We start from the raw sequence: 141,003 nt of genomic DNA on the forward strand, positions 1-141,003 counted from the left end.
TAATTAGTGAACACAATGCTAGGTATAAAATAATTACTTGCAACTAAACAAAAATTTATATACTTCATCGCCAAAAAAAATTAAAATTTATTTTGCAACAAACAAAATTTCATTCAACAAAATTTCATCAAATTGTCATATATTCTAATAAAAGTGAATATCCAAAAACATTATATCAATCATATAGTTGGATAATCGATGAACAAACTTAGTACATACAAATACATTGTTATCAATGTTATTTTATTATTTCAACTTCCACTCATTGTTCAATGATGGGGTACGGACTAAACAAGCCCAACAGCACCAACGGCCCATCAGCCCAAAGCCCAAGAAGAGTATGAGTTCGGCATAACCAAAGAGTTCGGCCTCAGCCTACAGCTCGGTAAAAGCCAACCAATCAAGCTCTGCTCTCAAGTCGGCATCAAGCTCCCAGATCGGCAACCAAAGCAGTTCGGTCTCAGTAAGAGTTCGGCCTCAGCCTACAGCTCGGCAAAAGCCAACTAATCAAGCTTTGCTCTCAGGTCGGCATCAAGCTCTACTCTCAGATCGGCAACCAAAGCAGTTCGGTCTCAGTATTCGACCGAACAAGGAGTTAGTGGACCCATGCAGGATTTCCACAACTTCCAACACACCCACTACCACGTGGTGTCAACTCAGGCCACGATCGTAGGCCGTCACCTACGCTACATCCACGATCTTAGGCCACGATCTCCACGACATCCACTACCTAATAAATGGTGCTGCATGCCACGATCTTGGTCCTATATATAAATAGAACTTAGATCTGGTAGAAAAAGGTTAAGCTCTCTAGAGATAAAACACCATATAGCAAGTTTGTATTTGTAAGCTGTAGAAAACAGACCAAGCAATACAACTCTGCCCTCTTTTCTTCCCGTGGACGTAGATTTACTTCAGTAAATCGAACCACGTAAATTCTTTGTGTCGTGATCTGTATTTTCCTGCATTCTTCAACATCAGAGATTCGCGGACTCATCACTGGCGCCGTCTGTGGGAAACGAACAGAGAACCAAATTTGTGATAAAGCGAGTTTTTTGATCCTCTTCTACCAAAAAAATGCATACCAGATCACATAACACCCGTGCCTCCGTCCGTGATAACCATGAGGAAACTAATCCAGCAGCCCATAGGCCTGGAAAGCAGCCTCGTAAAAAATCTACCCCCGGTTCTCACGAAGAAGGAACAAGTCACTCCAGGAGTCATCGCACCGAGTCTTCCCAGCAGCCCAATTTAAATGAAGCTGTCAAGCTGTTCTTGGCCGAGAAGCAGGAGGAGTTCTTAACCTTCCTGCAGAAGAGCCAACAACCGGAGAAGACAACGGCGGATTCTCCCTCCTCATCCAGACATGAAAGTCACTACCGCAGTAGTGACGTGTCTTCCAAGAGAAAGAATCCTCAACCCCGACGTGTTCCTGTTCCTCCTCGGTACCGGAATCACAGGAGAACTCCATCTCCTCCATACCGAAGAGGTGTCGGGTTCGCCACGTACGGAGCATTGAAGACTCCGTTCTCGGACGATATCACCCGAACTTCCTTGCCACAGAACTACCGAACTCCGTCAATGACTTATGACGGGTTGGTGGATCCTCATGACTTCCTGGGACGCTATCAGTATAATATGGCGAACCAGGGTCTCAATGAGGTCCATATGTGCAAACTGTTCCCCGAGCTGCTCACCGGGAACGCCAGAAGGTGGTTCGACAGCCTTCCTCAAGGCAGCATTAGATCCTACCGAGATCTAATGGATGCTTTCCACAGGAGGTTCTTTCAGAAAGCGGAAGCCCGGATTACTTCGGCTCAGCTGCTTTCTATACGTCAAGGTCGCGACGAAAAGATCAGCGACTTCCTGACGAGATTCCATAAGGAATGCCTACAAGTAGATAATCTCAATGATCTACTTGTCATTTCGGCATTCCAAAATGGAATCCTGCCCGGAGCTCTCTACAGAAAGCTCGTGGAATGCAGTCCGCAAACAGCTCAAGAGATGTGGGACATTGCGGACCAGTTCTCCCGAGCCGATGAGGCAGACCGTCGAAAACGGTCTTTAGACAGCTCATCTAGAGGAGACGAAAAGAAGCCCGATCATAGCGATCAGAGGCTTCCTCGCCGAACACCTTCCCCCCTAAAGGAGGGATAGCGGTCATCCGAGGTGATCAAAAAAGAGCAAGAGTTTGCAGGTTGCGCTTAAAAGTGCCGAGCAATCAGCTCGGCACCATCAAGCATAGCAATCACAGCAGCCGGAGTCAGAGGCAGGCGAAATGACCGAAGTCACACCGGAGCCGAACTCGATGGTGTACGGCACTGAAGCCGTGATTCCGGTTTAGATCGGCATACCCAGTCCCCGAACTCAATTTCTCCTCAGAAATGAATGGTGACGGACTGAGAGCCGAACTAGATCTTGCCGAAGAAAGAAGAGAATTGGCCTGCATAAAAGCAGCCAAGTACAAGGAGCAAGTAGCCCGGTATTATAACCAAAGGGTGAAAAAGCTGCAATTTCAAGTGGGAGATCTCGTCTTGAGAAACAACGAAGTAAGCCGAGCAGAAAAGCTGGGCGAACTCGAACCCACATGGGAAGGTCCATATCGGGTGTCAGAAGTCCTCGGCAAAGGGTCTTACAAATTGACTAACGTGTCAGGAGCACAAGTACCCCGAACATGGTACGTTTCCAACCTCAAAAAGTTTCATTTGTAAGAGACAGTCCGGTCAGTCAGTCTTGAGTTCTGTTCGGTCAATGTGTTTTCTTTGGTTTGCTTGGTCTTTGTTTGTCTCTGTGCGTTTTATCTGTGCGTTTTGTCTGTCTATGTGCGTGTCGTCTCTTACAAATGTTACTGAGGTATCTTGTTCTTCGAAGGCTGATCCCCTTCTTAGAACATATATAAGCCCACGATTGTGAGTCAAAGCTTCTAAAGAGGATACAAGACCACAATTCAGCTTAAACAAGCAGTTCGTCTAAAACGAGCTGCAATAAGCCCACGATTGCGAGTCAAAGCTTCCAAGGAGGATACAAGACCACAATTCAGCTTAACAAGCAGTCCGTCTGAAACGGACTGCAACAAGCCAACGACTGTGGGTCCAAGCTTCCAAGGAGGATACAAGACCACAATTCAGCTTAATAAGCACTTCGTCTGAAACGAACTGCAATAAGGGAAAGTCCGATCCACGCGATAAACCTCGCCGAATTAGGACGACCAAGTTCGGTCAAAGAAGTTTACCTCATAAGACCGAGGACGACCATGTCTAGTCAAAGAGGCTTACTGCATAAGACCACTTCGGTTAACTGGGAAAGTCCGATCCATGCGATAAAACTCGCCGAATTAGGACAAGGGAAAGTTCGATCCCGGCGACAAAAATCGCCAAATTAGAACACAAAGACGAGTCCGGTCAAAGATATTTATTTCATCAGACCAAAGACGAGTCCGGTCAAAGATGTTTATTTCATCAGACCAAAGACGAGTCCGGTCAAAGATGTTTATTTCATCAGACCAAAGACGAGTCCGGTCAAAGATGTTTATTTCATCAGACCAAAGACGAGTCCGGTCAAAGATGTTTATTTCATCAGACCAAAGACGAGTCCGGTCAAAGATATTTATTTCATCAGACCAAAGACGAGTCCGGTCAAAGATGTTTATTTCATCAGACCAAAGACGAGTCCGGTCAAAGATATTTATTTCATCAGACCAAAGACGAGTCCGGTCAAAGATGTTTATTTCATCAGACCAAAGACGAGTCCGGTCAAAGATGTTTATTTCATCAGACCAAAGACAAGTCCGGTCAAAGAAGTTTACTTCATAAGACCGAGGACAAGTACGATGAAATTTTTTCGCTAAGCTGTAAATACACAGTGTCAGAAGCGAAAGCAAAATTTCATTTTCAAATCTTGTTCAGCACACAACTCCGCTACCCTACAAGATGGCGTTACGCTATTACAAAGGACTATTCTACTGTCCAGGGTTGCTAAAGTTGAGCCATCTATTCACAAAATCCTCGTGAAGCTGAGTTCGGGCGTTCCAGGCAGCTGCAGAATAAGCAGGTCGACGAGATGCTCTAATCGACCTGCCACCTCTTCTCTGAACCCGGGAAGCCCTAGCACCTCGGCGGCGAAGAGTCTCTTCACGAAGCATTTGTTGATCTTGCTCACTCATAATCACAGCTCCTCTACGAACTTCAGCCTGTTCTCGTCGTGACGTTTCCGGCTGTTCCAGAGTTCGTTGCTGACTTGGAGTACGGTTTTGAGCAAGAGAATCAAGGGTTTGAGCTGGAGTATGAACATCTGTTGGCGGGAAATGCCTAAGGAATCTCTCGATTGGAGGACGCCGGGAAAGAACGATGTCGTACCGAGAAGCCCAGCGCCGTAATGATTTCACAACTTGTTGGCAAGCCGAGCTCTCCAGCGCATTGTTCCTCCGGAGTACATGATATTCCTCCCACAGTTCGTCAACTCGTTCCTGAACTTCTGAGATGGTCATTCCTCCACGCCTGCTGATGAAATCCTCATACGCAGTCCTCTCAGCCACGGCGGTATTCAGCTCGGCCTCCAGATCCTTCTTTTCGGACTCTAAGTCCCTATTATCGGCCTCCAGCTTCATTGAACGAGCCAAGAGTTCGTCATTCTTCATCTGGTCAGCTATAGCTCTTTTCTCAGCTTCGTCTAAAGCCGAAGAGTACAGCCGCTTCCAGTGAAGTACCTCCAGCTCCTTGAGAGTTAAGAATACAAAGCAGCTATGTCAGTTCGGCATTTCAGCTTACCGAGCAGGTAGTAAACCACAACAGGAGTAAGAGAGTACGAAAGGCTATACGAAGACACAAGAGCAGAAAGAAGAATTTTTTTTCATTCATAAGAAAAAATTCTTTCTATACAAGGAGGGCTTCAAGGCCATTTTACATAAAGGAAGAAACTAAACTAAGAGAAGGGGGGCGAAATCATACTTCGCTAGCTTCGTCTCCGCCTTCTCGGTGAGGTTCAGCTTCCTTCTCCTTATCTGCTTCAGCTTCAGCCTCTGCCTCCTTGCTCTCCCCAGCCTGCTCGGCGCCACCGTAGCCGATCTGCTGCGCCTCCTGCTCGGCCTGCTCATCGCCGGTCTGCCGCTCCTGCTGCTCGGCCTCACCCTCTCCATGGAAAATTGGAGCGGGTGAAACGGGTCCCACGGAGGCAAAGATAGCCTCCAGGTTCTCGTCCCGATCAGCTCGACAACTCCGGACTCGGTCTGCAGAAAGCAGGACCGAGGATGAAGCGAGCTCCTCAAGGAGCGGCAGATTCTGAAGCCGAGCTGCTATCTCTCGGCTGTACAGAGGCAGCACGACGTCGGCCCCCTGCTCGCCCTTATCGGCAATTAGCCTTACCAGGCTACCGACAAAGGCCGAGAATTGGTGGCTCAGAAAGAGTTTCTCCACGAAAGCACGGAGACCCTCTCCTTGGGCAACCACGGCGGCAGCATCACTCCGTTTCGTCTGCTCTCGCTGGATGACGAGCTGGTTTTTGGCAAACTGAGCTTCATCCTGGGCCGAAATCCTAGCAGCTCTGGCTTTCTCAAAGTTTGCCTCAGCCTGCTCGGCCCGGTGACAAGCAGCCGCCAATTTCCTCTGCATCTCAGCATAGTCGTTGGACGCTTTGGAGAGCTCGACGGCGACGAGCTTGGAGAGCATATCGTTCCTCTGAAAATGGATAAGGAAAAAAGTCAACAGAGGGCACCAAAAATACAGGACAGAAGCCAAGCCAAAGAATCAAGAAGACTATTCACCTCGGCAAAGTCCGTGGGCCATAAAAATGGCTCACAGATATGCTCCGAAGGAGGCGCCAAGACCACGTCTTTCTCTGGCGCTCTCGGGGGCTTCTGGGTCTTCCCCTTCCTACTTGCCGAAGTCGACTCCGGCTTCTTTGGACCCGAAGAGGTCTTTTGCCTCTTCGGATTCTTCTCGGCATCAGGCGCCGAGCTGGTAGCCTTCTCTTTCTCCGGCTCCTTAAGCTCGGAGGATTTGCGGCTAACCTTATTCAGCATGAACACTGCCAAAAAGCAAGAAAGCAAAGTCAGTTTTCTTCGTTAAAGCAGTAGAGCATAAAGATAAAAAGAAATCCTCACCCTCGGCCTCCTCGTCCGAAGACGAGATGTTGAACACGACGTCGCCCGTGACGAGCTCAGACTCCGTGTATTGTTTCCTAACTATGGGAATCTTGTTGAGCTCGCCATCGAGCTCGTCCAACGGTTCAGGCCGAGGATGACGGATAACGGACTTCGGCCCTCTCCAGGGAAAACTAGGAGCCGCGGTCCTATTATAAAAAAAGAAGCGATTTTGCCATTTCGGCCATTTGGTTTTACAAAAGGCCCTAAAAGGCTGTAAAGGGACCAAGTAAAACCAAGATCCCTTCCTCTTAAACTGGAAAAAATTAAGGATTGCCCGCAGAGACAGATCCTTATCTAGCCTACGGAGTTCGGCAGCAAAAGCCGACAAGTGCCTCCAAGAATTCGGAGTCACCTGACCTAAAGGGAGTTGAAAAAAATCAAGAAGCTCTACAAAAGGTGGGGGAAGAGGGAAACGAAGCCCGCATTCTAAGCAGGCTTCGTAAACGGTGGCATAACCCTCCGGCGGGTCGTTAGCCCTATGATCATCGTCGGGAACCACCGCCTTCCCCCCGGGAAGAAGATATTTTTCGTGTAGAGATACCACGGTGTCCTTACTCAAGACGCTGTGAAAGTATTCTACAGTCTTCTCTCCGGACTCTTTCCGGCTAAAAGACCCCTTGCCTCCTTTCCTACCGCTACCTAACTCGGAAGAAGAAGAAGAAGACATGGTTCTTACTCTTTGCAAAATCTGAAGAAATTCTGAAGATATTCTTGAAAGCGGAAGGAAATTTTTACGCAAAGGAGATAGAGTGCAGAAGAAGCAGTCGCAAAAGTGCTTCAATGATGAAGAAGGGAGGTATTTATCAGATTCGGCGAAGATTTCAAAATCGTCGCACCGTTTCGAATCCCACCTTTTCGGGATTCAACGGCCGGATTTTACTGTCGCATTTAATGCAGTCACGTGCAAGGCACGTCCCCTGACGACAGCCTCCCCCGTACCTTTATCCAGAATGCCGAAGTGACTCGCTTCACCGAAGTGATTCACTTCGTCTTTCGGGGGGGGGTAGTGATGGGGTACGGACTAAACAAGCCCAACAGCACCAACGGCCCATCAGCCCAAAGCCCAAGAAGAGTATGAGTTCGGCATTACCAAAGAGTTCGGCCTCAGCCTACAGCTCGGTAAAAGCCAACCAATCAAGCTCTGCTCTCAAGTCGGCATCAAGCTCCCAGATCGGCAACCAAAGCAGTTCGGTCTCAGTAAGAGTTCGGCCTCAGCCTACAGCTCGGCAAAAGCCAACTAATCAAGCTTTGCTCTCAGGTCGGCATCAAGCTCTACTCTCAGATCGGCAACCAAAGCAGTTCGGTCTCAGTATTCGACCGAACAAGGAGTTAGTGGACCCATGCAGGATTTCCACAACTTCCAACACACCCACTACCACGTGGTGTCAACTCAGGCCACGATCGTAGGCCGTGACCTACGCTACATCCACGATCTTAGGCCACGATCTCCACGACATCCACTACCTAATAAATGGTGCTGCATGCCACGATCTTGGTCCTATACATAAATAGAACTTAGATCTGGTAGAAAAAAGGTTAAGCTCTCTAGAGATAAAACACCATATAGCAAGTTTGTATTTGTAAGCTGTAGAAAACAGACCAAGCAATACAACTCTGCCCTCTTTTCTTCCCGTGGACGTAGATTTACTTCAGTAAATCGAACCACGTAAATTCTTTGTGTCGTGATCTGTATTTTCCTGCATTCTTCAACATCAGAGATTCGCGGACTCATCATTCAACATTCCACAAATTATACAACTGTTACACATAAAAGAAGAATAAAAAAGGTCGATATTCTCTATTCAATACTAAAACCATATAGTATAAAATTAGGGTTTGTATCTATTTGTCCTATATATACAGGGTAACAACTTTACACAACTTTTCAATTGTCTCCACCGTCTTCCAAATCAAACTACGTTTTCGCCTATTCAGACCTCTCTCCACCTTCCATATTTAAATTGAAACTGCGTTAGCTCATTCTAAGCTCTTCCTGCAAAAAATAGAATTCTGTGTAATTTATTCTTTGGTAATTTACATTTTTTGCTTTCCTTTTAGATCCAGATCTATAAGGTAAAATCATTTAATATCGATGAATTTCCTCAGTTCTGTTGGTTTTCCTTGTGCAGTACTTGCAGTGAACAATGGCGAACATCTGCGTAAAAGTTGAAGACGATTTCTTCAAAAGGATTGAAGATATTGTTAAAATAATAAATGAGTTTTTATTTTTTTATTGTTATTACCTTGCACCTTTGTAATAGATAGGCAAATAAAATAAAATGAGTACACAAACAAATGATTAAATAAATAAAATATAAAAAAAAAGCGAAAAGGAAACAATACTAAAACCCAAAGAATTAAACAACAAAGATTTTACCTTTATAATCTGCAAAATAAGAAATCATTAGCGTTTAATGAATTAATGAATAAATTTAAAAAAAAACATTAAACAAAACAATACTAAAACACAAAGAATAAATTACATAGATTTTACCTTTATTATATGTAAAATAAGAAATGGTTAACCAACAGTGATTAATTCGAAATAAAAGAAAATAAGAAGATGAAGAGAGATATAAAAGTAACAGTAATACTAAAACACAAAGAATAAATTACACAGATTTTACCTTTATTATCTGCAAAATAAGAAATGATTAATAAGTAGTGATTTATTCGAAATAAAAGAAAATAAGAAGATGAAGAGAGATATAAAAGTAACAGTAAGAGTGTAGAGAGAGAAATAAGAACCTGGAATTTATAATTGAGTGCAATTGCAACTGATATTTATAGAGAAATTTCTGAGTATTTCAAATTCAAAATTTGTTTCCCTCCTATTTTTTGACTCTAAGAAACGATTCATGTAGAAGAGGGAAAACCCCCTTTTTTTGGGGAAAAAACTCTCTTTTTTTAGGGGGCAAACCCTCATTATGCAATTGTTTGAATTGTATATACATATAGATGATGTGTATATATATAAATGGTGTGATGTAATCAGCTTTACAACTAATTAAAAGGCTTTTAACCACTGGATTTAATGCATAAAGTGTGTACTCTCATTTAAACTATTGGTTAATACATTTGAATTGGTGAATGGCATTACAGCATCTCCAATGGCGGACGTCCGGTCGGACATCCACTACGGGCGACCGGGACGTCCTCCATTGTAACGAAGCAACTCAGATACGGATGTCCCGTAACGACGTCGGATGTCCTCGGACGTCCGGGCGACGGGCGGGCGGACGTCCGCCATTGTGGCGTAGGTCGGACGTCCGGTATTTTTTTTTTAAACTCTATATATATGGCTCGTTGAACTTCATTTCATTCGCACCACTTGTGTTAACAAGTTTCTCGCACCACTTGACGTTGATGTGATTAAATTTTTTTGTTTTATTACTATGTTATTTTTTTTTCGAATCATGTATGTTTTTTTTAATGAAGTTGTTAATTTTTCCCGTTCGTATTCGTGTTGAAATTTTATTTCCGTAAACGTAAATTGTTTTATTTGTGAATTTGTGATTTTTTTATTGCGGGAAGTCCTAGTGGGAAGGGCGGATTGTGCAGGGGAAGTCCTAGTGACATGACAGTGGGATGAGAAGTCCTAGTGACGTGACAAGAGGTGTTTTTGGGAAGTCCTAGTGGATATCCGAGTGGGACATCCGTGCATTGGAGATGCTCTTAGCAAAATTCCCTCCATAACGAAATTTGAAAACACGGGGAATCCCCTTAAAATTCCCCTAAAAAACCATGCTTTTGATGATAGTATAGATTATGGAGTTGTGAGAGATCTGATTTCAGGAGCTGAGTTGATTGACAGCCTGACACTTGACAGCAATCTAAACTATTTCATGGCTGGATTAACAGCGATAGATCCGATTTCAATCGATTGAGAACCTAGAAAAGGATCCGAAAACCCGAAAGCAAAAAAACGGACCAATGAGAGCGCAGAAAGAGATCGTATCCCGACCCGCCTTCTCATCCACTAGTTCTGATACGAACCCGTTACTCTGCCGCCTCCGTAATGATCCACTCGCCACGTGGCGGCCCCTCCACGATTCCCACTTTTTCCATTTCTTTTTATTTAATAAAAAAAATTCTCAACAAACATTTTCTCTCCCCTTCCAACTTTCATTCGCCCCTTTTCATTCTCTCTCTGAAACTTCCCCAGATTTGCGACTCTGACTTCTCGTTGCTAGGGTTTGTGACTGGACTCAGCGGTGTTCCAGTGAGTTTTATGTGGAGCTCCGGTCAGAAGAGATCAGCTATATATTATTGTTGAATAGAACGTTTTAGTTCGATTATGCAATTCGTTTTGGTCTTTCTGTGAAATTGTAATCTGGTGGAGTGAAGACTAGAAAGTGAGTGATCAACTTTGTTCTTACTGATGTATATTGGTATTAACCTTTGAATTGCAGGAGAATAAAAATTGTAGTTAATTAGCTACTTCATTCATACCGTTTTAAAAAAATATGCTGAGTAGTAAAATTCACTTATTATGCCTTTTTGAGAGGGTTGAGATTCGTTTTTCCCGGTTTTTGCGGCGTTCTGTGTTCTTATCTGATTATTATCTCATTTGCAACTGCAAGTACACATTGAATTGGTGTTAGCGGGATGGCTTGTTTCTGTGGTTTTGAAGATTGCGATTTATTTACTTTTGGCTTCTAATATTTTTCCGGTTGCTTGTTTCTTGGGGGATATTTCAACGCGGAGGTGAAAGAAGATTCGTATATAAACATGAAGAAAATTTCCTACAGCTTCAGTGCTGGTTAAAATAATTTTAAGGAATGACAGATTCGCGCATGTATGAGGTGAGTTCACCATTTCTGGTTGTTATATGATTAAATAGCACATTAGTATTTTATTAAAGAGAAATGGGGGAACACTTAATAAAACATCTTCTCCTTCTCCTTTGTTTTGTGTGGAGCTTTCGGCAAAATATTCTAACCAGACTATAGAAATAGAACCATATCTGTTCGTTGAAGAAATTGTACTTGAAATCATTTTCATCTGATTGTAAAGTATGAGAGAGATAGAGATAAAAAAATTTCTTGTAAGCTTATTAGTTAAGAATGGGCCCCCCCCATTAGAGAGAAACTTACCATTAACAGAAAGTAGCCTAATTTTTGTTATGGATTGTGATGGCTAAACCATATATTGGTTTATCTACTTACTGTTCAAAGTCTGTTAGGTGATAAATACCTACTAACAGAACACGTAGCAATTGTTAACACTGATATGGGAGACAAGCTGGGTTGTTAGTGAACAAACTTTATAGTTAAAATTCAAAAAATAGGTATAGTTCTTCTGTTCACATTATCGGGTTGGGAAGCATATACTTCTATGATATCACTTCAATGTCTAGATGAGTGATGTTAATATGTCTAGGTTCGACTCTAGATTCCAGACAAAATTGATAAGGTGAACAAAAAGTTCCATTAGTGTTTCATTTTAATACATTCTGTCATGTATGTTTGGACGTCATTAACTTTTGGCCTACGTGATGTACAAAACATGAACCAATGATGAAACATTTTGTACCAACATGAAATAATAATGAAACTTTTTTGTATCAATATGAAACAATGTTAAAACATTTTGTACCACATGTAGGCAAAAAGTTGACTTTGTCTAAAAACAATTGACGGAATGTATTAAAATGAAATGCGAATGAAGATTTTTGAATGGAAACTTCAAACTTTTTGTACTAACATGAAACGCTGATGAAACATTTTGTATGAATAGGGTAATTACCCCTGAAAATTCTGCATGAAGTGATATTCATCAAGTGTTGTTGCATTCATTTCCACTTTTAATTTGTAGTGAACCAGTTTAGTAGCCCCAGTTGCCTCTTTTTAAAGGAGTATTGAAAAAAATGAGTCAAATACATGCTTTGAGTTTGTTTATGATTCATGCTGAGCTGGAAAGCTAATTTATGTTGTTTGATCTTTTGCATTACTCTCCTAACCTGGAAATTTAACAATTACAATACGAGATTATACTATCCAGCTGCTTTAACGAGGGCCACAGACTTCTTCCTTGTGATTTTAGAACCCATTACTGGAACTATTGGCTTGTCACTGCATGACTCATTTGTGATTTGGTACAGTTTATGCATTTATGCAAGTATCATATGAAGTTATTTCAGCTGAAACTCTGTAATGGCTGTCACAGTTTGAAGACATAGGTTGGGATGATCTTTGTCAGAGTGATGACCATATAGTGCCTCGTCCTTTGGAAGATAATTCTCTCTTGCGTGATAGCTCCAAGAAACCTCACTTTGAAGAAATAAATATTGCATTTAACACCGAGGACAGACAATATGCTGGACATGTTGATCAAGGAAGTGAAGAAGGAAAGTTTTCATTATTGAGTAAAAGGAAGTACAGAATGTCGGAAAGAGATTCTACACCGGGTGCACCAGGTGGTGTATTTTCTTCCTCAACAGATCCTGAATCGACCAAAGAAGCATCTAGTTTAGGTTCTGAGAAAGCCACTTCCTCAACTAATGTTCATGAAAGTAGTAATACGGATACCCATGGTAATCAGTTTTGTGTTGCTGGTACCACTGGCTTTAAGACCAACTCCTCCACTGATGCTCTTGGTGACATAACTCATGCTGGAAACAATCTCAATTTCTTTGAAAATGATGAAGTCAAAGATTCAAGTGATTTCTTTAATTTTGGTTGGCCTGAAATAGAGAACTTTGAAGACGTTGACAGGATATTTAGGTAACCCTGAACTCTTTCACCATGAGGTTTTCGAGTTATGTTTTATTTTTGTTCATAATGGCCTACTGCATTTCAGGAGTTGTGACTCAACATTTGGACTTGGAGCCAGTAGAGAGGATGAGTTCCGCTGGTTTTCAGCACCAGATAACATCGGAAGCACTGGAGAACTTGTCAATTCAGACTTCAAATTCACATCACCTGAGTCGAATTCTGCCGAAAATCTCTCATCAAACCATACCTTCTTGAAGGGCCATTCTTCAAATGATGGTGCCATGGTGGGTGCACCTATCAGGCTCAGAGATGGTTCTTGGATCTCAGAGAACCCTGAATCTCACGTGTCCTTTGTGTATGGACCTGCTATTGCGAATGGCGAGCAAGGATGTAACCCTAAAGCACATGTAAGTACACATCACAATATTTTGAAGCCTGTATCGGCCCTATTGGGTTTAATTTTTCATAATAGTGATGTGGAACCACTTCGTAATAGTTGTGGACTTTTGCCACCCTGAACTGATCATATTGGGGTTGGCAGGGTGTGGGTGTGGGTGTGAGTAATAGTGCAGAATATATTACTTCTGTATGGTAAATGTACTTTGTTTATGAATGTCAAATGCTAATCCATCTCTAGATGATTTTTCATGATAGTGATATGAAACCACTTCTTTCCATGTTCTGGGGCGATAGACTGATAGTTAAGACCATTTTTGCATATTACTAAAAAAACAAGTGTGTTCTATCCTTATAATTGTGGACTTCTTGCCACCCTGAACCAATCATCTTGGGGGTGGCAGGGTGTGAGTTTGAGTTTTATGAATTTCAAATACTAATCCATCTCTAGATGTTGGGTGTTTTAAAACTGTACCACAGTTTCTAAAATTGTACTTCACTTTACAGCTGAACAGGCACCAAAGTCAGGTGAAGCTGCAGAACCAGTTCAAGGGAAAAATAAAAGAGCATGATTTTGGAAATGGTGCAAGTAAGCTTCCGGATGACGCAGTGCACCCCCCTTCTAGGGCCAAGTGTTATCAAGATTTCTCATTCCAGCAACAACCAATGCATGTTTTGGTGCCAGATCCCTGTAATTATTTACAAAATCACCTCCCGTATGTGCATCCAGATAACAGTCCTTCGTCTGATCTGACATCAGTAAATCCAACATCTTCTGCTATCAAAACTGAGACAAATGAGTTGACATCTCCACCAACCAGAGATTCCTCCCATACACCCAATCTGTTTCAATCTATAAATGGCTCTCATGACCTTCCTCTTCCTGAAACAGTTCCAACAGGAACTGGAAAAGGAGGAGTAAAGCTAAATCGTCGCCATGGTAGTCAATCTCAAGTCAAGAGCAATATAAAACCTGCAAACATAGTGGTGCAAGCCACCTCAAGCAATCCTGGTTCTATGACCGAAGAAGCGCATTATACCCAAGATAAGTCAGAGAATCATAGTGAGTTGGCAGAAGTACGCCACTTCATTCCAGCAGAATTAGGATCCTCAAATGTTCAAGAAAGCTCAACAAGTTCTGGAAAGGATGATGCTTCTCTTGGAGCAGCTAGTTTTCGCCAGCTTAAGCTGGTTATGGAGCAGGTATCATCTGGTCCTAAGATTATGAATACTAACTTCACAGTCAATCACAAAAAGGGCACTGTATCATTCTTCTGGAATAAAGGACAAAAACTAGTTACCAGTATTGTGGCACACAGATAGAGTATGTGAAGTTCGATACTCCTTTTTGCTGATACTAACTTAATTCAAAGTCTGCTAGTCTATTTTATGTAGCTTTCCAGTCTTTGTGAAACTATTTTGCTGAAGTCTGTCCACTTTGAAATTGCTGCATGCATGCTAACTTGATATAAGTAGTGCAGTACATCATACATTCTGAAATTCTACATGACATACATTTTGACATTTTACATGATATACATTCTGAAAATCGGATTATGTCCCGAATTCATTTTATTTTTTGTATTTTAACTAGGGTTCTGTCTCATCTTACCAACAATTTGTCGTTGAAGTTTATTACTTTCCATTATTAGGCCCTGTAGATTGAAATAGCCCTGTCATTGAGATTTGCCTGGGAAAGGATTTGCCACAATCACATGCTCATGAGGCCTAATTCAAAATTGTAGTTCTGTGCACATCAATGACTGCCTTTCATGCTGATGAAATAGTTTGAGCAGTACCCTTAGATATTTATTTGAAGGGCAAATTGCCAAAATAGTTTGGTTTTTCCCGTGAACTTTAAATGTTGCATGAAAAGTCATGAACTTTATCAGATTGCGTAAATTTCCCATCCGATCCGACCCGATAGATTTCCGACACAAATTTATCCTACGTGGCGCGCCGGATGCGTGACTTGGCAAATGACAAGTTTATGGTTCAATTTGAATTGTGGAATTAATGCTACTTTTATGCTGAATTCGATTTGAATGCTTATGTCGATTTGTATGTTGAATTCGATTTGTATGTTTTCATTTGTGCTACTTGTATGTTTGTGATAAGTCCGGGGTCAAAGGTTCTAAAGATAGAAGAGAAACAATCAGAATTAGTTGAGTTGCCAAGTCACGCCTCCGGCGCGCCACGTAGGATAAGTTTGTGTAGGAAATCTATTCGGTCGGGTCGGATGAGAAATTTACACAGTTTGTTAAAGTTCATGACTTTTCATGCAGCATTTAAAGTTCACGGGAAAATCCAAACTATTTTGAAAGTTCATGACTTTATAGGCAATTTGCCCTTATTTGAATGAAATGTCGAATGACTGTCTGAAGTGGACGAGGAGTAAATAGTTTCGGAGTACATATAGTGATATTAAAGAATTTATATAACTGCCTAAAAGCATGGAAGAAACCAGATGCAGCAAATTAATAGTATAACAGATGCTTATACATTAAATTTATTAGGTTAAGGAAAGACTGTCTGTTTGGTCCATGTTATTTTGTGACCAAGAACACTGTGTCAACTGTGGTGTCCATTCTATCATGATCACCACATTCTTCATTGAGTATAAAACATCTTACCTTGTTACACATTCTGGTTTGTTGAATTATCTGTGTCCATTGTTGGATTAGTTGGATCTAAGAACGAAGATATGCATAAGAGACAGTTTGTACCGTCTTGCACGGAGTGCTGCAAAAAGGCATAACCATGCAAACTCAAACAGCAGCTTTGATGTTGTAAGAGATGCCAGTGGAACATTAGTAGCTGAAGGAACAAAAAGGTATGAGAACTCTTCCCTGCATTATTGTATGTTAATCTACCTTTATAAAAGCATGAATGTTCCTTATAGTGCACTAAGCTGAAGATTACTCCCTTGCCTCCAGGCCACTTAAACTTAAGTTACATGCTAACTCTCTTTTGTCCGTCCCGGGCACAACAGCTTCGTGGATTTTGAAACGGATACAAATCCTATAGACCGCTCGGTAGCACACTTGCTGTTTCACAGACCTTCTGAGTCATCCCCTGCATCTGCCCAAGATTCACTGCCATTCAAGTTGCCAAGCATGGTAAGCTTTTCAATTAATGTCTGTCTATCACCAAGTACACGTGTAACTAACGAGATAGTCTTGTGCGCTGGTAGGTACGGGGTTCTGACACAAGTACACCTGTAATGAAGAACTTGATAGACAGTGAAGAGGCAGGTGACTGCAAACAATTGCTCTTAAAGAGTTAAGATGATCTTGGTGGCCATATGAAGTTCTTGTATAAAGAATTTTGTGTGCTTATAGTAGAGCTCAACTTTCTTTGATCCTGATAGAACTTCCATGGTCTAACCCTGCCATAACTGTGATTATAGTGAGTTGAAGAAAAATACACTTAGCAGTTCAGTTACTAGGTTTCTTGTATAAATGTCAATATGGTGTCTAGCTTTAGGCTCCAGCTATCAACTATACTATTAGAATTTCATTTTATGCATTTAATGTGCAAATATAAATAATAGTAGTATCTCTAGTTAAGTTGGACCAACGTCATATTCTTGTCATTAATTGTTTTTGTGCTATCAATGTTGTCTAATATGACTACAATATGATGTAATCCAATGCTATAAAATAACGAATTGTCTGAAAATTCAATCCAAAGTCTTATCTAAAAAAATCTAATCCGAACTATAAAAATTCTAAAATTAAATAATATTATAATCAAGAGGAGAGTGATCAATTGCTAATTACAACTAATTTAAGAGCATAAGATTTTAGAAATCTTGTGGTCTACAATTTGTCATGTGTAATTTCGTTTTTTTTTTATTTTTTAATATTAAAAAGATAATAGAAATCATTAAATTTAGGGTTTAGAGCATCTCCAATGGCGGACGTCCGGTCGAACATCCGCGACGGGCGACAGGGACGTCCGCCATTGTAACGAAGCAACTCGGATACGGACGTACCGTAAGGACGTCGGATGTCCTCGGACGTCCGGGCGACGGGCGGGCGGACGTCCGCCATTGTGGCGTGGGTCGGACGTCCGGTATTAATTTTTTTTAAACTCTATATATACGGCTCGTTTTTTTGTTTTATTACTATGTAATTTTTTTTCGAATCATGTATGTTTTTTTAATGAAGTTGTTAATTTTTCCCGTTCGTATTCGTGTTGAAATTTTATTTCCGTAAACGTAAATTGCTTTATTTGTGAATTTGTGATTTTTTTATTGCGGGAAGTCCTAGTGGGAAGGGCGATGGGAAGGGCGGATTGTGCAGGGGAAATCCTAGTGACGTGGCAGTGGGATGGGAAGTCCTAGTGACGTGGCAAGAGGTGTTTTGGGAAGTCCTAGTGGATGTCCGAGTGGGACATCCGTGCATTGGAGATGCTCTTAGAAACACAATGTCAATACAAGGTATGAAATACATCAACACAAAGGCATGACAATATCAATACAATTTCATATTGACATTGTACAAGCATTGTATTAACATATTATATGCCATATAAAACTATTAACAAAATTTATGAAAATTTTCAAAAAAAATTCAAATTTTGACATCGGAACATATGCAAGTGAGATCTTGTTAGAATCCTTATGAAATTATTTTTAATTTGATATATGTTATGCATAAAAAATAATTTAAATCGAGAAAATTATATGCGTTTTAATGTTATGAGATATTTTTCAAAAGTTAGTTCAATGTTGTCAAAGCAGTATAGCGGTTCATGGCGGTTCGCCCGAAAAATGACACAGGGATATAGCGTATCGGTATGGCGGGATATAGCGGTCATTAATTAAATATATAAAATAATATTTATATATTCATATATAATTCAAAAAATTAGAAAATAATAAAAATATAACATAAAAAACTCTAAAAACATGTAATAAAGCATAAAATAGAAAACAATTATATAAAAGTCTAGCAATTAAAGTCTTTAGTTCAAGTGTTCAACAAAACATAAAACCATGATAAGCTCAATAGACATCAATCATCAAGCTCAACATAGTCTTCTAGCTCATCATCATCACTATCATCGTCATCCATTTCATCTTCATCTTCCATTGCTTCATCCTCTTGATCTCCACTTACACTATCCTCAAATTCTTCCTCTTCCGATCCGTCATCTACAAGCGCAAGCCTTTTCCTTTTCCCTTTCCCTTTTCTAGGTATGATAGGTTCTTTTTTCTTAGAAACTCTAAGACAACTTGAACTAGATGTAGAAGATTCTTTCCTCTTCTTTGACCTAATATATGTCCTAGGCTCTCCAACACCCGAAGCCTTATACACCATGTTCCAATCAAGTGTATCATCGTCATCATGAACCAAATGATTACCACCATCAATATCATCATCATCATCATCATCATCATCCAACTCCCCAACTAGCCACTCATTGCACTCATCAATATCATCGAGAATAATAGGATCAAATTCATCGGTTGCACTAAGCTTGTTCCTATCATGCAATTTTTGGTTATATTTCACATAAACCAAATCTTACATCCTCTTATGCTCGAGCCTATTTCTCTTTTTTGTATGAATCTACAAAATAAATATAATTAATCACATAATTGTTATTTATAAATATTATTAGAAACTAAATCACTATAAGTACAGTAAGTAATCTTTAAAAAAAAGTACATTAAGTAGTAAAGTACTAACCTGCTCAAAGACACTCCAATTGCGCTCACAACCGGAAGCGCTACATGTCAAACTTAAGATTTTGATTGCAAACTTTTGCAAAAGCCTAGTGTCTTTCCCAAACATAGACCACCAAGTAGCTACACAATCATATATGTTTCCAAATTAGAAAATAGAATTCAAAATTTTTTTTTGGATTGGAAGTGATCCCAAAGCTCATCTCGCACCTGTTTCGGACAACTAGGACATAGGGCAACCTTTCCTTTCTTGCCCATCAGATGCTCTTTTGCTCTTGTGATGCCCCCGTTCATCTCTTTGTTGCAAAAGTTGCATTTGACTTTACTAGTGGGGATGATTGTGAATAGGAGGGGCTGTAGGGTGCAGATTGTGAATAGGAAGGGCTGTATGGCTGGGCGGAGGCTGAGTCACTGAGTGGGGCTGGAGGGTGCTGGCGGGTGCTGGCTAGGCTGCAACAGGTGGCGGCGCGACGGTGGGTGGCAGATTGTGGAAGGACTGAAGGAGTAGAGATGAAAAACGGCAGATTGGGTTTTTTTTTTTTTTGGTAAACGGCAGATTGGGGTTGTGGACTTAGGGTTTAGAATTATTGGGGTTAGAATTATTGGGGTGGGCTGATTGGGCCTATACAAAATTAAATTAAAAAATAAAAAGCCCAATAAAAGTCAAAATTAGCACCAAAAAGTCAAAATTGGGCTAAAATACCGCTATTGGGGGATATGGTAGCGCTATGGCGCCACGACCGCCACGGGTATGGCGGCCGCCACAGAAAAATGCTACGTATCGGTGTGGCGATAGCGTTTTCATTAAAAACTGATATGCTATAGCGCAATATCCCCGCTATAGCCGCTATTTGACAACATTGAGTTAGTTACAACTAATTTTGTTGTAAATTGACCTTAATACCCTTATTGACGTTTTTTTGTTGATGATATTGACATTCCGAGGCTGATGATCTAGGCCCTTGATTTGAATATCTAATGGCTATTATTTACTGTAATTAACAATTAAGTATGAAGTTAGCAATATAACACTCCCCATAACTAAGAAGTATAAAAATCTAAAGAAAAATTGATAGAATATATTCACATTCATTTTGGGACTGTTCATAAAAATTAGTCTTATTTGTATTATAAACTTTTTCATCACTTTTTCTTCTCTGATAATAATACTTTACAATCGAGTCGAGTTGATCTACTTGACAACTCTAGCTACGAATTACAATACTTTTATGTCTAATGCATCTGCCAAAAATTATACTCGTTCCGTCTCATAGAAATAGACTAGTTGGAGATACGAATTTTAATACATAATTAGTAAAGTAAGGGATAATGTAAAAAAAAAGTTGAAATAATGTAGCGGGTGGTGAGACCTATAAATGATAAAGTAAAAAAGGAGAAAATGTTTCTATAAATAGATATAAACTATTTATAAGAGATGGACAACAAAGGAAATTCGGCATATATTTACGGGACAAAGGGAGTATTTTGGATTTGCACCTATAAATGACAAACATTTAATATTACTCCCTTCGTCCATCATTACCGGTCACTAGTTTCCTTTTCGGTCTGTCTGTCAATACTTGTCACACTTACTTTTTATTCTATCTGTTCCATAGTAGTGAAGTCATTTCTTTTTTAGTAAAAGTCAACATATTTTTTTCACTTACTTTACTTTTTCTTAGTATACTTTGTTCTCTCTTCTTCTCTCTACCTTTTTCATTTCCTACTTTATTTTCTTCCTTTATTTAACTCACATAACATAATCTTTCTTAAATCGTGTGCAGAAAAGAAACGCATCCACTATTATGGAACGGAGGAACTACTACTTTTGTTCATGAACTTCACATTTTATTAATTTTTAACTCATCTGTATTTTATTATAAAACTAATATATTAAAGGGAGGACAAATATTACATTAAAGAGTAATGGCCAAAATTGGTCCTGAACATATGGTCATTTTACGTTTTTGGTCATAAACATTATCTTTTGGATTTTTTGGTCCTGAACATATGAAAATTTGATCATTTTGGTCCTGGACTAACTGTTCCGTTAAAAACTAACGGTCAACGTAAAATGATCATATGTTCAAGACCAATTTTGGCTTTTACTCTTAAATCCTAACTGATTAGTTGAAGTAATGTATGTATTTTGGCATGAATGTGGAGTGGAATCATGATGTAAAAGCTTTATTTGACATCAATAGATTTAGTAATGTTTGAATTTCTTGGTAGTAAGGTATGTATTTTGAATGTGGAGTAAAGTAATGTATGGATTTTTTTAACGTAATAGTTAGTCCAGGACCAAAATGATCAAATTTTCATATGTTCAGGACAAAAAAATCCAAAAGATAATGTTTAGGACCAAAAACATAAAATGACCATATGTGCAGGACTAATTTTGGCCTTTACTCTACGTTAAATTTTCAATCCATTTTCTTTTTCTATTATATTTATGGACTCAAAGTGTGATAATTAATGGTGGGTTGAGGGAGCAAATAGTTATAAATTATTTTTACTAATTAATGGAGTAGTAAAAGATAAAATAAAAAGACAAAATCCTATGACGAGGCGTAGACATTTGACGAACGTAGGGATTGAAACAGTACAAATAATCAAAACCCCCTCAATTGTTAATCATACATTCCCGCAAAATAATCGCAGAGCGTTAAATCCCAATAGGTGAAGAAAATCTGAAGAAAAATTGACCCAAATTTCAAACTTGTATAAATAGATAGCAGCAGGATCACACGCAATTCGAATCCTTGCTGAGATCTTCTTTTTTATGTGAGAAAAAAGGAAGGGTTGATTAATCTCCTTAGTCAAACCCTCCTTTTTTTTTCTCCGTTGCCGGCCGCCGATCAATCTCTCCCTCGTTCGGCTCCGGCACCACAAATCAAGAACTAGAAAAAGAATAGATCTTTTGGTCTGTCGAATATATCGTTGATTTATTACAGAAATTCCTGCTTCCTTTGTAATTTTACCATGGATAAAATGTTCAATAAGTTGAGGAATTTGGATGCATACCCCAAGGTCAATGAGGATTTCTACAGCCGTTCGCTATCTGGAGGTGTTATCACCCTCGTCTCCTCTTTCTTCATTGGTTTGCTCGTCATCTCGGAATTCAGTATGTATTCTTCAACTTCACTGATTGTTTAATATGAAGCCTATGTTTTGATCTGGGCAGGGTTATATAAATTGTGTAAGAGAGAACTATGCTGTTAGTACTTGAACAGATATTAGTAGAGGAGGATTGTGTGGCTTGATCTAGTTAACTTATGTTTGGTTTCCCTTTTGTCGTCTTTCTTCTCTTTGGAAATTGTAGCTTATCAGATTGCTATGTTTTACTTTCTGTATATGAAGATGGTAAACTTTCTGAGGTTAGGTTCTTACTTTGATAGAATTTTGATGACTGATCTGTCATGTCAAGGAGGTGCTTTGTTGTGCATTTGAAGTTTTTCTAGTTGACCTGCTAGTAAGCTGTCGGCTGACGTAGAAAAATCTGAATTGGAACCAAGTTTGGCTTGATTAGTAGGATGAGAAACGTACTAAATAGCGCTAGTATCATGGTAACTGTTAAGAAGGAGAAAGAAGGTATATGCGGATGGAATTTCTCTGGGCTTTTCACATCAAGTTTGTGCAAAATCTAAATCTGGGATAGGAAATCTTAAATTTTTGGTGAAGCAATAACCTAATGTGGACTGTTCTAAGTTGTTATTTTATTTTTTTCTAGTGGATTAATATCAGTGATCCACTAAAACTTGGTATTGCATCAATTCTGATCATTAAAATGATGAAGATGTTCTATGAAAATGCCATACATATGTGATCAAGAAAACATAGCATATTTTCATTGATTACAGTAGACCTATGAAAAAGCACCTCTGTGTGCATTTGTGTTCTTTTTGAATTTACATGTTTCTTTCTACCTAAATAGGATATCATATTAATTGCCTTTTAACTGGCAGGTTTATACCTCCACACAGTTACAGGTACACAGCTTGTGGTGGACACAACTAGGGGAGGAAAATTGCGCATCAATGTAAGATGATTGTCTTCTTTCAAGTATCTATGGAGATTGCATTTTCCATGGCATATTGATACTCAATATCTCATATTAGGTTCAAAATCTTTTCGCGTAATCTTCAGCAATGAATCTTATCAAACTTGATAGACTGCTGATTTCCTAATTTACCTAATTGATAAGCCTTAAACGATGCTCATGATGATTTGTGTTCTTTTACTGTACTGAGGGGAAGCTTGAATACCTGCTAGGAAGACTTTTTAAGGCTTTCATCTGTCTTAATGAGTCGTGAGACTTACTATCCTCACATCTTAAATTGTTAATCTGATTGCAGTTTGATGTAACATTTCCAAACGTTCCATGCACGTTGCTGAGTCTTGATGCCATGGATATCAGCGGGGAGCAACATCTAGACATTGTATGTGATACCTTTGGTCCATCTGTCTTCAATTTTTTAAAAAGCCTCACTTTCGAGCTTGTAGAATAGGCTATTATTAGCCTTTTTATCCTCTATATGTTCAGATTATTTATGTAGCGTGTTGCAATAAATTTGCAGAGACATGACATTATGAAGAAGAGAATTGATTCCCATGGAAATGTGATAGAAGTGAGGAAAGATGGAATTGGTGCACCCAAGGTACATGATTTTTTTTCATGCCCTTATGAGTTATCGTGGCATTAACTTGTCTTTTGGATTGTCATTGATTGTCCTCTGCCATGTGTTAGTCAGGACCTGCATTGCAGATTTAATTCTGTTTATGTATGGTATGGGTTATGAATTATGATATTAGTAATTGAGTGCCAGCATGGAGTTGAATAAATTTGCTGAGCTTCTTCGTCTTAAATGAAAATTGTTAAGCTTAATTTCTTCTTTCTTTCTGAAAGACTGTCTTGCTGGATAGATTGACTGTAGAAAATTATTAGTAGCATCAAATTGCATTTGGCAAATAAGATCATATTATAAAAAGAGAAAGAAAAACACCAGAGAACCTTAGAGTACAAAAGCTGGACCCTTGAGGCTGAGCCTCATTAAAACCCTCCTGACGAAAACCCAGAGGAAAATGCACCTGGTTGGCAAAAAGATCACCTGTCTAATGGGATTTGGAATTTGCTTTTTTTGGTGTTAGTTGATATGATACTAACTTATGAGCTTAGTTATTTTCCATTTGCTTTAATGCAAACTTGATGCGTACTCTGTTAACATACTTAAGGAATCTTTCTAGCGGCTAAAAAATTGTACTGAGGTTGAAGATAAATATATATACCATGCAGTGTGGTAACCAATTTCGGGCTGGTTTTATTTTTATCTTGCAAAATTAGTATTCTCAAGGCTGTCTTTATCCCCCACTCTCTCTCTCTCTCTCTCTCTCTCACACACACACATGTTCTTTTCATACTCTAATCCCTTGTTGTGTATTGGTCAATTCAGATTGAGAAGCCTTTGCAGAAAGATGGTAGCAGACTTGAGCACAACGAGGCATACTGTGGTTCATGTTTTGGTGCAGAAACGGTATTTCTATCTTTCATGTGTCGTTTTCCATTGTTTAAGTCTCTTTTTATCTCAGATAGAGGCAGTTAATTGGATATCTGTATGTTGTTTAAAAATTTGACCTGCTGTAGCTAAGATAATGCACCGCCACCACTGCTTGAGCATAGATTATCCATGTATGGTTGGATTATTATCCTTCTTATCAACACTTATTGTTAACTTTAACTGATAAATAGCATGACTATAAGAGAGAGAGTTTGGAAAAAAATTCACACTGAGGAAATTTTAAATAATTTCTCTTCTCTTGGACAAATGACCAGCATAGTTTCACTTTTGGTTTCTTATAACGTAATTTCCAATAATTTTATCTGCGGATCTCATTTAAGTTGGGCCAGCCTCTTTTTGGGATTCCATACCTTGGGACTTTATGTTCATAATGATGTCATGCTTGCTTTTGGTACTCCGGAAAAGTAAATTTTGATCGAACCCATATTTGCTCAATGGATACAATCGGCTCTTCCTTGATCTTGATAGTATCTATGGGCACTTTTTCCGAAATTAGAACCATCCTTTGCAAAGAATTCGGTTCTAAGCCAAAATAAATACTACTGGCAAATGGCAATGTTATGGTGCATATAGACTGTGGAGATGGAAACTAATCTGTACATGAAAACTTTGGCTATGAACTTACATAGTATGATAGCAGCTCTTTTATCGTAGGTATATGTATCTTAATCTTAGGTTGATTCGTTTCTTCATAAATCAGAGTCTTTTGGAATTCGTTTCTGTGAAATATAATGCTGTGTGATCCCTATCTTCGCATGCTGATCCAATCACATCATACTTCTGCACATGGATTTATGGTTGGTTGCTGTTTGTAATTCTCTTGCAGTCTGATGATCACTGCTGCAATTCCTGTGAAGAGGTTCGTGAAGCATATCGTAAGAAAGGCTGGGGAATGACAGATCCTGATTTGATTGATCAGGTTTGATTGATTCATGATCTCACTTATGGAGTTCTCTGTAAATTTGTATAATGTTGTGCAGTGGCTGGCCCCAATTTTGTTTTCTGATAAAATGTGAAACCTGCTGCCGTCACAATAGTGTCTTGTTTTGCAAATGAAACCGTTAATTTCCTTATTTGTGATCAACTGTAGATTACAGGTGCTACATTCTAAACTTACTGGTAGATCTGTATGACCAGATAATCTGGGGATGTACTCATGGGAATTTACAATAATTATGCCTAAAATCTCAAGTCTGAAAATTACTTTTCTGCATTTTTGGCATGTCCTTTTGCAATCAGAGCTAGTAGCAATTTACTTGAGTTGATTCTGACAATAAAAAGTGCTATTTTTGTTATACTTACATACGGTCCATACTATTCAAGAATCTTTTGGTTTTTAAAAAGATATTGCGATCCAGACAAATAGACAATACAGCCGACAGAATTTGTTATTGTCTCAGTTTCTCAAAGCAAACACATTTCATGTTCACAGTAGTTAAGAGAAGCTGTTTTGCACCTTTGTACAACCCTGATTAAGTTTTGTATTTGCATTCCATGTCATACGTAATTTAAGTGCTTTAAAATCAAAAGAGTATAAACCTAGTCCTATTATGAGTAGTAGGAGTAGGTTTGATAACATTAACTGTTGCGTAACAAGCATTATGTTAAAATTATTCACTGAGTTTATTAAAAGTTAGTTGATCAAAATGGCTGGAAATCATGGTTGTGTGGAAATGTTGATGTTAATATCTGAAAATTGTCTGACCATCTTGAAAACTAAAAGCATAGATGTTTAATGTGACCTCCTACTAGTTACACTTTCCGTCGAATAATTGTCTTTTCTGATATGGTCTATGGTTTATAGTGCAAACGAGAAGGTTTTGTTCAGAAAGTGAAAGATGAAGAGGGTGAGGGATGTAATATACATGGATCTCTGGAGGTTAACAAAGTAGCTGGGAATTTTCATTTTGCTACCGGGAAAAGCTTTCATCATTCAAGTATGAATCTGCTCGATTTGATAGCTTTACAGACAGAGAGTTATAATGTAAGAATTTGTTGTATTTCTAGTATCTTTCTGAATCTGAATTGTTAACACTGGTTACTCTAATGCTTTTTTGACATGTGATGCAGATAAGCCACAAAATTAACAAGTTAGCTTTTGGGGATGCTATTCCTAAGATTGTAAACCCACTTGATGAGTATGCTCTTCAAACTTTGATCGACATGCTCAAACTATCACAGATATAGTAAGCAGTTGAAGGATGGGTTCATGAGGGATGATTCTATAACATTGAGGCTGAAAGTTTCATTCAAAAATGATCCTGACTTTTCAACTTAACCTGTTATAGTGCCTCATCATTTTATTGGTGTTTGTCATTGTGCTTCCTAGTTCCTACTCATTCGGGTCTCACTCCTGTCAAATTTCTTTAAGTGCTCATAGAAGAACTACACCCTCCGTCCCAACTAAGTTGAGACATTTCTTTTGGGCACGGAGATTATATGTTAAATGAGTTGAATGAAGATAAAATAAAATAGGAGGAAGAAAAAAGTAGAAGAGTGAATAAAGTAAAATTGATTAGATGTTTTGTTTTTTGTCAAAAAAAGAAATGACTTAACTTAGCTGGTACTTCCCAAAAAGGAATACTGGACGGATGGAGTACTTTGTCTACATCCCTAACTGAATACAATAATCTAACAAAGAGAAACAGGAGAAGCTTGTGATCGAGGCGTTCTTTCTTTTTTATAATCTTGTGTAATTAACAAACATTTCTATTGATACGCAGGGTGCAATGGGAGCAAACATCATCAAATGGTGTGTATCAGTATTTTATTAAGGTCAGTGTTCTCAAGCTAATGTTTCATCCCCCTTGATATTCCCTTTCTAATTCATAAGCTCCTGAATATTTGACTATTTCTTGCATTTTTATGTACAAGTATACATATAACTTCAATGATGATTTAACAATTCTGAGTAGCTTCTATTCTTCCTAGATATCTTTGTACTGAATCCCTTGAACAAACTATCCCATACCATTGACGATATGCTGGTTTTGTTTTAATCATTACATTTGGTAGTATTTAATTTAACTAAGTTGACAGAAGTATTTGGATACTGCCTAAGGAAATTGGTTCATTTCAGAACTCTTCTTAAAGTTAGAGCACAGAGCAATATCAATTCACGCCAATACATTAATATCGGTCGGCAGCGCAAAACATATCAGTTCCTCACTCAATATTAGTTTGTTGATCCATGAATTTTAGTTCCTGACTATCATCATGTTTTGTGATGCCAGCCGATATTCCTGTATCAGCAAACTGATATAGTTCTGCCTTGCAGTGTTGTGTTCATCAGAACATCCTGTTGTATTCCCTTTGTCTTTCTCGTCCCCCCTCCTCCCACTGGGTGATCTGTGATTCATTTTCCTTAAGATTCTCAATTCACTTTTGCAGGTGGTTCCGACCATATACACTGACATTAGAGGGCACACAATCCAGTCAAATCAGGTACTTAAAAGTCATTCAATACAGATAATCTCATTTAATCGTTGTTCTGACTTTTGCCGTATTATGACATAATACCACGATATATACAGTTCTCAGTTACCGAACACTTCAAGAATTCCGATATGGACCACTACAGATCTCCCCCCGGAGTTTTCTTCTTTTACGACCTGTCTCCTATCAAGGTCGGTTTAGAATTCAAATAGATAGACATCCAAGCTAAAACTTATGTACAAACAATTGAATGTGTTTGTGATTTACAGGTTACTTATACTGAGAAGCATACGGCCTTCCTCCACTTCTTGACACATATCTGTGCCATAATAGGAGGTAACTTGCCTCTTTCCATCAGTGTCCTTTCATCTAAATAAACCACATCCTCATCTTTGCTTAAACTCCCTCCTTATCTTTCAGGTGTATTCACAGTAGCCGGGATAGTCGATTCGTTTGTTTATCATGGGAAGAAGGCACTAAAGAAGAAAGTCGGACTAGGGAAACTCAGATGATGTCTTGTGGTTTATCATGAAATGAAGAAAGGGCAGCGAAGTGCTTGACATGACTACTCTTGTTTCACTCATAACCATCAAAATGTGTTGATCAATTCCGTCTTCGAATTTGTGCTCATTTCTCGACAGTTTTGCCTTGTTTTTGTAGTAATTGATTTTGTATACTTTGTTCATTTTCAGAATATAGAGAGCTCAGCTTTTTTTCACTTGCAAATTCTGGGTTTTGAGTTTCTGGGATTGAACTGGCAACAAATTAAAAAATAATGAGAAACTCTATAAATTTTGAAGCATTCTAATACAGAATACTTGCAACAGAAACTTGACATGAAATTATGAATACAACATAAAGAAAGTAAGCCTATTTTCTGGAAATTCTCCTCAAACTATACGGATTAGGCTCTTGTATGTGAGGAAACAAAACTGAAGAAAAATGCAGTTCAACATCTACCTGTTTCAGCATGGGCTTCCAACTCTAACTTGATGGCCTCAAACTCAGAATTCTCTCGTTCTTCTTGGGATTAGCCATGACACCAAGCACTGGTTAATCAAGTCGCCCGCACTGCCCAAACTCAAACTTGTCTTGGACGTTGCCATTCTTCCGAATTTGACGATACCTTGCAAATTTGAGTCAGAAGGATCTTTTATGTAGTTCTCAAGTATTTCTTGAATGGCGTTACACCAGATTGGTCTAGCGACCTTAAGGAATTCTTGTACAACCAACATAGGAACACTAGTACTTCCCACATCTGACTCCTGATAGCCCCCCCTCCCATGATAATCGGATCCTCCGAGCTTCAACAAATCGTGTGTATCTGCTAGATCACTATATTCTGCATACAACCAAACCAAAATTATGTACTGGAAAGTACGTACAATTTGCGTGTCTAGTACAATAGAAACAATATGACGGCCTTAATTTTTCTCAATTTCATATTAGACAAAAGTCCAAAATTAATTTTCTACATTTGCCCTAAAAAACTTTTTAGTCCTATTCATTAAACTTTTCTACTGAGGCCTATTTTCACAACTTCTACAACCTCCCCACTTTCTTTCATTCCATAGATTGGGATAAGTAGCAATATATAGACTAATTAACATCTTTAAGTCTCAACTTCAATCATTTACTTGGTGTGACATCAGGCGTCATCTAAAACAGTTTCAGTCAGAATTAGCTGAAGAAAAGAAATTTATCTACCTGACAGCTTTCCATCGCTTCTATAAACCTCTATGTCGTGTAAGCCAGCATCCTTAAGTCTCCTGACTATAGCAGAAGGGTTTTTCAGAGCCCATGGGTGTGCCAATACTGCAACACCCCCGGTTTCACATATAAAACGCACTGCATCCTCTGCAATGGGCTCACTTCCGCTGAGACATACATACAATACCAAGACAATTAGTAATTAAAATTGTTGATGAAACATCGGTTACCATTCTAAAGCATAAATGACAATACAAAAAAAATATTACGTTGAGTAAGCAGGTCCGTCATCATGAAGATAACTGGCAAATGCCTGCTTCAGATTTTCTATGTGTCCCGCTTCAAGCATAGCACGGGCAATATGAAGCCTTCCGGGTGCAATGCCTTTTCCTGCTATATTTGTCACGGTTTCCCACCTAATTGGCAGCTTGAGTTTGTTCAGCTTTGAAATAATGTTCTTTGCACGGAGGAATCGGCCATCCCGAATATCCCCTAAAAACTTCTCCAGTGTTGCAGAATTTGTAGGACCACAGTTACTGTAATAAGCAAGGATGTGAACCGATTCCTGCACTCCTGAATCCCCTCTGTGAGCAATTCCACACACATCAATAAGATAGTCATGGATAAAGCAAGTAGCAATAAAACACTGTAAACTTACTTTTATTTTTTTGAGATGCAAAACTTATTTAAATGTCCATAATATGCAATGATAAATGATCGCAAGTGCACAAGAAAAACATAAAGCAGAAGCAAAGGGACAAGTAAACTAAATAAAGTACAAGATGATGATAAGTGTGAGAATTAGAATCACTTTTGTTTTGTCGAGCAGAGCACAGAACCCAAATTAAGAATAAACAACCTTGACTAGAAAATTGTACTGATTTCAACACCAGGAATAATTTTGATGCCAAGTCTGTGAGCTGCTTCCATGGCTTCGGGGATGCCAGACATTGTGTCATGATCTGTCAAAGCCAACACTTTCACCTGTTCCACGCCTTTAAACATTCAGTCACTTTCAACTTTATTCCAAATGAATTATTCATAAGAAATGCATTGAAGTAGTAACATTGTTATGATCCTATTGTAAGACTCAAAAGGAAGAGGCCAATACATACATAACATTCTAAGTCACTACAGAATAAAACAAGAGTAACATGTGAGAAGAAAATTATATTTTTAACCCACAACATCAAACCAGTGTGAAACTTACCGGCTTTCTGGATGCATAGTACACACCACACACAACTAACAAGAGATTTCATAAACCATTTGGTGAAAACACACATCAGGCTACACCAATCAGTCAAAATGATAAATATCATTCTGTATCCACAAAAACGTGAAAGCAAGTCTTTCCATATTCTCCTTCATATTTCAGTCACTGCTTTATAAAAGGTGTGGGATGATAAAAAAACAAGCTCAAAATAAGACAAACCAGATGAATTTCAGTCCTTGGAATTTCGGTGTTGTGACTCTCTTTTAAGCACAAAAGCTAGCACATAGAGGCATCAATTCCAAATTAGCCAACTAATAACTGTAGTTACTGTACACATCAGTGTTATTAGATGGAACATAAAGCTCCAAGGGCATGGATTTAGTACGGAAAAAAGCTTCTTCAAGAAACTTAGGCACCAGGTAATACTATGTGGCAAGTAAGTGTGTACATTTTCAAGGTCAGTTTGCATCTCCACCTAAATCCTACTCCATATCCTAAATCCTAACTTGGAGCAGTTAATGATCTAAAAGTGGTAATCTAAAGCAGACAAATTCCTTTTCTAGTTCTAAAAATTCAACCCCGTACATCCACACTGTTCCTCCACTTAAAACCATTTTCTGCAAACATTGAAAATGCTTCCTGATTTTGTTCTTCTCATGTTGACAGTTTATGATATCATGTGCTTGTTCTTATCATGTTGACACTTTATGAAATCATGTGCTACACATGCTGAAAACTAAACACTTCAACAGAGCTTGAAGAAGGTCATTGCTCCTTTCTCTGCAACACCATCCTTGAAGATTCAACTACAGTTTTACTCAAAGGGGTAAGAATTTCAATACCTATCTCAGATACTAGTTATCCTATACAAATTCACTAACACAATTCATTTCACTGAAAACTCAAATCCAAAAAGGTAACATGTCAACAAATCTTCAGCCTCTCATTTAAAAAAAGCAACAACAGAGAGATATAGAGAGATGAGCCCACCCCTCTGTGATGAGCTCTCTCGACAAGCTTTGTAGGGGACAAGAATCCATCGCTGCATGTTGTAAGGCAGTGAAATTCAAAGACAAGCTTCTCCTTGGGCTGGTAGCATTGCACTCCAAAATCATCATCAACAACACAAGTATCCAATGAATTTCCACAACTATTCGACTGCTCCAAGAAAACCCATTCCCTAACAGCTTTGTATGCCACCCTCTGCTCAACTTCCATGTTCCTCTTCGCCCCGCCTCTCTTCTTTTTCTTCTTCTCTTTATCGCCCATCACTTCCCACAAAAAAAAGAGAGGGAAAATTGGGTATTTTCTTTTGCTTCTGCTTTACTCACAGACCAATATTCTTCCCTGGTTTCTTAAATTTATTTTAGTTAAAAAATATACTCCATACTAATTCGAGTGATTGAATTGAGTTGAGCGGCCATTCATCATCACCGCGAAGAAACCTTTGACCATTTCTCTCGGAGACGATTTGCAGAGATCTTCTGTAAACTGCACACACGCCCTATAAATTGCTAGACTTCAATTGCAACTCATAGGGAAGGTAATTTATACCAATTAATCTTTCCATTAAAATTTACTTTTAATGCCCTTAAATGTGTTAAATACTATATGCTGACAATTTTTGTCACGTCACAATATCTCGACACAAATTCGCATGAAATTAATGGGATTGGGTAAAAGCTTATTAAGTTCGTGTACTTATCGGATCGACCCATTAAGGACATGAAAATTTGGTGTCGTGTTCGTGTCGGGTTCGTGTTACCCGTTACGAAATACTCCCTCCGTCCTATTCAAGATGACCACCTTTCCTTTTTTGTTTATCCCAATCAAGATGACCACTTTCCAATTTTGGAAATAACCTCTTCTCTCATCATTCAAATATTCAACTATCTTTTTCTTCTCTACTTTATTTCACCTAACAACACTTCCTAAAATCACATGTCACTCAAGAATGTGGCCATCTTGAGCGGGACGGAGGGAGTTATAATACTCACTCCGTCTCACAAGAATATGCACTTTATAATTTTGGAAACTCTTTTATCTCTAATGAGGTGAGACTCATTCTCCACTAACAATACTTTAATTACCTTTTCTCTCTACTTCTCTCTTACTTTATCAATTTCGCATTAAAACTCGTGCCGAACCCAAAATGCTTATTCTTTGAGGACAGATGGAGTATACTATTATTATTTTTTTAGTATTTTAAAATTGTACTTTTTTTGTTGGATTTTGTTGCTATGAATCTATTGATATTACTGTTAATCAGATTTTAGGTTTTTAATTAGACTCTTAGTGATCAGATTTAAGGCTTTGCAACTTTTATTAATAAAGAGCAGTTGTTACCAGGTTTTAACCGTGTTATCAGGTCGTGTTGTTATCGTGTCGTGTTGTTATCGTGTCGTGTTGACCCAAGGTGGTTCGTGTTGTTAATGGGTTCGTGTCGGGTTTGGGTTTGAGGGTAGCAGACCGAGTTCGTGTTCGGGTTTGGGGTTTTCTTAACAGATCGTGTTCGTATTTGTCCTTATTGGGTCGTGTCGTTAACAGGTTGACCCGATAATGATCCAACATGCACGATTTGCCACCCCTAGTTAAATGTGAACACAGATAGTTCGCATAATCTATTGAAAAAATCTTTGCTCTCTCCGTCGGCCATTATGAGTTCCAGTTTTTGTCCATAATTAAAATTCCGGTTCATTCAATCTATCACTATAAATAATAAAAATGTGTCACATTTCATTAATTCATTCTACTTACATCTTAGTACTATAAAATATACTCCCTCCGTCCCTGAAATTTTATCACATTTTTCTCTTTCCGTCCGTCCCACAAAATTTATCACATTTCACCTTTTACTATTTTTGGTAATGGACCCCACATTCCATTAACTTATTCTCACTCACATTTTATTATAAAACTATTAGTACTTTAAAAGTAGGACCCATATCCTACCATTTTTTTCAACTCACTCTCCATTACATTTCTTTAAAACTCGTGCCCTCGGTCAAACTGTGACAAAATTTAGGGGACAGAGGGAGTAAAAAAATACTTATACTCCATTTCATGTCTTTTTCAGTATTGAGGTATTACATATTTGTTGATCACAACATCATTTACTTAATAGTCAATGTGAAATTTTATTTAAATTTTTAATTTAATAAACAAAAAAATGTTGAATATGAACACAATTTTTTATTTTTATTAAACACATAATTTAAATTAGTGGAATTGGAAAGTTTGCCGACTTAGAACTTGCAACCACTTAAAAATAATTTTAACTAATCGAAAATAGACGAGTATCAAGTTCAAAATCTATATGACAGTGTTGCTTTGCCATCGAACTTAGATACATATATAATCTATTTTCGATGCCATAATGTCAATTTTAATTTGGTTGGTAGGAAATTTCAAATTACACTAATTTACATAGTTCCACAATCGATTAACGTTGATAACGTAATTATTTGAAAATAACTAAAACACAAAATGATTACAAAAGATGGACTAAAATGTCTTAACCGAGTAGGAAGAATCATCGGTGAGAGAGGAAGAATCATCGGTGAGAGAGGAAGAATCCACGGCGGCGCTCACCTTCTCTACTTCTTCCACCACCTCCTCCATCTCCGGCCTCTTCTCCGGCAGCTTCTCACAACACTTCATGCCGAGCTGCAGCAGCCTCAGCATCAACTGGTTGGCGCCCCTATTCACCACGATCTCCGGGTCGAATATCTCCGCCGTCCACTCCTCCCTCACCGCCCTATTCACCCACCCGCACAGCTCCACGCCGTTTGTCCCGGGCGGCGCCGAGTGCGCCGGTATCCGCCTCGTCAGGAGCTCGAACACGAGGCAGCCGTAGCTCCAGACGTCGGATTTCTTGGAGATGCGCTTGTGGAGCTGGTACTCGGGGGTTTTGAAGCAGACCATGCGATCGGCGCCGTGACTAGGGACGTCAGCCAGTAGTCGCACACCAGCGCCTCCTCCTTCTAGTTCAGAAGCACGTTCGAGGATTTCAGGTTACCGTGCGGCGCTGTGGTGTCGCTAGGCCCGCTGTGGCGGTGGAGTTTCTCCAGCGCCCTCGCGACGCCACGCGCGCGGCGGCGAGACGGGAGCTCCACCGGAAGGGGACCCGCTCCCTCGTGCCCCGCCCTCCTGCTCCACCATTAATTTTGTTACTCCATTTTATACCAAGATTGATTATACTAATGCATACTAAATAAAGTAATAACTTAATTATTAATTAGAAAATTGCAAAATATATATTAAAATTAATTAGAAATTCTGATTGAATTCGTGATCGTAATAATCTTAAAACTATGGTAATACACATTAAATTAAATTGTATAAAACTTATTAAGAATTGAAAAAATTACTAAAGACGATTGAACAAATTAAAATTTACAGTAAGATTTAATTTTATTTTTAATATTATAAAACTGACCAAAACTTCGAACAAATTTCGTGATTTGAATAGGTATATTTCTAATATAAAAATAAAACTCTAAGGCCAAGACTGATATGGATATATAATGGACAAAGCCTAATAAGAAAAGAGTGAACTGCATAAAATAACCCTGACCTTTTCAAAAGTTTCACTCCAGACCTCTGACTAAAAAAAATATCGCCACATGCCTCTGACCTAAACCATCATCACAAATGAGGTTTTTCGGACCAAAATGCCCTTCAGCCCTAAAAGGGCTTTTTTGTCATATCACCATGGGTCTGCATTGGCGGCCCTGTATCCCACCTGCCACACTGCCTGATTTGACGGGCCGCACGTCAGATGTGTCTCAGTAATGATGGTGCTACAGTGGCAGTTCAAACGACCATTCCACACGATGGCGGCCACGTATTCAGGACACCCTGTGTGAATTATGAAATAAGTTTCAAAAATTTCACATACCATTTTTTCGGCCTTCCATCGTCTACCCGCCTAAAAGTCTAACAAAATTATAACCATTGTGAAACCCAACAATTCTCAACATTGTTTTCATCTTCATTGTATCTGCACTCTCCCCGCTGTGAAAACTATCTTGCATGAATGGCGCCTAAACGGAAGCGCGGTGAATCGTCGTCACGCCGTCGAAGCAAACCCACACCCCCGCCATCGCCACCATACCGCCGACCACCACCAGTGGTCATAGATGTGGAAGAAGAAACCTGGGATATCCGAGATCCTGACCTGGAGTTTTTCGTCCCAGAGGATGAATACAGTAAGTGAACTTTTAATCCTCTGGTTGTGATTTACTCTTACAAAATTGATTTTGTGTGAATATATTTTTGATCATCCGGATACTGATTTTGTTATTCAGGCTCCACAAATGTATTTTCGTTGTGTATTTATTTTTGAGTGATTTGTTCTGTGCGCTTATTGTCCGCCTTAATAGGGGATGCACCTGGAAGGTTTTCAATTGCTTTCCATCATGGAGGTTCATTCTTCAGTATGAATGATGCGAAAAAGTATGTTGGTGGGCATTTGACGTACTTCGATCTCTGTAACATAGAAAAATTCCAGCTTATAGACCTCTCGAGCATGGTACTAAAGCTGAAGTATGATAGGAAGATTATATGTGAGTTCTATTACTGTGATCTGAAGTACAGTCATGAGTGCACAGGGGTTTTAATCGGAGGCCCGTTGTTGCCCATTGTCGAGGAAACACATCTGCAGGATTTCCTCAAAGTGGCGTCTACAACGACAAAGTTAGTTCACATCTACGTTGTGGAGATAACCCGGGCTCAAGCCATACTGAAAAAAATGAAGGATGAGGCGCAAGAGCTTCTTAATTTAAGGGCTTGTAAACCCCCCGGAGTCATCATTGAAGAGATTGAGGAAGCCACACCGAATGTGCAAAGGCAAAAGCCTAGACCGAAGAGGAGGCAACGGTCTCAGTTTCAAGGGCAACGGCATGAGCCTTTAATGATTTGCTGGTATTCTAGGGATGTTGTGATATAATCCTGAACAATATATGTGAAACCTTTAATTCGAAGATAGCAATTGCTCGGGAGTTGGCCATTGTCACCATGCTGGAGGAGATCCGGACAAGTCAGATGGAGAGGATACAGATTAAAGGCCAATGGATCAACACATACGATCACCCATTGCCGCCCGTTATCAAAGAGATAGTGGATAAGTATTTGACGAGGGCTTCTTCTTAGAGATCAACTTGGAACGGAGAGGCTTCGTACCAAGTGTCGGGACCGTCAGACCAGTATGTAGTGAACATGCGTGACTTTACTTGCTCTTGCAGATTATGGCAGCTGACTGGGATCCCATGCACTCACGCCATCGCAACAATCAACAAGAATGGGAAGGATGTAGCAGACTATATATCCCGCTACTATTTACGGTCCACTATGACGCTTCTGTACGAGAATGTCCTCTACCCAATCAATGGGATGGGTAATTGGCCGAAGTCTTCAGATGTTGGATTTGAACTGGCACCCCCGAGGACAAAGCGACAACGTGGACGGCCAAAGAAACTGAGGCGTGAAGAACCCCAGGTTCGTCAACATGCGAATGGATCAGAGTCTCTGAGACAAATCTATGTAGTCAGGTGTCGTCGGTGCGGACAAGATGGGCATAACCGAAGAACATGCACTAATGATCCCCGCGTAGATGCCCGAACCGAGGTTGGCCAGAGTTCACAGCCCAGTGAGACCAATACGCCAACCACGACGGACGGCGGTGACAGGCCTGCGGCGTCCAACCTGGAGGTATTTGTCAAGATCTCTTTTCATTTCATAAACATTGCAAGTAGTATTCAAGAGCAACCTTACACTTTTAGAACCCTAAAATCAAGACAATTTGAACTGTTTATTGTTTGTTGTAGACCAATACGACTGTTCCAAGGCCTAGCACACGCCGGATCAGGACACAACCGCAGCGCTGTGGCCGTCGAGGGGATCGGGATTGAATACACGATCTTGTCTAGTTTGGGAACCTTAAAATGGGAGAAAATGGTGTTGGTTTTTTTCGGTGTTTTGTAAACAATGGTATCTGGTATCTTGTATTTGCTACGCATGTGGTATCTTCAAGGCTTTTTTGTCAAACATTACTCAGATTTCACCTACGGTGGTTGTTATAGATCATCGTGATAATGCACTTGTATTTGCTATGCATGTTATGGATCCAACATTATGACCGATTTTTTTGGGGATATGCTAAAGGAGAAGGCCCTTGTACTGCATATGTCAACTATGTACGTATGGTGGTATTTCGGAGAAAGTTTTCAACGTGGTGTGTTATTTCAACTAAAGTGTTGTGCGCATTGTGGTATTTCATCATAAGATGCGTACTTCATTGGTGATTAACTAAAACTATAACTAAAACTTGAAATGTTTAGCTACAATATTCAAATGTTTAGTACCTACCTAGGCGGGAACCCCATTCGACTGTGTGAAACTTATTGTTGGGATATACTTACATTAGAAATTCAAATGTTTAGAAAAATTCCCATCATATTGGAAGAAAAAAGTGTTGCCATCACATTAGAAAAATAATTACAAAGCAAAAAAATAATATTACAATTTTCAGCATTCGGGACGTTTTTTTGGTTCTAAAAATTTCTAAATGAAGACCTGCACACTCCTCGGTCTTCAACCTCAATTTTCGCTTAAGATCTTCACATTCGTCACTTTTCAACCGGAGTTTGTCTTCAAGCTCACCATGAGCAACACTCTTGCATCGGAGTTGTTCTTCAAACCTGTCTCGTTCGAGCTTGATTCGTTGAAAGTAAGAGTCTTGGCTTGGCGATAGACCCGAATCAAACCAACGGAAGAAACGACAATCATCGTCCTTCCAGAATGGACACCGATAGTAACGGCGGCCAGGATTGGCCGTCGTCCTTGACGTCACAAGCTCAGCCGCGACATCGTGACTACAGAGAACAACAGGTGGACGAGGCCATTCCCAATTCCAACTTGAGCCGAACGACTGCGAACTTGAAGACGACATTCAATAGCCACCTGAATTGGAAATTCAAACCCAAACAAAATGTCATTATTTATGAAATTACTTTCCACAAAAAATTGCACCCCAAAGCAGAACACACATAACCCTTAAATTGAAAAATGAACTGACATAAGCCGAACACGCATCAGACGAAATAAAATGGGGGATGAATGAATTGAGGTCAGAGAATATAACATAATTTCATATCCTTAAAATGTAGAGGAAATTACAAACCTCGACCCAGCCAAACAACCAAAAACGACGAAGAAACTGAATGTCGACCTAATGTGAGAGAATGAAATGAAGTGAGAGAAATAAAGTGGGAGAAGAGAACAAGATAAATTCATTCAAACTATAATGAACACCACAGTATGTGGAACATCACATTTGAGTTGTCACTTTTGCAGCCTATTGTCTGCAAAAGTGACCATGACGGCAGAGTAGGCCTGCAAATTGACTGAAATTGACTGAAATGCCCTTCAAGGTATAAGGCCCTTTTAGTCCGAAAAATGGCTACAAATATCTCATTTGTGATTATGGTTTAGGTCAGAGGTATGTGGCGATATTTTTTTTAGTCAGAGGTCTGGAGTGAAACTTTTGAAAAGGTCAGGGTTATTTTATGCAGTTCACTCATAAGAAAAAATTAGCTTCATATTTCACGTATTACTCCTCTTTTGGATATAATTGAAATAGGTGGTTAAATCAGAACCGATGGCTACCTGAAAGAAGACCGATGACCGCCGATTCAAACTTGTTGGCCATAGTTTTGGGCGAACTTATTATTGAAACCATAACTAGGCGCTCTAGTTTCAGTTCCAAAATTTTCGAACGGTAAACCAATGGTTTGTTTCAGGTCAGAAAAAATGATAGTTTTGAATCGAACCTCAACTATCAATTTTGGTTACTCAACTATCAATTTTGGTTAAAAATTGGAACCGCAAGAACCATTCAGGGGCCTAACCATATTCCACGAAACCGAAACCGACGGTTTCTAGCTGAGCAACATCACTAGATTGAAATGAGTCACACAAATAAAAACAGTAACACACATTTATTCTACCTAGAACTTATAAAATAAGATTGGTTTAACCCTAATAACACAGTTTAATTTGTAAGATAACAAGATTACCATGAAGTCGATTGAAGAGATTCCCATGCGGTAGAAAACGGTAGAGAAAAAGCCTATGTTCACCCTTGGAGTGATAATAAGCAAGAAGCGGCAACAAATTGGGGTGTCTGATCGCAGCAATCCCTCTCACTTCTCTCACAAACTCCTCACTGCTCAAAGGCTTCAAATCAACAAGCCGCTTCACCACCACCGCCTCTCCGCTCTCCGTCAACGCCTTATAGCTCCCTTTCCCCAATCCTTCGGCCGAAGCCCTCAGCAGATCATCCAACCCCGGCTCCGGCCTGCTTCCTCCATCATCCACGAACACCAGCTTCTCGTCCCCTCCTCCGGGGCTCCTCCTCTCCAGGCAGTGGCGGACATAGTAAGAGAGAATGGAGGGCTTAAGCCCCTGCCAACAAATTAATTTCTTCTCTTTTTTCTACTTCAAAACTTTTTGTAAATTTCAAAAGCAAGCTTCAGCCCATGCCAAGATAGTGCAATTAAAGAATAAATCAACAAAAATTTATTGGTAGGAAGGGCTGAATTGAACCTGCAAATTGAAAACTTACTGGGAAAAATAAAGAAATAAAATGGCCGACCAACGTCTGAAGGAAGAAGATGACCATCAATATAGGATTATTATATTATATTATTGATTGTTGTGCCTATTAAATTTATTGACTTTACCAAATAATTCCACTTTCAAAAAACTACTATATCTATTTTATTTCTATAAGTGATTAATTCACTAAAAAAAAACCGTAAACTGGTATATAAATGATAAATCACATTAATTGACTAAAAAAACAATCGAGGTCGATCAAATAGTTTGTGGGAAATTTAGTGGCTCAACTTTTTAGCCAATATTGATTTAAATTCAGTTTTCATCATGATTTTTCTTTTTATTCAATTATGTAAACATTAATTTTTTATAATTCTTTATATTTATTTTATTATTGAAATATGAGAATACAATACAAAAAATAAGCATCGGACGTGTAATAGTATAATTCATATAAAGTTGTATAATTTATTAAAAAATTATAATTTATGATTATTTTGCTTGACTTTAAAATATTAGGTTTAAAATTTTTATGCTGGGTTAGAATTAAGTTATTTAAGTTGAATATTTTGAAGTAGATTCAAATTATATTTACACTCTTCAGAAAATATATAATTCAATCCATGAAAATACATAAATACTATCAAACAATAACAAATATAAATACAACATGAATCGCTTTAATATATTGCTTAAAGCGAAATTTCTTTCTAGAAATGAGATTGTATATGGTGTTCTATTCAAAGTTAAATTAAGAAAGAAAAAAATAGAGATGATGTCAAAAAGAAAACAAGTCATCTTAAATGGATAATGGGAAATAGTACTATTTTTCATATACTAGTGAAGCCCCTGCCAAGAATTTTTTCTGCGTCCGCCACTGTCACCATGATCGTGCTGCTCTCTGTCTTGACGAGGCGGGACCACCACGCCCTGCGCCTTTGCAGCCGCGGCGGCTCTCTTGAGCTTGGCGTATTTCTTGTAGTATATGATGAGGAGGAAGAGGATGACGATGAGCTCTCTCTGAAGATTGTCCTACTCACGCGCCTTTGCTCGGGCCGACTTCGTTCGATTGTAACCTTAGCAATCCTCACCCAAAAAGTGCGAACACTTTGCCCAAAACCGATAATCGGATCCTCTGAGACATCAACAAAACACCTAGCAACCATCTTCGACCCCCTGATTGAATCATTCTTCCCGCCCATCACATTAGCCTTCACATTGTGTTTGCCCTTGCCCTTTGTTTGGGAACCAGACGCGATCTCTTCCTCGAAGGAAGAAGTGGGCCCCATATCCGAAATCTCGTAGTCATCTAGGTTGATTCAAGATGCGTCACTACTTGGAATACCGAAATCTAGGAGTGGTATTTGCGTGGCTGGAACCTGGGTGTCCGGAGGAGATGGTGTTGGTGCTGGCTGAAATGGTGGAATATTATTCCACGTATTCACGTTGTTTAGGCCCAACTCAAAGCATTAGCCATGGCCATGAACGCGGTTTGAGCATTTGGATCCATTTCCGGAAAATTTTTAGAGCGAGTATGAAAATCAGAGGTGTGAAAAATGAAATGAAGTTGTAGGTATCCCAAGGTAGTTGGGGCATTTTTTTGAGCACGAGATTTAAGAAATTGATGTATTAAAGATAAAAGTTGAGAGAGTAAAATAAAATAGATGAAAAGAGAGTATAGTATGAGAGAGGAAAAAGTTTTTATCAAAAAAAGGAAATTACTTAACTACCTTAAGACAATCTCAAAGGAATACTACACAACTACCTTGAGACGGAGGGAGTATACTAATATACTCTCTCCGTCCCTGAAAATTTGTCACTTATTTCCACTTTCGTACGTCCCTAAAAATTTGTCACATTTCACTTTTACATCATTTTTTGTAGTAGACACCACATTCCACTTAGGGCTGGCAATTTTTTATCTGTCACGATAATCCAACACTAATCCGCACGAAGTTAACCCGACACGAACACGCACGTTTAGGATTTGGGTCCTTATCGAGTTAACCCAATAAGAACCCGAAGATAATGGGTTGGCTTGGGTTGGGTCGGGTCATGTTTGGGTTATCCATTATGATGATTTTTCTTATTTTTATTAATTTAAAAATATTAAACTTTAATTTTAGTTATTTTTATTATTTAAAAAATATTATACTATAATTTTAATACTTTAAAAAGTATTATACTTTAAATTTATTAATTAAAAGATTGTAATTATGTTTTATAAATTAAAAAAATTAAAAGATAGTAATTATATTTACACTTTTGTTTTATTAAAAAATTAATTATTTTAATTATTTAATTTTAATATTTAGATTTAATATTACTACTATACTTTAATTTTATTCTTTTGATATAAGAAAATAATTATTTTAATTTTGTAATATCTTATTTTATCGTATAATATCATGTTTTAATCGTATAATAATGTTTTAGTAGTTATCGTGTCGTGTCAAACTATACTGTATAGTAACTTGCTATCATTAACAGAGGGCCGACTTTTTTTTGGATGACATGATAATCCGCACGAATCCGACACAAATCCGTTGGGTTGGAACACGATGATTTCGGGTCGGGTTGGGTCGATAACGGATTGACTCGATAACTACCCAACCCGCACGATTTGACAGTCATATTTAACTCACTTTCTATTACATTTCTCAAAACCCGTACCAAGTCAAATGATGACAAATTACTAGACAAAGGGAGTCATTTATAATTAAAAAAGAGAGAAATTGAGAGGCGCGGCTGCTACAATGCAGCCACAAAACCAGCTGCAAGGCCGGCATAGGCTGGCGGCCGAGCCGTCGCACGTCCTGAAGTAGCAATGCTGCCCTGTCTGGCGGCCGACCCAATCGTTAAATTGGAAGGAGGAATTGACAAAATGACAAAAAAGTAGAATCATTAATTGGAAAAAAATATGGGGTCATTAGTAAAAGACTTATAAGCCATTAATTGCCTTAGGGGCAAGAGGGTCCGTCTAGGCATCTCATTTGGGAATTTTCCTAGTTCTCCCCGAACGTAATTTTTCCAACTTCATAAACACAGGGCAAAAACATGTAAGGTAAAATTTACATGCAATGCCCATGAGTGGTCAAACATATATACTACTACTAATTTCAAGCAGTAAGTGCTCATCCGCAGTCAAAAAAGAAAGAAGACTCGGCCCAGTAATCAGAAAATAAACTATAATGTTAGTTCTAAATCCCCAAGATCAGAGGAAAGTGATGGATCCAATTCAGGATGGAGGGATCATCCTAATTTTAGCTATAGGCCAAGCAGCAGATCACTGTAGATGGAATTTCAACTGTCAGCAAGAAAAAGTGCAGTTACAGAATAGATTATATTCTCTCAAATGGAATAAACGCCATCGCTGCTGCCACAATGTCATCCCAAGTTCTGCTGAGTGATGCTGAAAGGTCGATATCTCAATATTATGTCAAAGTTTGGTAATATCAAAACTTCGTCCTCCTTAAACTATGAAGGTTGCTCCTATTTAGGTTTTCTTGGCATTGTGGGCAATTCATTTGTACTCTTAAGTCTGATAGAAGTCTTATGCAATTCAAGTTTACTCAGCTCCGGTAGAAGTCTTACCAATGCTTATTAAGGGAATCCAGCCTACAAAGGTCATCATTTCAACAACTTTGCTACAGCTATCACATCTTCGAATAGCCATCTCTTAAGGAGAAACAACACTCAAACCTACATATTACCATCCTAATCATCCTTCTTAGTTCTACACAAAACCACAAATGCTATTCATACTTATTTTAGTTTTCTCCAAATACGTGCAGATACTCAGTCTTGTTGCATCAGTCACTGGATAAAACAATATAATATCACCCTAAGACCCTAGTTTCTCTTGTATAACATAGTGAGTGGTCATTCACTCATTGAGAACTCACTCTAACAGGGTGGAAGCAAGGGGTTCTCAAGCTCAAAACTCATAAGTACCACTTTTCTATTTGATTCCATAATCTTTGCTTCCTGGTTTTAAGGGTGAGGATCACTAGTCCACAGATTTTGGGGAACTATTTACGTTGTCGAAAGATAGCCATTGAAAAACAGAAATTCACTTAACATTTTATTGTTACATGCATATATGCATTTGATGTGAAGTAGATAACTAGTTAATTTGATTTAGTATGCAGGCTGCCACCACTCTGAAAAATCATAGAGGGCAATAGCAAAAGTAATGCTTCACCTCTCACATAGAATGAAACTGAGCTAAACTTATTGCCAAGAACTAAAAAGCATGAAAAATGTTGTTGCCTAATAGGTACTACTAAAGTCAAAACGATAGGCGCGTCTACCGTCTCCACGTTGTACTAATGAAAACTCATCCATTCGTGTTCCCTTTTCAGAAATCATTGTTGCTAAGAGAAAGAGAGCACTTATTTAACTCAAAGTAGATAGCACAGAGAGTGCCACACAAATGGCATCGTCAATGTTAAATATGAGTAAAACAATTACAAGCTAATCAATTAAGAAACAAAAATAATGGGAATTCTATATATTGCACCAAAGTGCCATATCAACAACAAAACTCAGGAATCAAAAGCATTTGAACAAGAATAGGTACACATCAAATAAACAATATAATGCATAATACTATTACACAACATCATGAAGCATATATCCCTTTAATCTGGCGCTTTACCTTCCGTCAAAAGCAAATACTTTTATCTATACGTATAGTTCTAGTAACAATTAATAATCTGCACAAAACCACACATTCTCACAATGAACAACAAATGCAAGTTAAGAACAGGAAAATTCTGACAGAGTAACATCACTTGGAAACTAAAAGCATCTCGGGTTTCTTAGCCTTACTGGGAGTGTTAACATTCGAACCAGTACCATTGGCAGCTGCTGCAGCTGCCGCATTGGCAGCTTCACGCGTCCCCTTATCAAGCTGGATCAAACTCCTTGTAGCTAGAATTGCTCGCGGGGCCAGATCATGTGAAGCCCTAGCATATAGGCGCCGCACAGCAACAGACGCTGCATCCTTCACCTCATCAGCATTCAAAGGCCCCAGCAAACAATGCCCCAAAATTCTCAAAACTGGCTGTAACAATTCCCATGGCAGCGGAATTCTAAAGTCCTCTTCATCGATTTCTGCTGAATTACCGTTTTCGATTTCTAAATTCTTAACTCTCTCCACCACCACATGAGCAATCTCGTCTGGTTCAACCCTAATATCATCCCCAAATCCGTTCTCACGGCGCTCATCATTCTTCTCCACAAAATTCTCTGGTTTTCCGTCGAACTCTGAAGTGCAGGGGCAATCCAAGCCCGCCCAAACAGCGGCAAAATTGCATAAGTCAAGCTTTGACCAACTCGGCATCTGCGAGATCTGCTTGTAGTAGCAATCCAGCGCGACGCCAACAATGCAAGCGCGCTTGGTGGACTTAACCACCATCTGCGGCTCCAGCGGCGGCGAGATAACTCCAATCGAAGGCGTGCTAGGGTTCGAATTAGGGCTGGACGAGTTAGGGTTGTTGCGCGGAGCGTGATAGAGCGACGGCTGCGATAGATCGGGGATGGTGACGGTGACTGCCTTGCCGTTGCGCGATTTCGTCTCGGAAGTGTAGAGCGCTAAGATGACGGCCTCGAAGCCGGAGAGGGAACTCGGAGCTTCGGAGTCGGGGTGGTGGATCCGGTGAAGGTAGACGGAGGCGAGGAGCGGGAGTGTGGAGAGGACGACGAGGCGGAGATCGGGGTCGGAGGAGAGGTAGGTGTCGTAGAGCCAGTGGCAGACGGTGTCGTCGGCGGAGCCGGAGGAGGGGGCGGAGAGGGCGGAGGAGAGGAGAGAGTAGGCGGACGAGGAGAGGAGGAGGGAGCGGGCGGGGCGGTCGGTGTCGGCGAGGGAGGAGAGGGGGTCGTGGTGGGGGGAGGAAGGGAGGAGAGAGGAGAGAAGGTGGATGCGGGAGCGGGCTCTGGAGATGGACTCCCACCAGGAGTGCATAGGGTCGGAGGAGTGGCCATTGTTGGTGGTGTGTTGGCGGTGGTGGGAGGAGGAAGAGGAGGTGGAGGAAGGGGAACCGCCGTGGAGGTGGAAGTCCATGGTGGTGGTGGTAATGAAGGAAGGCTCCGCCAACTCCGGAGGAAATTATGTTAAGACTTTATCACATAGTATGACTTTACCGTTTACTCCATAGTTTTTTACTTAATTGAATGACCAAATTGCCCTAGCTATTTCTGTAATGCCGTTGATAATTCGAAATTTGAAAATAATTCAACTATATATTCCGGTGACAAGTCATTCACTAATCACTCGAAAATCAGCCTCATTTCATGGTCAAATTAAATACTATGTTGCATATTTTAAAAATTCTGGCTACACGACTTTAAACTTATTAACAAAAAATAGTCCAAAATTTACGTAATTATGATGACAATTTTGGAATATGAACGAAGTAAACATTGAAGACAAAATGTGTTAATCACCCTAACAATCAATTCAAAACCAAACACCCCAATATTAGACAATTAATAATTCCCCAAGCAAGCAAGATATGAAATTTGTTGAAGTCCCAAATCCATGATCAATCAAACTCTCTACATTGCAAACGTTTGTTTATACAACAATGTGGGCGTTAAGCCTTACAAGCCAAGGGCTCCAAGGGGTGTCTTCCCTTGTCCAGCCTCAAAGTAGAAGATGAGCATCGCAAGCATCGCGATCCTCGCATGCTTGATCTCCGCGAGCTTCAATCTGTCGAGCTTCTCCTCGTCGGGGATGTAATCCCCATCCTTAAGTGTCCCGGCGAACCCAAGCGGGTCAAAGAACTTCCCGCCCGGGTAGCCCTGCTCGCCAGTGGCGTTGGCGAAGTTCTCTGAGGTCCTCGACCACGGGGTTGCCCATTCCACCGACTGGGACTCCGGGTTGAAGAAGTCCACCCACCTCTTGCTCTCCACCCACCCCATCAACAGGAGTTGGGTCCCTAGCAGGGTCCCGAACGAGAAAGGCGCCACTGCCCCAGGTGCAGCCCCGGCCTCGAACCACGGGATGCCGCTCCATGCCTGTCCCACGAAGATGCCTAGGACTGCCGCCATGGCCCACCTGCCGTGGATCAGTTCCGCCTCCCGGTACCATTTCAAGAACGCTGGGTCCTTCCCCAGCCCGAGCGGGTCGAAGCCGTAGTCACCAGGGAGCCTGCATTACCGTGCTCGAGGATTAATAGACAGATTGATAAAATCACTCTACACTCATTCTTCCTTTTATGTCTTCCGTCACCTTTGCACACTTATTAATAAGAGAATATATATCCACATTAAATAACTTATATTATGAAAATTAATTATTTTAGGTAAATTATCAAAAATATTAGTATCAAATTTAAAAATGACCAATTTTGACATTTCTCCTAATTGTTCTATGCTGAAAATTCCAGCATGTTACATGTTTGGATTTATTGATATAACGCATACATGTGAAAAAATTAAAGACATGTCTGACTAAGAGTGTACTAAACAATGTCGTTTAAGTAGCCGAACTTGGTGGTTTTTCTGGCAATTTGCGCTATTACTTTTATCTCAAAGTAAGAGGGACTTACGAGCCATCAAGCCATTCAGGGTCGACCAAGTTGCCGCCACCCCTGACGCCAGGTAGCCAAGACTTCTTAGGGGCAGCGGCGGCCACGGCGATAGACCTCTTGGGGGCGGCGCCACCGTTGGCTCTGGTGGCGAGGGGGGCGGAGAAGAGAGCCTGGCTCTTCTTGCCACCGGTGAAGAAGGCAGATCCCAACCCATTTACCAATGCAGCTGAAGTGGAAGAAGCCATCTTGTTTGAATTAATTTGTATATAGATAGATAGCTAAGAATCTGGATTGTCAAAAAGATATGGGAAAATAGGTATGAGATGTGAAGCCAAATGGTGCATTGATATATCTCATGAAGGAAATCGAAAGATGAGTCGTGTGGGGTGCCACGTAGGATTGATGATATGCAAGGGATAGATTTCTCACCAATCAGATTAACAAATCCATCCTCACCTCGTCCACGTGGACCACAAGCTTTTCCATTACTTGTTTATAGATTTTTTTTGTTTCATGTGATGGTAGAGTTCTCGACCACTTCAAGCGCACAAAAAATCGTCTACAATGTTTACAATCTTATGATTTGGGTGCTCGGTCGAGATTACATATCTGGAAATTACATTGGTTCCTAAGTATGTTTGTTATAGAAATAAGGTTAAATCCGTAACACAAGAGTCATTATTAAACTACTCCATCCGTCCCTGAAAGTTTGTCTCATTTTTCATTTTCCGTCCGTCCTATAAAATTTGTTTCATTTCACTTTTTACCATTTTTGGCAGTGGACCTCATATTCCACTTACTCCTCATATTTCACTTACTCATTCCTACTCACATTTTATTATAAAATTATTATATAAAAATAGGACAACGTTTCACTAACTTTTTCAACTCACTTTTCATTACATTTCTTAAAATCTTTGCCGGGTCAAAGTGGGACAATATTTGGGAGACGGAGGGAGTAGTAAATTATTCCGGTCAACACAATAACATATCATGAAACAAAATCTTTTGTAGTCCATCAAATAATAGGATTGTTGACTAGCAATGTGAGCATGCTAAGAGGCATTGAGCAAGGGAATTATTTTAGCTTTACCAAATTTAATGAAATGTGGTCGACCTTCCCATATTGTTAGAGCATCCGCAATGGGGCGGATATCCCGGCGGACATCCCAAAAACACCTCCTGCCACATCATAAGGACATCTCATTGCACTGCCACGTCATAAGGACATCACACTGCACGCGGACATCCCGACGGACGTCCACAATAATAAAAATTCACAAATATGCAATTTAAGGAATTAAAATTTCGACATGAATACGGGGAAAATGCAACGATTTTATTTTTAAAAAACATACATATTTAAATTAAAAAAAGTAAATAGTTCACAAAAAAAATAATCCCAAACCAAAAAACGATTCTAACAAAGTACATGTTATGCCTTGAATCTCTATAGTTTTAGGCCTTCATTTTCGACGATAATACATGCGTTAGAGTTTTTTTTTAAAAATGGTATATATAGAGTTTGCAACGAGCCGTATATATAGAGTTTTTTTTTTTAAATAAAAAATCGGGACGTCCGTCGTGGCACCGCAATGGCGGACGTAGGGGTGTGCATTCGGGTTTCGGTTCGGTTTTTTGTCAAAATCGAACCAAAACCGAAAAACTGAATTTAGTTCAAAATCCAAACCGAACCGAATCCGAAAAAACCGAAAAACCGAAACCGAAAAACCAAAAACCGAACTTAAAAACCGAAAAACCCGAACAAAACCGAAAAAAACCGAAAAACCCGAAAAAATAAATATAATATTAATATATATATGTGTGTGTAATTTATTTTATTTTATATATACTAATAGAATATGTATATATAATATAAAATTAATAATACATATAATATATATAATATAGTAGAATTTATTAAAATAATATACTATATATTATATATAATATATTAAATTAATAGAATATATATAATTTGGTTATTCGGTTTTTCGGTTTTTTTCTTCGCCCGAACCGAACCGAACCGAAAAACCAAAATTTTTCTATTTTCAAAACCAAACCGAACCGAAAAACCGAAATAACCGAACCGAATTTCAAAATTTCGGTTTGGTTCGGTTCGGATATTCGGTTTCCGGTTTTTTTTGCTCACCCCTAGGCGGACGTCCCGATGGACGTCGCCGGAAGGCCGCAGATACCTCACATCCGCGACGGACGTCCGCATCTGTCTCTTCTCGCCTAATGGCGGACGCCCCGCGCGGACATCCGGCACGCCGATCCGACGTCCGGCTGGAAGTCCGCCATTGCGGATGCTCGGAGGGCCTAAATTTCTTTAAGGTTGGGCATAAATATTGTTAGTCACCACTCGATATATATAGTACGTAACTTTTTTGATGAAGAAGACTTCAAATGGTGTCATTTTAGGGATACTCTTATTGTCCATAATTAGGAGTCCCATTTTTTTAATTTTGGTCTGTCCGGCGATAATAGTCACAATTTACTTTAAATGGTAAGTATGTCTAACATAGGACTCAAATTCCACTATTTTTTTCTAACCACTTTTTTTATATTTCTTAAACTGCACGAACTCAAATGAAACTCCTATTCACAGACGAAGGGAGTATATGGAGTATTTTTTTTAATATACGCTTTGAAATTACAATTCGTCCTCCAATAGAGTAAAAAACATCATCTTCCTTCCATGTTTGATTACTTGAGGCTACAAATCATCTCTGAATATGATATTTTTGGGCATTTTTACTGATATAACTATCATTTCAATTTTTAGCATTTTTATTTGTGAGATTTTATCATTGAATAGTAGTACAATAAGAATCGGGAAAATCGGACTTCTAGGCCAGTTGGCTTTAGAAATAACGGAAATGTACCCGTTTTGTTATCTGTTCTATTTATGGGAAACACGCCAACCGCATATGCGTTTTTATAAGTAAAACACGCCAACAATAGTGGCGTGTTTAACATAAAGACGCCAACAAAGTTGGCGTCTTTTAATTTCATCGTATTTTAGTCGTATTTTTTATAAATACAGTTTCGAGTGTAACACGCCAATGGGATTGACGTTTTTACTTATAAAAGACGCCAACGAGGTCGGCGAGTTTAAGAGAAGACGCCAATACCAATGGCGGCTTTCTACAGATCTGATATATCCCCTTCTCCTCCCCCAAATCGCGAAAAACTCAGCCACAACACACACACAATCGCGATTTTATCTGCTCCACGCGAATTCGCCCTCCATCCAACTATCGGTGCTATTTTCCCCAAAATTTGTATATTATTTTCGGTGAGTATGCTTATCTTTTACATTATTTGAGTAATTGTTGGATAGTTAGCTAGGGTTTGTAATTGGTTGTGAATTGAGTTGAAATATTGTGTTGAAATATTGTGTAGATTTATTATTTAGCATATTTGATTGTTTGGATGACATTATTGTTGCTTAATAGTTGAGATATTGGTGTTGAGTTAGGGTATAAATATGGATTAACAACCTAAACCCTAATGTTGTTCTTGCTTAAAATTCGGGCAACTTGTTATGATTTATATGAGTTTTAAAGTGTATTGCATTATTTGGGTTCAATGTTCACAAATTATTGAAATTGTTTATGTCGATGTATATTGGTTAGTTTGTTTTGTGTAATATTGTGTAGGCGAATTGTTATTAATTTTGCGTAACTTTGTGTAGGCGAATTATGGCATCATCTTCTAGTGCTCGCAGAAGACTATTATGTGGTCCTGAGGACCCATCTGTACTATATTTTCAGAGACAACACGTCTCTAACAATATATGAGCTGGAGAACCCTCACAAGACCTACGCTGCAGAAGGTACGAAGGTATCATTTGGGATGTTCCCATACATCCTCGTGTCTTGGCGATTGTAGACAGGATGGGGTTTGGCGGGATGTTGAGGTGTGGTAAACCGAAAGATATTGACCACCATCTCATCACCGCTTTGATTGAACGCTGGAGGCCAGAGACGCACACGTTTCACTTTCCAGACGGTGAAGCGACTGTGACATTAGAAGACGTGGAGGTCTTGTGGGGCCTCAACACTGACGGTGAAGCTCTGACGGGTTACATCCCCACTAAGGATGTAAACCATTGGAAGGAGGTTTGTCTGGATTTTCTTGGCTTTATTCCAGATCAAGTTGATTTGAAAGAAATGAACTGGAAGCAGACAGCCTTATCAGCTCAATTGAGGATTGAGTTGAGTGATGATCACGAAGAATACATGTACGCGCAACGTGCTCGTGTGTATTGTCTGTTGTTACTTGGTGGTCTGTTGATCCCTAACGCATCTGGTAATAAAATTCCATTTTTCTACATTCAAGTTTTCATAGATATAGAACGATGTAGTACCTATAGCTGGGGTGGTGCGACTCTTGCATGCTTGTACCATAATTTATATGAAGCTGCACTTGGTAAGAGGACCGATGTTGGGGGTGCTCTTACATTGTTACAGTTGTGGGCTTGGGAGAGAATCCCAATTATTAGGCCGACAATGCAAAATCCCGTGCCTATAGACTACCTACCATGTGCAATCGTGTAAGTTGTTAACTAATTAATTTTTAAAGCATATTTTTTAATAATTGCAGTGTTATTCGCTCATAATTCATTTTTTGTAGATGGACTGGTCCGACCTCTTATGTAAAAGCACCCGGGCATTGCATTGAAACTTTCAGAGAGCAATTCTCTAGAATGCATGCCGACCAAGTAATTTACGTAACCTAAATTGGTGTTTGTATGACGTTTTGGTTGAACTTGTTTTGACTAAATTTGTGTCTTATGTAGTTTATTTGGAGGGCGTATGTCCACCGAAACCTGCCGGATGTTTGTGTTGCCGGTCGTCCTATATGGACGTCGAGCACAACCATTATTTGCTGGAATCTGGTCGAGCCATACGTGCCAGAGCGAGTGTTGCGACAATTTGGGATTGTCCAACCCTATATCCCGCTTGTCAACAGGTTCCACGGTGCTGATTTTTTGAAACAGGATCGACGTGGCAAAGCTGGACGGAATTGGGTTGACGGCACACCAATCATTTACAGGCTTGGGATCATAGGCACGACACGGTGTACGTGGATTTGGAGTACTCAATGGAGCCTATTGCACTTGATGAGTACATGGATTGGTTTCGCCAGATAACCGTGGTGTACATAACAAAACCTGACGTGCATGCTCAGGAGGGCTTCCAGCAAACGGCAGCCTCTCATAACTACGCGGTAAATTGAAACAACTATTCATTATTTTATTTCATATGATGAAATATATTTAACTTTAAAAATTATAGGTGGAGACGCTGCACAGAATACGCCACTATCTTAGTGAGCAACACATGTCAGGACATCTGGCTTTGTACACTATTTCGAGGATGGTTGAAGACGGCCTGCACATATCTGGGGAACCTGAGATGATGGACTGCCGTCCTTCCCAGCGGTCTGAGCTGGACATTGACATGCCCGTGAGGCAAAAAGGGAAGCGGTGTGGTAAGAAGAAAGTGGGTGAAGAGTCGTCATCCGCAAGGATGGTAGCGGATTCCGATGACAGCTTTATGCCTCCACCTCCACCAAGCTCCGTCGTTCGAGGACGGCATTCAGTTAGCCACACTGGTGGAACCGGTGAAGATATCGGTCTAAGTGATGTCCCTCAATCTCCACCTCGTTCTTCTGTGCGAGATGACTTCTTTGGCGCTGATTTACAGAACATGGTTGTGCAAGATACTCCTCCGTCTCGTCTCCCTACCTCCAGAATCGGGAAGGGAATCCGTGGTTTGTTTATGCGGAAAAGGCGAGACGATTGAACATTTAACAAGTATTTAGTTGAATTGATCATTATAGCTTTATAACAATTTTTGTGTTAATTTCTCCAGTTGAACATTGTTATGGTTTATTAAAAACGACACTCTCCCTGACGTCTGAACTTTTTATATTAGGAATTTGATACATCCTCTTGATATTGGTGTTTTTTCATTGTTTTGGATAAATGAAATTAGTACTCCCTAATTCAAATGAAAAAAGAGAATAAAGAGATAGAGGAAAGGGCCTTTTGAATCGGACATTCTGTACAAACACGCCATCTACAGTGGCGGTTTTTATGAAAAACGCCAATCACACTGGCGTCTCTAAGATGGAGAAATTTTAGACAATTTTTTCATTGAATGAAGTCGACATTCTGTAAAAACTCGCCGATCACATTGGCGTTTTTCATAACACGCCAATCACAATGGCGTTTTTTATGCAAACACACCAACTACAGTGGCGTTTTTCTAACACGCCAATCACATTGGCGTCTCTAAGAAGGATAAATTTTTGCCAATTTTTTCGACGAAAGAACCAGACATTCTGTAAAAACTCGCCAGCCACATTTGTGTGTTTCTATAAAAACGCCAACTTCATTGGCGTTTTTGAATAAAAAACCGACAAAGTTTCAGAGAAAAAACGCCAGCCATAAATACAGAAGTCCAAATATTACACAATACATAAGTCCAAACAGAAGACCGAGGATTATAAACAAAACAATGTTCAATTCGACTAAATTGTTGTTAAACGTTCAATTGTCTCGCCTTTTCCGCGTAAAAAAGCTACGGATACCCTTCCCGATTCTGGCGGTTGAGAGTCTAGACGGATGAGTATCTTGCACAACGACATTCTCTAAATCAACCCCGAAAAATTCGTCTTGCACAGAAGCCCGAGCTGGAGAATGTTGGACATCACTAAGACCGATGTCTTCGCCTGTACCACCAGTGTGGCTGACAGAATGACGACCTCGAACTGCAGATCTTGGTGGAGGTGGAGGAAGAAAATCGTTATCGGCATCAGCAGTGTGGCTGACAGAATGACGACCTCGAACTGCAGATCTTGGTGGAGGTAGAGGCATAAAATCGTCAGCGGCATCATCTACCAACTGAGTATCCATCCTTGAAAGAGCATTTGGGCAGTTGCGCCTGTCGTGACCTGGTTGACGGCAATGTTTACATCGGCGTTGGGCTCGTGGCTGGTCAGTTTCTCGGACATCCATCTGATTAGGAATCCTAGTAGTACGGTATCGACCGTGACTTTTAGGCATTAACTGAGCTCGTGAACATTGCAAAGTCCATTCAGGAACGGCCCAATAATCTTGGTGTCTGGGTGGATTGAACACCGTAGAATATTGGTGTACCCAAACACTTGTGTGGTATACGGGATCAACAAGCGACAGCATGTTGTCGTTTCTAAACCGCGCAACTGCCGCTGCATGTGAACATGGAAGTCTCCACATCTGCCACTTTTGACATTTGCAGTGCGACTCCAAGTACTTTACCTTCCACTTATTAGCGCCCTTTCCACCAATTCGACACTTTGTTCGAACCACATAATGGCCTGCAATTGTGTTGGGTGCTCTCACATTATGTAATTGACCTTTTGCATCATTTTTGCACACCTTTTCATGCGCCCACGGGGTAAGTGGTGTGGCACACTGTGTTGATGCAATTGACCGGTCATTGAACCATTCTATTGTCCTCCAGAATATCATATCAATGCAAGCTTTAATTGGGAGTTGTCTTGCGCCTCTCAACACATTGTTGTAAGATTCCACCATATTAGTGGTCACCTCACCCCATCTTTTGTGTTTGTCATACGCCAGATTCCATTTTTCTAACTCCACAGCATCAAGGTACTGCAAAGCCTCGGTGTTGACGTTTCGAAGTAAACGACGTCTGACCTTAAACTTGCGCTTCTTGGTAGCAATACCAATTTTCCAAACAAGTCTTTTGACCATGATACCCTTGTGATTCTGCAAAACATTCTTTCTAACATGTACCAAGCAAAATCTGTGATGACCCACATTGGGTTCTTCTTTCCATATGGGAGAATTCATTGCATCTATGATTCCCACATGCCTATCAGATATGACACATATTTCATGTTTTGCTACATGAAGTCTAATGCGTTCCATAAACCAATTCCAACTTTCTTTGGTTTCCTCATCAACAATGGCATATGCAACAGGCAAACATTTCTTATTAGCATCAAATCCAACGGCAATAAGAATTTTACCTCGACATCGTCCACGTAGATGAGTTCCATCAACCGTTAAAACTGGTTTGCATAGTTGAAAAGCCTCCACAGCTGGTCCAAAAGCCCAGAATACGTACTTGAATACCTTGTTCATACCATTGCTTAATATGTCATCATGCAACCATTCCACAATTGTGCCAGGATTTTGTCTTTGCATTTCATTCAAATAAGCTGGTAACACTTTGAACGACCACTCCCATCCACCGTATACAAGCTCAATCGCTGTCCTCTGAGCATACCATGCTTTCTTGTAACTAACTTTGACATGGAATCTATTTTCAATATCCGCCACAATTGCTTTTACCTTGTAGCAAGGATCGTTTTCTATTTGATGTCGAACACTCAACGCTATCATACCCGATGAAAGATTAGCATGCCCATTATAGTTACGATCCCCCATGCAAGTATGAGCAGTGCTAAACACTCTAATTTGCCAGTGTTCATCATGCTTTCTCAGTGTTGCTCGGCACTCCCACAAACATTTCGGTAATGAGGTATCCTTCGGATTTCCTCGTGGCCACTTACAAACTGCATGCCATCTCTTTCCTTTACTTTCAGCAACTGTATATTGTCGGATTTTTTCCAAATGCCAATGAGTCACAGCTGCCTTCAATTCCAACTTCGTTCTAAATTTAGTATGCAAACCGACATTGCTAGGATCTTTTTCACTCCAATAATGCACACTGGGATCATCACGTTCAAAGTTTTTGTGATCAAAACTATCATATGGACCTGGTAAGGTACGAAAATAGTTGATTCCACGCTGTGGGAACTGTGGAACTACTCTTCCTCCAACTGCCCTTCCACCAACTGATGTTTCTCCAACTGTTGTTTCTCCAAGTGGAATGGATGGTCTTGAAGCAACAAATTGTTCATCATCCGACGGATCATCATCTGAGTCTGTACTAACCGGGTCGGAATCTTTAGAATAATAAGGTGATTGTGGATCAAGAAAGTCGGCTTTATCAGGACCTATTACGTCCTCAACCGCATCACAATTGTCACTTTCCCCTAAATGCACGCCTCCAGCTTCAAAATCTTGTGTTGCAGCAAAATATGGTTCTTGGGCTCTCGTAGACGTACCAACATCAAAATCTTGTGTTGCAGCAAAATATGTTTCTTGGGCTCTCGTAGACGTACCAACATTATAACTTATGACATGATGACTATGATGTTGAGTAATTGCCGAATACTCAACATATAATTCAATTAGACCTCCAATAACCATACTCTCACTAAACATTAGTTGCATGCATACTTCGTCTAATAGAACACCTACAAACGTGACTCCGGCTCCAAAGCATATTGTACGTTTCCATATTATTTGAATGTTGTTTTCATATATGATTATCCCCATCCTTTCACAAATTTTTTCCACAAGCTCATCGTACGAAATTGTTTCATCCAACATAATGAATCCTTTAGCAAAAGGAGGATCATACGAAATAACTGCTCCGGGAATTATCTTTCCACCCCAATATAAATTGACACACCACGTCATACTATCTGCAATAATGTAAAACACAAATAAATATGTATTATTTTTATATTCATCATTATGTAGAGTGAGCCAAATATGCTAAATAATAATTCTACACAATAATAATTCTACACAATAATAATTCTGCACAATATTTCAACTCAATTCACAACCAATTACAAACCCTAGCTAACTATCCAACAATTACTCAAATAATGTAAAAGATAAGCATACTAACCGAAAATAATATACAAATTTGGGGGAAAATAGCACCGATAGATGGATGGAGGGCGAATTCGGTGGAGCAGATAAAATCGCGATTGTGTGTGTGTTGTGGCTGAGTTTTTCGCGATTTGGGGGAGGAGAAGGGGATATATCAGATCTGTATAAAGCCGCCAATGACAGTGGCGTTTTCTTTGAAATACGCCGACCAGGTTGGCGTATTTTATCAAAACGACATTCTACCCGGCGTTTTTACTTGAATAAAAACGCCAACGAAAAAGGCGTTTTCTCTTATTCACGCCAATGCGAATGGCGTTTTATACTCAATACTGTATTTATAAAAAATACGACTAAAATACGTTGCAATTAAAAGACGCCAACGTAGTTGGCGTTTTAAATTAAAACCCGCAATTTTTGTTGGCGTTTTTACTTATAGAAACGCCAATGCGGTTGACGTTTTTCTCATAAATGGAACAGATAACAAAACGGGTACATTTCCGTTATTTCTATAGCCAACTGGCCTAGAAGTCCGATTTTCTCATAAGAATCGATATTGAACTGTCCATGTAATTCTACATGCTCCCATAGTAATAAAATATTTCAGTTCAAACATTTGCCATGAGTTAGATTTTAGGATAAATTTGGTTTCAATGAAACCATCGATCATTTACAGGCAGCAAACAAAGAATGGGTATATATTTTTATTTCAAATGAAAATATGTCTTAAAATACGAGGGAATGAATGTTGTTAGGATTTTGAATAATATGACTTTTTGATTTTTGATTTTGTTTGTTGAAGAAAAGAAAAATGTTGATGAGATGGGGGCATATATATTATATGCAAATAATGCGATGATTCCATAAGTCATACGTACAAATATATTTTTCATCATTTTTATTCCCTATCTACATACATCTTCTCCAAATATTGAAATCAAGAAGTTTCTATGTTGCTTTGAATTGGTAAATCAATCATTGTCCTCGAAAGTCACACATTAATCCTCTTGGCCTCTCATGGTATTCAATCTACTTGCAATTTGGAGTAATTTTTTTGAAACTACTTTAATGTTGAGACATGTTCGTATAAAATATTTAAATGGTGGGATCACTGGCATAAATTGAATATTAGGCTTATATCAGAACTAAATCACCATCTAAATTTATTACTCTCTATAAACAATTGTCAACATATTTCTCTGGCCAGCACCCACACAGGTCCTGGTCCCAGTACATATCAAAACCATCACAATTGTCCAAACTAATTGAGAGATTTTTAGTTTTGATAAAATATAGCCCTCATTATTTCGGTGGCGTTGGTTAGTTTGGATGCCACTGCTAGTAAATGAAACCATCTACACTTGTTTGTAGCAACATGGGTAACAATGTAACATGGCATATGTGTGATCAAGAAAGGCAAAAGTATCAATAATAATACTTCAAAATAAATTGCATTGACTAAATGACAATTGGAAAATAAACGACCCATATAAACACTTGTTTGCAGATGATTCACATAAATAAATAAATAAATAAATAAATCCATCCTGATTCAATTTTCACTTGTATGAGACTTATCTTGTAGAGAGTATCAGTTGTATAACCAACAAATGTAGAGTTTTTAAACTAAATTATCTCTCTCGGACTAGACTAGTATAATGAATTTCCCAATAGGAATGGTAATTAATGTTTATTTTGCCTGGTTTCTATCATTTTATTTTTCCCACCATTTTGTATCCACTTGTTAACTCCACACATCTCTTCGTCACCCCTTGCACTGCACATAATGGATACACATTCCCAAAATAAGCACCATTAAAATTCATCTTTCTCTATAATCATGTACTCTAAAATTCGGTGACCCTTTTGTCAGCAGCAATGGCTGACCTTTCCTGCAGTTTCTTGCCGTTGTTTTTGCCTCCAAAACGACTCCACTCCCACTACTCAAGAATCTCTAGAATCAAGAGCCATCCACCTCATCTTCCGCTGCTCTTCAAACCTTCTCCTTTCGCGGCTTCTGCTTCGGACACTGATGTCATCATTTCAACTCACAGTACGCCCACCACATTTCTGTTTTCCATTAAATTCCCATGATTCCCCCTTCTCATTTTATGATTTTGCTCAAAGTTTGATTTTTTGCATTGATCGCTTTTATTTTTGCTGTGTGATGGACCTAGGTTACAGTTTGTCCATGAAGTAATCTATCAGAAATATTAGTTATAGCTCATGTTTCTTTGGAATTGTTTGTGATGTTATATTCTAGCTGTTGTTGTTGTTGTTGTTTTGCTTATGATTATATTTGCAGAGCATTCCGATGGTAGCTTCTTGTTCCGGTTTGGGGACCCAAGTGAGGTAGTGAAAAATGTTGAAACGGAAGAAGCCAAGACTCTGAAGGAGGAAATAGAAGGAGATGACACAAATGGATCTAGTATGGTGGAGGTTATGGAAGGTGGGAATGAAAGCAAGGCGGCTGTCTCTGGCTCGACAGAAGTCAGTGATCGCGCTGATTCAGTAGTTAGTAGTAGCAATACCCTCATTGCTGTTGAAGGAGAGAGTGAAATCCCTATTGAGACTGAGTTGCCTGTTTTAACTTCCAACCAAGAAATTGTGGGTATTTCTACTCCGGCTTTAGATGTAGAACAGATTGGTGTAAATGAAGAGTACAAGGATTTAAGTCTAGTGGAGGCCTCTATACCTGATGAGAGCTTCCAAATAGAGAATACTACAGTTGAGGTGTCTGGTGAGGAATCATTAAAGGAAACTTCTACTCGTGGTGTGGAGGAATGTCTAAAGGAGGAGGATGTGGATTCCCCAGCTGATGCAGCCATACTCAATCAGAGTTCAGAGGTGTTGGATGATATTACTACTTTAGGCTTACTGGAAAAGGAAAGTGATGACATCAGCTCCGCTGATATTGATGAAGACAAGACTGGAAAGGTGGAGGAAAGTCTAGATGGAGATTATGAGGATTCTCCTGTGGATGCCTCTGTAATTGGTAAAAGCTCCGAACTCGGTAGTGAAATTTCAGCAGTAGATTTGTTGGAAAAAGAAATCGTTGGCAGTACCACAACTTCTGATGTTGAAATACAGCCAACTGGAAATGTGGAGGAAGGTATAAATGAAGTATATGAGGATTCTCCTGTTGACATTACCTATACTCCTGATAACACTACAGCAGCATTATCAGAAAATCAAACTACTGACGTTATATCATCTCCTGATATAGTCATAAAATACACTGGGAATGGGGAACAAGGTCGAGATGACAAACCAAGTTCAGTGGAGAAGGAGCCTGGGGTGGAGAATTGTATTACTGCACCTGGACTGTTGGGAAAGGAAACTGTTGACGTTACCTCTGTACCTGATGTTGACCTACTGGAATACACTGACTACGAGGAACAAGGTCTAGATGAGGTTATTGACAAACCAAGTTCCGTGGAGAAGAGGCATGAGGAGGAGAGTTCTATTACTGCGCAAGAATTTTTGGAAAAGGGAACTGCTGATGTTACCTCTGCACCTGATGTTGACCTGGAATACGCTGGCAATGTGGAACAGGGTCTAGGTGAGGTTATTGACGAACCAAGTTCACCGGAGAAGAGGCCTGAGGTGGAGAGTTCTATTATTGCGCAAGAACTTTTGGAAAGGGAAATTACTGATGTTACCTATGTGCCTGATGTTGACCTAGAATACAGTAGCAATTTGGAACAAGGTCTAGACGAGGTTCTTGATGAACCAAGTTCAGTGGAGAAGATGCCTGAGGTGGATAACTCTATCACTGCACAAGAGATTTTGGAAAAGGAAACTGCTGACCTTACCTCTGCGCCTGATGTTGACCTGGAATACACTGGCAATGTGGGACAAGGTCTAGATGAGGTTCTTGACGAACCAAGTTCAGCGGAAAAGAGGCCTGAGGTGGAGAATCGTATTAGTGCACAAGAACTTTTGGAAAATGAAACTGCTGAGGTTACCTTTGTGCCTGATATTGACATAGAATACACTGGAAAGGTGGAACAAGGTCTAGATGAGGTTATTGACGAAACAAGATCGGTGGAGAAGAGGTCTGAGGTGGAGAATCATATTAGTGCACAGCAATATTTGGAAAATGAAACTTCTGATGCTACCTCTGTGCCTGATACTGACATTGAATACACTGCCGATTTGGAACAAGGACTAGATGAGGTTCTTGAGGAATCAAGTTCAGCAGAGAGGAGGCCTGAAGTGGAGAATCATATTACTGCACAAGAACCTTTGGGAAAAGAAACTGCGGATGCAACCACATTGGCAGAGACCGACCCAGTGATCTCTATGCTTGACACTGACGATGTTCAGGGAGGAATGGAGACTGCTGTCACACCATATGTGGTTCCTATTTCTGAACTCGAGAATGTAGAGACTGCAATCCATGATGAAACCATTGGTGATGAAAAAGAAAGTTGTGATGATACTTTGGTGTCTCCACCCTCTCAATCAGAACCAGCTATGAATTTGTACAAAGTGACCGAGGCACCAAATGCACAAGCAGAGGTGCAAAATTCAGCCGCTGAAGAGAGTATTGAAGCTCACTTGAATGATATCATGGCCATTGAGATGCAAAATGTACTCAACAATAGCAATGAAAGTGACATGCATGGAGCTGAGAATGAGTCCTCTACTACTGGACCATCTATGACTTGGGTCGTAGGCTCTGATGAGACGGTTTCTGGTTCTGGGAATGGGATGCCGAATGAGACTGTTGGATATGTAAGTGAAAAGGACGCTGTCCAGTTACTGACAGTGTCTCCTCAGTTGGAAGCTGACCCAATGCTTGAAGAGGAAACTGGTACTGAAACTGTGGAAGAACTGCAGGAAAATGAGGAATCTAAGAACCGAACAACAGTAAGTTGAATCAGTAATCTATGCACAAGTGATAAAATAATTATTAATTTCATATATGTTTGAATATACCTGACAATGCACATAATAAATAACTCACCATGATAAGTAATGTTACTGCTACCTATTCTTGCTAAGAATCGTTAGGTTGCATTCTTTATTTCTTGAAATGCATAATTTTCCGTTGTCAAAATTGAAAGTTGAGTGATTTAAAATCCATTTAATGTGAAATTATTACAATAAATCTCAAGTGATTTTGTTAGTATGGAGTAGAAATATTTGGATCTAAATTCATTCATCTCGAAAAGGCCCTAGTCCTTATTGAATTGAATTATGTTTTTTTAAGATTGACATATAGTTCATGTAGATTGGTATTTTATGGCTTTTGGGAGGATCCTTTATACGTTTCTGCAAATAACCTTATCGTGTTTGACCGGTGAATGGATAGCTTTTCATCTATCCATAACTGAACCATGAATTTCCCAAAATCTACCTCCTTCTCTAATTTTATTTTCAGTTTAGATGTAAGCTATCTATACTTCACCACCTTCACAAGCAAAAAGAGTATGTGAGTGCCCTGGACCAAGGTTCTTAGTTTTGGACCGAAGACACTCAAACTGGTGAAATGTTCCACATCCCTGATGACATTCCAAGTTAACTAATTAGATGTATTTGCCCCTACGATATTCACCATTGCATGCCAAATTACAAAGAAAGAAAACCTCAAAAGAAAGAAAGGCTAGCATAAGTTACATTTTATGCCGGTATGCTATAACCATCTGAAGTTATGTATCCTCATCACATTGTTCTCTTCACTGGTTTTCTCCTTTTAACTTATAATGTTCATAATCACAACTTCAAAGACTATATATATATGTAAAAAAGTTAGTCCACTCTCCTGGAGCACCAATGTGCACTGTATCAATAGGACTGAGTATTGGATAATGGATATATTCTTTACCCTCTCAAATTTCCAAGAAGAATTTAAGTTTGAAATATATGCATTTTGTCAACTTGCGTCAAGACTGAATGATGACTATTTGCAGGGTGGTGATCTTGCAGGAGCGTCAGTACATGAAGTGACGGCTCCTGAATCTACTCTAACAAGGTTTATCACTGACACCAAAAAATTTTTTGCCTCTATGTGCAGGCAGTGATCGTTTTCTATGCAACTTGTTTCTAAGTTAGTGAAGTGCCTACAGGCAGTACAAAATGTCAGCTTCTCAAGTATACAAGATAAATGCTAAAACTGTTTTCTTTGGTTGAGTGATTGAAATAATCAGATGTATATTTTCTTGATTATATTGGTGATGAGTCAGAAGACCTTTGCTTATGGTTCTCTATAAGGATGTATCTTTCCTTGAACTATAGCTCTCAGTCTTCCTTTTGTAATCTCTGACATACTATATCTGACTTTTTAGGTTTAAACAATTAATCACTTGTTTTGCTGTGTGCTTCCCTCGTTTGTTGAATCATACCACTACTTTTGAAGAAGAATGATATGAGATGCCAGTAATTCAATACTCCTATATTAATTCAAAATGTGATATGCTATGCTTTTCGTCCTAGTGGCATCAAGCAAGATATGCACAATCTAATGCAATGTTGTTAACAGCCAGGAGATATTAGTAACAGACTTCGTTCTATCTTCTGGAGCTGCAGTATTGCCACATCCTTCTAAGGTATCTCATAACTATTGTTCTTTAAGGTATCTCATAACTAGAATTCTCTATGTTTCAGCAACTCTAGACTGGGATTTAATCGGTACTTCAGCACCCTCTAAACTGTGATAATCTATAAATTTTGTCGAATAAATAAAAAGCTAAGCAACTATTTCCGTAGTTAGTTCAAGGAACTTAGATTAGATACTAGCAATTAGTCGTCTGTAACATCATTTCCTCATACATCTATGCCCGTGGTGAACTACAACATTGTTGAGTGCATGCCATTCTTATTTTTCAATTTTGTGTTTGTTTCAGAATTTGGATTTTCATTTCTAGAGTAGCAGCTATATAACAAACCTTCCTGAAGTTAATTATATACTCACACTGCTTGAAGCCCTTTTGCATCCATTTCATTATTTAAATGGATGTATGTGCTTCGGTGTAATTTTGTAGCATACAATGGGAATTGAAAGGAAATTTTTTTTGCAGTGTAATAAGTACCCATCCAACTTATTAGGAGTATTTTAATTTGTTATTTTATATGCACTAGATTTGATATGTATTAGCCTCACAAATATGGGTAAGTAATATGCAAAAAATAATAAATTCCAGGTCTTGACAGGTGGAGAGGATGCATATTTTATTGCTGACGTGACATGGCTTGGTGTAGCTGATGGAGTTAGTCAGTGGTCGTTGGAAGGTACTGCATCCTCGTAGCTTTAATCTGTAGCTCTTCTTCGCCTCCCCTCCTCTCCCCGAACTCATCACTCTTTCTACAATTAACTACTAGTTTTGTTTCATGCTTGCAAGTGGGAACACATTCAACTTCCTTACATGCTGAAAGATGTTATTATTATGTAATTTTTAGGGACCATTCCTGGAGTCTATGCTCACGAGCTCATCAAAAATTGTGAAAAGCTCATCACTGAGTGCAGTGGCGATTCAATAAACAACCCCATCGAATTGCTTAATCTCAGTGTTGCTCAAACACACTATCCTGGCTCCTCAACAGTTTTGATTGCTCAATTTGACGGTCAGGTATTGATGCATGCACAATTATAACGCTTCTTAATTTTTTTTCCTGGCATGGTTGCTTTTGGTTAACCAAGTAGCAATCCTCAAAATTTGTCTAGTGTGGAAATTCAATGCTCATCTACTTTAAAACTAAGATGACTATGGGTGGTAGGCTCTTCACGTTGCCAATGTTGGGGACACAGGATTCATCATTCTACGCCATGGCGCTGTTTATAAGAGGTCTTCCCCGATGCAACATGTGTTTTCATTACCAGTCCAAATTGAAAGAGGCGATGACCCCTCTTCTCTTGCACAGGTATCACCCTGACGACTGTGTTAAAACCTGCAATGTAAAAAACTGGTTGTAGTTAGTAATGCCGGTGTCTTTATATGTTTACCCAGTCTTCTTTTTATGGCTTCAGTTGTACAAAGTTGATGTGGAGGAGGAGGATATAATTGTGACTGCTACCGATGGGCTTCTCGACAACTTGTATGATCAAGAAATATTGTTGATTGCCACTAAGTCACTTGCTGATGGTAAAACTCCCAAGGTACAATTTTTGCAGATTTGGATAGGTCTATATGTGAATTTCCATACTCATAGATGGGGAAGCTCAAGCACCCTCCTGCAACTTTAAAAAAAAATAAAACACTTCAGGCTAAATGGTGTTTTTAAAAAAAATCTCTGAACATTTTCAAATTTAGCACCCTTGTAGCTGAAAATCGACATTAGCTCCCTCGAAACTATATTTCCGGCTCTGCCAGCTGTGGGTAAATGCTGGATATCTCAATGATCCAAGAATTTTCTCCATATTAATTTTCATTATACGGCCATGTTTTTAGGAAATAGCAGAGTTGCTGGCGAAGAAGGCACAAGAGGTGAGTAGCTCTGCCTATGCAAGAAGTCCATTTGCCGATGAAGCTCAGGCAGCCGGATTCCCAGGATACTCTGGTGGCAAGCTAGACGACGTGGCAGTTATTGTGTCTGTTGTGCAAAGGCGATAACGCTCTATTGCTCCTCCCTACGCTTTGTTCAATATGGTCAGCATTTCACTGTTTCCAACTCTGTTGAAATCTCTCACTAGTTCCCTACTATTTTTTCTGCATATAGTATTTTACAAATTTCTCAAGTTATAAATCGACATGTTCTTTGTTTGCAACAATGGTCCGAAGACAACTTTTATGCTCTTCATCATATATGCCTTTCCATGTGATCAAATCATCAAAGGGCACAAAACCATATTTCCTATGAATATATTCCTCTTAAAGGGAGATGGCTTTCTTGTAGTGAGCAGACCTGTGGAAAAATTGCATGGCTCTAACTCTCTCTCTCACTTAAAGGCATGACTCTCAAAGATAGGGTGACTTTTCTAAGAAAGAATAATGGAGTAAACGATTCTGATCAAGACGTTGACAACTGCTGAATTTAAAATACTACTGCACTACTCCTATGTTACATTGACTAAATGAATGAATATTAGTAGTAGTAGTATCTAAAACATTCAAAATCACTTTGATGGTGATTTTATAAGCGACTAAGCCCAAAATTTATGAATGGAAAACGACTAATTTTGTTGACAATAACATCTCACCCCACCACCAAGCCATCCAATTCCCCCTTTTACCCTTTCCCCATATAGCTCCAATTTTCACACAAAAGCCATCTCCACAAATAACTCCTCTCTCTCTTCATTCTCTACAATGGCAGCTTCCTTGTTTGCATTCCTGGTGCTGCTGTGCATGTTGTTGAAATCGGTGCATTCGGCTCCACCCCCGGCAGCGGACTGCTCGAGCCTGGTGGCGAACATGGTGGACTGCCTGCCGTTCGTAACAGTGGGTGGCACAGCGCAGACGCCAGAGAGCACGTGCTGCTCCGGCCTGAAAATAGTTGTTGAGAGCAATCCCCAATGCCTCTGCGACGCCTTCAAAAACAGCGCCCAGCTCGGCATCACCCTCAATGTCTCCAAAGCCCTCACCCTCCCCGCCGCCTGCCTTCTCTCCACTCCTCCTTCCCTTTCCACCTGCGCATGTGCGTCTCCTCGATTAAAAATTAGTGGATTTTAACACAACTTTCTTAATTCCCATGCTTGATATAATATTTTATTGCCTTTTGTTTTGCTCTTGTAATGAAAAGCTTTTGTATCACATGTTTTGTTTATGGTGCAGCTCTTTCTCCGGCTCCCTCACTCGGTAGCTCAGGTTCGTCTGTGCTGACAGCTACCTTGGACTTGATTGTATTTATGGGTCTAATTGTATCATTTGGTTTATTTTGAGAGGATTCTTGTTTATGGTTGTTGTGCATTAATATGGAGGAGGATTAATTTCTTTATTTTTCGTATCTATTCCAAGAGAGAAAAAGAAAATCGATTGACTTGCTTTACAGCCTGAAATTCTGCAGGAATATTGCAACTTCTACTTTCACATTTTTGTAATTTTGTTCAAATACATGAATTTTCAAATTATCTGAATTTTATTTTGTATTGTCTTGAAATAAAGATATGACAATTAAAATGTGCTCGTCTAACAAATGATATTTATTATTTGGAAAAATGGAGAAAGTGTAGACAAAAGTAAAACTATTAAGTATGAGAATTCGATTAGATATTGGTTAGCCGAATCGAATAAAGTTAGTTATTACCTAATCGGTAAATGAAATTTGTGATTCAAGTTCAATTGCAGTTAACTGATTTCTAAGGAAAAGTCCAGTTATTATAATTGTGATGTTGTTAGTGCTTCCATTCATTAAATGCGTACTTAGAGCATCCACATCGGCGAGCATACAGCCGTCCGCCCGTCTGTGCCAGCGGCATCGAGACGCTGTCCGCCGCTGCTCGATGCATCGAGCACGTCCGTGCCAGCGACCAGGCGACGTGGCACGTTCTGATTGGCCAACGACATATCCGTTGGAAAATTAATTTTTTTTAAATCGAAAATAATACCAAAAAAAAATATTTTCACAATCTCAAAAAAATGGCCGTTTTTTGCCCGTTTTTCTATAGTTTTTTAAATTTATTTTTTATTTTTTTCCCCAAAATCATCTATAAATACATACATTCATCATCCATTTTTCACATCAAATCATCTCTCATTCATATTTTTCATACAACTTATCTACACATTCATCTCTCACTCAAAACCTCAAATGAATTTCACCCATCTCATTGCGGAAGCGGAGCGCGAAGAACAAGAATACTAAGAACAACATCGTGCCGCTTATGAAGCATATGTCGCAGCGAATACCCCCACCCCTCCTCTTCAACCAACTAGATCAACTCGCCGCTACATCCATCGTGACCGGGAGGGAGCCCACGAAAGGCTCGTTGCCGACTATTTTTCTGACCAGTCGCGGTTTTCGGAAGATTACTTTAGGCGCCGTTTTCGCATGTCAAAGCGCTTGTTCATGCGTATTATCAACACATTGTCCGCCCGTGTTGAATACTTCCAAACAGGTCCAGATGCAGCCGGTCGGCAAAGTCTCTCGGCGTTGCAGAAGTGTACGTGTACCATCCGACAACTCGCTACTGGGCAAACGGCCGATCTCTTCAACGAGTATTTGCATGTCGGTGAGTCCACTGGAATCCTTTGTCTTAAAAATTTTGGCGAGGGCGTTCGTTCAGCTTTCGGTGATGAATTCCTTCGGGCACCCACCACCGATGATTGCCAACGGTTGCTTCGTCTTCACGAAACAGTCCATGGCTTTCCCGGTATGATTGGTAGCATTGACTGCATGCATTGGAGGTGGAAGAATTGCCCGACTACTTGGAGGGGACAACACTTAAGCGGCCACAAAGGCGGCGGCCCAACACTTATCCTTGAAGCGGTCGCCGACTACCGCCTATGGATTTGGCATGCATATTTCGGTGTTGCCGGATCCAATAACGACTTGAACGTGCTCTATTCTTTATCCCTCTTCAATGATGTGTTGAATGGTGTAGTGAAGTGCGTGGTTTGCGTGTGTGGTGAAAATGCGATGTGCTAGGTCGAGATGTCAGGTCCTATGAATCCACTAGATCACTTGGTCTAGGAACTCAATAGAACACGGAATGCTCTGTCGTTGGACACACTAACTCCCCTTCAAAGATCCCTCAACCCGAATACTATGATTTAGTATAGAGAAGCAGGGGTCGATCCCACGAAGATGGACACGTCAGAAAACATTTAGAGACTCTTGACAAAAGCGGCTGCTGCCACGCAAACAGGGTTGAGGTATTACTACTACTAGACCTAGGCAGGAAATGTAAACACTAGACCTAGAAAACTGTAAACATGCTGAGATCAAACATCATCAAGACTTCGGTATATTAAATTCACTTACTAGACCGTGTAAACGACTACCTAATTTAGTTAGACAGGAAACAACTAACAGTGGGGACCATGACCCAAAAATAGCTAAAACGGCAGAAAAGCTGCAAATAACTAACTGAGCATTTAACTAACACAACATTCATTTCTTCAACGGGATTAAACACGAAAATGAAGGAAACAGAGCACATACCCAGATTCGAACAGAATGTAAAAGTTTGGTCGTCGGAAACTTACGACTAACCGGAAATAACTCAGATCTACATATACTAGACGAAGCGAAATGAAAACACGAAGACTAGGCATTAAAATAAACCAACTCTGCTCAGATCTCACGTCGAACGCTTAATCCACTCCGGATCCAAGCAATCCGAAACCAACAACAACTAGATTCCACTCCAGAACTTCCGATCTAACAGATCTACTCCGATCAACATCAAATTTAAACGTTTCCACAATCAAAACTACAAAACCAAATTCAGACCTCCGATTCATTCACCAACAAACTCCGATCACTCAGATTCAGCCATTACTCTGCACAGATTCAATAAATAATTGCGAAACGCATCCAAAACAAGCAAGCTGGCTCAAAACTCCAGAAAATCACAACAACAAAATCAGACATCGACATAACAGAAAATTAAACTTGCATAAAACACGGAAATAGTCGATAAAAAGAATGTCAAGCTTCGAACAACGAAGCTCGGTGAAAACCACAAAATGCGAGAAAAGTAAACGGGAACTTGTTTCTTCGCCCTCAACAGGACGGTGTTACAACCCAACTTGAAATGAGAAAGCCGAAAGTGAACCCCAGCGCGGAACCCCCTGAATTTCCCTCTAAAAACCCAAGTGTATAGAAAAGTGAACTAGCTGCCGACTGTTAGTGAGGTCTCCACCGAGAAGATCCCTCCAGAATGCATGCAACCTTCCTTTTATAGACACAGACATAATCTTCTAGAACCTTCGTAGAAATCTCCATTCTACCCTTCAGTTCTGAGATTTACTCCGTCTTGCAATTTCTTTCACAATGTTCACTTATTCGCCAGTTTCCTCGGGCGTGTGATTGCCTCCTTCTTTTCCTGGACCTGGCAAATTTCTTCTATACACCTGGCTTAAAACATGTGTTAGACCGAGCAAATTCACAAATTTATCCCCTAGACATATGCATGAAATTAGCCTTATCAAACTGCTCACACTTAAACCATGCTTGTCCTCAAGCATGAAAGACAAGAAAAAGAATAAGGCGAATTTCAACGCACGGTCCCCAAGAACGACTCTACAAATAAGACACTAACACAAAACAGACTCCTAGACCTAGACAACTACAAACTCATAAAAGAAGACAACACACAAAAAGAAACAACAGACAAGCATGAACTAGTTTCAACTTTTAGGCGACTGTCCCCACAAGCTTAAGTTCTCTCCGATCGTCTACAGTCTTCAAATCCTCCCCCTTCTTTCTTCTACCTAAACGGTCCGTCAGTTCGTCAAGATAGCCTATTGATTTCCCAGCGGTTAGGTTTGCTCGATCACTCATTCCTCACCAGGGATGTTAGGATCGACACGCTCCAAAGTTAAAGTTACACCACTGATGCGTCGGGTTATGAGAGTTTTCTCCTTTCTATCGTCTTCCGATTTTTCTATATTTTTTTTCATTCCTGGGTCAGGTAATTATCACTTCCTGCCCTTGGGTAATTAATCTTCTTTTTCCCCTTTTTCCCCTGGACTTCGTCCAGCTTATACCTCCGATTTGTTATTTTATTCCTCCCCTGGACTTCGTCCAGCTTATACCTCCTTTTCCTGTACTTCGTCTAGCTTATACCACCAGTTCTGGACTTCGTCCAGCTTATTCCTCCATAACCCATTTTTTTCTCGTTTAGACTCTACTCCGTAAGCATCAAGTGGCAGCCCATTTTTTTCATGTTAGCTCAAAGTGTTTAGGCTTATAACTAGCTTTTATAGTAGGGCTGCACAGCTAAGTTATCTAAGGCATTTTCTATTGTCCTTACTTCATTCAGACCGCTTTTAGTTTATTAAGGAAAAAGGCATCAAAGTTGACGTGTATCCTTTCTTCAATCGCTCTTACTAAGGGAATTCTTTGCCTTATTATATCCACTAGCTCATGCAACACACAAACACAAAAACTTAGAGACTCTAAGACTCTTATAAAAAAAAACAAAAACAAAAACTAACAAAAACAAAAACTGCACTTACTCCCCCCCTCCCGCTTCACTCAAACTTGTTCCCAAGCTATCCTAGTGAAGGAGGGAAATAGGGAAGTAAGAACAACACTACACAAACCAAACAACACAAAACAAACAAACAACAAATTTCTCACACTTAGACCGTACACCGGGCTAAGTGGGAGAAATCATAACAAACAAAACCAAAACATGCAAAAACAGAACAACCCCGTCTCACACTTAGACCACGGAGTGGGCTAAGTGTGGGAAGTTGCAACACGTATATACAGAACAGAGCATGCTGGCACAGATAAACGCAAACAGAAAACGAAAAAAATTAAAAGATGAAAAGTAAAAGTTACTTGGTTTCGGGGGAGGAATCAATTAGGGGTCTGGCCCCCGCGGGAGCCAGACTTGGGCGGGGCGGACGGTTGGGTCACCTTGGCTTTCTTCTTTGCCGGAGATTCTGGCGTCTCCTTCTCTGTCTCACTCGGTCTGGGGACTGTCTTCTTCACGATCAACGGTCTAGTGGAGGATGGGGTAGTCAAGGGCTTCGATGCCTGTGGGGGTTTCGGAATAGCTACACTTCCTGGACCCGGTGATTTGGAACCGCTGCCAGGTCCAGAAAGTGACTTTGGTGCATCAGGGAATCTCTCACGAAACCACTTTGCCATCATCATCATTAGCGAGACGCCCTCCGCTATCCTCTCAGTGTGCTTAGACGATGTGGCCACAAGATCATTAATGCGCCCCTTGAGGGCCACGATTTCCTCCCTGACTCGCCCGACTTCCATTCTTACTTCAGTTACCTCCTTCCTTATTTCTCTACCTCGACACTGTCCTTTTTATTACCCCGTAGGGTCACAATCCCCTCCAGAACCATCTTAATTTCGGATCGCATCCATCCCACCTACTGTCTCATTTCTTCAACTCTGATCTTAGCACCTGCCTCCACACTCGCCGTTTCCTGCTTCACCGGAACTTCTGACCCGCCAACCTCGTAAAAACATACCTCCTTTCTATGCGTATATAGGAGCCCCTTGTTGAAGAAATAATCCATATTGAAAACTTTCGGGGGTAGGCACATCTCCACTCCTCGGCAGGCTTTATGGACTTTCAAGATCACGTTGCGCTGCAAATAAGCCCCTAGGAGATGACATGTGTGTAAATGCCTGGAAGGGTTAGCAGTTACCTGGTGGCAAGCCTGGGCAAGTCAATCACCTAGATGAACACGGACCCCCTTGGCCATACACCAAGTAAAATAAAGGTCGGGGGTTGTCAAGGCGTTGTTGGCGGTGCCCATCAGATTATAGCTAATAAATGTCTGGGCAAATCACAGGATTATGTTCTCGATGTGGTGGGCTTTCGAAAAGCTGGTCTTAAACTGACCCACCCTTAGGTGGGTAACAAACTCCCAAGCACTCAGTGCCTTGAAACCGGGTGTGGACTTAGGCGGTCCTACCATTCTCTCATTCCATAAACCTTCGTCGTCCTGTGTACGTATCAGCAAACCCATCCGGAGAGTCCACTCTCTGATGCTCATCACGTGCTCTTCATTGAAGAGGCGAAAGTTAATGGAGTCAACATCCAAGTCAGTGGTGGACTTAAACCAGAAGGTCGAAAAGAATTCTCGTGCCAAGGCGATCGGAACCTCGAAGGTGCTGTGCTTGAGCAGCCAGTCAAATCCGATTGCCTCTATGTACTCCCGAAATTCGTTGTTGGACGCAATCTCCTTGAGCTCCTCTGGGTCATACATCTTCCCGGACTTAGCATACTTTCCCACGACGCTCTTCTCTTTGTACGTCGCAGCACGTTTTGGGTCAGTGAACTTCCTCACAGCGTCCAGCAATTCCTTGGTGATCCAGATTTCTATACGCTCGAAGTTGAGCTCCTCTTCTTGTTCCTCGTTGGAATTACTGGACCTAGCAGGGCTTTCGGATCCAGCAGCGTATGGTACCTTAGCAAGTGGAGGAAGAGAGGGTTCAACGGACTTCCCTTTTGCTTTCTTGGTCGAGGAAGGAGCAATCTGTTTTCCCTTCCTCTTTCTCTCGGTCGCGTGGCGGCTTTCCTCTTCTTCTTTCTCTCCACTGCTAGGTCTGGGAGAGTTTGCCTGCTCAGGGGCTGCGGTTGCTAGACCCAGCGATCCTTCCTCCGTTTGCTGGACGGATTCGTCAATCTCATCAATCAAGCTCCGACGAGCTTGCCTCCTTACTTCCCTTGCACTTATCGGCGAAACAGTCCCCTCTGGAACATCAATCAGATCTACCAACAAATTCATCCCGTCGCCGGCGGGCTCCTGTACATTTTCAGAAATGAGGGCTTCTCCCTTCTCATTCAACAAATGGGTTGCCCCCGTGATGTATATAGGGGTTTCTACCCCAACCAACTCTTCCTCATCCTGGGCCTTAGTACCCACAGCTTTTTCAGGGGTCTTCCCCTCACTTACATTCTCAGAAACATGGGCCTTACTGCCCCCAAAAACTTCCAGGATTTCCCCCTCCACAGCCTTCTCGGAAATTAGGGCTTCGTCGCCCTCCGAAACACTCACACAAACACCAGGGGTTTCCCCCTCTTCGAATTTCTCAGCAACAGGGGTTTCCCCCTCAGTAATACTAACAGACAAAACAGCAGACAGATCCACACTCACAGATGTACCTAGGGTTTCTTTCCCAACAAAATCCACATCAGCTATAACAGGGTTCACCCCCTCAGAGACAACAGCTTCTTTATCAGACAAAACATGGGTTTCCCTCTCAACGAACGAATCTAACCTTGGTTCGCTTACAGCCAACAGTTCCAACCCCGCTGCCAGATCTGTCTCCTCTCCTCGTATGTCTACGGTGGTTGTTTCTGCGACGGTATGAACGGCCTCTGGTTGGGGTGGTGAAGCCCCTGAAATTTTTGGTGGTGGTGGTGCGGCAAATGTTGAAGCGGCCTGTGCGGTCTGTTCCATCATGGTGGTGAACATAGAGAATGCTTTCATCGCTTCTTCCGGCCCCCCAAGCTTTTGCAATAGGTCGGCCATGAACGCCGCAGCGTTAGAATCGCCGGATCCTGAAATGCTTCATGTGTTCTTTGTGTTCTCCATGGCAGATTCTGTAGAATTGTTACAAGAACTCGGAAGAAAATTGCTCCGATTAGGGTTAGAGAAAAGATAGGATTTGAGAGAGAAATTTGGGGAATTTTTGTAGAGAGAGAGTGAGTTATGATATGGAAAATAAAGGCTGCATCACGGTTATAGCCTGTGGGTATGGGAGAGGACGGTTTGCTGGCTGTTGCAGGCGTGACGCTAGCAACCGTACGCCTCCCCATAAAGTTACCTTTTGAAATTCGAACCGGCGCTGACTCCCTCCAAAATTTTAATCCTCAATTCCCTGCCCCATGTGAATATCTCTGCAATACCATACTTAGAAAAAACATCAAACTAAAAATGAAACGCCAAACTCCCAGGTCAAGGATATGACAGTATAAAATTTCCCTTAAGGAGTCTGGTATTCCGAATTTATTTTTTTTTTATTTGTTTGGGTTTTCTTGATTTAAAGAAAGCGATTAAATATTTACAAATTTTGTTTTCAAGTGCTCTCAAGATTCCCTAGGTCAAGATATATTTATAAAAAACTTCCTAGTCACCTGACCGAGGAATTCACTGAGAACACTTCCTTCCCTGGCCAGTTAGGCGATATCAGGGAGTGCGCGTAGCGGCACTTCGTCCACTAAACACATCTCCGAGTTATCCCTAAATACCTTCACCCTATGACCATTGACAAGAAAAAGAGTAGAGTTTGAAGCACTTCCCTGGATCTCTACTGCTCCATTTGCACGAAGACTCACAATAGTGTATGGTCCAATCCATTTAGACTTCAGCTTACCAGGCATTAACTTGAGCCGGGATTGGAACAGGAGAACTTTCTGCCCAACTTGTAGTTCCTTGGTCCGGAGATTCTTGTCATGCCAGAGTCTCGTCTTTTCTTTGTACCACATTGCCGATTCATATGACTCCAGCCTCAGCTCCTCCAACTCCTGTAGCTGCAATTTTCGTTCTTCTTCGCAGGACTGGGGTCGCATGTTGATCTCCTTGACCGCCCAATATGCTCGGTGTTATACTCCCAAGGGCAAGTGGCACATTTTGCCAAACACAAGCCTGTGGGGTAACATCCCAATAGGCGTCTTGTATGCTGTCCTGTAAGCCCATAGTGCATCCCCAAGCCTCTTACTCCAGTCCTTCCTAGACGGATTAACCGTCTTCTCCAATATCGCCTTTATATCCCTGTTGGAGATCTCCACTTGCCCATTTGATTGAGGATGATACGGTGTGGAAAGGCGGTGGTGCACTCCGTACTTTCTTATTAGAGCTTCAATAGTTCGGTTACGAAAATGCGTCCCATTATCAGATATTATCGCTCTGGGCACTCCGTACCTGTTTAAGATGTTGGCTCTAAGAAATTTCGCTACCTCATTAGCTTCACACACTCTCCATCTCAGTTGAATATTGAATTGAGGAGAGAAAAATTGGTCGAGTGTATTAATTTAAGAAATAAAGTTTCTAAAAATAGAAATGTGTCATCTTATTTGGGATAAAACTAAAAAGAAAATTGTGTCATCTTAAGTAGGACGACATGAGTAAATTTTAAAAATTTCAGCCCCGGCTTATTAAAATTCCTGGTTCCGTCACTGACATGTTTAGTGGAACAAACTAAAAAAATGAGCATATTGAATATGACGGGAAAGGATTTTATCAATAATTCACTTTGCACATTAAATATTTATTTTTAATGTATAAAAAGAAATGCTAGAAAGGATGGCCGATGGAGTAACTTATTTCGACCGGGGTCAAACAATTGTATTTTTACGAATCACTAGCTTCTACAATTCACTGCAACTATAAATGCGTTCCAACCTATTTAAAAATTTTGGGCGGAAATATTTCTCTCTTTCAAATATGCGCAGGAAAGCGAAGCTCATTGCTCCGCTCTAAATTCAGATTCCACCTTCGTTTCACGGATTCTGCTTCGATTGATCAACGCGTTACCTTGGCTACAGAAAAATATCTCGTCTTCAGGTGTGATTTTACTCTGCTGATGCTTTTTCATTCATGTTTGGTGTTTCCTGCGCCGGTTGATAGAATCGGAACTCGAGGTTTTTCATTTTGATCTTTCAATTCTGACTCAATTTTCCTGTGATTCAGTCCGGTTGCTTAACGATTATACTATTGTGTCTGCTCTTCTGAGTTTTCGATTGCTCTGCTGAATTAGTATTTCGTAAAATCACCTGCTTAATCTTTCTTTGCGATTTTGAAACCTAGAATTGGCGTGCATTCGCATCGCCGAGCTGGAATTGAAATTACTCTAGGTTTAACCTCTCTGTAGCTAATTTTTTTTCCTGAAACTCAGTTGGTAATTCAGTTCTCGGTGTGTTTTTGCTGTTTGTTTCGCGTAATTTACTGGATTATATCTCAGCAAAGATTTTAAATTTCTTTACGGAGTCGAAATTAAGCGGTCTGCTCTGTTCAAGGCAAGTCTTTCTTGATAAATTTTATTGCTGTTCATGTGGTTTTGATTTCAAATTTAAATGAATAGAATGTACTTGGAGAACAAGCGCGATACCAAGGGTCCGAAGTTCGATTCCGGCGTCTTATCGCCGATCAACTTGATGAATATGACCGGCAGCCGACGCTCTAGGTCATTGTTTGATCCGTACGCATCAGACAGTTCAGATTCTCCGTCTCCGCTGATGAAGTTCCTGCGTTCTGTCGATCCAGCGGCCGGAGGCGCTTCCTCGCCGGTGTTCGTCACACCAGTCAAGGTTGAGGAAGACGTGATTGTCATGGATGGGATTTCGGTGCCTAAGTCCAACAACAGCAGCGGTGAAGTCAGATTGAGATTGCCTCTGATGTCATCAAATTCTGTCAATTGCAGTTTCGGGAAATCGAATTCGCCTGCTTCATCTTCGTCGTCGGGAAGCGGCGGTAGACGTGCGAGGGTTGAAAATATCAAATCTTATAAGAACAGGCTCTGTCATTACTGGGAGACTTCTCGTATATGCCAATTTGGTTCCGAATGCCAGGTCTCTCCTCTCTCTCTCACACATATGCACACATCAAGTAACTATTTAACAGTGCTCATATAAATTTTGGTTTCCATTGGAACAGTTTGCACACGGCAAAGAGGAGCTGCGCCACCATCGGTTCTCAGGCAAGATCAAACTTGAGGTACATAGCTAACCTACTCTCTGTTGAGTCATTTGTTACCATCAACGAGTAATTAAGTAATCTCGAGTGATGATAACCATTGTTTGGGTGTGATTTTTATATAGCACATGGTTTCTTGTATGTTTTTGGTACGTTCTTGCAATTTTCCTGTGGCATAGATCTCCAAATTAAACAGCAGTTTCGAGGGATCAAGCCCATCGCCATATAGCTCTAAGTTTAACCGAAACAGCCGAGTCAATGCGGTCTCAGCAGAAGTGGAGGCATTCTCAGTGCCACCACTATCACCTGAAATGGTGTTCCCTGCATCACCAATCTCAGCTAAACAAGTTTCTGGAACTAGGGCGATCCCAGTCACTGCACTGCTCTGCTCGGATTGGACTCCTGAGAGTGATGGGATTGAGATCACTTTGCCTTGTGTGGAAAAGAGTCCATCCAAGGAAGATGTAGATGCTTTTATTGCAAATGTGCTCTATGGGGCTAAGGCGAAGAAGAGGCTGCCTGTGTTTGTCGAGATTTGCCCCGACTCTGCTGATTGATTCATGGCGATCCAACCATTTGCTCAAGTGAATGAATGGGATGAATATGGCTGCTATTGCTGATAGCACTGAATTGGTAACTCCTAGTTACTTACTGTGGTCTCTGAATAATTGTGGTGATCTGTTTACTGAGTGATAAGGCTTACTGTGCTTACTTTTTGGCCTTGAAACAACGAAACTTTTACCTGGTTATGCTGTAGTTGAATCATGTAAAACAATGTATCAGGGGTGTTGTGTATCCACTCTAGAACACTTTCATGCTCAAGCTTATTTAGGTCATCCACACCCTCGTATTATACCTTGACTATTCACATATTGCACGTTACCTTACCACTAACATCATTACATCAAACCACTCTTTTATAGCATAAGTGTTAAGTCTTTCAAACATGCCCTTCAAGGCTTCAAGTATAATATTTTTAGGGCATCCACAGCGGGACGGACGATTGGCCACCCGATGCTTCGGGCGCGCCATCGTCCGCCACTGTGGGTGCGCGGACAATGGATGATGCGTCGTCATCGCCCTAAGTTTAGTCCGCGGACGAAGTGCGGACGATAGGGCATCGTCAGCGCCATCGGCCGCCTACTGTGGGCGATGCGGACGATGCAACGTGTTTTTGATTTTTTTTTTAATTCGAAAATTGTGTTTATATAAATACCCCTACCCCACATTTCATTTGTAACCTTTCGATTCAGTTTTCCACTCTCAACTTATGCTATAAATTGGATTCCAGTGAATACTCAAGTCCCAATAGCCCTATATTTGGGGACGGTGCACGTTGGCCGGGTACACAACCTGACGAATATCGGTCGTTCGACCCCAACACGCAGTACAATCTCGATTTCAGTACGAATTCGTACGGTCTCTCTGACATGGAGCCGTCTCCAACTCGCCCTGCCGCCCCTTCCCGTCGCGCCGTCGGCCGCCGCTGTCGCCCCCGCTAGAAAGAAGCGGACCAATTACAGGGCGTCAAGTTGCCACCTTCGGCAACGAATGAAGAGTACGCCCTCGGACGTACGAACTACCAACCGGATGAAACCCTCGTCTTGGCGAGGTGTTGGGTGGATATATCGGAGGATCTGATATGCGCGAACAACCAAAAGCAGCTCGCGTACTGGGAGCGCATCGCCGAGCGCTACAATGAGGCGAAACCTCCGACCGTGTATAAGTGTCATAGGGAGCAGCTCCGCAAGCACTGAGATCAGGTGAAGAAGCAAGTCAACCTGTTCGCGGCGGAGTACGAGAAGTGCTCGAGGGAGCAGGGAAGCGGCGAGAGCTTGAGCGATGTGCGCGATAGAGCGTTGTTGTCGTACCAGTCCCTGTACGGCGACTTCAAGCATTTCAGCATCTGGGCGCTCTTGAGGGACAAACAGAAGTTCCAAGGCGGGATTCTGCACACCGGTGCGGCGAAGAGGACGAAGACCACCGACACTGGTGGTTACACGACCAGCGAAAGCGGAACTTGTCCGGTGGACCTCAACCAGACGTGCACGGGGAGGAGACTTCCGGCACACCGATGTCCTCCCGGCGGCGTCCCATAGGCGTCAAGGCTGCGAAGAACAAGGGGAAGGCGAAGGCGACATCCTCCTCCCCCCCCATCGCTGATCCCGATCCCGACCCCGGCGGCACTTGCCTACTCGGAGTTGGCAACGGCCTCGATGGTGCGGACGTTGTTGGACACACACAACGCCCTCATGACGTGTACGGATCCGGTCAGAGCCGAATACCTCCAGGGTTGATCGATGAGCTGTGACGGAAATTGGGAATTTTGTAGAGTAGAACTTTTTTTTATTTCTAATCCATGTAACTTTTTTTAATCAATGTAGTATTTGCCGTTTTTCATTTAATCGTTGTTTTTTTAATTAATTTGTATTTATATATTTGAAAACATTTAAATTAATTAACAAAACAATAGGAAAACCTATAGGGCGCCCCACGTGGAAGAGTAGGAGGATAAAATGCTGACGTGGCGGTGCATAGGGCGGGCTTTAGGGCACCCCTTAGGGCGCGTCACTGGCCTTAGGGCATTAGCAATGGGGCGCCCTATGGCGCGCCACGTCAGCAGTTTTATCCTCCTACCTCCCCACCTGCAGTGGGGCGCCCTAAGGCACGCCCTATAGCGCGCCACGTCATCATTTTTTTAATATTTACAAAATCCATACGAATTTTAAAAAAATAATACATTAAAATACGAATTTCATAAACTTCATTTCATTTAATAAAAATTAATACATTACAATGCGAATTAAAAAAAAACGCAAACTCAGCGACGGCGGTTACGAGCCCACACTTCTTCAATCATGTCACTCATGAGCTGTGCATGCTCCTGTTGGTTGCGCATTGAGGCATGTCTAGATAGAACCTCTTCGAAGCCTAACGGTAACCCTCTATCGGGTGTGTTGGTCGATATGCCGGAAGAGCTAGATGCACGGTCGTCTTCATTCCAGTCGGTGATGCTTCCGCCTTCACTCTCGGCTATCATGTTGTGCATGATTATGCACGCATATATGACATTTGCGCATAGCATGCCGCCATGGCCTATTCAACAGCTGCATCTAATGCTTCGTCAAGCGAACCACCGGATTCAGACGAACTAGAACTATTGGTGTCGTCGTCGAGATTCATTTTGGTTGGATGTAGAGATAGAATATGCAAAGAGATAGTCGATATGTTCGTATGCACAACTGAATGAGAAACGAGATTTAAATAGAAAATCAAAACCGCGTGCCATCGTCCGCGTCGATCGTCCGCGACCTCCACAATGGGGCGGACGATGGCGCGGACGATGGCCATCGTCAGCGCTATCCTCCGCGACCGAAGTATAGGGCGCGACTATCGTCCGCGCCCTATGGCACGCACCCGCAATGGGTGCGGACGATGGATGGCGCGGACGATGCGCGCCATCGGGCGTGCCATCGTCCGCTCATTGCGGATGCTCTTAGTTTGTGACCAATGTTTGAGAAATTACTAACCACATCGGGTCACCTCGGGAAAAGTGGACTTAGTACATTTACAATTTGGGTTGCAATTGTCTACTATAATTGTTCCATAACTTCATTGAAAGTTGGTTATTAACGGTTAACCAATTAATCGACGATTGGTTGGATAATTGACCTAAACTTTCGTACAATTCCAATGATATGTTTTGGGGTTTCGATTGTTGATTGATCAACTGATCAATTTGGTTATAAATTTAATTTGACTTGAGTAGTCTAAATTCAAACTGGAGTATTGACCTTCAAAATTGTACTAGTCATTTTAAATTGGATTTAGTATAGCAAACAGAAATTGGATTTGGGAAAAACACAAAAAAGGCATATCTAGACTGGATATCGAAGAATGGTTATGGAGTGCTTGATGACCAAAGCCTTATCCAAATCCAACTCGCACAAAAAATGTCAGTCGCTTTGCTCTCATCCCTCCCGTTTTCTTCCCCAATCCATTTTCCCTCTTCCAAATTCAAATCTTTCAGGCCTCCCAACGCCACCCCATCGCAAATCTCCCCGCTCAATCCACCCCCCTCTCCTTCTCAATCCCCCGACAAGACCGGCGTCATCGTTATCGGCGCCGGCCTCGCCGGCTTAGCCGCCGCGACTCATCTCCAGGCCAAGAACATCCCTTTCCTCCTCCTCGAAGCCTCCGACGCCGTCGGCGGCCGCGTCCGGACCGATTTCGTCGACGGCTTCACTCTCGATCGCGGCTTCCAGATCTTCATCACGGCATATCCCGAAGCTCGGAAGCTTCTCGACTACGATGCCCTCGATCTCCAGAGGTTTTACTCCGGCGCTAAGGTGTTCTTCGGCGGCCGCTTCCACACCGTAGCGGATCCCCGGCGGCATTTCTCCGATTCGCTCCAGTCGCTCGCGAATCCGATCGGTTCTCTGATTGACAAATTTTTAATCGCGCTGACGATAATTAGGGTTCTGAGCAAGTTTGATTTTGATATTCTGACAGCCGATGAGGTGGAGACGATTGAATTGCTGAGGAGCATCGGATACTCCGATTCGATTCTGGACCGCTTCTTCCGCCCCTTTTTCGGCGGGATATTCTTCGACAGGGAGCTCGAAACCACTTCCAGATTATTCGATTTCGTTTTCAAATGCCTCGCGCTCGGCGACAACACTCTCCCGAGGAACGGCATCGCCGCAATCCCTGAGCAATTGGCCGCGAAACTGAATCCGAGCTCGATCGTGTTGAATTCTAGGGTAATTTCGATCGATCACGAGTCGGAAGAGGGAGTAGTCGTGAATCTACAAAGTAGGGAGTCGTTGAGGAGCGATCTCGGAGTGATACTCGCAATCGAAGAATTCGAAGCCGCCAGCATTCTAACCGGAAAAACAGAGGCCAAACTGCCGGCGCGAAGCACAATTTGCCTGTATTTCTCGGTGGACGAGGAGAAGGTTCCGGTGAAGGAGCCGGTTCTGCTTCTGAACGGGTCGGGTCGGGGCATAGTGAACAACATGTTCTTCGCAAGCAATGTGGCACCATCATACGCCCCCGCCGGGAAGGCACTGGTGTCGGTGTCACTGATCGGTGTGTATAGTGGGGTGAGGGAGGAGGAGCTGGTGGAGCGTGTGGTGAAGGAGCTGTCGGATTGGTTTGGGGAGGCGGCGGTGGCTTGGTGGAAGTACCTGAGGATGTATAGGGTGGAGTTTGCGCAGCCGAACCAGAGGCCGCCGACGAATTTGCTGAAGGAGGCGAGGGTGAGGGTGAAGGGCGGGGGATTGTATGTGTGTGGGGATTATGTGACTCATGCGACATTTGATGGGGCATTGCTCTCTGGGAGGAGGGCTGTCGAGGCCCTGCTGAAAGATCGAGCAGCGGTTGGACTTTGATGCTTTGATCTTTCACTGTGATTTCTCGACGGCAGCTCTCTTTCCTCCGGGTTAGGGAGGGTTTCATTTTTTAAAGTGAGAAACGATTTTTATGGTATATATTTTGTAGTATTTGTGTTAACATTTAAAACAACAAGATGGATTTTTGTAAGAGTGACTAAAAATAGTTTTGTATAGCAAATGAACTATCACAGATGGTGGAATTAAGAAGGTTGGATTAAAGATCAGAACAAGTTGAAAGGAAAAGTTTTGGAACTATATCTAGTTCGGGACAGAAATCAGAATGCCCAACCCAATCTGGCTGGGTGGCAATAGCATCCTATCCGGCCAGATGAACTGCCTATTTTGAGACAAACATCGGGTGACTTTTTTCCCATACTTTAACGGTCGGGTGAACGTCCCAGTTTGCATGAATTTGGCCAGAGACTTCAACCTCATCAGATGGCTCTCTGCCTATATTCTGTCCAGAGAGTGCGAATTTCAGTTTTACCTTATTTTGGGAGCAATTTTTCACATCATATGAAAATTTTCAAAAAGAAGAGAAATGTTCACAACAATTGCAATTCCTCAAGTGACACAGCGATTTCCTGATATTTTGTGTTTGTATTGTTCGTGATTTCATTAGATCGATTATTTAGTTGTTTTACTTTGAGTTCTAAATATTCCATGTTTGTGATCATCATCTTTGCTTTCTATAGTTATAATTTGTGTTACAAGTATGTTTCTAAATTGATCCTGAACTCTCAAGTCAAGGAGACAAATACAATTATCAACTGGCTATGTTCCACTTCTGCTCAATTTGACAACTTCTCTATTATGCATTTCCATCTTTTTTCACGCACATATCTACGTATCTCTATTTCACTTCATGGAATTCCATAGTACATCATTTCCAGTCCTTGTAAGTTGTACCGAGTTATCATCTGGATTTGTAGGCAATCATATTCGGTAAGAATTTAAGTCCAAAGAAGATGTGAAAGTCAATAATTTGGCTACTGGAAATGATTCGACAGCTAGTTCTCCTACAATAGAGACAAGGCTCGCCGACCTTTTAGATAGTAGTACAATGTATGTAGGTTTCCCCTTCATCCGAAAGGATTTAAATTTTTAAAAATTAAACCAACATCCAAAAATCTTACTCCCTCTGTCCCCTATTAATTGTCACTTTTTGACCGGACATGAGTTTTAAGAAAGGTAAAGAAAAGTTAGTTGAAAAAGTTAGTGGAATGTGGGACCCACTTTTTTATATTGGTTTTATAATAAAATGTGAGTTAGTGGAATGTGAGACCTACTTAGAGTTCTTTCTTTTTTTTTGTTCTAGGCTAGCAATAGAGTTCCATTTTAATGAAAGAGTGTAGTGTTCTTCCGACTTAGGGAGTGACGCATAACTGTTATGCGTCATTATTAATGAAACGCACAACCCTTATGCGTCTTCTGTTAGTGACGCACAACCATTATGCGTCGTTAAAGACGCATAACTGTTATGCGTCTTAGTGTAATGACGCATAACGGTTATGCGTCTTTTAGTCAGGTTTTAACAGCAGAAGGCAGAAACAGCGCACAGAATACACTTTCAATTCCTCTCTCGATTTCATGCGATTTCCGGTGATTTCCAACGTTTTCTCCATAAGATCCGGTAATTGTTCTTCAATTTAGCTACATTCATCATTATTCATGTTTATTTTTATTTCATTTGTTAGTTTTACCCAATTTATTAAATTAGGGCTTGTAGGAAAAATGTCCATAATTGTTGTTTTTTTAAATGTTTTTTATGCAGAAATCATTCAAGTATTTGTGAGTTTGTATTGGGGTGGTAGAGTAGTGCAACTACCACATATGGGTATTGGTTATGAACCACCTTGTGCGAGGAGCTCGATCATATTAAATTCATGTTTTTCTTATTCTGAATTGGTAGCAATGATCTGTGATGCGATGAGAATAGATATGAACCAACACACAATTGAATTATTATGGAAACAATGTATAGTCTTTGCTTCTGGTATGAGTTATACATGTTCTGTGATTTGCAATGATGAAAGTGTGATGTTTATGTTCAACAATGCTCAAAATTCAAGTGGGTGTATTGAATTATTTGTTGAGTATTCACCTTTGAAGAGTTTAGAAATCCCACCAGTTGTTGATTATGGTATTGGATCATCTGCGAGGGTTGAACAAATGAGCTTTGACTGTGGTATTGGATCATCTGCGTGGGTGGAGCATATGAGCTTTGATCGTAGTATGAATGAGCAGAGAGATGTTGTAGATGTTGCTGATATTGGTGTTGGATTGAATGATGAGGTAGATGTTGCAGATGATCTTGATGAGCCAAGGCCACTATCTGAGACAGAGCCATACCCCGATCTCAGTGATGGTAATGGTGCTGATGATGTTGATGGTAGTTCTGATGATGAGATAGTAGCATGTAAACCTGTTATGCAAGGTGAACAACCACTTCCGGAATACAATCCTAGGGGGTTTAGATTCTTTCGTGAATTACCAAGTCGTCCGTCTGGAGTATCTGATGATGTTGTTGATAATGAACATAGCCTTTTGTATTGGGATGAGAACGAGCCGCATCGGATTGTGTTGGGAATAAAATTTGATTCCAAGCTACATGTGAAGACTGCTATAACTATGTGGAATTTATGGAATGAAAAACAGTTTAAGGTCGTCGAGAGCAAATTAAGAAGGTGGCATGCCGTATGCAAATTTCCAGCAGGAACGACAGCAACAGGGGCAGGCATCATCAGCACCACCGACGCTGAAAAGACGAGGGAATGTAAGTGGGAGGTTTCAGTTACACAAAGGTCGCATGACGATATGTGGGAATTTAGGAAGTGGAAGAATCGGCATACTTGTGTAGGCCATCGTGTTAACAGAGATCATGCTAACTTTTCATCGGCAATGATTGCTCTGTTGATTTGACATCATGTGTGACAATGTGCCGATTTCAAGGTCTTCTCAATAATAGTTGATGTTCAAGACAGATTTGGTGTGTTAATCAGTTATGAGAAGGCATGGTATGCAAAGAGAAAGGCTATAGAGTTTGTATATGGTGGATGGGAGGAATCATTTAGGCAGTTGCCAAGCTACATGTTTGAACTCCAGTCACAGAATCTGGGCACAATTGTTGAGTGGAAGCACAACGAGCTGTTGAGTCAGAGGCGTACAATGGTGTTCAACTATGTTTTCTGGGCATTTGGGCCTGCAATACATGCGTTCCAGAAGGCAGCACCGGTGTTAACGGTAGACGGGACTCACCTCCGAGGAAGATTTAAAGGTAAGTTGCTTGTTGCTTGTGGTTTTGATGCTAACAAGACATGCTTGCCTATTGCATATGCTGTGGTGGATGAAGAAACCAACGACAGTTGGTCGTGGTTTTTGGATCATGTAAGAACTCATGTGGTGAAATACGAGAGGGAGGTGTGCATTATATCAGATAGGCATAAAGGAATCTTGAATGCAATGGAGTTTGAAATCATGACAAGGGCTCCGCAGATACACCACAAATTTTCTTTGCTACATGTGAGGGCAAATGTGTTGAAGAAGCACAAGGGCCCCAATGTGAAGGCCATTATATGGAAGTTGGGGGTCAGTACTCAGGAACGTAAATTTAGCAGAAGACGCATAAGTGCGTCGATAAGAAAAGACGCATAAGTGTTATGCGGCGCTAGGGAAAGACACATAAGTGTTATGCGTCATTTAAGAAAGACGCACAATGCTTATGCGTCACTAAATAAAGACGCATAATTCTTATGCGTCATTTAAAAAAGACGCATGATGGTTATGCGTCTCTATTAACGACGCATAACGGTTATGCGTCACTCCCTGAGTCGGAATACAATTAAAACGCTTCATTAAAATGGAATTCCATTAACATGCATTACCAAAAAAAGAATTTTTCCGACCTACTTACCATATATGGTAAAAATGAAGTGTAACAATTATTAAGAGACGGACCGAAATGGAAAAGAGTGACAATTAATCGGGGACGGAGGGAGTATTTTGTTTTAACTTTATAATATTAAACTTAAATAAACAGGAATGACAAAGAAAGATAAATGAATTAATCACAAAGTTAGCTTCAACACAAGTTATTACTATCACTATTGCACAAATTAATGTGCTCATTGTTAAAGATCAATATAAGAAATGTGTACTCAATTCGATACTATTTGTATCTACATTTATGGGCAATGTCAAGCCATAGATTTCTCTTTGTCGCACAGTTCATAATGAGAGAACTAACTCCATATATAGACAATAGTATAAAGAACAATAATCCTGATTACGCTATCATAAGGAAATACTGTCATATTAGGAAACAAATCTCCCCTCAAATTGAGCCAATTTCAATCATCAAAGAGAAGTTGTGTTATAGTAGCTCGAAGGCTAATGAGAAGTCATGTTGTCATGTTCACAATTAACATACTCCAAGCTAAGGAGTAGTCTCATTATATTCTCAATGCATTTGTAACAAAAAAAATTCACGTGTCTTCCACAGTTCAATGGCCAATGCATGTCATGCAACACCACAAATACACGGACAAATAATGCCAAAAATCCTCCCTTTATCCTATTCCATTCTCTCGACAATATCAACACAAATACAATTATACATGCATGAGGATTTAATTTATTATTAATAAAAAATGCATAATAATCTAAAACCTAAGCTTCTCTAATAATTGAGCTAGTCATGATTAATGACATTGACTTTTCCTAGTCACGATATCATTAATTATAAAAAAATTACAATATTGTAAGAAATTAGTTCATATGCAAAACCACGTTGAGTAAAAGTTCACACACCTCAATATTGAAACTGATATACTCCTACTATAGTAGTAAAACGCAAAGCATAAAAAAGTGAAAATGATAACTATGTATGGTATAGATGTATTATCCAATATGATTCAACTAAAAGAGGAGCAAACACGCCTAATCTGGCCCGTCCACACTCCAATCCTCCCCAGTTTGATCATCGAAGCAGCGAATCGGTCTCGAACGACGGGCCAGGGAAAGCCCGAAATAGGAGTCGACGGCACGCTTCGTCGCCTCATCTTGATAGAGGGCCGCATCGGATTGCAGCACAGCCGTTCCACTCCTTATGTTTCCCAGTATTTGCTTGTCAAACACCTTCTCGCTGCCTCTGTCCATCGCCAAACGCACATTCACGTCTCCATTTTTCGGGCACACCGACTTCAGCTCCGGCAGAAATCCCGGGTTTATGGAGGGGTCCGAGCCCCCGTTGGTCGGAAATTCGTACAGCCTCTGGTTCACGAAGAAGCTCGCCGTGGTGCCGATTGTGTGCGCACCTTCAAATTGTTGCATGCATTAATTTATTGGGCCTATTGATACATATTAACATTTACTCCCCTAGGGGTGTGCATTCGGGTTTCGGTTCGATTTTTTGTCAAAACCGAACCAAAACCGAAAAACCGAATTTAGTTCAAAATCCAAACTGAACCGAACCCGAAAAACCGAAACCGAAAAACCGAAAACCGAACTTAAAAAACCGAAAAACCCGAACAAAACTGAAAAAACCGAAAAACCCAAAAAAATAAATATAATATTAATATATATATGTTTGTGTAATTTATTTTATTTTATATATACTAATAGAATATTTATATATAATATAAAATTAATAATACATATAATATATATAATATAATAGAATTTATTAAAAGAATATACTATATATTATATATAATATAATATATTAAATTAATAGAATATATATGTAATATAAAGTATTTCTCTAGCACCTAAAAAGGTAAGTAACAACAAACATAAGTTTCTTTTTTTTTCTTCTTCTTTCTACACATGCTTGTAGGCAAGACTTTAGCCCAACCAAGAACTAGAAAATTTAACTATGACAAAGAACATAAGGATAGCAAATCCTAGCACTAACAACCACCAAAATCGTGACTTTCACCTATTTACATGCTTCAAACACCAAAAATCTTACATATGTATGAGTTAACAAAGTAAAAATCTAGAGAAAACTAGGATTTCATTTCTTACCAAATGGAGGAGGTGGATGGCGTTTGTGGTGTTGTCGGAGAATGGAGTCAGTGGTCGCAGAGTGTGGGGGGAGGCTGGCGGTGGTGAAGCAACGGCATAGGGGAGATGCCGGAGCCGCCGCTTGTGCATGCACAGCGGCGGCAGCGACACGCACGGCGGCTGGGGAGGGCCTCGGCGACGGTGGATGAGGCGGATCCGCAGTGGTGGTGGCGGCGGTACTGCGACGAGAGAGAGAGAGAGAGAGAGAAGAGAGAGGCCGGCGGCGGCGGGTGGTGGTACTGAGGCCGGCGGCGGCGGGTGGTGGTACTGAGGCCGGCGGTGGTGGGATTGGCGACAGTGGCAGAAACGTGGGAGAAAGGGGGGGTTGCTGCTGTGAATTTGGGAATTGAGGGAAGAAGACAAGGGTAGGGTAGTTTGTAGATGGGTTTCCTACTTTGGGCTCATGAACTAATTAAATGGGTAATATAATTTATTCGAGCCCAACTACAATTAGAGCCCAACTACTTCAAATTAATTTGAGACTTCAAGGCATAGTATATTGTGAGGCCCATTCCGAAATTAAATTAATTAGGGCCTAAGAATAAAATGGTTAAGTAAGCTAAAATAATTAGTTGTGACCCAAAATTTGTTTTTAAGAATAATTAGTAAAGTATAGAACACCATTTTTTTTTAATTTTAATTAGACCCAATCTAGCGAACGAAGTAGTAATAAATAGTGTAAGTTTTGGAGATGTTGTAATAATAATAATACTAATAAAAGTACTAATGTTAATCATAATAACCATAATAAATATATATATATATAATAATAATGATAATAATAGTAATAATATAATAACAATAATAGATTAGTTAAACCTTGAGTTTTCTTTCTTATTTAATTAGATTAGTTTAAAACTAAATTAGTATTTTTCCTATTGTGTTGATTCAAAAAGGTTATCTCCGCAAGTAAGGTCGGAGTAAGAGATTCAAGTAAGGAAAGTAAGCGATCAAGGTGAGCTTTCCTATACTAAAAATACAAATCGTATTTTATGAAAACACGAACACATGTTCATGATTTTTAAAAATGTTGTCTTGCCATAAATGTTTTGTGTATGATGCCTATCTGTTTGGCTAAGGCCAAGTGACTTATGAATGATGATATATGTGAATCGATTCGATTTTGAGTCCTGGTAGGGTGGTGTCCCTACTGGGAACCTCTGACCGTGAACGGCAGAGAAGGTGACCGAGGAAGGTGGCCACCTTCCCGGCACATGGAATCCTCTGACATGATGGGCAGAAAAGGTGACCGGGCGAGAACACCAACTCGACGGCACAATGTGAGCAGATATGGCTAAGTACAGGAAAAAGGGCCCAATATGAATATTTTAGTAAGCTCGGGTCTTTTCAATAAAACCCCGAGTGTTACTGTGACGATGGCTTGACAATATTTTCAATCGTATATTTTTTTTATTATTTTCGGCAATGTGTTCACTGAGAACTTTTGTACTCAGCCCTGCATATATTTCTAAATGTGCAGGTTGAGTCGTGGAAAGGGGGAGGGACAAGTGCTGTAGAAAGCAAGCTAGTACTAACTATGAATAAAACTCTCGGAGGTTCATGTCTCCACACATGGACCGCGTTCTTTTGTTTCCGCTATGCCGGTTAAAAGGAAATGCCTATTTTACTTTTGACTCTGATAAACAGGAGTTGTATAAACAGTCACTCGATTCTATATAATCGAGTGTATTTCGTTATAAGTATTTTCCCTGTTTGACTTTATTTTTGTGTGTCTCGTTCTGCTTTGGCTTTAATTCCCCCTAAATTATATCCCTGCTTCTTATAATCCCTCCTTAGTCACGGTTCCCCGGGTTATGCTATCCTTAGCTAACTGCGGTCGTGTCAGAGTGGTATCAGAACCGTCTTTCATGCTCTGAACCCGAGAGTCTTTTTCAATAATCTTTGGTCTAGCATTGTTCCGCTAGGCTTTTTCGTCTAACAAAAGAAACTTCCAGCACCTACCCCCAACACGCTCAACCAAAACAACGGTAAGTGATTATATTTTGAAAGCAAATGCGTTTTTTCTATTTTCTGAACTGTGTATTGAGTATTTTATACATAGCCTCGTCAGATCAGCAATCGTAAATTTGCCAACGCTTTCCTGAGCTAGGCAACAATACCAAAAACGTTATAACGAGCAGTTCCGAACGATAGTAAACATGTATGATGTGACGTAGAAGTGACTTTTAGGACTGCTTATAGTACCCAAATATAACATAGTTGGATACGACTCGTAGGAATGACCGAGCATCCGCATCATATCACGTTTACTTCTTTATATTTTATATGCATATTTACCTATCACGATACGAGGGGGGGAGGTTGACCGATGTAGGTTCTTTTGCAGATGGTTTATCCTACAGTCGAGGACATTCTCCTTGAGTACGTCACATTCGTGATACTCGTAGGAGAGGATCTTGGGATAGCTCTAGCACAGTTTAGGTGGCTCTGGGAGAGAGCGCACCCCTTTGGAGTGACTCACTATGACGGGATCCAGCGACTTATCAGACTTCTACCCTCGGATTGGGTAGGCTTTGCCATCGACCGATCCCGTGATTATATATTTTCTGTAGCCCCTTTCTTCGACTCTCTTGGTGATTTTCTCGAGTTCATCGGGGAGATTCACTCATGTTTTATCCTCTATGGCCAAGCACCGAGGGGGCCATATATGCGGCCGGGCGATCTAGCCCCGGTAGGAGACCCAGGAGTTCCGCAGCCAACAGACCTTCAGCCTGAGCCGGTCATCCCGCAGCCAGCAGATCCGCAGCCCGATCTGATTCTCCCACCTCTGCCCTCTCCACCGAGACGTCGGACTCGCGGAGAGTTTGAGGCTGGACCATCTCGTCCCCCTTTGGGAGAGGAGGAGGAGCCCTACCTAGTCAGCCCTGATCCCGCACCGAGCCTAGAGAGAGTAGGGTCGGCAAACACCGAGGCGAGAGAGTTACGAGCTGCAGCAGCCGAGAGGCGTATGAGGGGCAAGGCCCCCGCCACTCTTTCAGACGAGGATGAGTTAGTTGAGCAGAAGATCATAGTAGGCACCAGTCGCCTGCAGCCACTGCCCATTCCCTTTGAGGCATCTCCCGACGCACTGCCAGGAGCGACGAGGCGTACTATTCCGAGTCGCCACGAGTCTATATCACTAGAGCGTGGACCTGTCGCATGGGCTATACGCCATTGGGGAGCTGTGACCCGTGGACCACATCCTCCGGGTAGCACTATTGAGTCAGCTATTCTCCTTGATGAGAGTTCGGACGAGGAGGAACCAGAGGAAGGTGAGGGGGACCCGGGGACCGGTGCGAGTGCCACTGAGACACCAGCCTGATCGTTGACTAGATAGGGATGTCAGCTTTGTATATATGTGTATTCCAGAAACGGATCCGTTATGAGACCGTTCTGGTTCATGTTTTGACTAGCTATAGTATTTTGACATCACGGAAACATTCATGCGAGTGTTCTGTGGCTTGACATATTTTGACTAACATCTGTTTAGTAACAGATGTGATATTTTTGCGACACCAAGAATGGTTGTACGAAAGTCCTCAGTGGAGGCAATTTTTCCCTGTACATAAACTTTTATATGTATATATACATGTTTTACTTTCTGTCTTTAGCAGAATCTGATAATGATTGTTTGAATAAATTGAAGTTCTCTACCCTCCTAATCGTTAAGATCTTTCTAACAATAGTAACTTATAAGAAAATGTTTTATCAATAGAAAATGCCGCCAATGATAGTCGGGCGACCCCGAGGAAGAGGAAGAGGACGTGGTAGAGGGCCGCACCCCGAGCCTGAGAGACAACGCGTAAACCCTCCGCCACCATCTCCACCTCGATCACCTTCACCCCCCCTGCCCCGACAGTGGATAGAACTGTCGTTAACACCTTTCTGAAAAAGAAGCCGCCAACATTTGACGGAAAAGGCGACCCCGCTGAAGCGGAATCGTGGATACGTGCGCTCGAGCGCCTGTTTGACTTACTGCAATGCACTGACGATGAGCGTTTGATTTGTGCCTCACTCCAACTGACTGGGTCAGCAGATTATTGGTGGGAAGCCCGCAAAAAGATAATGACCCCGCAGCAGCTAGAGGACCTAACTTGGGATCAGTTCAAGACATGAATCTACGACAAGTACATCCCCAAGAGCTATAAAAAGCAAAAAGAAACAGAGTTCTACAACTTGAAACAGAGACGAATGTCAGTGACAGAATATGATCGCACTTTCTTTGACCTGTCCAGGTACGGAGCTGATCAAGTGGATACGGATGAAAAGATGTCCGAGAAATTTTGCACTGGCTTGAGGCACGAAATAAGAGTAGCATTGGCTAGCCGTGGCGGACTACCATATTCCGAAGCTCTAAAACTGGCCTTAGACATCGAAGCTGCATTGCCTAAAGAAAGACCTGCACCCAACCCTACAAATATGTCCCTGCAGACCTCGTCCCAAGCCCCAAGGGATAAAAGGAAGTGGGAAGGGAATCAGAACCAGTGGGGACAAAAGAAGCCATGGCACGGACCACCCCAACCACAAAATTTTGCAAGACAACCTACCTTTAACCCTCCAGGAAACTTTCAGCCAAGAAACCCCATTTGCCCCAAATGTAACAAGCCCCACATCGGAATTTGCGGGGCTAGAAGGATGACTTGTTACACTTGTGGAAGAAATGGCCACATCGCCAAGTACTGTCGAAGTGGACCCCCGGGAAGGAGTGCACCAACTAACCAGCCAGCACAACGTCAACACCTGCGAGCTCTACCGGCAGACACCCAGAACCACCAGGCCCCGCATCCACAACGACCGAGCCTCTCAACACAAGCCAGGGCATATGCATTGGGACGAAACCAGCAGAGCAACAACCATGGGAATCTGGCAGGTATGGGCACCCTACTGAACGTACCTATTGTCCTATTGTTTGATACTGGTGCTTCGCACTCCTTCATATCAACTTCGTGTGTAAGCACTTTAGAACTCACACCAGAACCAGCCGAACCTAGAGTAACGGTGTCCTCGCCTGTAGGAGGAATTCTAGAAATCACACAAAAATGCTCGAATCTAGAAATCATGCTCGGAGAACGTAAGGTTATTGCTAATAACTTGGGGGTCATGAAAATGGAAGATGTTGATATTATACTAGGGATGGAATGGTTAACCAAGAACCATGCCACCATCAAGTGCAACGAAAGACAGATTTCCTTTCAAACTCCAGGAGAAGGGCGAGTTGAATTCCATGGAATCACGATGAACAAGCGCAAATCCATAATTTCGGCCCTACAGGCAGCTGCACTTGTTAGAAAAGGATGTCCCGCCTACCTCGTCTACTTAAGTGAAGAACAGAATGAAAAAAAAAAGATTGAGGATGTGGAGATTGTATGTGAATTTCCAGACGTGTTTCCTGACACGCTGCCCGGGTTACCCCCAGACAGACAGCTGGAATTCACCATCGATTTAGAACCAGGAGCCGCGCCAATCTCAAAAGCGCCGTACCGAATGGCCCCAAAGGAACTGGGAGAGCTCAAATTACAACTACAAGAACTGTTAAACCTGGGTTTCATCAGACCCAGTGTGTCGCCATGGGGAGCTCCTGTGCTTTTCGTCAAAAAGAAGGATGGAACCTTGAGGATGTGCATAGATTACCGAGAACTGAACAAGGTGACACTCAAGAATAAATACACATTGCCAAGGATAGATGATTTATTTGACCAGCTTAAGGGGACCAGTATATTTTCTAAGATTGACTTAAGGTCCGGATACCATCAACTGAAGATCCGGTCTGAAGACGTACCCAAGACAGCTTTTCGCACCAGGTACGGTCACTACGAGTTTGTAGTAATGCCTTTTGGATTGACCAATGCCCCTGCGGTGTTCATGGATTTGATGAATCGCATTTTCCACCCATATCTCGACAAATTCGTCCTGGTCTTCATAGACGACGTCCTCATCTACTCGAAGAATAGATCGGAACACGCTGAGCATCTAAGAACTATCCTCGAAACGTTGAGGACCGAGAGACTCTATGCTAAATTCAGCAAGTGCGAGTTTTGGCTCAATGAGGTTAATTTTCTTGGACACATAGTAACGGCAGAAGGAATTCGGGTAGATCCAGCGAAGGTAGAGGCCGTACAAAACTGGAAATCCCCAACCAACCCGAACGAAATTCGGAGTTTTCTAGGACTGGCTGGCTACTACAGAAGATTCATCGAAGGGTTCTCAAAGATTGCCAGGCCAATGACGCAACAACTCAAAAAGGGCATCAAGTTTGTGTGGACCCCTGAATGCGAAGCTAGCTTCCAACTGCTAAAAGAGAAATTAACCACTGCCCCCGTGTTAGCCGTGCCAGAACCAGGAACAAATTACGTGGTCTACACAGATGCTTCGAAAAATGGACTCGGGTGCGTTCTAATGTAGAACGGGAAGGTGATAGCTTATGCGTCAAGACAACTCTGACCCCACGAACTGAATTACCCCACCCACGATCTGGAATTAGCAGTTGTAGTGCATGCACTGAAAATTTGGAGACACCACCTATATGGGATTAAATGTGAGATTTTCACTGACCATAAGAGTCTGAAGTACTTTTTCGAACAAAGGGATCTAAACATGCGGCAGAGAAGATGGCTCGAGCTGGTAAAGGATTACGATTGTAGCATAAACTACCATCCTGGCAAAGTAAATGTGGTAGCTGACGCACTGAGTCGAAAGTCTCAACAACTAGCTTGTTTGGCCACCCGGGAGGAAGCACTAATACGGGAATTCACCAAGATGAGAATAGAAATAGTACAAGCACCGGAAACAGTGGAAGTAAAAATCGCAACTTTGGTGCTGCAACCCGACTTGAGAAAACGAATAATTGACGCCCAAAGACATGACGAAGCGCTGGAGAAAATACGAATGAAAGTGCGAACCAGTGAGCAAAGCAATTATAGGGAAGAGGCGGACAATGCCCTCACTTTTGAAGGAAGACTGTGTGTACCAGCCAAACCGGACCTAAGGAACGAAATATTGATCGAGGCACACGACACTCCGTATACCGCCCATCCGGGAAGCACAAAAATGTACCAGGATCTAAAAAGAGAATTTTGGTGGGACGACATGAAAAGAAGCATCGCAACATTTGTCGAGAGATGTCTAACTTGCCAACGAGTCAAGGCATTACACCAACGACCTTACGGGAAATTACAACCCTTAGAAATTCCCGAGTGGAAATGGGAACACATCGCCATGGATTTCGTGACAGGCCTGCCAAGATCCAAGCGCGGAAATACTGCCATTTGGGTAATCGTTGATCGACTCACGAAAAGTGCTCATTTTATCCCTATTCCCATCACGTATGGATCCGAGAAACTAGCACAGTTATATGTATGGGAAATCGTGCGTTTGCATGGAGTACCTGTGTCTATCACGTCAGACCGAGACTCAAGGTTTACATCCAAATTCTAGCAAAGCATGCAAAGAGAAATGGGTACGAGATTAAACTTCAGCACCGCATTCCACCCCCAGACTGACGGGCAATCCGAAAGGACAATTCAAACCCTGGAAGATATGTTAAGGGCCGTCGTACTCGATAGAGGAGAAAGCTGGGAATCCATCTTGCACTTGGTAGAGTTTGCCTATAACAATAGTTATCAAGCCACCATCAACATGGCACCTTACGAGGCGCTGTATGGAAGAAAATGTCGGTCTCCACTCTATTGGGATGAAGTAGGGGAGAGAAAAGTTTTAGGTCCAGAATCCGTGGCAGAGATGATTGAAATCGTGAGATAAATCCGGAGTCGGATCAAGGAAGCGCAAGACCGGCAAAAATCTTACGCCGATGAGCGTCGAACTGATTTGAAATTTAACATTGGAGAGAAGGTCTTCTTGAAAATATCCCCTTCCAAAGGAATAACTAGATTTGGACTCAAAGGTAATCTAAAACCACGATTCATTGGACCCTATGAAATTCTGGAGGAAGTGGGCCCAGTAGCATATCGCTTGGCTTTACCACCCAACTTTGGGAACGTACACAACGTATTCCACGTCTCCCAACTTCGGAGGTACGTGTTCGACCCAAAACATGTGATTCGCCACGAAGAAATCGCTCTAGAGCCTGACCTGAGTTATAAAGAAAAGCCGGTAGAAATACTAGATTGAAAGGTGCAGCAGCTTCGGAATAAGTCGATTACTACAGTGAAGGTGTTGTGGAAAAATCACGGACATGAAGAGGCAACATGGGAGCTAGAAGAGAAAATGAAGGAGAAATATCCCGAGCTTTTTGTCTAAATACTTCCTAAATTTCGGGACGAAATTTCTTTTAAGAGGGGTAGTATGTAACGGTCGCTAAGCCGATGCTATTAGAAACAATAGTATTAGCTTGATTATCTATATAAGTGACTTCTATGTGTTTAAATCCGAACTATGATAGATTGGTGTTGTTGTTTGTTTTAACGTTAGGCAAGTAAATAGAACACGTAAATATATTACACCTATATAATAAATTTTAAATAAATAAATAAAGTCCCATAATTAAAATTTTAATGTCCGATACACCCAATAAAAGTTCGAGAAAATTTATTTATACATTGTATGTTTAAAAAAAAACGGGTACTTTAACACGGACAGCCACGAGCTTGAACCGAGTCCTTTCCTGCACCAAATTAAACAATAAATATATACAAGTAATATAATAAAAGAAATTTAACATAAAGAAAGGAGTAGATAGACTCGATCAAGAAAAGAGCAGATTTTTTTCGACATAGCAATAAATGCAATTAATGTTGCATGAAGTGGGTGATCAGAGTGATTTCATTCTCTCTGCTAAAAGAATATTTGGGGGATTTTATTTAACCACTTGTTATACTCCTATATATATATATATATATATATATATATACTTACCAACCAATCATCACTTTCACTACCCCACCACCAATCAAACAACCCACCCCTCTGAATTACTCCCTTCAAAGCAGAAAAAAAAAAGAAGAAGAAAGAGGAAGTAACCTTCACAGTAGAAAGCTTGCAGTAAAGTATTTCTCTAGCACCTAAAAAGGTAAGTAACAACAAACATAAGTTTCTTTTTTTTTCTTCTTCTTTCTACACATGCTTGTAGGCAAGACTTTAGCCCAGCCAAGAACTAGAAAATTTAACTATGACAAAGAACATAAGGATAGCAAATCCTAGCACTAACAACCACCAAAATCGTGACTTTCACCTATTTACATGCTTCAAACACCAAAAATCTTACATATGTATGAGTTAACAAAGTAAAAATCTAGAGAAAACTAGGATTTCATTTCTTACCAAATGGAGGAGGTGGATGGCGTTTGTGGTGTTGTCGGAGAATGGAGTCAGTGGTCGCAGAGTGTGGGGGGAGGCTGGCGGTGGTGAAGCAACGGCATAGGGGAGATGCCGGAGCCGCCGCTTGTGCATGCACAGCGGCGGCAGCGACACGCACGACGGCTGGGGAGGGCCTCGGCGACGGTGGATGAGGCGGATCCGCAGTGGTGGTGGCGGCGGTACTGCGACGAGAGAGAGAGAGAGAGAAGAGAGAGGCCGGCGGCGGCGGGTGGTGGTACTGAGGCCGGCGGCGGCGGGTGGTGGTACTGAGGCCGGCGGTGGTGGGATTGGCGACAGTGGCAGAAACGTGGGAGAAAGGGGGGGCTGCTGCTGTGAATTTGGGAATTGAGGGAAGAAGACAAGGGTAGGGTAGTTTGTAAATGGGTTTCCTACTTTGGGCTCATGAACTAATTAAATGGGTAATATAATTTATTCGAGCCCAACTACAATTAGAGCCCAACTACTTCAAATTAATTTGAGACTTCAAGGCATAGTATATTGTGAGGCCCATTCCGAAATTAAATTAATTAGGGCCTAAGAATAAAATGGTTAAGTAAGCTAAAATAATTAGTTGTGACCCAAAATTTGTTTTTAAGAATAATTAGTAAAGTATAGAACACCATTTTTTTTTAATTTTAATTAGACCCAATCTAGCGAACGAAGTAGTAATAAATATGTAAGTTTTGGAGATGTTGTAATAATAATAATACTAATAAAAGTACTAATGTTAATCATAATAACCATAATAAATATATATATATATATATAATAATAATGATAATAATAGTAATAATATAATAACAATAATAGATTAGTTAAACCTTGAGTTTTCTTTCTTATTTAATTAGATTAGTTTAAAACTAAATTAGTATTTTTCCTATTGTGTTGATTCAAAAAGGTTATCTCCGCAAGTAAGGTCGGAGTAAGAGATTCAAGTAAGGAAAGTAAGCCATCAAGGTGAGCTTTCCTATACTAAAAATACAAATCGTATTTTATGAAAACACGAACACATGTTCATGATTTTTAAAAATGTTGTCTTGCCATAAATGTTTTGTGTATGATGCCTATCTGTTTGGCTAAGGCCAAGTGACTTATGAATGATGATATATGTGAATCGATTCGATTTTGAGTCCTGGTAGGGTGGTGTCCCTACTGGGAACCTCTGACCGTGAACGGCAGAGAAGGTGACCGAGGAAGGTGGCCACCTTCCCGGCACATGGAATCCTCTGACATGATGGGCAGAGAAGGTGACCGGGCGAGAACACCATCTCGACGGCACAATGTGAGCAGATATGGCTAAGTATAGGAAAAAGGGCCCAATATGAATATTTTAGTAAGCTCGGGTCTTTTCAATAAAACCCCGAGTGTTACTGTGACGATGGCTTGACAATATTTTCAATCGTATATTTTTTTTTATTATTTTCGGCAATGTGTTCACTGAGAACTTTTGTACTCAGCCCTACATATATTTCTAAATGTGCAGGTTGAGTCGTGGAAAGGGGGAGGGACAAGTGCTGTAGAAAGCAAGCTAGTAACTAACTATGAATAAAACTCTCGGAGGTTCATGTCTCCACACATGGACCGCGTTCTTTTGTTTCCGCTATGCCGGTTAAAAGGAAATGCCTATTTTACTTTTGACTCTGATAAACAGGAGTTGTATAAACAGTCACTCGATTCTATATAATCGAGTGTATTTCGTTATAAGTATTTTCCCTGTTTGACTTTATTTTTGTGTGTCTCGTTCTGCTTTGGCTTTAATTTCCCCTAAATTCTATCCCCGCTTCTTATAATCCCTCCTTAGTCACGGTTCCCCGGGTTATGCTATCCTTAGCTAACTGCGGTCGTGTCAATTGATTTTATAATAAAATATGAGTGAAGTAAGTTAGTGGAATGTGGGACCTATTTATCATTTATGATAAAAATAAAGTGTGACAATTAAGTTGGGACGAACCGAAATGGAAAATAGTGATATCTAAATTGAGACGGAGGGTGTAAAATATAATACTACTCCATACCAATAAGAATGACAAGATCTTGGGTGGTGAGCCCTTTAGCTAAAAACTTAGCTTTAAGCTTGGGGAATGGATCCCCTGCTGTGCTCTCACAGTACATTAAAATATTAATAAAATAAAATATTAATTATATATTTTTTTTTTATGTGTTGTGAGAGCACAGCACCACAGCAGTGGTGGGGAGCAATTCCCTTAAGTTTGTGAATGGAATCTGCAACATCAGGCATGTGAGCTGCCAGTGTGACGTTCGACACCAATCCATCTCTTCTGCCTGTTTGCACATCATACCATGGCCCTTGCGACTGAAAATATCATCAAATAATTACTCCCTTCTCTCTCTTTACCATTCATAATTAAGTAAAGCAAAAGAGAGAAGAATTAATTAATCAATTGGTAGTTACTAGGAAAACGGCATGGCAAGAATGTCGGAACAAGAGACGATGCCGGGGCAGGCGACTTCTAGCTGAGCTGTGGCGGTCTCTACGACATCGAAGCCTCGGACACCTTGATGTCCGAAGGCTCGCTTCTCGTCTGCTTCCGAGGCTGGATCGGGATCAAATTGAGTTTTACATAGTACTAGGCTAGATAACTCAAAATTGAATTGAGAGGTGGAAATGGAGGCGGAGCAAGGAGGGGAGGTTGTTGTGGTCGGAGATGGCTGATTGATGGACTACGTTGCGGACTATGGTCTCGGCGTTGGGGCAGCTATTGTTGTAGAAACCTACGATCACCTTCCCAATAAACAACTCAATATTATCACTCCAACTATTCTACTATAACTATAACCACCCATTTTTATTCGACTTTAACTTTAATTTTAACTTCAACAATATATATATATATATCTATCTATGTATTTATATATTGTATTAAGAGGGAGACGGAGAATGAGGAAGAACAGAAGAAGTGAGATGGTTTGTGTTGGATTGGGGAGAAGAAACAAAATAAGTAATTACGGGAGCTGAAATCGTGGCCTTTTATATGTAGAAAGATCACCAATAATTGTAGTTGAAGCCTCTAGATTTGCATCTTGTTTCATTGACTCCCCAACTTTTATTTAATGTTATTTATATCTCCTTGAATAACCGCAGTGAACTAACATGATTTTAAAATAAATTTTATAACCTACGAAATAGATAGAGACAAATAAGTAGTTGAAATATTGTTATCTAAATATATGTCTCTCTAAATTAAACTTGCCAAAAATAGAAATATACTAACTATTATTGACGTAATATTAACAATTTAAACATGACTAACAATTTAGACATGAATTTATTTAATATTATTCTTTAGTTATATGATATATATGGAAACAATTTGAGAATTTAACCCCTCCCGGATATATTTTCTTTCGCTTTATTAGGCACGATGTGAGGAATATATTCTGTAATGTATTTTTAGTAGTCTGAAATATTATAATTGTCATTTTTTCTTTTGCTTAATTAGGCACGATATATGTTTTTTTAAGTTTGATCTATATAAGTAATTGTCTTAACAAATAGAGAGTAAAAGCAATGCAAAGCAGGGTTGTGACAATGTGAAGGGGTAAACATTATTTTGAAGCATTTTATAGTAATTAATACACATACGTCAAAAAGATAGGAATAAGAAAAGTTGTGAGGTGTATAGCGCATGAAATAAAATTGGCAGCATTGTAATTCTAAATCGCAAGTGTCGAACTGGGTTACTGTATGTTTTTTTTATTGTTGTCTGCTTCTTGTAGTACTATAATTCTTGTTGTCTCATTAGCTATATATAGAAAAGAACGATATCTATACTATACGCCTCTTTCTTAGCTAAGCTGCTACGCATACTGAAATCGAACCGGTGGTTCAATTGCCTTTTCTTTATAGAAAAAATTTAGAGTGAATATTGTAAGATTTAGGCCGCCTCCTCCAGACATGGGTACAGGCTACCTCCCCCAGCTTCTAGGTCCAGGCCAGTGAACTCATCACCCTAAGGGGAATTAATCCCCAAGATGGGCCTCCCAGGGGTCGAACTCGTGACCTCCATGATGGACGCGGTATCCAGCGCCCTTTACCGCTAGGCCAAGGGGCTTGGATGTTACCAATAACAGTTACGGAAAGTGCCATTGCCACTTTCCCAACACGGCAGGCTCTTTCAACATCAACAATATGTTTAACGATACTTGTCGTATGTATCTTTAGTTTCTATCACGAATCCTCTAATTATTTCTTTCTAGCATTTTTTTATTGAAAATGGTACATCTCTCTCGGTGACATTGAACCTGAAAATCATCCTACAATTAGTAACAGTAATTTGAGCACCTAATGTCATGACTCAGGCTACGCCACTGTGGATAAATAATAAAAAAAACGATGAAAATCGTCTAAAAATCAGTGATTTGAACCAAAACCCGAAACAACCATTTTCTTTACCGAGTTCATGACATGCCGACATCCCTACCTCTGATCTGATGTCCTTTTTTTCATGTGTTAGCAAACTCAACAAAATGATTGAATTAAAACAACAAATTCTTAGATGGATTATAGTTTAATTAGAGTGGTTTGATTTGTTTTTTCCACCTCACCTAATAAACAACATCATTCACAAAAAAAGCAACCATGCACCAATCGTCCACCGCTGACACGGCGCTGCTCAATGCATCGAGCACGTCCGTTCCAGCGAGCAGGTGACGTGGTGTGCTGCGATTGGGCGTTTTCTACCACTTTTTATGCTCGATGCTTGAATTTTATTTTTTTTAAATCGTTTTTTAATTAAAAAAAACGAATAAAAATAAAAAAAATATATTTTTTCCACATCCTAAAAAAAATATATCCATTTTTTACCGTTTTCTACCTGTTTTTATTATTTTTTTTATTTTTTTCCGCCAAAAATACACATTTTCATCTATGAATACCGTCACTTTCACACCCAAAAATTCACACCACATTCTCTCATTTTCATTCTCATCTACATTCTCTCATTTCCATTCTCATCTACATTCTCTCATCTCCATTTCTTCCACACATACAACATAACAATGTCCGACCAAGGCGATCACCTTCCGAGCTCCCACGGTTGAAGCCCCGATTGGTTCGGTTCACAATCGTTTCCTAGTCCGGAAACGGAATATTCGGCCCATCCTCAAACCCAAAGTTCGGGCGTTCCGGGTGGCTATCGGCCATACCCAATCGACGACCAAGATGCCCCCGAAGGGTGATATGGGTGGACACCCGAGCCTAGAGCGAGGTCGACCGCCCCCTCCCAAACTCCGACTCCTTCTACTCGCGGTGTCCGCACACCGTACTCGCCGGCGGAGATGGAGCAATTGTTCAAGGCGTATTTGTCAATCTCCGAAGATCCGGAGGTTGGCACGAACTAATCCGGTGATCACTTTTGGTGGCGCATCTATCGCCGGTACAATGAAAACCGGCCGGAGGGAACAATCGAGCGCAACGAGAGTATGGTGCGCAACGCCATCTACCGAGCCAATGAAGAAATTAACAAGTTCCAGGGGTATTACCTCCAGAAAGAGCGGTCGGTGGGGAGCGGCCGGAGTGAGGTCGACATCATCAGTTCCACCATGTCGACCTACCAATCCATGAACTACAAGGCGTTCAAGTACCTCAACATTTGGCAGGAGACGCGGTCGCATCCGAAGTATAGGGGAGGCGTAACATCCTCTGCTCTAGCGGCTCCTCCAAACAGTCAAGGTCGGTATCCCTATCCGACTCCGGCTCCGAAGACGTGGTTAGCCAACTCGCCGGAGCTAACTTGGGTAGCCCCGACGCCAGCCCGAGCGGTTCCCAACGCCAACCGCAAGGAAGGAAAAAGGCGGCGGCCAACCGTCGTCGCGCCGCGACTCCATCCGGCGATGCTCCCGACCCCGCTCCCTTTCCTGTTCCCTATGCGCCACCTCCACCCCCACCAACTCGTTGTGGACCCTTTTGGCCCAACTCAATATGGCTGATAGGTCAACTATGACCCCCTCGCAACTTCAATCGCACAAGGCCATGATATTGGGCCTCCAAAAACAATTGGGGGTAGTGTCGCCGGATGAGTAGTCTTCAACAGGGATATTTTTAGCTTTAATTATATAATTTTAAATTTTAGAATTTTAATTATGTAATTTTTATTTTTTAGGATTTTAATTATGTAATTTTTATTTTTTAGGATTTTAATTATGTCTTTTTTATTTTATTTGTAATTTGTAATATTATTTAAGTTTTTTTAATGAATTTTAATGTTATGGAAATGTTTTTATTTAAAATGAATTGTGCTCATCCTTGCCGAAGAGCATAACTGTGGGTGTTGTGCTCTTGCCTAAGAGCAGGCAGGAATAGTGGTGCCGGGCCCATAACCGTGCTCGTTGATAAGAGCACGGTTGAGGGTGACCGTGCTCTTAGCATTTACTACTATGAGATCACAAACATATCACAGAGTAATAAAATTACAAACCAATGTCTGTAAATATTTGAGCTAGACGTATTTGCCCCTATATTTAGGTTTGGAGCTGAGCTTCTCACCTGTTACATCAGCAGGGCTAAAAACTGCTGAATGTAAGTTGCCATCTTCTAACCACTTGAGGTGGTTTTCCTTGAACTCCAGATGTCTGAGCCTCGCCGTCGACTCAATCTCTTCAGTGTACGGCGCAACTTTAACCATGGTTAGCAAGACCCTGCTGTACCTGAAGCTGAGTATTTGCTCACATGTCGCGACTGATTCGAAACATGGGTGCTCCGGGAAGGTTGGATCAGGTGAATCCTCATCTCTCATAACGGGGTAGAAGTAGACGAGACGCCCGCCCATAACGAGCATCTTAGCAGCAAGGTCGAGCAAATCGTGCACGCACTCCACTAAGCTGTAAGGAGCAGTAGAAGGTATGTGGCCGACCCTTTTATCGTCTGGAACTGTGTAAGGATCTACAGCACCTTTTAAGAGCTTACGTCCACCAGATTTACGTCCCCCAGCACGAACCCCATAAGGAGGGTCACAAATTACGGCATCAAACATCTGAAACATCATAAGTTCAGAAAAAAGGAAACAATAGTCAACCAAATGGTGATCAACCAATAAAGAATGCTTTTACAGGAGAAAAGGTAAATATAAAACCATTACATGAGAAACATTTTAATCAGAGGCATAAAAGTTTTACCTCTTTTAAATCAGCGCGCCATGGGGGAAGATTATTATCGGCCCTTAATAAAGATACCGGCATTGGCAATCCATACTGTGCCACAATGAAACTTGTAGTCAGGTTCATACAACAAACAGTAGTGCTTCCAGACAAAGTACAGAAATTCATGACTGATTTCAGTCACATTTTTATAGTAATTCGCACTCTTCAGTATTCACCACATATAATCGTATGTTAACAACGTTAACCATCAACAATATTAGGTAAACAAATGAAGGATTCACTGTCTAATGTGTGCAAGAAATATTGAAGAAAAGAAAATAACAAAAGCAGAAATTTTTTTATTAATGATAGAAGAAAGAGGACTCAGCAGACAAGTTATCATAAGTTAACAGAAAGAACCGGAAGTAAAAGAAAAAAAATATTACCTGCTTAAAGTTGCTCCGGATATTGCAATCGGGACCACGGCCATCACGCACTACCCGGATGTCAATATCTGCACCCTGAATTGTGTACATCAGTGAAGTGGAAACAATAAAACCATTCAAATTAATAAAAGAATAACACTATTGCAGAATAAGGAGTTAGATCCCGAAGAAATTTTCTAACCATTGTCATTGCTCCAAAATGAGCAGCCCCTATTAGAATACTTCCTGTACCAACAAAAGGATCATAAACCAATTTTCCAGGTTTGACTTGTGCTTGGTTTGCCATCAGGAAAGCCATTTCTGCATCCATGGCAGTCGGGCCAAGATATTTGCGGCTTTTTAGCTGATATGTTTGCAAGATCTTCCTATTAGAAGCACCTACCTCCCGACCAAAAAAGATTCTCCTCTGGGACGCAGGAGGAAGCCCATTTTTATCTCCATAATCATCGTTATCAATAAGACAGAAATTGTGATCAGGATTCCGTAAATTCACCCGTCCCTGAAAGATGCTAGCCTTAGAAGTTGGAAAATTGTCCACATGAATACAAATTGATAGTATATAAGTAGTTCAAAAACCTGAAGTAGGGGAACCTGTATTATGGCTATCAAACAGATTCCTAAGTAATTTATAATACTAAGTGGAGTACAATTTTAATGGTTTATAGTACTCCCTAGATAAATGTTCTTGTGAATCAAACCACGTGTCATCACAGGTAGAAGTTCATAACTTCTTTATCTTCTTTGACGACAAAAGCAAGAGAATGAACACGGAATTGATATAGACATGTATTGACTATTGAGTACAAACAGACAACAAAATCAAATATATAGGCAAGAACCACCTATTCTATTCCAAAACTCATCAAAAAGTTAAAAAATGGTGGAACATACTGCTTCAATTAAAATTTCCAAAGACAAAACAACAATTTTCCAGACAGGAGACCTCCTAGGGCTATAAGAATCGTATCGATCATGCTTACTCATACTGTTTAAGACAAAAAAAAAAGCTAGTTGTGCTTGAAAGTAAATGAGCATTCATCAAAAACTCTTGTCCATTATATTCATTCACCAAGATTAAACAGTGAGCAATATTAGAATGAGACCTGAAACGGAACGAATGCCAACTTCTGGATACGTTCGTTTTGCTCGGGAAAGCTTATAGCTTTTCCAAAACATTCAACAGTGATTCTGAATGTGGTGCCAGAACTCAAGTAGAGAGTCTTCCGCTCATCAGGATAAATTCTCACAGCCTCCTCCAGTTCCTCAAAACTCCGCCCTTCGCCCCAAATTTCGTATATTCCCTTCACAAGAATACCTACAAAAGCGTCCATTTCAATAACCACCACTAAAAAACACATTACAGAAAACAATCCAATACTGAAGCAACAATCGAAAGTTCAAATTTATGGAAGTGTTAATGCATTGCTAGTTACTCCAATTGTTATGTTTTTTGGGGGTTTAGGTAATTACTTCGATTGGCAATGAAGCGGGCCGTCTCTTCGGATGGAAGATTGACGAAATGGAACGGCGAATCAGGATGGTGGTCCTCCGGCAGCCGCCATTGGAGATGGGTGGCGCCGCTGCAGCCCTCGAAAAGTCCGGCGAGGGATTCGAACTCAGCTTTCCTGTACTCCAACAACCTGTGGTAGAAGACGCATAGATACCACATGATGTTTGATCTTTTATCGGGGGAGAAATGCTTGGATTAAGTTTAATGCTTTGACTTTTATGAGGAGTGTGGGAATCGGAAGCCGTTGGCGGCGGAGAGACGACGGCGCAGGAGTTGGGCGTTGGTTCAACTCTACATATGGAAAAACCCCGGCCAAGAACCCTTGAAGATGAAATCTTTGTTTTTTTAATTCTTCTTTTTTGTACCGGATCTATTCTTACATTTAATAGTAATTTTTTAAATTATATATCCTAAATATTGAAATTTATCATTTTAATCTTTAATTATGAATAATTAAAGAATCAGTTTATTACAAGTTTCAACTTATCAATTCTATGATCTATCTAAATTTTTAATTCATAACCAAATAAGAATATGGGAAAAGTTCGCTTATTCTAGTGCAATCACCCCTAAAGATTAATAAAGCTTCATTAAATACCACTAATATTTGAAATATTGTAATTGATAGATAAATATTTGAAATATTGTATTGGATAGATAGTGCAACATGAACTTGCGACAAATGAACCTATCCAAAAGTAGAAGATACACCTAGCTAGTTTAAAATTTTTGAGTCATGTGGCACAAAAACAATAGTCACGTGGATTACTCCATGGTTCAAGTATCTTGCTTAGATGTATTTCGCTCGAGGGCAAATGGTATATAAAGTCAATAACTTTCATAATAGTTTGGGTTTTTTTTTTTGGAAATTTAAATATTGTACGAAAAGTCATGACTTTATCGGATTGTGTAAATTTCTCATCTGGCCTGACCCGATAGACTTTTGCACAAACTTATCCTACGTAGCACGTCGAAGGCGTGACTTGGCAAAACTCCACTAATTCTAATTGACATAAACATACAAATCGAATTCAACATAAAAGTAGCATTAATTCTATAATTCGAATTGAACCCTAAATTTTTCATTTGCCAAGTCACGCCTCTGGCTCGCCATGTAGGATAAGTTTGTGCCGAAAATCTATCTGGTCGGGTCAAATGGGAAATTTACACAGATCGATAAAGTTCGTGACTTTTCATGCAATATTTAAAGTTCACGAGAAAAACCATACTATTGTGAAAGTTCATGACTTAGGCAATTTGTCTTCGCTTTATATTTGATACGAATTTGTTCCCCTTTATATTTTCTTCTAGTTGAGGTCAAGATTTATGAAACAAGACAATGCTAAAACTAATTATAAGATATAAGATTACTTATTCAAAAAAAATTCTCACAAAACGCGTACATAAATTGCATGAACACTATAGGTTAAATGTTAATGCACATTTTATTGCTATACTTTTTTTAGTTACTACATATCCATATAAAAAAACTTGAGCATCCGACCTCACCAACTGAGTTGAGTTGCACTATATATGTATCTTCCAGAAACCCAAATTCACTCACAAACGAGCAACATGAAAAATCAGACTCCAAATCCACTAGAGCCAAGCAACTTAGTGAGACCAAATGTGATAGCCATGGCCACCCACCCTCCCACCACCACCCTCACACAAGACCTCACCACCTTAGTCCTCCCCAGCACCGCCCCGACACCTCCGAACCCCGCCAGCCCCAACGTGGTGGCCGCCACCACCACCCCCATTCTGACCCTGTGATCCGCAATGAAGACAGCAGCAAGCAACGGCACAACGCCTCCCAACGCGAAGGCGAGGGCCGAAGCCCCCGCAGCCTGCCAAGGGTTCGGAAGCTTCTCCCTCTCCTCTCCGTTCCCTTCCTCTCTCTTCCTCTGGGCTTTCTCTATGTCGTGCTGTGTGTACACCGACACGAACTCACCGATGGCCATGCTGCAAGCTCCCGCGAAAAGTCCGGCTAAGCCGCTCAGGATTATGGCCTTGGCTTCGTGTTTGAGAGCTCCGACTCCAAGAATCAGTGAGGCAATGGTGACCAAGCCGTCGTTGGCTCCGAGCACCGCCGCTCGGAGCCACTGTGCCCTTTCAGAGTAGTCGATTTCTTCCTCCATTTTGGGGAGATCATTAGGGATCACAATTTGGAGCTGGTTTGATGCATCCATATATGAAGATTAGAGACAGATATTTTTGGGCTTTGCTTTGCAAGTAGAGATGATGTGAATTGGCTAATGGCTACTCACAGGTATTTATTAACTTCAGTTGACACTAATTCAATACTGAAAGAACAAAAAAATATAAGAGTGTAACTAGTCGTAGTTAAATATATCTACCTTTTTAGGTCCATCCTTCAACACTTGGTGATACACGTATTAAAAATGTAAGTGGCGTAGGGGTGTGGAGAAATTACCAAAATATCGAAATACCGACCATATCGTATTGAAAAAATATCAAAAATATAATTAAATTTTTTGGTGCGGTATGATACTTTACCGAAATTTCGTTAAGGTAATGGTAAGAATTTTCATATACCGCAGCATACCGAAATTCGATATATACAATTTATACCATGGTTACGGTGTATGCCAAAAATATGATATATATCACATACACAGTGTATACCGAATTTGCGGTATATACAGTTAAATATAAACATATTTATATTTATATTTTAAAATCTAAATAATATTCTAAAAACTCATATATTCTATTTTCATTGATGTTGAAATTCTGATATTCCCATAAAGTACGATATAGCGAAAATGAGATACGATATTGATATTGAAATCTGTCATACTAAAAATTAGGTATACTAAAGTACACTATAACGAAAACTTTTGTAAAGTAAATATATGGTTTTTTCTCATACCAAATTTTTGGTAAGATATAACGTACCGATCCACCCTTATGTAGGCGTTCTTTTTGGTGTACATTGACAAAATTCCACAATTTTACGGAATAGTCTACAAATCAACACAAATGTAAATTGTACTTGGAAAATTAAGTGTAAAAAAAGATTTGTGGAATTTCAACTTACCGTCGTACTCCACCACCACCACTAAGTCATCCTCAACTAAATGACTTAATTAAAGACATGTATTTTACTTTATAAATACGTGGGTAGTATATAAAGTGAATTACTAGTACTAATTGGCCTCTAAATTATTGAAGTCTCACCCTCGCTTATCCTAAAAACTCCAAAGGTCTTAAGGGTATTTTGGAACTTTCAGTACTAATATATTCACTACCGCCAATTATTAAAATGACTTGCAATTCATAATAATAATTGCCTTTTTTATTTTTTATATTTTGTCCTTTTTCTTCCTTGACCATTTTTAAATTTTTCCTTCTCTGCAAAAATCGGGTTCTCTTCTTTTTATTTCTTCCCTGCTCTACCACACAAAAATTAGAGTACTATATATTACTTCTGATTTTTCTATAAAACGTATACTGAGAAACGAAAATGTCATATTCGTAAGTCAAATGCATGAGTTCAATTCCCCTTTACTATATGCTTATTAAAAACAACAGCACCGTTCATCCAAAAAAGAAGTACTAAAAAATTTGGCATTAGGTACACATTTTAACCATCGCAATTTAAAGTGAATTTTGAAATAGAAAATGGTCAACTATTATAGCGTCATAGTTAAATTAAATGTAAAAAAAATTAATTGATAACTATTGCTGCATACACAAAAAAAACTAAGTTTTTCAAAAATAATCGGGACCAACATCATATATACTCAAAATCAGTTCATGCTTTCGAGAGTTAAATGATACTATCGGTGTGTGTCCATGTAAACTGAATATATGAGGGTGCACTATCGAGTACTCCCTCCGTGTCTCAAGGAAGATGACCTCTTACTTAGGTGGTACGAGAATTTATGCAACTTTATTTTGTATGTGAAGTGAAGAGAGTAAAGTAAGAGAGAATGAATAAAGTAGAGAGAACGGTGTTTCTATCTTTAGTAATGAGTCATCTTGGTTGGGACAAACCAAAAAGGAAAGTGCGTCATTTTCAATAGGACAGAGGGAGTATATACTAAGTCCACTAATTTACCAAGGATGTACAATTTTGAGTGAACTATATAAATAAATTTTTGAACTTTGTTGTTGGTATATTTGCAAGTTTCTGGAAAAAAAATTATCATGGAATGTCCCAAAATTGTTTCTTAAACGGAACTATAACTTTTAATGAAAAAAAATAAAAAATATATATAAAACTAATCAATTAATTAATAGTAGTAGTATAACATTCAAAACTTTTTTTTTTATTTAAAATAAAATATTAATATACATAAAATTCTTTTTAATGTAGTTTTAGTAAACTACATTTTTTATACCTTAATTTTTCCATAATAATATATTAAAATACTCTTTAAGAGCTTAAGGTTATATCAAAGTCCAAAAATATATGGGAACATTTTTAAAGAATGTGAATCGCGTTTAATGTTATAGCAAAGTTCAGTTACATAAATATACTAGTGTGGTAGTTCACTTATAAGAAGGCATGTATTGTGTTGTCACCTTTACAGATGGATTGTGTGTGCACTCCACACACTAATATGTACTGTAGTTATAAATTTATGAGATAGTGCAGACAGCTGATTGGTTGATCAGAACTTCGATTCTACTATCTTTCATTACGTAAACGTAAAATGGCTTTATAGTTAATTTGTTTTTTTAAGTTGGGTAATTGAAAAGGAGAGCTGTCTTAACGAATCGATTTAGTTCGTTTGTAATGATATGATACTAATCAGATAGAAGGAAAATATTATGAATGAGTCTTGATTATATATACTGTGTTAAGAGCACAATTCTCTTAACGAAGAAATCCTGCGATTACACTCGCAACACACCAATCCGGCGCCCCGAACGTTGGGGTCGGCGGCTCAATTCGTGGCTGGCGCGGAGAACTTCCTCCGTCGGCAGTCTTCAAGGTTTGATAAGGAGTATTGCACAAGTAATGTTGGCAAAATAATTCTTCATTCAATGAATAAAAAGATAACAACCTAGCCCTATTTATAATACTAGAATACTAGCTTGGGGAACAAGAAAACAAGATATGAAAATATACTATGAATCAAAAGATATGGGGAATAAAAAGATAACTAAATATTTAGGGAATCCTAAGATATAGGAGGATCGTAACAACTCCCCCACGGTTAAAATCCACCTTGTCCTCAAGGTGGGAACCATGGAACCACGAGCACCGTCGACGATAGCAAAAGCATTGAAACGTCACCTCCTGGATCAAATGCGATTAGGAACATGATCACCATCATTTCACTTATGACTCCCACCAACATTTCTACGCCGTCCCTTTCCTCTCTCGCCTTCGTCTTCACAAAATCATCCTCGATGGCTGGGGCTTGGAGGAGGCTCCGGATCATGCACCGGCTCCTGACGCCGGCATCATTCATACGCCCCCCAAACTGCTTGTCCTCCATGAATCGCTGCACAAGGACTCTTACCAGCTGGAACTCCGCAGCAGTGAGGTTGTAGGAACGCCTCTCATCACCATCTACTCTATCATCTTCATAATCATCATCAGAGTCCAAACACTTATGCTGTGAACAATTATCAACACATGATGAAGATGAATCAGTCACTCCCACCACATCCCAAAGCAAGTCCGAATCATCACTCATCTTCACAGAATGGCATTCCATCTTTGTGAACTCATCATCATCAAAAGTATCCTTATCATGATTATTATCATCTACTAGAGATGATTTTGAATCATCAGCCTCTTCAAGAAAACTACCCATCCAGTTCGAGGAATCATTTTTTTCCTGATGAGCATCTGATTCTTGATCCAGGCTTGAAGAATGGCAGCCGGGAATCAATTCGATTTCATAGCAAAATTCTTCATCCACCATCTTTTCTTCAAACCCCATGATTTCAGGGCGCCAAGGTTGTGTGCTCAGGCGTGGGCTGGGCTGCTGCCGGAAGTGATCGGTTTGTCGCCTGGGTGTATCCCAACGACTAGGCAGACACTGTGGTGGCTGATCATAATCCGAGTATCCTTGCGATGCACGGTGAGGCGGTGGTTCCCAACAAGAGGGCTGCCATGACCGTGGTGGGTCGTAGGGCTGGAAGCTCGGTATTGGTCGGTTACCGGGAGGATCCCAACCGGAGGGGCGGTTGATGGGGGGGTCCCACGATGTAGGCTGTCGGTACCCCCGAAAACCCCTATCAAACTCCGTTGTGACTCGAGCTGCTGGTCTATCCCAGCTCGTGCGAGGCCACGAAGCAGTGTGCGCGCGATATGGAATCGTGCCAGAGCCAGGCTGTGCGAGCCCTGCCTCTCGCCTGTTTAAATCACGACCCGTGCCCCTACGCCGGCGGACATCCCCACAACGGACACGCCTGCCGTGATTGAAAACTGGGGGGCCGTCCTCGCCGGTCGGCCAGACGTCTCCCTGGGAACGATACCCATCGACGTCCCCGTCGTTCGAAAAATAGGGTTGATCCGGTTTGGGAAGGCGTGTGGCCTTCAACCTATCAACCCTTCTATCCCTCGCATCCAATTTAAATTCCAATTGATCAAATCTTGCCATAATTTTGTCAAGCGCTGACAAAGTAGGTACGAGCGCCCCCGATCCATTGCGCAGCACGCTGCTTGACTCCGGGTCGTCTCGTCGTATCCGCTGCCATTCGTCACCGAGGTAGCCACTCGCCGTGAAGCGTCGGGGCTGATCGGCCATGGTTGAGCTCTGGATGAAAGCACCAGTTGTTAAGAGCACAATTCTCTTAACGAAGAAATCCTGCGATTACACTCGCAACACACCAATCCGGCGCCCCGAACGTTGGGGTCGGCGGCTCAATTCGTGGCTGGCGCGGAGAACTTCCTCTGTCGGCAGTCTTCAAGGTTTGATAAGGAGTATTGCACAAGTAATGTTGGCAAAATAATTCTTCATTCAATGAATAAAAAGATAACAACCTAGCCCTATTTATAATACTAGAATACTAGCTTGGGGAACAAGAAAACAAGATATGAAAATATACTATGAATCAAAAGATATGGGGAATAAAAAGATAACTAAATATTTAGGGAATCCTAAGATATAGGAGGATCGTAACATACTGTGTAATAGTAGTGAGTAAATTATTCAATCCACTTAATATGTGCGTGTACGTATATTCGTCCGTGGAGCAAAATTTTTCAGTATTTTGTTTGAATTTGAAGTATATAATGGATACTATAATTAAGAGCATCCACACTAGTGGACTAACGTCCTCCCTAGCCACCGGCTAGCGGCTCGGGCGTGCCGTTAGTCCACTACTACGTTAGGCTAACGCGACGGAAGACCGGCCGAAGGACGAGCGGTCGGGTGCGGACATCGGGCGTTAGCTCGCTCGCCGATCGCTAGCCACCTATTGTGCGGCGAGTGATCGGCTACCGGCCGGATTTTTTTTTTTCAATTCTATATATACGGCTCGTTGCACTTCATTTCATTCATACCACTTGTTTTAGCGAGTATCTTTTCCCCCTCTCTCATTTCTGTAGAAAAAAAATGGCTCATGACGGTGATGATGATCCAATGCAGCGAATTGACGACGATTTGTAGGACCAGACATCCGCAGAGGTAGATCGGTTGGTGCAACAGCACGTGCAACAACAGATGCAGCTGGCGATCCCTCGCCCCATCCACCATAGACGTACAGTCGTCCGGGACCACGTCGGTGCCCACCAATGGTTGTTTGACGACTACTTCCTCCGTCTATGAAATATTGTCCAAAGTTTGACTCGGTACGAGTTTTAAGAAATGTGAAGAAAAGTGAGTTGAAAAGTTAGTGGAATGGGGGTCCCACATTTATATATTAGTTTTATAATAGAATGTGAGTGTAAAGAGTTGGTGGAAAGTGGGGTCCATTTACCAAAAATAGAAAGAAAGAAAAAGGCAAAGTGGACAACTTTTCACGGACGGATCAAATGGCAAAACTGGACAACATTTCATGCACGAAGGGAGTACTTCGCTGAGGAGCCGCGTTATGGGGAGTGGTTTTTTCATCAGCGTTTTAGAATGCACCAACCGCTCTTTCTGCACATTGTGTCGGCGTTAGAGGCCCGGTACAGGTATTTCCGGTTCGAGAGGATGCGAGCTGTAGACCCGGTCTAACGCCGATACAGAAATGCACCGCTGCAATTAGGCAGTTGGCCAATGGAGGAGCGACCGGCATGTTCGACGAGTACCTTCGCATCAGCGAAACGACTGCCCACAAGTGTCGGATGCATTTTTTCGAGGAGTCATCCACAAATACGGGGATACGTATCTTCGAAAGCCTACCCTCACGGCTGCCAAGATTTGATGACTATGCACAGGAGGGTTCACGGTTTTCCCAGAATGTTAGGAAGCATAGATTGTATCAATGGGAGTGGAAGAACTTCCCTGCCGCTTGGAAGGGGATGTACACGACCGAATTCAAAGGCAAGAATTCCACGATGATTCTCGAAGTCGTGGCTAACTACCGGCTATGGATTTGACATGCATATTTTGGGATTGCCGGGTCTAACAATGACATCAACGTCCTACAGTCGTCGCCCCTTTTCAATGAGCAGTGCTTTGGCGTGGGTCCGACCATCAGTTTCGTAGCCAACGGCAACCAGCACAATATGGGCTACTATTTGGTTGATGGGATATACCCCAGGTGGCCCGTATTTGTGAAGATGATCAGATGCCCAACCGATCCAAAGAAAATTTACTTTGCGCAACGACAAGAGATTCCGCCCAAGGATGTGGAGCGGGCATTTGGGTGCTCCAGTCACGATGGGTTGCGGTGAAGGGTCCAACACGCCTGTGGTATTCTGACTACATTGTTGATCCATGCACGCATGTATCATCATGCATAACATGATAATTGAAAATGAAAGTGCAGAATTCACTAATTGGGCCAATGAAGATGGTGTCGGACCAAGCCACGGTGTGGCCACCGCCTTTGTGCGAATAGGGTACCCCGGGGCAACGCCGAAAGGGTCCAAGCATTTGCTGATATGCACTAGTAGGAAGCCCATATTCAACTCCAACCAATGGCGGACCTAAGTGGAGCCATAAGGTTCCTTGGAACCCCCAACAATTTTCGATTTTAGTATGTATAATATATTCATTGAACAAAGGCAACATGGGTAATGTAGTGAAGTTGGTCATCAACCTCGACTTGTAAGCTAAAGGTCACGCGTTTGACTTCTCTGCTCACGGTGCTTTTTATGGGTTTTCTTTGCTAAACACTTAATGCATTTATTTACATTTTTTATTAGTTAATAATTAATTTATTTATATTGTTTCGCTTTATTAATTTTTGCTTACTTATTCATGTGTAGAAATATTATTAATATCATATTATAAAGCAGTATTGATTTTTATAATCTAAAAATAAGAAAATAATTCTTTAGCTCTATTAATATATGCATCTATATACATATTAATTATACTCTCTTCGTCCTTGAAAACAACACATTAACCCTACATATTATTTATTTACAATTTATACCACTACATTATTAATAATGTGGAGTTCACTCTGCACTAACACTACTTACACTACCATTTATCTCCTCTCTTTTGCTTTATCAATTATACATTAAAATCGTGCCGAACCAAATGTTCATACTTTTCAGGTATGTGGGAATATAATATTAGTAGTAAATTTAGTTTGAAAGGTATATTTCTTAATTTAATATAAATATATTTCTCAATTATTTTGTCGCTGCCAATGTTATTATATACAACAATTGTTAACGTAGTTTGGACCCCCCACTGTAAAAATCCCGCGTCCGCCACTGACTACAGCATGATATAATTGAATAGTTATGGCCACGTAGGATTGCACGTTGATATTGTTTATATTTTGTTTGAATGATTGTTTGTACGCTTTCTTTTTCTATTGTAGTCAACTTTTTTTGGCATTGTACTGTGTTTATTAATTTTATTTTATTGAATTATGTTTGCACTTTCTTCGTTTTTTGTTCGATTTTAATTTAGTATTTATCAATTTATTTATTGAGCTAGGGCGTTGGCTAGACTATTGCTAGCCTATTATTTAGTTAGCTTGTGGCTAGACTGTGGGAAGGACGTGATGATGTGGCAAGAGGAGTTTTTGACTAAGCTATTGCTAGCCTATGGCTATTGTGGATGCTCTAAGCCTCACCAACAACGGATTAAGAAATAAGTAGCTTACTCTAAGTTTCTATATTAATTTCACTTAGCATTAATAATACTTATTACAATTTTAAAGTATTAGAATCGATCAAAATACATGAATCAAAATAAATAATATAAAATATGAATTTTGAAGGAGAATGATAACTATGTGCTTACATAAGATGAATTGAGGGAGAATGCGATAGGTAGGGAGGGAGGGAGGGGAGGGAGGGGGAGGGGGAGGGGGAGGGAGAGAGAGAGAGAGAGAGAGAGAGAGAGAGAGAGAGAGAGAGAGAGAGAGAGAGAGAGAGAGAGAGAGAGAGAGAGAGAGAGAGAGAGAGAGAGAGAGAGAGAGAGAGAGAGAGAGAGAGAGAGATCTATCGCTCATAATTAGACGATCAGCAGATCAGTTCTCTATACATGAATATGGGTTGCAAAATGAGTTTGGTTCAAGACCATGTTTGGTCACAGACATTTCTGTTTTCCCACATATATTAGAGATTACCCAATAGGCTTATTGTTGAAGAAAACATCATTATCCGAATCTTTAACCAGTTTCTTCAAAACGTACACAAAATCCTAGATCGCCTAATTCAGCTCTTCATACTCGATTATAATCAGAGTAACAAAGAATGGAAATGGCATAATTCTTCTATTCAAATTCGAAAAATGAATGCAGAAAAGAAGAAAACCGGAATTCAACTAAAGTAACTTGCACATACCTACTTCCATAGATTATTTGTCCATGTATCTACTTCATTTAAATTTTGTATGGTGACCACACTCTCTTGTTTTACAACCCTACCTTTACGGCTCAGACTAAGCTCAACACATGTCTGGTTCGAGATGAACAAATAATTCCTAAATTGAGCTCAAAATCAATTATCTATCGGGGCCGCTAATATTATAATGAGCCAAACTTGAGCTTACTGATATTCGATTCAGGTGGTATGCAATCCTGGTTATAAACCCTAATCGTTTGTTCCAAACAATCCATAAATACATGAGAAGACAAGACAGACAATCAAGACAAAACAAGCCTCTTTCGGAGAAACAAATGAAAGAAAGTCGTTGATAACAAGGAACACATACTACCGTATCTCAGAGCTAGCTCAAGTGGCAAAGTTAAGGCACCCCAAAACTCTCCTTAGCAAGAGGTCATCGTTCCAATCCTGTCTGCACTCGATGAAATACTTTCCCACCTTATGTTGCAGTATATGGGTCCCATTTGTATAGTAGTGTAGTGTAGTAGCCTCACATATATGGTGGTATAGTAGTGAAATGATAATCTTAACATACTGAATCATATAAAACTGTTCCAGTTCATTTATTAATCTGAAGATTAAAATCCTATCTCACAGTCTAAGGTAAGCAGAGGTTCAGGGACAGCTTGTAACATTAAGAGGATAACAAAAAAGGAACAACCTGCTCTTGGGAAGAATCTAGCGTCAAGAGCACTGCGAAAGAGGTATAATCTACTCCCAGAAAGAAAAGAGCGCATGATGGTGAAATACGCTAATGAGGTCTGGTAACTGGCTATTTAAGATGCGAAAATAACTTAGTAGCAACCTGTGCAAAGAAATCAGCAGTTAGTGAGTAGCTCGTATGCATGGGACTTAAAATGCATAATGAAAAATATGCCCTTACGCAATTGTCAACACAGCGCCAGTAATCGAAGTATTGTCCCGTACAGTGTTTGTGTCCCGATTCATCACCTTGAATCCTCTTAGAGCAGACCTATCACCCAAATGCAAGGAGCGAAACAAAAGATCAGCGCTTTCTCAGATACTATTCCGATGATTGACAAGCAAAACCAGGCTACTATACAGCACAAAGCATAACTTTTTTGCAAAGCTCTATTTGTAGCATACCCACAAAATAGATTGAGAGAGTTAGTTAGTGGTATATATTGTTAGATGCCTCAAGATTATCTCTCCAAAGAGTTACAGATAAAAGATTATAAAAGCATCATTTCGATGCTGAAATATCTTCGGCTCACATTGACTATTTAACAAACACTCGTAAAAGAAACACCATGCGAAGGGGTACATATTGGGAAAATTTTACTTTAAATAGACAGAATTCAAATCCTTTAAAAGTGAGAAAAAATTTTGGGGGAAGACAGAATTTTAAACCACTGATTTAACCTCTAAAGTATGAAGCCAAGTTCCACCTTTTCTAATTATAGCTGAGAATACATCGAAACATTAAAATCTATTGTACAAAAAATATACAATATCTGAAATCAGAGAAACTAACTAAAAACTGAGATTGAATGAATGGTACACACACAAATAGATGTGAGGTTGTGATCAAATGCTAACTAGTAGTAATTCCCAATCCAGAACTACGAACTTCAATATAGTGTATTAATATCATCAACACAAAGCCAAATTTTATCAATACAACGTGTAAATTTAAATATCAACACAAAGGCATAAGTATATCAACAGTCTTATGTTGATATACTTATATCTTTGTGTTGATAATTTTAACATACAAAATTGAGATTCTGGATTGGAAATTAGTTAGCATTTTAACGCGACCAGATGTATATATATAAATACATAGAAATCAAATACCAATGATACTTTACAAAGAAATGAGAATGTGCTTCAGATTCAGATTCAGATTCAGATTCAGAAGATATAAGATGTGTTTTGACTTTCAGTGAATCATAACAATACTTATAACCCTCTTGAAAGACTACATTTATATCTTTTCAAGGATAATCTTCTATGAAACTTGCCTTCCAGGTGTGCCAGAACTAAACTACAAGATCTCCAAAGGTTTTGCTTGTTCTACTATCAAATTTGAAAGCTACACCACCAATCCATTTGTCAATTCTTACTACAATGTTCAACCACGTCTGTAAGTTTCATAAAAAGGAAAAAATTAGCTTGAAAAAACTGAAGATTTGTGGCAATTCTTTTATTCTGCAAGTAAAATGCAGATTTGTTTTAAGCCCCAGTCACACATTGTGATTTCTGAAATGTTTTTTTCTAGTTTCTACTTAGAAATACAGAACTCCATTATATAATCACCTACCCTTCACGACAATTTCGCCCAGATTTACTCTTGCTCGGTACATTTACTCAGCCAACAACTTTTGTCAATCTAAATTTATATAAAACTGATAAAGAGACTCATCTATGATTCTGTACACTTATATTGCAGCTTTTTACCATCACAAATCCAAACATAAGTGCATAGCTTAAATATACAAGTTATCAAGCAAACAAGCATTGATCAGTTGAGAAATGTATATATAAATTCTTATACCAAAAATAACCTGATATTCTTTAAGTGGCCTCGTGCATGGTGCCTTGCAACGATCTTCAAGTTCCCTCTTTGGATCTACAGGTTCTTCGTCAGCCCTAGCATACATTAAGTAGTGACAATTTTTAAAAGATTTAAGACGCTTCTTCAGCTCAGCCAGATATACATATATAATGTTCCCATCTTGTTTACATGAGCACAAAGCATCCTGCTAGAACTGTTCAATATTTTCTTATGATAATGACATAATGGCAAACTTAGAGAATGTTTGAACAGATTTTGGCTGGCTCTGGAAAAAGAATTGAAAGTGTATTTTGTTAAAATGCTAATAAGAAACTAAATTGGAGATAATGATTGTGATTGGTTGTGCTTTGAGGAAAGGAATCGGACCAGGATAGCGCGATATGCATCCTACAACAGATAGGACACTGTAACTAAGAATCAGCTCTACATGATCGCATGAAATGTACCCTACAACAACAGACCATCGAGGGAGATCCGGATCCCTACTGCACTAAATAATCCGGAGAGTTTTAGAATTACAAGGAGGTAGTGAAACTTTTCCCACATATGGAACTTTCTCTCTTCACTTTAAAGAATTCCCTTTTCTTTTTTCACATGTAAACAGAGTTAACTAGACCTAGTAAACCGTATAAACAAGCAATCGTGTAGTAAAGAATAATAGAAACTGCATCAATAGTGGTAAAACCATTAGATCTTAACTCGATAGAAAATCCAAATTACGAACCACATTTACAGCAGAGTAACAACATGACTTTCAGTTATCACTAAACGCTCATATTGGTCTGCAATTTTTTAAAAACAAGCGTAGAGTATATTGCCAAGCAATGTCGATTAAAGAAGTCATTTTGCACACTCATTCCTAATAATAAAATAAGAAAGGCCAGTAAATCACATATACCAGTCGGATTTTCTGAAAATAAATCAACAAAAAGAAAAGAGTACTCACATAGTTTATAATTCCAACAATTAGCGGAAACAATCTGCAAAAAGAAAGCGAAAACCACGAAACAGAAGAAGAAAACCCCTAGATTCGACGATCAATGAGAATTGCGGATCTGGAAGCGCGATGGACAGAAGAGGAGGAGAGGTTTGTTAATTTTGATGTAGTAAAAGTAATTATTTTTTATGGAACTGCATAAATAATTCATATATGGATAGCTAAATTATTGAATTTCAACTAATGTTGTCTCTAAATTTGGGTTAAATCACGTATGAGTTCTTTTCCACTTTTTGGATAATTTTTTATGGAAAAAACTCCTGATTTTTAACAGCATTTTAGTTTTTTCTATTTTTAAGAGAATTTTAGTTTTTCCCATGTTGGAAAAACTATTATGTTTACTTTCTTAGTCCCAAGTGTTTCCAGACAAGTTATTATGGTGTCGGTTCATTATGCTACTAATGTCAACATTTTATCTAGAATTCACTGTCCACTCGCCTTTCAGTATAATCTATACACACATTTATATTCAAAAAGTCAACAACCTCAAAACAAATAAAAGAAAAAAAAAACCCATTTTTATATAATATGGAGTACTAAATATGATCAATTTCTTGTATATTTATAATTATTTTGACATAGACTCTCACTTTTATTAATTAAACAGAAAGTAAACTCTGCTTCATTGTCGTATTTGCTTGGGTAGAGATCAGAGTAATTGGTCACATGGAGATAGTGATATAAAATAATCTCATACTAAATCAGAGCCAAATGGAAATAATGTACTGTACTAAATTCCAGTGACTTTTTTAATCTTGAAATTAGAGTTTACGCGTTACAATTATTTCAGTTTTGCTAATTACAGACATCCCCCACGTCGTCCTCTGCGCTATTCCTCCCGACTAGATTCATCGTCACTGTCTGAGAGAAGTTGAATTCCTAAGTCTGTGTTTCTGAAGATCGGTAGCTATTTTTTTCTCTTTCTTGATCTGCTGCTTCTCTCTCCAGAAAAACTAGTTAGATGCTTATTTTTTGGGGGGGTTTTGATTTTGTGTAGATCTCCGATCTAATTTCCTTCAGCTCGAATTTTTCATGGTAAAGGTGGGACCTTTTTTTTGTCCCGAGTCAATGCCTCATTCACATTTTATAGAATTAGTACTAGTTTTCTTTAGAGCTTTTTGATAAATCTTTTAGCCTTGATTCTGTTAATCTATAGAGAGATTTAGCCATACCTGCAGATCTTCGAAGAAACATTGAAATTTGATATTTCTTGAAGTCCTTGTTGCAGGTATGCTGCTTCTTTTAAGGGCTTTCACTTGGGTGATAGATGACAATACATGTAAATATGATTGAGTATTTGAATAATTAAATGATCAAATTGTAATAGATTGGCCTATATCCATCTAAAGCAAACACCTCCTGAGGTGTGACAAATCAATGAGTTGTATTCAGTATTTGCTAATTTTAAAAATTATTAGGTTTAATAGTCCATGTGGAACTGTTTCCTTTTCTGTTTACAATGAATGTGATTCTTATTTGTCGCTTTCATCTTCCTTGTGCTTTATTGGTTTAGTTCTAAAACTCGTCTCTATTTTGCTCATTGACAGCGATCTCCCAATTCAATCTGCCTGTAAATAAAATCAGGCAGGCTAATCCTTACCTGTTTAGCACGTCGAGGTCCAATGTCATTCCGAAGTATAGCACGTGATATAAGAGACAGTTTTGGGAGTTTATCACGTAGGAGTTTAGATGTGAGGCTTTCTGGTCATCATAGAGGTAAATCACATGGTTCTTTGCATGACTTGGATGACCAGCCTATGGTAGTTCAGAATTGTCCTTGGGTTAATCTTCCTCCCGAGCTACTCTACGATGTGATTAGAAGGTTGGAGGAGAGCGAGAGTACCTGGCCTGGCCGAAAACATGTGGTTGCATGCGCCGCTGTTTGCCGATCATGGAGGAGCATGTGCAAGGAAATTGTTCGAATTCCTGAGTTGTCTGGGAAGCTTACTTTTCCAGTTTCACTAAAGGAGGTAACTTGCGATCGTCCATGCTTTTTGGGGCTCCTTTTGGTGAGTGAATTTGTTTTTAGTGATATGCAAATAGTAAATCCATTTTCTCCTGTGTACAGCCAGGGTCTCGTGATGGAACCATCCAATGCTTTATCAAGAGGGACAAATCTAATTTAACTTACCACCTGTTTTTGTGTCTTAGCCCTGGTGAGTGTCTTCCGGACATCAATTCATTGCCTCAGTTCTTTTTATTAGGATGAATGATTAATTTATTGTTGATAAGTGTATATTACTTTATTTTCATTTCCCAAACCGATGAGCCTATTTTGTCGGTTGGTTTAGTTGATTGTGAAAATTTGCTGGTTTTGTATAAGCTAATACCTTTCCATGTTTCGAGTTGAAACAATATCTCCAAATGCTTTCTTAGTAATCATGTGTCCTTATTGTGGTAATTGCTTCTTGCTGTTTAGCATATTCATAACTTCATTTGAAGTTAGGAAATCCTTGTAAAACTGATATACTTGGATGCGTTTGATATCTTATTCTTTCCAATCGTAAATTGAAAGTCCTTCATTTATAGTACTCCTACAATTTAATATCCCTAGTATTTCTACCCTTGTGGCTATGCTGATGTGCTTGTGGTATCTGCAGCTTTGCTAGTTGACAATGGGAAATTCCTTCTCTCTGCAAAACGAACTCGTAGGACTACTTGCACTGAGTATGTTATCTCAATGGATGCAGACAACATCTCAAGATCGAGTAGCACATATATTGGAAAAGTCAGGTAGAATTCAGTAATTTTCACTTTCAGCCTTCCATGCATTTTTGGATTAGATTTCTTCTTTTTGATTGACTTCACAATTCAGATTGGCTCCTTTCATGTTATAGTATATTACTACACCACTGTGATCATATTATGTTTTGCATTATTCAAAACTTAACCAATGAAACAAATTCCCTTAATCTGTCTCAATACTTATGTTATTTTGACAACTTAATAAAATAATTACATCAGCTATTTTGATCATAATTGTATAAACTAGGCCATGGTTTTTGGTCCTCCTAGAATGTTGCTTTGTTCAGTTGTGTTCCAATGTGTAGCTGCTCCCGTCTTGCCGAAAATAGAAGGAAAAAAGAAAATCTATGTTACTGATAAAAAAAGCTTTACTGGTTTTTGCAGATCAAATTTTCTTGGGACCAAGTTCATAATATTCGACACACAACCTCCACATAATTGCTCGCACATTGCACCACCGGGGAGAACCAGCCGCAGGTTCTACTCCAAGAAAGTTTCTCCGAAAGTGCCAACTGGGAGCTACAGCATATCCCAAATTTCATATGAACTAAACATGCTCGGGACACGGGGTCCACGGAGGATGAACTGCATTATGCACTCAATACCCGCCTCATCCATAGAACCCGGTGGGGTGGTGCCCGGGCAGCCAGAACTTCTTTCGAGGCCTCTAGGAGACTCATTTGTCAGCATTTCTTTCTCCAAGGCTCTTGACATTTCGTCTGAATTTAGTAGCTCAAGATTTTCTGACATTGCTGGGATATCGAATTCAGACGATGACAGCAAACTGAGGCCCTTGGTTCTAAAGAACAAGTCTCCGAGGTGGCACGAACAGCTACAGTGCTGGTGCCTGAATTTCCGAGGGAGGGTGACTGTTGCGTCTGTGAAGAATTTTCAGCTGGTTGCGGCCACACAAGCGTCGCCTAGCGCTCCAGCTACTTCTCGGCCAGCGCAATCGGACCAGGACAAAATAATTCTTCAGTTTGGGAAGGTTGGGAAAGATTTATTCACCATGGACTATAGGTACCCACTTTCTGCCTTTCAGGCATTTGCTATTTGCTTGAGCAGCTTTGATACCAAATTGGCTTGTGAATAGAGACAAGATACCCATGAGTTGCTCTTAAAAAAGTAGTTGTATGCGTCTAGTTCAACAGTTGTACTATATTTTTCATTGAAAAGGATATTGTTGTATTTTTCCTTTTTCTTTAATAGCCCACAAATGTCAATATTTTATTAGTATGTAACTCAAAACTAAACGTAGTAATTAATGGATTATAGACGTATCTTGTAAATTGGCATCCCTTCTTAACATTGGATTTTGCTTACTAAATTCTCTTGTGGTAGCTAAAATTCAACTCGCAAATACTAATATGACAATATCTTGATTCAGATTAGGATCCGAATTCCATTAATAATTTGTGTCATATATAAATCTCAAATAATTTAGCAATACAATACTTGAACTGAATTTTGAATCTATCTATAGATATATAAAAGGCGAGTTTTGGAAGGTTTTGAATAACTATTTTATGCATAGGGTGTAAATGCAATAAACAAAAATGATAGGAATTTATTTGGACGGTTATGGTGATAGGAATTAAATTGGTTAATTAATTACAATCATGATCATAATCATATACTCCTATATATTTGGACGGTTATTGTGATGGGAATTTATTTCTCTAAGAATGCAACAATAGTTAGATAATTTCCTTCATCTTCCTTGGAATTTTTAAAAGTGTTCGGCAGTTATGGTCATTAAATTTTATAATCTTACGTGATAATGTTGTTTCTTATTTTATTTAGTTTATTAGTATATTTACAATGCCAAATTAATAGAATGAGAATATTTTAAGTCGCACTTACTAATCTTTATTACAAATATGTATATGTACATTGAAATTATTTTTAAACTTACTACATTTATATATTTTGTTCTATATATATACACTTTTATCAATACTATCATTATATAATAAAATTATTCTTCTCAATATTTTACACATATTATACATAAATTCATGATTTCTACTCCAAATTATTCTTATTTTTTTTACACAATCACAGTGGGATCACAACCTTATTTAATAAATTAATTATATTTATCAAATGTAGTAATATTGTAGTACTATATGTTTATTAGTATTAAATATCATTGAACCTTTTTTAAAATCTTATTGTATGTAAGAAGTTATTTGTTGTAGATATTTTTATCATTATTACTACATTTATAATTTTAAATCTATATAGTAATATTATTCCTTAACTCAAAAATATATTTCGTAATTTAAAGAAAATAAAATAAGCTGTGGGGCGTGATACTAGTTTAATTAATTATCAACTTTAATTCTGTATGAATTCAATCTGCAACAAATTTAGCCTATTTAATTTACCATCCCAAAATCTAATTTATTTCAATTATGCTGAATATAGAAAATCAATTCAGCCCAATACTCAATATAAATTAAGTAAAGCCCAATAATAATTTATACTACTAACCAAATACCAAATAATTACTTAAAGCAAGCCCATTTATTAAAACAACGAAACCGACCTCCCTCTAATTTCCACCCCAAATCCGTCGTGATATCAGCAATACCTACCGCTATCTCACTTGAATTCCATTCGACGTGATAGCAGTTAACTCTGGGTGACGATTTGAGGTGTGTGAGTGTATTTGTTTGTGGTGAATTTATTTACTGGATTGAACTTGTTGGAAATTGAACTTGTCTCTTATGCCAGCATTAAAAGTTGAGAATAAAGGCAAATTGAGGCTTGCTTTGTTAATTATTAATTAATACTACTATTTGTTTGTAATTTTTGTTAATCTTGTGACTTGTATAGTTTGGAGAATACGATCAACGATAGTCGATAGTAATTCAGAATTTATTTTCCTTTTTCTGTATGTATCTTGCAGGTATGCTGCTTCTTTCTCTTATACTTTTGCTATTTTGTTCTTAGTCTTCTTATCTACTTGATTTTATTTTCGTATCAGTATAAATCCTAAATCACGATTGTTTTATTCAGGTTTTTTATGATAGAATCCCTTTAGATTGGATTGATGATGCATATTAATATGAATGAGTTTCTAGTTCACATTGAAAAGCTAATAGTTCTATCATTTTCCTATAAATCCTGGTGTTGCTATGTTTGAATCTCGTTGTGTTTAATCTTATTTCCTTTTCATTTAGTTTTATTTTAAACTTTGCTGCTGCTACGTTGTCTGTCATCTTTGTTCACGATTTTCATATTTACTGATTTAGTAGTTTTTGGAATGTTTATATTGATGCGGTCGAATCCCCCCGGCTTTGTGATTAGCAGCTGAGTTTTGATTGATGTATAGTATTATTGGATCAGAAAATATCCTATTGCAATATGATAGTTATAAACGAAAACTAAACGTTGTGGTTGATCAGATGTAATTTTAGTGAAGTGGCGTTGATCCGCTGTTGCATATCTCAAAATTTGGCGAGGTAAGATACTTGTGCAGCTGGAGTTGGATACAGGAAAACCTTCTTCGTTCACTTATGGGTGATGTAGAATGGGGAATGAGATTATTATTATGGCTAATATGTTGAAAGCTAAGCAGTGGGAATCAAATGAAATGTGAATTATTTCCATATTAGGTTTCCAAAATTGGAATTTAGTTTTCGATTGAAGACACCGAACCTGTTTTGATTCATTTTCTCACGAATTCTCTTGTTTTCTTTGAAGCAGAAAATGGCCCCGAGATGGAAAGGGGAAACAGCTGAAGCAAAAGAGCCAATGTCTGTTATAGTCTCAAAGCTTCAAACCTCTCTGATCGAATCTAATGCTCAAGGACTGCTTTCAGGGTGTGCGGTGCTTCTGGAAGCTCTCCCAGAACAAACTGAACTACTATACCGTGCTTGTATTGGTCGTCCTCTTATAACCGCAGAGAAGGATAAGAAGCAGTGGCACCAACTAAGTTTCGAAGAAGCTCTGTACTTATGCTGTGTCTTGAAATGCATCAAGATTGCTGGTGAAAATAAGTGTGCGAAAAGCAACGATGAGCTGTGGCATTACATGATGGTCAAGAGAGTCGGTTTCCCTGTTATGTTTAAAGCGTATTCTCATCTTCGCCGGAAGAACTGGGTGGTGAGAGCAGGGTCTCAATACGGTGTCGACTATGTTGCCTACCGTTACCATCCGGCCTTTGTGCACTCTGAATACGCAGTCCTTGCCTTGCCTGATGATGAGGATGGTGGTAGTGAAAATTCCCGGTTGAAGGTGTGGTCCGATTTTCACTGCACACTTCGACTTTGTGGCAGTGTTGCAAAAACCTTGTTGGTTCTTCACATCAGCAGAAACGGTGAAGACGATGTTGTCTCTCTTTCGAGTTTGGAGCATTATTCTGTGGAGGAGAGGGTTGTGACAAGGTGGAATCCTGAGGTAAGTCGTGACGCTAAATGATGAGTATGATGTAAATTATCCATTTCAAGCATATTGTATATAGATAAATTGTGCGACGATGTGATTGTTTACATTAGCCCTCCAGCTCTTCCAATTACGGTTAGACATTTTTCGAAACGAAGGTTTTGTTCTTTTAAAGAAATAAAGGAGTCTCATTTCTTGGTGGCACGGGTTTTAAGAAATGTTTTAAAAAAAGTGAGTGGAAAAAAAGTTAGTGAAATAAGGGTCTCACTTGTATATATTAGTTTTAAATGATATGTGAGTGGATTGAGTTAGTAGAAGGTGGGACCCCTATTATAATTTATGGTACAAGTGAACCGTGACTCTTATTCGCGGACGGACTAAAATGGCAAAACGGAACTCCTATTCGCAGACGGATAGTATAAAGAAACCCTCAATTAACATTTTTTAATATATTAAAATTAAACTAAACATATACTAGTAATATAAAACAAAGAAGTTAAACTTACTGTCAAACGAATGTGATGTTCATCTAAGATAGTACTCGGTAGGATGTGGTTGAATTATGATTAATGAAGAATTAAAATGGAAGAAAATTTGCTTTTGTAGACCGATTAAATTAAAAAAATACTAAGTACTCAGTATGATTATTCGATTGTGGGGAATGGGGATTAAGAGTAGTAATTTTTTTTCCTTATTTATATACTCCCCTGATATATTACAAAATATGGAAACACTATTAAAATTGATTCGATGATAGTATTTTAGTCCAACATAGTAGGTAGTACCAAAAAAATTTGATATGAAGACGACGTCAGACGCTGAAGCGCTCATTGTTTCTTTCCAGCAAAAACTTCCGAATTCCATAACTAATCATTGAATTTGACGGATTCTTTCCCGCAAAATTTCTGATTTCGGCAACTAATCTTTTCATTTGACGGATGAGAATGCAATTTAGGGCTCGAAGGGTAAGTATCTCTAAGATTTTCACATCAGCTTCGTTCCATAGTCACAAATCATCACGCTCTGCGCCTGCATCCACATGTTGGTTCATTAAAGTGGTATCCACCTTATGCATTCACCACTCCAACTCGCTCAATTTTCTCCAAACTGATTCTTTCCGGCAGAATTTGAATCCCCTTGTAGCTTATGGCGTGGTCCATCGCATAGATAGTAGATTGAATAACCCGCGATTAGCTTTTGAATTCTTTCGTTACTCACGGCAAAATTTGGAGTTGATTCACTTAGAATCCACTTTTGATTTTCTGTTAAGGTCGCTATGTGATGAATCGGCGAATTTTTGATGTTAGTAAATGCAGGAAAATACAGATCACGACACAGAGAATTTTACGTGGTTCGATTTACTGAGGTAAATCTACATCCACGGGAAGAAAAGAGGGCAGAGTTGTATTGCTTGATCTGTTTTCTACAGCTAACAATACAGACTTGCTATTTGCTATTTTCTCTTTAGAGAGCTTAACAGAAGTTTTTCAGAAGAAGTATCTATCTGACCTAGGTTCTATTTATACATTGAACCTAGATCGTGGCATGCAGCATTTATTAGGTAGTGGATGTCGTGGAAGTCGTGGCGACCTTGCATGGGTCCACTATCCTGCATGAGTTAATGACTGCTTGACACCACTAAATAGATAATCGGTGTAGCGGAGGTGGAAATCTTGCATGAGTCCACTATTTCCTAGTTCGGTCGAATACTGAGACCGGACTGCTGAATTATTGCCGAGCAGCTTTTGCCGATCTGAGAGTAGAGCTTGATGCCGACCAGAGCAGAGTTTGATTGGTTGGCATTTACCGAGCTGTAGGCTGGGGCCGAACTCTGTGGTTGTGCCGAACTGAACTCTTGAGTCATGCCGGACTGATACTCTTTAGCCATGCCGAACTGATACTCTTTCTTGGGCTTTACTGTTGTTGGGCTTGTTTAGTACGTACTCCATCACTACCCCCCCCCGAAGAGTGAAGTGAATCACTTCGGCATTCTGGATAAAGGTACGGGGTAAGTTGATGTTTGTCTTCGGTCTGATGAAGTGAACTCTTCTTTGACCGGACTTGGTTTGTGTCCTAATTTGGCGAGTTTTATCGCTCGGATCGAACTTTCCGTTGTCCTAATTTGGGGATCGGACTTTCCCTTGTCCTAATTCGGCGAGTTTTATCGCGTGGATCGGACTTTCCCTAGTCGTAATTCAGGCAAGTTTTATCGCGAGAATCAGACTTTTGTTGCAGTTCGTTTCAGACGAAGTGCTTGATTCTTAAGCTGAATTGTGGTCTTGTATCTTCTGTAGAAGCTTTGAGTCACAATTGTTGGCTTGTTGCAGCTCGTTTCAGACGAACTGCTTGTTTAAGCTGAATTGTAGTCTTGTATCTTCTGTAGAAGCTTTGACTCGCAATCGTTGGCTTGTTGCAGCTCGTTTCAGACGAACTGCTTGTTTAAGCTGAATTGTGGTCTTGTATCTTCTGTAGAAGCTTTGACTCACAATCGTTGGCTTGTTGCAGCTCGTTTCAGACGAACTGCTTGTTTAAGCTGAATTGTGGTCTTGTATCTTCTGTAGAAGCTTTGACTCACAATCGTGTGCTTGTATATGTTCTAAGAAGGGGATCAGCCTTCGAAGAACAAGCTACCTCAGTAACATTTGTAAGAGACGACACGCACAGAGACAGACAAAACACACAGACAAAACGCACAGAGACAAATAAAGACTAAGCAAACCAAATAAAGCACATTGAGCAAACAGGACTCAAGACTGACTGACCGGACTGTCTCTTACAAATGGAACTTTTTGAGGTTGGAAATGTGCCATGTTCGGGGTACCTGTTCTCCTGACATGTGAGCCAATTTGTAAGACCCTTTGCCGAGGACTTCTGACACCCGATACGGACCTTCCCATGTGGGTTCGAGCTTGCCCAGCTTTTCTGCTCGGCTTACTTCGTTGTTTCTCAGGACGAGATCTCCCACTTGAAATTGCAGCTTCTTCACCCTTTGGTTGTAATACCGGGCTACTTGTTCCTTGTACTTGGCTGCTTTTATGCATGCCAATTCTCTTCTTTCTTCGGCAAGATCTAGCTCGGCTCTCAGTCCGTCGTCATTCATTTCTGAGGAGAAATTTAGAGTTCGGGGACTGGGTACGCCGATCTCCACCGGAATCACGGCTTCAGTGCCGTATACCAGACTGTACGGAGTTTCACCGTTGGAGGTTGTGGGTGTAGTTCGGTAGGACCATAGGACTTGAGGGAGATTTTCTACCCATTGTCCTTTGGCTTGTTCTAACCGAGCTTTTAACCCTTTCACCAGGATACGATTTGTTACCTCCGTTTGTCCGTTTGCTTGTGGATGAGAGACCGAAGTGAACCGCTGTTGAATATTCAGCTCTTGGCACCAATTCTTGAACGTCTTGTCGGTGAACTGAGTCCCGTTATCCGAGATGAGGATGTGGGGTATGCCAAATCGGCACACTATGTTCTTCCAGACGAAGTCCAATGCCTTCGAGCTCGTTATCGTAGCTAATGGTTCAGCTTCCACCCACTTCGTAAAGTAGTCCACGGCAACGATTAGGAATTTCATTTGCCGAGGAGCTTGAGGAAGTGGTCCCACTATGTCTATGCCCCATTGCATGAAAGGCCAAGGGCTTTGCATAGTGGATAGATCGGTCTGCGGCATCCTTGGAATATTTGCATGGATTTGGCACCTCGGGCATGTCTTGACGAGCTGCACTGCTTCTTGTACCAAGGTTGGCCAATAATATCCCCATCTTAGAACTTTTTTAGCTAAAGCTCTAGCTCCGATGTGGCTGCCGCACGATCCTTCATGAACTTCTCTGAGGATGTAGTCCGTCTCTTCTGGTCCTACGCACCGCAATAACGGCTGGAGGTAAGACTTTCTAAAGAGGACTCCTTCATGAAGTTCATACCGAAGTGCTCGGTACGTGATTTTCCGAGCTTCTCTCTTATCCTCGGGCAATTGTCCCTGATCCAGATACTGCAAGATCGGCGTCATCCAGTTCGACGAGCTGGATATTGAATGTACCTCGGCTTCATCAATGCTTCGATGCATTAATTCTTCCGCCTTTGAGCTCGGATCTGAGGCCAACTTACTTAAGGTATCTGCTCGGCTATTTTCCGCTCTGGGAACGCGGATTATCCGAAAATAGGAGAAACTTCGGCTGATGCTTTGCGCTTTGTCCAAATACTTCTTCATTCTCTCGTCACGAGCTTCATTTGTACCCAACATGTGATTTACTATGACTTGTGAATCACAATGGACTTTGAGAGATTTGACGAGCAGACTTTGCGCTAACTGGAGTCCGGCAAGGAGGGCTTCGTACTCGGCTTCATTATTAGTAGTGGGGAATAGGAACCGAAGTGAGTAGGTTACCTCGTGTCCATCGGGAGCGACGAGTAAAATACCAGCTCCACTTCCCATCTTGTTTGAAGCTCCATCTACGAATCCGCTCCAGCAGTCCGGCGGCTCTACTTCGGATTCCAAGGGCTGTGCTAGTTCGGCATTGGCAGACTTTTTCTGTTCGGCAATGACAGGGATTGCTTGATCGAACTTGGCTTCTGTAAGAAAATCTGCCAAGGCTTGTCCCTTGATGGCTTTCCGAGGTAGGTACTCGATTGAGTGTTCTCCCAGCTCTATGGCCCATTTGGCGATTCTGCCTGATGCTTCTGGCTTGGTCAAAACTTGCCGAAGAGGCAGATCGGTTAAGACGCATACCTTGTGAGCATAGAAGTATGGCCGCAGTCTCCTTGCTGCATTTACTAACGCCAGAGCAATTTTTTCCAGAGGTTGATACCTTGTTTCTGGACCTCTTAATGCTCGGCTTGTAAAGTAGATGGGAAACTGCTTTAGGCCTTCTTCTCGTACAAGCACCGCGCTGATGGTTTGATCTGATGCCGCTAAGTATAAGAATATTACTTCGGCTTCGGTTGGAGCAGAGAGAATAGGAAGCTTGGCTAGATAACTTTTGAGCTCGTCAAAGGCCTTTTTCTGCTCGGCTCCCCACTCGAACTTTGGTGCCTTTTTCAACACCTTGAAGAACGGCAGTTGCTTTTCGGCTGCTTGGGAAAGGAATCGATTCAGTGCGGCTAGACATCCGGTTAGCCTTTGCACGTCATGTATGGACTTCGGCATTGCCATGTTCTGAACGACTTGAACTTTTGAGGGGTTTGCCTTGAGTCCGTCCTTTGAAACCCAACAACCCAGAAACTTTCCCGAATCTACCAAAAAGGTACACTTTTGGGGATTAAGTTTGAGGTTGGCTTTCTTGAGCACGTTGAGAGTGGACTTGAGGTTGAGCTCGTACTCCGAAGTGCTTTTGCTTTTGACGACTATATCGTCAACATACACTTCAACCTGCTTTCCGATTAGGTGCCGAAAAAGCTTGTCTACCATCCTTTGATAAGTTGCTCCGGCATTCTTTAAACCGAATGGCATCTTTTTATAAGCGAAAATGCCGAAATCGGTAATGAAAGCTGTTTTCGGAGCGTCGCTCTCATCCATCAATACTTGGTGATATCCTTTATATAAATCAAGAAAACAGAAAATTTCGAAGCCGATCAAAGCTTCTACTTTTTTATCTATATTCGGAAGGGGATAGCAATCTTTAGGACAGTGCTTGTTTAGATCGGTGAAATCTATGCACATCCGCCATCCTCCTTCCTTTTTCTTGATCATGACAGGATTGGCCACCCACGAAGGATACTTCACTTCGAATAACACATCCGCCTTCAATAATTGACGGACTTCGTCATGGATGACTTGACTTCGTTCTGCCGCAAAGAGTCTTTGCTTCTGTTTTATCGGCCGGACCGAAGGATCAATATTTAACCGATGAGTGATTACCTCGGGGGGCACTCCGGTCATGTCCAACGGAGACCATGCAAAGACGTCTTTATACTCCTTGAGGAGCTGGATGGTTTTTTCCCGAAGTAGAGGTGTTCCCGCGAAGCCGATCTTAACCGTTCTGGATGGATCGTCTTCGTACAGCTGAACTGTCATCGAGTTCGGCTCCGGTATGGCTTCGGTCATCACCTCTGACTCCGGCTGCTGTGATTGCTATGCTTGGTGGTGCCGATCTGACTGCTCGGCACTTCTAAGCGCAATTTGTAGACATTCCTTTGCTCTCTTTTGGTCACCTCGGATGACCGCTATCCCTCCTTTAGTAGGGATCTTGATGGTGAGGTGATAAGTAGAGCAAACGGCCCGAACTGTGTTGAGCCAGTCTCTCCCCAGGATGATGTTGTACGGGGACCGAGCTTTCACCACAAAGAACTCGATCATCGTATTGGAGCTTGTAGGCGCTTTTCCCACCGTGATCGGAAGGCTGATAATACCTTCAGGGCGGGTGTCCTCCTGGGCGAAACTTTTCAGAGGAAGCGGAGCCGGACTGAGTCGAGCTGGATCTACTTCCATTTTATCGAAACATTCTTTAAAAAGAATGCTGACTGACGCTCCTGTATCCACAAATACTCTGTGGATCAGTTTGTTTGCCACTCCGGCTTGAATGACAATAGCGTCTTGGTGAGGAGAGATGGCTGGGACGGGATCGGCATCTGAAAATGTAATCACTTCGTCTTTCTTCAGCCTTTTATGTGTTGGCTCCTCTTGATTGGAACCTCTGCGTTCTGCTTTTAGGGACGACTTGGTCTTCCCGGCAGGGAGAGCATCAATAGTCAGGATTACTCCATCATATTGCGGCTCGTCGTCGTCTTCGGGATCCTCATGCCTTTTCGGATCCTGAGGATTGCAGTTCGCACCTCTCTGCTTTTTGTTCTTTTTCGGCTGCTTGCTTTGGTATTTTTTTAACGTTCCTGTTTTCACAAGAATATCAATACCTGCAGCCAAATCTCGGCACTCCTCGGTATCGTGACCGTGGGTGTGACGGAAGGAGCAATATTGATCCTGAGGTCGCCGCGCGGCTGATTTCGTCATCCGCTTTGGTCTTTCGAACATATCGGAATGTAGTTCGAAAATTTCCGCTCTTGACTTGTTCAGTGGTACGAACTGAGCGGGCGGCTTCTCGGGATTGAGACGGGGTCCCAATCTGTCTTGCACCGGAGCCCTTTGAATTCTTTCAAATGGAGTCCGGCGAGGATGCCCGCGATCGCTATGATCGGGCTTCCTTCTGTCTTCTCGGGACGATGAGCTGTCTAACGACCGTTTGAGACGGTCTGCCTCATCGGCCCGGGAGTACTGGTCCGCAATGTCCCACATTTCCTGAGCTGTCTGCGGACCGCACTCAACGAGCTTCCTGTAGAGAGCTCCGGGCAGGATTCCATTTTGGAATGCCGAGATGACAAGCAGATCGTTGAGATCGTCTACTTGCAGGCATTCCTTGTGGAATCTTGTCATGAAGTCGCTGATTTTTTCGTCGCGACCTTGACGAATGGAAAGCAGCTGAGCCGAAGTGATCCGGGCTTCCGCTTTCTGAAAGAACCTCCTGTGGAAAGCATCCATTAGATCTCGGTAGGATCTAATGCTGCCTTGAGGAAGGCTGTCGAACCATCTTCTGGCGTTCCCGACGAGCAGCTCGGGAAACAGCTTGCACATGTGGACCTCATTGAGACCCTGGTTCGCCATATTATATTGATAGCGTCCCAAGAAATCATGAGGATCCTCTAGCCCGTCATAAGTCATTGACGGTGTCCGATAGTTCCGCGGCAAAGGAGTTCGGGTGATGTCGTCCGAGAACGGAGTCTTTAATGCTCCGTACATGGCGAACCCGACATCTCTTCGGTACGGAGGAGATGGAGTTCTCCTGTGGTTCCGGTACCGAGGAGGAACTGGAACATGTCGGGGTTGAGGATTCTTTCTCCTGGAAGACACGTCACTACTGCGGTAGTGACTTTCATGTCTGGATGAGGAGGGAGAATCCGCCGTTGTCTTCTCCGGCTGTTGGCTCTTCTGCAGGAAGGTTAAGAACTCCTCCTGCTTCTCGGCCAAGAACAGCTTGACAGCTTCATTTAAATCGGGCTGCTGGGAAGACTCGGTGCGATGACTCCTGGAGTGGCTTGTTCCTCCTTCGTGAGAACCGGAGGTAGATGTCTCCCGAGGCCGTTTTTCAGACCTGCGAGCTGGACTAGCTTCCTCACGGTGATCACGAACGGTATTACGGGTGGTATGTGATCTGGTATGCATTTTTTTTGGGGTGGAAAAAGGGTCAAAAATTCGCTTTATCACAAATTTGGTTCTCTGTTTCCCACAGACGGCGCCAGTGATGAATCGGCGAATTTTTGATGTTAGTAAATGCAGGAAAATACAGATCACGACACAGAGAATTTTACGTGGTTCGATTTACTGAGGTAAATCTACATCCACGGGAAGAAAAGAGGGCAGAGTTGTATTGCTTGATCTGTTTTCTACAGCTAACAATACAGACTTGCTATTTGCTATTTTCTCTTTAGAGAGCTTAACAGAAGTTTTTCAGAAGAAGTATCTATCTGACCTAGGTTCTATTTATACATTGAACCTAGATCGTGGCATGCAGCATTTATTAGGTAGTGGATGTCGTGGAAGTCGTGGCGACCTTGCATGGGTCCACTATCCTGCATGAGTTAATGACTGCTTGACACCACTAAATAGATAATCGGTGTAGCGGAGGTGGAAATCTTGCATGAGTCCACTATTTCCTAGTTCGGTCGAATACTGAGACCGGACTGCTGAATTATTGCCGAGCAGCTTTTGCCGATCTGAGAGTAGAGCTTGATGCCGACCAGAGCAGAGTTTGATTGGTTGGCATTTACCGAGCTGTAGGCTGGGGCCGAACTCTGTGGTTGTGCCGAACTGAACTCTTGAGTCATGCCGGACTGATACTCTTTAGCCATGCCGAACTGATACTCTTTCTTGGGCTTTACTGTTGTTGGGCTTGTTTAGTACGTACTCCATCACTATGCAAGAAGGGTCTTTATGATTCAGCTAAAATGGTGTATGAAAGTATGAAATTTGATGGCTTTTGGCCGAATACCTCACTTCTTGATTTGTTAGTTTCTGCAGTAGCTAAGGCGGGTATGTTTAGGGTAGCAGAAGAAATTTTGATTGCTGAAGCTGAATTCTGCGTTGAGAAAGAGAAAAGAGTTAGTTCTTTTGTATATAATAATTATCTGAGCATTCTAGTGCGTAAAAATTGCATAAATGAGGCTGTTGTATTTTTCAGAGGACATATATTAAGGTTAAGAAGCTTTGATCCCGATAATTGTAGCTTTAACATAGTGGTGCAAGGACTATGTCGTGCTAGTAAGGTTGAGAAGGCTTTTGAGCTCTTTGATGTTATGAGGGATTTTGATTGTTATCCGGATCTTGTTACGTATAACACACTTATTAATGGGTTATGTAGCGTTGGTAGAGTAGATAGAGCAGAGGAGTTACTAAGAGAAGTTGAACTGCAATCTGGATTTTCTCCAAATGTTGTGACTTATACAACACTCATCTCTGGATACTGTAAATTGGGTAAGTTAAATAGAGCTGTGACTATTTTCGATAGGATGATTGATAGAGGGGTCAGACCAAATTTGTTTACTTTTAATGCTATTATTAATGGTTATGGTAAAAAGGGTGAGTTGGCTTCAGCGATTAAGATGTATGAGAGGATGGTGATTGGTGGTTATTGCCCTGATGTTATCACCTTCACCTCTCTCATGGATGGTTGTTGCCGCCTTGGAGACTTGGCTCAAGGTGTGAGATTCTGGGATGACATGAACGATAGGAAGGTGCCTCCTAACATTTTTACCTTTTCAATTTTAATTAGTGCCCTATGCAAAGTGAATAGACTAAATGAGGCACGTGATTTGCTTAATCAGTTGAAGAAGAGGGAAGACATTGTCCCAGGGCCATTTGTTTACAACCCTGTTATTGATGGTTATTGTAAAGTGGGAAATGTAGATGAAGCAAATGTGGTTGCTGAAGAAATGGAGGCAAAAGGATGTATCCATGACAAGATGACTTTCACCATTCTCATTTTGGGGCTCTGTATGAAAGGGAGAGTGTTTGAAGGTATTCGATTGTATGAAAAGATGGTATCAGTGGGGTGTGTACCCGATAATATCACTGTAAGATCTTTGATATCTTGCCTAAGAAAGGCAGGGATGTCACGAGAAGCAAATGAAATAGAGTTCAAGGCATTAAATAGTGTTCACCCAGGTTTATTGTTTGAAACTACTGCTGCAGTTGGGAAAGTGAACGAACCAATGACTAAACCTGTTTAGTCAGAGGGTTATCTTGCTGCCTCAATCTGTCATTGAACATTTTATGAGGCACTTGAGTCCAGAAATTTGTGGGCCAACTATAGGTAATTGCTTCTATTGTCTCTAGTTTCATTTCTCTTTTTTTTGTTTTCATCCTAGTCTGTATTTGATGCTTTGTCATTCTTACTTATTCATTGTTTAAACCAGAGTAAGTCTAATAGCCAAACATCTTTTTTGCAGGTAAGTCAAAAAGAAAGTAATGTAACTAATATATTCCCCTCGCGTGCAAGAAGTAATGCATATAAACGTGACTAAAGTATTCTATCACCAGCATACAGGTAATTTTTTAAAAGGGATAGGATTAGAAGAAAGTGCAACAAATTTTACATCATCAAACCATCTAGGGGTTTTGGTTTTCCAGTGTATTTTGTGTGTGTAATCTCTTTGATTATTTACTCATATTTTTCACTTTTATGGAAATAACCAGCACATCTAAAGTATGACAAGGGATATATTTATAGTTTATACTCTAGAAACAGTAGTAAGAAAGCTGTGTATCCTTTATATTATCTTGGGAATTTAATTGTCATGAAAATATGACTCATATTTAGAGATGAAATTATTTTGTTCAGTAGGCCTTTCCTTGGGGGTTATGAGGGAGTTTAATAGTGGTACGTATGTAGGTTCAAAGTTTTGTAGTTTACTTTATTCGTCATTGATACTGATGGTAATTGGATTTTGGTTGCTGAATGCCGGTTTTGTGTTTACACCTTTCAATGAATGTGAAGTTCACTAACCATTAAAACAAAATAATTTGTTAACAGGCCATTTATTGTTTCAGTTTTTGGTAGTTCAGTGAAGTTTTGATTCATGTGGTTTTGTATTCCTTCCTTTTTTTCTGCAGTTGACATGATTTGTAGAATTGATGCTGTTATCTGGGTTCCGTTCATTTAGGCAGCTTCTGTTCTCCATCGCAGGTGAGAAGTGTTTTGAGGTTCTCTTCAGTTTTTGCTCAGTTTTTATTCTGCCTGCAAGTTTTTTCATAATCCCAATCTTCCTGTTTTAGTCATTGTACTTGGAAAACAAATGCTGCATGCCTCTAATTCTGTCGTGTTTTCGGTATCCAGATTTTGGTGTTTGGCCATTGCATCTGCACCTGATGAGATTCTATGGTTGTAGCCGGGCAACTATTGTCTAGTTTCTTGAGGCTACAGGTGTGTGATACTTACTCAAATTCTTCCTCTTTTGTTATTGTCTCCATCTTAACCTACCTTGTGCAGTTCCTTTTACAATATAGTGCATGGCTAGATCCCTTTCTCGATGCCTAAAATCTGGAAACTAGCTT

General features: G+C 40.5%; 13 protein-coding genes, 2 long non-coding RNA genes and 3 pseudogenes across 30 annotated transcripts in view; 10 read left to right on the top strand and 8 right to left on the bottom strand.

Moving 5' to 3' along the window:
* The first annotated feature begins 10,245 nt into the window (after positions 1-10,245).
* On the top strand, positions 10,246-16,820 carry LOC121805712 (protein LNK1-like). Of its 4 annotated transcripts, XM_042205673.1 has the most exons (8): positions 10,246-10,494; positions 10,847-10,944; positions 12,308-12,864; positions 12,941-13,262; positions 13,759-14,454; positions 15,936-16,084; positions 16,244-16,370; positions 16,445-16,820. In XM_042205673.1, exons 2-8 carry the CDS (start codon positions 10,921-10,923, stop codon positions 16,535-16,537), a joined length of 1,968 nt encoding a protein of 655 aa, XP_042061607.1. In that variant the 5' UTR covers positions 10,246-10,494; positions 10,847-10,920; the 3' UTR covers positions 16,538-16,820. The 4 variants fall into 4 exon arrangements, 3 of the variants coding, with proteins under 3 accessions (XP_042061607.1, XP_042061606.1, XP_042061608.1); XR_006051521.1 differs by having other exon boundaries at positions 10,246-10,944; positions 16,188-16,370; XM_042205672.1 differs by having other exon boundaries at positions 10,246-10,944.
* A 4,751-nt stretch (positions 16,821-21,571) lies between these two features.
* On the top strand, positions 21,572-28,683 carry LOC121805716 (endoplasmic reticulum-Golgi intermediate compartment protein 3-like). Its single transcript, XM_042205678.1, has 13 exons — positions 21,572-22,070; positions 22,912-22,985; positions 23,302-23,385; positions 23,524-23,604; positions 24,397-24,477; positions 25,349-25,441; positions 26,327-26,506; positions 26,593-26,660; positions 27,246-27,297; positions 27,913-27,966; positions 28,056-28,148; positions 28,227-28,293; positions 28,378-28,683. Exons 1-13 carry the CDS (start codon positions 21,929-21,931, stop codon positions 28,467-28,469), a joined length of 1,161 nt encoding a protein of 386 aa, XP_042061612.1. The 5' UTR covers positions 21,572-21,928; the 3' UTR covers positions 28,470-28,683.
* A 69-nt stretch (positions 28,684-28,752) lies between these two features.
* Positions 28,753-32,387, bottom strand: LOC121805715 (annotated as a pseudogene).
* Positions 32,388-34,387: 2,000 nt separating this feature from the next.
* On the bottom strand, positions 34,388-41,790 carry LOC121804228 (annotated as a pseudogene).
* A 3,195-nt stretch (positions 41,791-44,985) lies between these two features.
* On the bottom strand, positions 44,986-46,619 carry LOC121802090. The gene has a single exon (XM_042201657.1). It carries the CDS (start codon positions 46,566-46,568, stop codon positions 45,294-45,296), a length of 1,275 nt encoding a protein of 424 aa, XP_042057591.1. The 5' UTR covers positions 46,569-46,619; the 3' UTR covers positions 44,986-45,293.
* Positions 46,620-47,046: 427 nt separating this feature from the next.
* Positions 47,047-48,362, bottom strand: LOC121805725 (chlorophyll a-b binding protein CP24 10A, chloroplastic-like). The gene is made up of 2 exons (XM_042205694.1): positions 48,058-48,362; positions 47,047-47,657 (listed from the first exon to the last, which is right to left on the bottom strand). Exons 1-2 carry the CDS (start codon positions 48,282-48,284, stop codon positions 47,108-47,110), a joined length of 777 nt encoding a protein of 258 aa, XP_042061628.1. The 5' UTR covers positions 48,285-48,362; the 3' UTR covers positions 47,047-47,107.
* An 11,188-nt stretch (positions 48,363-59,550) lies between these two features.
* LOC121805720 (probable protein phosphatase 2C 62) lies at positions 59,551-67,829 on the top strand. 3 transcript variants are annotated; one of them, XM_042205684.1, is made up of 10 exons: positions 59,554-59,864; positions 60,117-62,686; positions 63,730-63,791; positions 64,299-64,365; positions 64,960-65,047; positions 65,216-65,385; positions 65,534-65,677; positions 65,784-65,912; positions 66,205-66,402; positions 67,528-67,829. In XM_042205684.1, exons 1-9 carry the CDS (start codon positions 59,690-59,692, stop codon positions 66,364-66,366), a joined length of 3,567 nt encoding a protein of 1,188 aa, XP_042061618.1. In that variant the 5' UTR covers positions 59,554-59,689; the 3' UTR covers positions 66,367-66,402; positions 67,528-67,829. The 3 variants fall into 3 exon arrangements, with proteins under 3 accessions (XP_042061620.1, XP_042061618.1, XP_042061619.1); XM_042205685.1 differs by lacking the exon at positions 67,528-67,829 and adding an exon at positions 67,070-67,203; XM_042205686.1 differs by lacking the exons at positions 65,534-65,677; positions 65,784-65,912; positions 66,205-66,402; positions 67,528-67,829 and having other exon boundaries at positions 59,551-59,864; positions 64,970-65,047; positions 65,216-65,357.
* Positions 67,063-67,634, top strand: LOC121804229 (non-specific lipid transfer protein GPI-anchored 31-like). Its single transcript, XM_042203749.1, has 2 exons — positions 67,063-67,390; positions 67,528-67,634. Exons 1-2 carry the CDS (start codon positions 67,063-67,065, stop codon positions 67,632-67,634), a joined length of 435 nt encoding a protein of 144 aa, XP_042059683.1.
* An 8,941-nt stretch (positions 67,830-76,770) lies between the features above and the next one.
* LOC121802945 lies at positions 76,771-78,869 on the top strand. Its single transcript, XM_042202639.1, has 4 exons — positions 76,771-76,905; positions 77,423-77,909; positions 77,995-78,054; positions 78,213-78,869. Exons 2-4 carry the CDS (start codon positions 77,424-77,426, stop codon positions 78,588-78,590), a joined length of 924 nt encoding a protein of 307 aa, XP_042058573.1. The 5' UTR covers positions 76,771-76,905; position 77,423; the 3' UTR covers positions 78,591-78,869.
* A 3,026-nt stretch (positions 78,870-81,895) lies between these two features.
* LOC121805507 lies at positions 81,896-83,672 on the top strand. The gene has a single exon (XM_042205393.1). It carries the CDS (start codon positions 81,987-81,989, stop codon positions 83,424-83,426), a length of 1,440 nt encoding a protein of 479 aa, XP_042061327.1. The 5' UTR covers positions 81,896-81,986; the 3' UTR covers positions 83,427-83,672.
* Positions 83,673-88,342: 4,670 nt separating this feature from the next.
* On the bottom strand, positions 88,343-102,915 carry LOC121804230 (annotated as a pseudogene).
* Positions 97,960-99,456, bottom strand: LOC121802731. Its single transcript, XR_006050840.1, has 2 exons — positions 98,772-99,456; positions 97,960-98,115 (listed from the first exon to the last, which is right to left on the bottom strand). It is a non-coding gene; the product is annotated as an uncharacterized LOC121802731 (long non-coding RNA).
* Positions 98,131-100,533, top strand: LOC121802732. The gene is made up of 2 exons (XR_006050841.1): positions 98,131-98,520; positions 100,291-100,533. It is a non-coding gene; the product is annotated as an uncharacterized LOC121802732 (long non-coding RNA).
* A 2,311-nt stretch (positions 102,916-105,226) lies between the features above and the next one.
* Positions 105,227-108,195, bottom strand: LOC121805782 (tRNA (guanine(10)-N2)-methyltransferase homolog). Its single transcript, XM_042205779.1, has 6 exons — positions 107,822-108,195; positions 107,455-107,666; positions 106,533-106,850; positions 106,352-106,426; positions 105,942-106,016; positions 105,227-105,799 (listed from the first exon to the last, which is right to left on the bottom strand). Exons 1-6 carry the CDS (start codon positions 108,018-108,020, stop codon positions 105,266-105,268), a joined length of 1,413 nt encoding a protein of 470 aa, XP_042061713.1. The 5' UTR covers positions 108,021-108,195; the 3' UTR covers positions 105,227-105,265.
* Positions 108,196-109,263: 1,068 nt separating this feature from the next.
* Positions 109,264-110,084, bottom strand: LOC121803253 (vacuolar iron transporter homolog 1-like). Its single transcript, XM_042202933.1, has one exon. The coding sequence runs from the start codon at positions 110,051-110,053 to the stop codon at positions 109,445-109,447; it is 609 nt and encodes a 202-aa protein (XP_042058867.1). The 5' UTR covers positions 110,054-110,084; the 3' UTR covers positions 109,264-109,444.
* A 12,959-nt stretch (positions 110,085-123,043) lies between these two features.
* LOC121802365 (tubby-like F-box protein 8) lies at positions 123,044-126,279 on the top strand. 2 transcript variants are annotated; one of them, XM_042202030.1, is made up of 5 exons: positions 123,044-123,561; positions 123,881-124,303; positions 124,402-124,489; positions 124,934-125,066; positions 125,463-126,279. In XM_042202030.1, the coding sequence occupies exons 2-5, from the start codon at positions 123,956-123,958 to the stop codon at positions 126,169-126,171; spliced, it is 1,278 nt and encodes a 425-aa protein (XP_042057964.1). In that variant the 5' UTR covers positions 123,044-123,561; positions 123,881-123,955; the 3' UTR covers positions 126,172-126,279. The 2 variants fall into 2 exon arrangements, with proteins under 2 accessions (XP_042057964.1, XP_042057965.1); XM_042202031.1 differs by having other exon boundaries at positions 123,044-123,236.
* A 1,333-nt stretch (positions 126,280-127,612) lies between these two features.
* LOC121804749 (tRNA-splicing endonuclease subunit Sen2-2-like) lies at positions 127,613-129,674 on the top strand. Of its 6 annotated transcripts, none has more exons than XM_042204394.1 (4): positions 127,613-127,738; positions 127,920-127,992; positions 128,492-128,548; positions 128,793-129,674. In XM_042204394.1, the coding sequence occupies exon 4, from the start codon at positions 128,796-128,798 to the stop codon at positions 129,504-129,506; it is 711 nt and encodes a 236-aa protein (XP_042060328.1). In that variant the 5' UTR covers positions 127,613-127,738; positions 127,920-127,992; positions 128,492-128,548; positions 128,793-128,795; the 3' UTR covers positions 129,507-129,674. The 6 variants fall into 6 exon arrangements, with proteins under 6 accessions (XP_042060328.1, XP_042060331.1, XP_042060326.1 ...); XM_042204397.1 differs by having other exon boundaries at positions 127,920-127,977; XM_042204392.1 differs by lacking the exon at positions 128,492-128,548.
* Positions 129,675-138,243: 8,569 nt separating this feature from the next.
* LOC121805922 (pentatricopeptide repeat-containing protein At2g06000-like) overlaps positions 138,244-141,003 on the top strand; it is a 3,931-nt gene continuing 1,171 nt past the window's right edge. For 2 of the 5 annotated variants that reach the window (XM_042205965.1, XM_042205964.1), the window contains exons 1-4: positions 138,244-139,762; positions 139,899-139,996; positions 140,563-140,635; positions 140,786-140,872. In XM_042205965.1, coding sequence (XP_042061899.1) covers positions 138,399-139,679 — 1,281 coding nt within the window. In that variant the 5' untranslated portion in view covers positions 138,244-138,398 and the 3' untranslated portion in view covers positions 139,680-139,762; positions 139,899-139,996; positions 140,563-140,635; positions 140,786-140,872. Of the gene's footprint in view, positions 139,763-139,898; positions 139,997-140,562; positions 140,636-140,785 lie in introns of all 5 variants that reach the window. The other 3 variants (XM_042205967.1, XM_042205963.1, XM_042205966.1) reach the window with 3 other exon arrangements.

This window comes from Salvia splendens, chromosome 5 (genome assembly GCF_004379255.2).
Source record: "Salvia splendens isolate huo1 chromosome 5, SspV2, whole genome shotgun sequence".
NCBI classification, from domain to species: Eukaryota; Viridiplantae; Streptophyta; class Magnoliopsida; order Lamiales; family Lamiaceae; genus Salvia; species Salvia splendens.

What these genes read in the sequence shown, in the direction of transcription:
- LOC121805712 (XM_042205672.1), top strand. Translation starts at nt 10,921, where the DNA reads ATGACAGATTCGCGCATGTATGAG. An exon ending in GACGTTGACAGGATATTTAG is followed by an intron (nt 12,865 to 12,940) that starts GTAACCCTGAAC and finishes ACTGCATTTCAG; the next exon opens with GAGTTGTGACTCAACATTTG. An exon ending in GATGTAACCCTAAAGCACAT is followed by an intron (nt 13,263 to 13,758) that starts GTAAGTACACAT and finishes TTCACTTTACAG; the next exon opens with CTGAACAGGCACCAAAGTCA.
- LOC121805716 (XM_042205678.1), top strand. Translation starts at nt 21,929, where the DNA reads ATGGATAAAATGTTCAATAAGTTGAGGAATTTGGATGCATACCCCAAG. An exon ending in GGGAGCAACATCTAGACATT is followed by an intron (nt 23,386 to 23,523) that starts GTATGTGATACC and finishes ATAAATTTGCAG; the next exon opens with AGACATGACATTATGAAGAA. An exon ending in ACGACCTGTCTCCTATCAAG is followed by an intron (nt 28,149 to 28,226) that starts GTCGGTTTAGAA and finishes TGTGATTTACAG; the next exon opens with GTTACTTATACTGAGAAGCA.
- LOC121802090 (XM_042201657.1), bottom strand. Translation starts at nt 46,568, where the DNA reads ATGGACTTCCACCTCCACGGCGGTTCCCCTTCCTCCACCTCCTCTTCC.
- LOC121805725 (XM_042205694.1), bottom strand. Translation starts at nt 48,284, where the DNA reads ATGGCTTCTTCCACTTCAGCTGCATTGGTAAATGGGTTGGGATCTGCC. An exon ending in CCTGAATGGCTTGATGGCTC is followed by an intron (nt 47,658 to 48,057) that starts GTAAGTCCCTCT and finishes ACGGTAATGCAG; the next exon opens with GCTCCCTGGTGACTACGGCT.
- LOC121805720 (XM_042205684.1), top strand. Translation starts at nt 59,690, where the DNA reads ATGGCTGACCTTTCCTGCAGTTTCTTGCCGTTGTTTTTGCCTCCAAAA. An exon ending in AATCTAAGAACCGAACAACA is followed by an intron (nt 62,687 to 63,729) that starts GTAAGTTGAATC and finishes GACTATTTGCAG; the next exon opens with GGTGGTGATCTTGCAGGAGC. An exon ending in CTGATGGTAAAACTCCCAAG is followed by an intron (nt 65,913 to 66,204) that starts GTACAATTTTTG and finishes CCATGTTTTTAG; the next exon opens with GAAATAGCAGAGTTGCTGGC.
- LOC121804229 (XM_042203749.1), top strand. Translation starts at nt 67,063, where the DNA reads ATGGCAGCTTCCTTGTTTGCATTCCTGGTGCTGCTGTGCATGTTGTTG. An exon ending in TTCCCTTTCCACCTGCGCAT is followed by an intron (nt 67,391 to 67,527) that starts GTGCGTCTCCTC and finishes TTTATGGTGCAG; the next exon opens with CTCTTTCTCCGGCTCCCTCA.
- LOC121802945 (XM_042202639.1), top strand. Translation starts at nt 77,424, where the DNA reads ATGTACTTGGAGAACAAGCGCGATACCAAGGGTCCGAAGTTCGATTCC. An exon ending in AATTTGGTTCCGAATGCCAG is followed by an intron (nt 77,910 to 77,994) that starts GTCTCTCCTCTC and finishes CCATTGGAACAG; the next exon opens with TTTGCACACGGCAAAGAGGA. An exon ending in CAGGCAAGATCAAACTTGAG is followed by an intron (nt 78,055 to 78,212) that starts GTACATAGCTAA and finishes CCTGTGGCATAG; the next exon opens with ATCTCCAAATTAAACAGCAG.
- LOC121805507 (XM_042205393.1), top strand. Translation starts at nt 81,987, where the DNA reads ATGTCAGTCGCTTTGCTCTCATCCCTCCCGTTTTCTTCCCCAATCCAT.
- LOC121805782 (XM_042205779.1), bottom strand. Translation starts at nt 108,020, where the DNA reads ATGTGGTATCTATGCGTCTTCTACCACAGGTTGTTGGAGTACAGGAAA. An exon ending in CCGCTTCATTGCCAATCGAA is followed by an intron (nt 107,667 to 107,821) that starts GTAATTACCTAA and finishes ACGCTTTTGTAG; the next exon opens with GTATTCTTGTGAAGGGAATA. An exon ending in ATTTTGGAGCAATGACAATG is followed by an intron (nt 106,427 to 106,532) that starts GTTAGAAAATTT and finishes TACACAATTCAG; the next exon opens with GGTGCAGATATTGACATCCG.
- LOC121803253 (XM_042202933.1), bottom strand. Translation starts at nt 110,053, where the DNA reads ATGGATGCATCAAACCAGCTCCAAATTGTGATCCCTAATGATCTCCCC.
- LOC121802365 (XM_042202030.1), top strand. Translation starts at nt 123,956, where the DNA reads ATGTCATTCCGAAGTATAGCACGTGATATAAGAGACAGTTTTGGGAGT. An exon ending in GTTTTTGTGTCTTAGCCCTG is followed by an intron (nt 124,490 to 124,933) that starts GTGAGTGTCTTC and finishes TGGTATCTGCAG; the next exon opens with CTTTGCTAGTTGACAATGGG. An exon ending in ACATATATTGGAAAAGTCAG is followed by an intron (nt 125,067 to 125,462) that starts GTAGAATTCAGT and finishes TGGTTTTTGCAG; the next exon opens with ATCAAATTTTCTTGGGACCA.
- LOC121804749 (XM_042204394.1), top strand. Translation starts at nt 128,796, where the DNA reads ATGGCCCCGAGATGGAAAGGGGAAACAGCTGAAGCAAAAGAGCCAATG.